Source organism: Hyla sarda, chromosome 1, assembly GCF_029499605.1.
Source record: "Hyla sarda isolate aHylSar1 chromosome 1, aHylSar1.hap1, whole genome shotgun sequence".
Lineage (NCBI taxonomy): Eukaryota > Metazoa > Chordata > Amphibia > Anura > Hylidae > Hyla > Hyla sarda.
The window spans coordinates 521,165,664-521,309,842 of record NC_079189.1 but is presented as its reverse complement, the minus strand read 5'-3'; the positions used below and the strand labels follow the sequence as shown (position 1 = coordinate 521,309,842).

At 43.9% G+C, this 144,179-nt stretch overlaps 1 protein-coding gene across 3 annotated transcripts; it reads right to left on the bottom strand.

Annotated features, from left to right (window-relative positions):
• Positions 1-29,677: 29,677 nt before the first annotated feature.
• On the bottom strand, positions 29,678-103,133 carry LOC130310699 (uncharacterized). 3 transcript variants are annotated; one of them, XM_056552418.1, is made up of 4 exons: positions 103,051-103,133; positions 49,247-49,421; positions 46,724-46,808; positions 29,678-31,060 (listed from the first exon to the last, which is right to left on the bottom strand). In XM_056552418.1, exon 4 carries the CDS (start codon positions 30,869-30,871, stop codon positions 29,732-29,734), a length of 1,140 nt encoding a protein of 379 aa, XP_056408393.1. In that variant the 5' UTR covers positions 30,872-31,060; positions 46,724-46,808; positions 49,247-49,421; positions 103,051-103,133; the 3' UTR covers positions 29,678-29,731. The 3 variants fall into 3 exon arrangements, with proteins under 3 accessions (XP_056408393.1, XP_056408394.1, XP_056408395.1); XM_056552419.1 differs by lacking the exon at positions 103,051-103,133 and adding an exon at positions 41,080-41,158 and having other exon boundaries at positions 49,247-49,868; XM_056552420.1 differs by lacking the exon at positions 103,051-103,133 and having other exon boundaries at positions 46,728-46,808; positions 49,247-49,868.
• Positions 103,134-144,179: the final 41,046 nt, after the last annotated feature.

Sequence of the window (144,179 nt, the reverse complement as noted above, 5' to 3'; positions counted from 1 at the left end):
AAAATTGCAACTTTTGTAACTATAATTTGGCAACAAAACGTGTAAGGATAGGACCAATCCACCACACAGTGAATTAATTAATAACATGTCGCTCAAAAAACATAGTGTATGCAATATTCTGTCCATGTGGTTTTTACTACGTGGGGAAGACGGGACGCCAACTATTCGTGCGAATCAGAGAGCAATTTTCTCCATATGCCGGGTAGACAAGGTGCGTCTTCTATCCACATGAAGGAAGCGCATGGCAATGACCCGGAGATATTGCGTTTTGCTGGACTAGAGAAAATTAAAGCATAGGCAGGAGAACGCATAGACAGAAGGCTCCTCCAGAGGGAGCTGCATTGGATAATAAGATCCAATGCAACAGGCACTTTTGGGTTAAATGACAGAAATGACATAGCAGTGTGTTTCTAAACCTCCAATTACCCATCTCTGATGTTTAAGGTCATGTGTGTGGGTGTAACCTATAGTGAGCAATCACCTGTAGAACTTACCTGTATATATGATGCACAGATTCAGTGAAGGTTAAATGGTCGGATGAAGCATAGGCAGTGTATCGCCTATCTGTATCCCCCTGGTGTTTGTCCCTCTCCCATATAGGTTTTGTGAGTATAAAGAATAAAGGAGCTTTGAAGACGTTAAATGGTGAGTGGCCGGCTTTCATTTTTCTTCCATTGATAATTGCTGACACTAACACTACCCTCCTGCTCCTAACATGTCACCAACTCCTTAGCTGATTCCCACAACAGAGTTTGTAGTCAATGGAGAATATTCAGAGCAAGGTCTTGTTACCAGTGGGGTACCTCAGGGATCTGTACTGGGACCAATATTGTTTAATATCTTCATTAGTGATATCACAAAAGGTCTCGATAGTAAGGTGTGTTGATTGCTGATGACACAAAGATGTGTAACAGGGTTGATGTTCCTGGAGGGATATGCCAAATGGAAAAGGATTTAGGAAAACTAGAAGAATGGTCAGAACTCTGGCAACTGAAATTTAATGTGGACAAGTGCAAGATAATGCACCTGGGGCGTAAAAACCCTCGGACAGACTATAGAATATCTGACACAGTCCTGACCTCAGTATCTGAGGAAAGGGATTCAGGAATAATTATTTCAGAAGACTTAAAGGTGGGAAGACAATGTAATAGAGCAGCAGGAAACACTAGCAGAATGCTTGGATGTATAGGGAGAGGTATAAGTGGTAGAAAGAGAGAAGTGCTCATGCCGCTGTACAGAACACTGGTGAGACCTCATTTGGAGTATTGTGCGCAGTACTGGAGGCCGTATCTCCAGAAGGATATAGATACTCTAGAGAGAGTTCAGAAAAGAGCTACTAAACTAGTACATGGATTGCAGTATAAAACTTACCAGGAAAGGTTAAAGGACCTTAACATGTAAAGCTTGGAAGAAAGAAGAGACAGAGGGGATATGATAGAGACTTTTATACATAAAGGGAATAAACACGGTAAAGGAGAGCATATTTAAAATAAGAAAAACTACCACAAGAGGACATAGTTTTAAATTAGAGGGGCAAAGGTTTAAAAGTAATACCAGGAAGGTTGACTGTCCTCACACAATTCCTTATCGTGGTTAATTTTATCCTGCTGTGTAGCAGTTAGGGGAGCAAAGACATAGATGGTGGAGCAGACTATCTAGAACAAACAATTTCAATACTGTAGATCATAAGGGATCTACTGACACCTGTCTCAAAGTCATATAATATATAATCTCACAAGGGAATGCTATGAAACAACTCTGTGATATTCAGGACTTAATTATAAAATCCTCGGATAAAGGGGAACATTGTGGTTCTGAATAGAGCACGTTACACACAGAGGTGTCACAAACTATTGGATGACAGATTATTGAGTGATAAGAAGTGTGAATTTTTACTTCCAGCAAAACCGTCATTGCTAAATTCTATGCTCTCCCTAAGATACATATAGGGTTTTACCCCCTTAACCTCTTAAGGACTTATGGTGTACCTGTATGCCCTAAGCCCAGTGTGAAAAATGGGGTCGGTCCCGGCTATGACCGGGACCCTGGGCTAACAGCGTGCGGCACCGATCGTTGTGCCGCGCGCTGTTAACCCTTCAGACGCGGCGATCAAAATTGACCGCCGCGTCTGAAAACAAAAGTAAAAGGTTCCCGGCAGCTCAGTCGGGCGATTTTATCGCGATGTTTCGATCAGCTGGGACACAGGCGGAGGTCTCCTTACCTCTCTCTGCGGCGTCCAATCGTCGATTGATTGCACCAAGCCTGAGCTACAGGCTTGAGCAATCGACCGCCTATCTGACTGATCCGTGCAAAGCTATGGCTTTGCAGGGATCAGCATAGGAGATCAGTGTGTGCAATGTTATAGCTCCCTATGGGAGCTATAACACTGCAAAAAAAAAGTGAAAAAAAAAGTTAACAAAAGTCATTTAACCCCATCCCTATTAAAAGTTTGAATCACCCCCCTTTTCCCATAAAAAAAAACTGTGTAAATAAAAATAAACATATGTGGTATCGCCGAATGCGAAAATGTCCGAACAATAAAAATATATTGTTAATTAAATTGCACGGTCAATGGGGTGCGCACAAAAAAATTCCAAAGTCCAAAATAGTGTATTTTTGGTTACCTTTTATATCATGAAAAAATGAATAAAAAGCGATCAAAAAATCCGATCAATACAAAAATGGCACCGATAAAAACTTCAGAACACGGCGCAAAAAATTAGCCCTATATCGGCCTGTACGCGGAAAAATAAAAAAGTTATAGGGGATAGAAAATTAGAATTTTTAACACAAATTTTCCTGCATGTAGTTATGATTTTTATCCGAAGTATGACAATATCCAACCTATATAAGTAGGGTATTGTTACGCCGAGCGCTCCGGGTCCCCGTTCCTCCCCGGAGCGCTCGCCTCATCCCCGTTGCTGCAGCGCCCCGGTCAGATCCACTGACCGGGTGCGCTGCGGTCCCGCCTCCTGCCGGGGTGCGATTCGCGATGCGGGTGGCGCCCGCTCGCGATGCGCACCCCGGTCCCCGTACCTGACTCGCTCTCCGTCGGTCCTGTCCCGGCGCGCGCGGCCCCGCTCCCTAGGGCGCGCGCGCGCCGGGTCTCTGCAATTTAAAGGGCCAGTGCACCAATGTTGGTGCCTGGCCCAATCTTCCAATTACCTATTAGTGTGATCACCTGTGCACTTCCCTATATTACCTCACCTCCCTTGCACTCCCTTGCCGGATCTTGTTGCCTCAGTGCCTAGTGAAAGCGTTCCCTAGTCTGTTCCCAGTCCGTGTTCCTGACCTCCTGCCGTTGCCCCTGACTACGATCCTTGCCGCCTGCCCCCGACCTTCTGCTACGTCCGACCTTGCTTCTGCCTACTCCATTGTACCGCGCCTATCTTCAGCATCTTCAGCAGCCAGAGAGGTGAGCCGTTGCTAGTGGTTACGACCTGGTCACTACCGCCGCAGCAAGACCATCCCGCTTTGCGGCGGGCTCTGGTGAAAACCAGTAGTGTCTTAGAACCGGTCCACTAGCACGGTCCTCGCTATCCCTCTCTGGCACAGAGGATCCACCTCCTGCCAGCCGGCACCGTGACAGTAGATCCGGCCATGGATCCCGCTGAAGTTCCTCTGCCAGTTGTCGCTGACCTCCCTACGCTGGTCGCCCAGCAAGCTCGTCAGATCGCCCAGCAGTCGCAACAGATAGCGCAACGAGATCAACAGCTGGCATACTTGACCTCCGAGGCACTGCGTATTCAGTCACAGATACAGCAGCTGCAGCCGCAGATACAGCAACAGCTCCAGCTGCAACTACCATCTCCTCCGCCGGCTCCTGCAACTCCTCCGCAGCAACCGGTCCTTCCTAACCCCTGCTTGTCCCTGCCGGACAAATTTGGCGTAAAGATCGCCCAACGAGATCAACAGCTGGCATACTTGATCTCCGAGACACAGCGTCTTCAGTCACAGTTACAGCAGCTGCTGCCGCAGATACAGCAACTTCAGTCACAGCAGCTGCTGCCGCAGATACAGCAACTTCAGTCACAGCTACAGCTGCAACAACCATCTCCTCCGCCGGCTCCTGCAACTCCTCCGCAGCAACCAGCCGTTCTTAACCCCTGCTTGTCCCTGCCGGACAAGTTTGATGGGGACCGCAATGATTCTGCCACAGCCACAGTCCAGTCCTTCTTCGCTGAGGTCCGTGGTGTCTTCGAGGAGCCTGCCCGAGCTTCTTCTGCCGAGATTGCCCTGCTGAACCTGGAACAGGGTGTTTCTTCCGTTGGCGAGTACGCCATTCAGTTCCGTGCTCTTGCTTACGAGTTGTCCTGGAATAGTGAGGTTCTCTGCGCGACCTTTAAAAAAGGCCTATCCAGCAACATTAAAGATGTTCTGGCCGCACGAGAGACTCCTGCTGACCTACATGAACTCATTCATCTTGCCACTCGCATTGACATGCGTTCTTCCGGATGGCGTCTGGAGCTCCGCCTGGATATGGACTTTGTTCGCACGAAGCGTTTTTTCTCCCCGGCTCCTCTCTCCTCTGGTCCTCTGCAATCCGTTCCTGTGCTTCCCGCCGCGGAGGCTATGCAAGTTGACCGGTCTCGCTTGACACCTCTAGAGAGGACACGACGCCGCATGGAGAATCTTTGCCTGTACTATGCCGGTACCGAACACTTCCTGAAGGATTGTCCTATCCGTCCTCCCCGCCTGGAAAGACGTACGCTGACTCCGCACAAAGGTGACACAGTTCTTCATGTCAACTCTGCTTCTCCACGCCTTACTGTGTCTGTACGGATATCTGCCTCTACCTTCTCCTTCTCTACTATGGTTCCCTTGGATTCCGGATCTGCAGGAAAATTTTTTTTGGCCTCTCTTTTCAACAGGTTCTACGTCCCTGTGACCAGTCTCGCCAGACCCCTCTACATCTATTGTATTTACAATAAAAGATTGGACGGTCTCATGCCTTTCCGCACAGAACCCCTCCTAATGTGCATCGGACCTCTTCACGGAAAAATTGATTTTTTTTTCCTCAGGTTCTTTGGCCCCAAGAAGAGGGGGAGACCCAAGGGGGGGGGTACTGTTACGCCGAGCGCTCCGGGTCCCCGTTCCTCCCCGGAGCGCTCGCCTCATCCCCGTTGCTGCAGCGCCCCGGTCAGATCCACTGACCGGGTGCGCTGCGGTCCCGCCTCCTGCCGGGGTGCGATTCGCGATGCGGGTGGCGCCCGCTCGCGATGCGCACCCCGGTCCCCGTACCTGACTCGCTCTCCGTCGGTCCTGTCCCGGCGCGCGCGGCCCCGCTCCCTAGGGCGCGCGCGCGCCGGGTCTCTGCAATTTAAAGGGCCAGTGCACCAATGTTGGTGCCTGGCCCAATCTTCCAATTACCTATTAGTGTGATCACCTGTGCACTTCCCTATATTACCTCACCTCCCTTGCACTCCCTTGCCGGATCTTGTTGCCTCAGTGCCTAGTGAAAGCGTTCCCTAGTCTGTTCCCAGTCCGTGTTCCTGACCTCCTGCCGTTGCCCCTGACTACGATCCTTGCCGCCTGCCCCCGACCTTCTGCTACGTCCGACCTTGCTTCTGCCTACTCCATTGTACCGCGCCTATCTTCAGCATCTTCAGCAGCCAGAGAGGTGAGCCGTTGCTAGTGGTTACGACCTGGTCACTACCGCCGCAGCAAGACCATCCCGCTTTGCGGCGGGCTCTGGTGAAAACCAGTAGTGTCTTAGAACCGGTCCACTAGCACGGTCCTCGCTATCCCTCTCTGGCACAGAGGATCCACCTCCTGCCAGCCGGCACCGTGACAGGTATCATCTTAATCATATGGATCTACAGAATAAAGATAAGGTGTTATTTTTACCGAAAAATGCACTGCGTAGAAACGGAAACCCCCAAAAGTTCCAAAATGAAATTGTTTCTTCAATTTTGTCGCACAATGAATTTTATTTCAGTTTCGCCGTGGATTTTTTGGTAAAATGACTAATGTCACTGCAAAGTAGAATTGGTGGCGCAAAAAATAAGCCATCATATGGATTTTTAGGTGCAAAATTGAAAGCGTTATGATTTTTAGAAGGTGATGAGGAAAAAATGAAAATGCAAAAACGGAAAAACGCTGAGTCCTTAAGGGGTTAAAGGATGCCCAATAGTGTCCGGTATAGGTAGCATAGGACAGAATGTGGGTATTTATCTTGACAAAGTCCTGAGAGACTTTGTCCTCACTCTTCCATCCTATAAAAGAGATTTGATGGATCTCTTGAGTAAGATCGAAGTCCTGTCTATTGAAGAGAACACACTGTTAACTAGTATAGATGTAGAAGCTCTTTACTCGATCATCCCACATGAGAGGGCATTAAAGCAGTTGCATACTTTTTGCCTTCAAGAGGTAACCACTTGCGAGCACGCAATATCTTTAATATCCAGCTTCTTGAGTTTGTCCTCACCCGAAATTACTTTCTTTTTGATGGCCAAATCTACCACCAGCTTAGTGGCACGGCCAAGGGGAGCCCTTATGCCCCCACATATGCCAACATGCTATGAGGCTGGTGGGAGGCCAGCCTTGTCTTTACTGACGAGAGGGAAAGATTCAGTGACCATGCCCTTTTATGGGAAAGGTTCATTGATGACTTTTTTATACTGTGGCAGGGTTCTGAGAACGACTTCAAGTTGTTTATACGGTCATTCAATACTAATTCCATTGCTTATTTTTTATGTTTGAGATTAGCCGCACAAAATTTGCTTTTCTCGACCTCAACATTGAGAAGGATGGGACATGCATGCTACGAACAATTTTACATTGCAAAAAACAGCTACCAATAGTCTCCTGGATTTAAGGAAATATTGTATTTGCAACTAATGTGAATATCGACGCAATTCTGTTGTGCAAATCGCTTCAATAAACTCCATTTACTGCGGTGCAGGCTCCAGGGCATCCAAAATGGCAGATCCACATGTCAGTACATGGGGCAAGGAACACTGGGAAGGCAGGAAGGCAAGGCGGGAAGGGTAGAAGGCGGGATGACCCTGAATCACATGCAGGATGCAGCCTATAAGCAGCCAGTCACCTCTGTGATGTCACAGCCCTATATAATCGGCAGCCATAATTCCGGCTTCTTATTTCATTACAATACACTGCCGAAGGATCATAGGATGCAGAGCCTGTGTGTGTGTGTTACAGCAGAGAAAAGCACAGTCCAGCAGCAATAAACATCCTCCTAGTCACATCAGCGTTCTTGTGGACGGAGAGCATTGTTTTTTTTCACTGAAAAGGATTTTTACTGCAGACATTAACCTGCCAGTCACTTTCTTCAGCATAGTATTACAGAGAGGGGAAGATAGCTGTGTGTTGCCTCATACATTTCAACAAGCTGCCTCGACTTCATAAACCTTAGCAGAGGAGGCAGGAATCATTTTTCAGTGCAATTCAATGTCTTTGTTCCACAAAAAAATCATCTGCTGGTTATACTAGTCTGTAGAGGGTATAATAACCAGCAGTCCATTCCTAATAGTCTTTGACAGAGTGCAATTTTGTGCTTAGTACACAGCTTTTTTTGGCTGCAGCATTGTTGTGTACTGCTGGTGTTTTACAAAAATACTTTATTTTTAAGGGTACTGTAGTGCATTTTTCTGCCCTCATCAGTGCATACCACATACGTACATCTAAGTAGTGTACAAACTTGTACCTGTTAATCTGTCAAGTGCCTATATACTGTGAAAGGACAGACAAAAGTAATCACCGGCTGGTGTTTTACACAAATACAGGGTTTTTAGGCGTACTGTAGCACATTTTTCTGCCCTCATCAGTGCATACCGCATATGTATATCTAAGTAGTGTACCATTTTTTACCTGTTAATCTGTCAAGGGCCTACATACTGTGAAAGTCCAGGCAAAAGTACTCACCAGCTGGTGTTGTACTCAGATACTTTTTTAAGTGTGCTGTAGAGTATTTTTCTGCCTTCATCAGTGCATACCACATACCTACATCTAAGTAGTGTAATATTTTGTACCTGTTAATCTGTCAAGGGCCTAGATACTGTGAAAGACCAACCAAAAGTGCACACCTGCTGCTGTTCTAGACAAATACTGTTTTAAGAGTAGTGAAGCGTATTGTACTCCCCTCATATACGCACTAAGTATGTCAAACAGGGAAGTGCCAGGATGTGCACAGAGGAGTGGCAGAGGCCTAAATTCTTCAGGCAGAGGTCGCAGCAGACGAGGGGCAAGTGGCAGCAGGAGGCGCAGTGAGAGGCCTGAGCTCCCATTATCAGCTAGCGCTAGTGTCTCGACCAGCAACCCATCTGCCATCATTGATTGGTTAACACGGTTATCTACTTCATCACAAGTGACATCTGACACCCCCAGTCAACAGTTGGTGGGTTCCTCAGACACAACCCTCAGTTGGCATGGCCCGGGAGCAGTCCCTGTTCTCCCATTGCCTCTCTCCTATGCTGTTCCCTCCCCTACAGAAGTATCTTATGCTGTGGGTTCAGCTCCACTATTTACTGAGGACGATCTAATAGAGGAAAGTCAGCAGCTACTGCCCAGCCAAGAAGGGTAGGAGACATCTGCCGCTTCCTCCGCTAGGCGGGCAAGTAGTTTTGAGGAGAGTGACATGGAAGGTGGTGTTGCCAGGGTTCAGGGTCCTGAAGCAGACATTGTTGATGAATCTGAGGAAGACATCAGTGACGTGCAGACACTTGTTGATGATGATGAAGCCGATCGTAATTGGGAGCCTGGTGAAGAAGGGGCTTCATCATCATCAGGAGAAGAGAGTTGCATGTTGCCCGTGAGGCAGAAGCTGAGCCAGCAAGGCGGTAGCATGGTTGGCAGTCAGCATGGTGGCAGAAGAGGAAATTCTGGAGCCAAAGGGGCCCGGGGGAGACCACCTGCTTCGCAGCAGCCTACCTTCCCGGGAGGTAGTGGAACAGGGGTTCCTGGAGACGGTGGCAGTAGCAGTCAATTAGTGCGGACTGTTGGTGGGAAAATCAGCTACTCAGCGGTGTGGCAGTTTTTCATCAAGCATCCGGAAGAGGTTCACATAGCGACATGCAAGATATGTCGGCAGAAGATGAAGTGTGGCCGGGGTGCCAATGTTGGCACCACGGCCCTGCATCAACATATGCTTGACGGCCTGGTAGAACCGTTGCTCTGAAGTAGTGGTACAGCCTGCTGCATCACCCAGTGTCACACCCTCTTTCAGGCAGCCAAGGCTCCACCACCTCAGCCAAAGGGAGATGTGTATCATACCCTCCTTCTGTCACTCCAGATGCTCCTGCTCCTCCTACTTTTAGTCAGCCATTCTGCCAACAATCCATTGGCAAAGCCATATCCAAGAGACAACAGTATGCACCCACTCATCCAACAGCTCAGAAGCTGAATGTGCTCCTGTCTAAGTTGCTGGTGCTGCAGTCCCTCCTTTTTCAAGTGGTGGACTCTGTACCTTTCAGAGAATTGATGGCTTGTGCCGAGCTGGGGTGGAGAGTGCCAAGCCATCATTTCTTTGTGAAGAAGGCAGTACCAGCCCTGCACAATTTTGTGGAAGAGAAGGTGGTCCAGTCTTTGAGCCTGTCGGTGTGTACCAAAGTGCATGGCAGCGCCGACGTCTGGAGTTGTAACTATACATGTCCTTTAGGGCTCACTGGGAGAATGTGGTTTTTGCACAGCCACAACCCCAACTTGGACAGGTCACGCTGCTTCCTCCTCCACTTTCTCAGCCGTTGGTCCTGTGACAGTGTGCGACTCCACCTCCTCATCATCCACTGTGTCCTCAGCCTCCACTGCCCAGAAAAGTGTCAGTGACCCTTCAGCATACCATGTGTGCAGGGCACGGCGGTGTCACGCTGATCTTCACATGGTTTGCCTTGGCAAAAAAAGTCAGAATGGTATCCCACAACATAGTCTGATTTGTGACGTTGCCACACTTTGGAATTCCACCCTCCATATGATGAAAAGCCATCACCGATTTCTTGATGATCCAAGCGTATAGCGGTACTCCTCTGTGTAACTTTAATGTGAACCAGTGGCAGTTCATAGGTGACACCGGCTGTTTGCTCAAGCCCTTTGAGGAAGCCACATTATTACTAAGTCACCAGGATTATGGAGTAAATGACGTCATTCCACTGCTTCATTTCTTACAATATGTGTTGGAAACAATGGATGGACAGGGCACTGGAGACGTGGTGCCTACATCTCACGGCCACATGAGCCCTATGTGGGGTGAACTGGAGGAGGAGGACAAGGGGCACACTGGAGCACAGTTTAGGTTTTGCCAAATGGGCGTTTTTTCTAGTAATCTGACAGGACAGGAGGGGCAGGAGCAGCCAGAGGAGCAAGAGGGTTATGAGGAATGTGAGACAGAGGAGTCGGACACACCGTGGCAGTATGCAGTGGAGATGGAGGCAAGGAGTCCCTCCGAGTCACTTGCACAAATGGCACGATGCATGCTCACCTGCTTGCATAGTGACAGCCGAATTGTAACCATTCGGCAGTGGGATGTCTTCTGGATCTCCACCTTATTGGACCCTTGCTACTGCCAAAAAACAGGGGCCATTTTTACACCCACTGGGAGGGAGGACAAAATTACCTACTACAGAGGCATCCTATTTAGTCAGTTGGCCAATACCTATCCGCACCATCGTCCATCCTCTCACAGGTCTGAATCGGGGGGCCCCCTGCGCTCACCTTCCACTGCCATGGCTACTGGGGAGGGATGTCGTGGCAGGAGCAGTCCAGCTCCATCAGCAGCAGCCTGGGTCTACAGTCGCTGATGAGTAGCTTTCTTCACCCGCATAGCAGGCCCTCAACCAGCAGGTGGTGGCATACCTTGCCATGCCCATGCCAACACAACTTGAAGATCCGCTAGACTTCTGGGCAGCCAAACTTGATTTGTGGCCGCAACTAGCAGAGTTTTCCCTGGAAAAGCTGTCCTGCCCGGCCAGTAGTGTGCCATCAGAGCGGGTGTTTAGTGCGGAGGGGGCCATAGTCGCCCCAAGGAGAACTCGTCTGTCCAGGAAAAATGGGGAGAGACTGACCTTTGTGAAGATGAATCAGGCATGAATCAGCCAGGATTTCCAACCACCAATGCCTGATGCATGAGAGTAGATTGACCATGGTGCCACACTAACACTTCACAAATATGGACAGTGCTAAACAGATTTAAGACGCTGCTCCCCTGTAACAAACATTCCTCCACATCAGACCATTTTTCACCCACCTTTGTCACTGGGTACTGGCACCACTCTGTCATTGGGTCACTTTCAGAACTCCTGATGCTGCTGCTGCCAACTCCAGGCTGTCTCATTCAGACATGTGTCATTCAATATATGGTTTACTGATGCTGCTGGGCCTTGGTTTAAAAAAATTGTTATGGTAGCACTAGCTACCCAAAATCTTCAGTTTAAATTTCAAAATTCATCTTTTAATCTAAGGGATTGTGAAGCCCTAATGTCTACCCATGCTGCTACCAACTCCTGGCTGTGCCATTCAGACACTATATGGTCTCCTCATGCTTCAGCCAACTCCAGGCTGTTTCATTTAGGCAATATATGGTTTATTGATGCTGCTTGGCCTGGGTATGGGAATAAAAATGTTGTTATGGCAACACTAGCTACCCAAAATCTTCAGTTTAAATTTCAGAATTCATCTTTTAATCTAAGGGATTGTGAAACACTAGTGTCTACCCATGCTGCTGCCAACTCCTGGCTGTGCCATTCAGCCAATATATGGTCTCCTCATGACGCTGTGTCCCGCTGTGTCATTCAGCCACTATATAGTCTCCTCATGTGGCTGTGTCATTCAGCCACTATATGGTCTCCCCATGCTGCCAACACCTCCACGCTGTCATTCAGCTACTATATGGTCTCCTCATGCTGACAACACATCCACTCTGTGTCATTCAGCCACAATATGGTCTCCTCATACTGATGCCATCTTCAGGCTCTGTCATTGTGCCGCTCTGCGGCAGTGATTCTAAAAGTGATGCATGTAATCTGCATGTCATACTGAATGACAGTATTTTTTCACTACCCCAGCACACTCCATGTGCGTGTTAGAACACAGCAAAGTGTTCTACACCGCTATTGAGGCTCTCTGTAGGCCAGAAATAGCCATTTTTACTATATATATATATATATATATATATATATTATTGCGAGTGTATATCAGTAAGTAACCAGAAACGCTGACAAAGTAACAATTATTATTTTATGGTGCTTTACTAATTTATTTTATGTTTATCTTTTCATTTTTCATTTTTCATTTTTTATTTTTATTTTTATTTTTATTTTATCCTTTTATTATTTTTTACATATTTTCACTATCACCCATCCATTTTGGTCTTATTCATATCGATAGTTACCACGGGCAACTGCCCTATTACACCTGGCACATATGCACTATATACAAGCTAACTGTCACGCACTGACATTGCGGTTTTCTAACTGCCTTTCTCACATTTACGTTGTTATCTTTCAAACTGCCCTCTTCTGAGATGTCCATCAGTGATTCACTCTGTCGCAGTACGCACGCGCCGCTTGGCAACTGCGATGCGACCCATGTGATCCTGTTCTTCCCCCTGATTGGTGTATTCTCGTCTCCTCTGTTAGGGCTGCTGCGCAGCCTCTTTTCCACATACACGCCATTCTGGCGTTCTATCGCCATGTTTACAGCATGTACAGGTGAGCGCCCGCCGCTACTACTTGTCCTCCAGGTGATATTAATGTATTTATATTTGTAATCAAGCTAGATTTGTGGTTTTTACCACTTGTTTTTAATAACACTTTTTTTGTAACACTGTATTAACTTGACAATTTGTATATTGTCCCTATGCTTCATGTTGTTATGCACTCACACTTATGGATTGTTTGTTTTTATTATGTTTATATTTATTGATTTTTGACACTGATTTATATTAATTGTAATTGGCTACCATATATATACTCTTTGTGTTCAGTCACTTTGTATGCTTGATAAAGGCTGCACTGGCAGCTGAAACGTTGCATCTGTATTTATAATGGATTAAAGCTACCATCATTTTTTCACCTATTTTGTGTGCTGCAGCCGCTTTCTGCCTTATATATATATATATATATATATATATATATATATATATATATATATATACATTCACCGTGAATACATTTGGATCAAACCAAATTTTTTCGAAAAATTCGGCAAATTGGCCGAATCAAATTTTTCAAAAGTTTGCTTTTGGGACCTAGTCCCGCTTTTGGGACCTAGACCGGATCTTGTTGCAGAAGGAATGCCGCTGGATCTATCAATTGAACTCGACCACCCCCACATGTCTTAATGTACAACAGAACTTTGCCTTTTTTTATGTAACCCTTAGTCCGTATATGGCTCCCCCAATGAGTAATGACGGTTAGGCAGATAGTGGTCCCTTAGATGGTGTCCTCAGTTAGAGTCATTACTTAGATAGGGTATCAAAGGGTTTAATAGGAGGTCCGGAGCGGAACCGCCCTTTTTAGGGCGGCCATCCCGCCTAAGCAATAGGGGACATACCAGGGTTTACTAGGGAATAATGTAGGCTCACTAGGCCCCATTTTCTGCCCCCCAACTTTGCTAGGTAGGAATAACCCCTCCCCCCCTCCCTTGGGGGGGGGGAGCCATGTGTTAGGGTACTGTTGTGTTTTCTTATTTGGTGGTTGTCCTCTTTTCTTCATGATCACTTTAATTTTGAGTTAGATAATAAATGCACACTAATCTAGCTATATGTGTATCATCTAGTTGAGATAATGTGGATACAATTTGTGGCATGCCATGTCCTAATATCTTCATTATTTGACACTAATTTTTTTTTTATTTTTTTACCTAAACCAATGTTTTTAGTTCATTACATTAATGAAATATGTAACTTCTATATTTATAATTTTTTGTATTTGGGTAAACTTCATCTGATATGCTTCAGACACTTTATATTTCATCCACTATCAATGAACATAATTTACCAGCATAAATCATGGGAATCCCATATATCTGTATTACTATATCAGTTCTGTCTGTGCGGACCTATCTCAGGCCCGCAGCGTATCCATTATACCGGACATCTAACCATGAGTAGCCAGGACTTGGCAGGCTTTTTCTTTACAGGATTGTAGCCCTATGGAGATTGCCCCTAATGGGCAATGGATTTTTTTCCCTTTCTCTTCTCTCTAGATATCCTTGGAGGACCACAGTGAGTTTTAACTCCTATATCTACAAAATGCCTTAGAGGATATTTTTTTCTAGGACATTGATAGGCTCCTGTTTTCTAATCCACAGGTAACCTCCAGGAAACCAAGTGGTCCGGTATATATGTATCTCTTATTTGATTACACTATCTTTTTTTGGGCCATTACACTATGCCTAATAACACTGAACTTGTGCCTATGGTCTATCACTTAACCTTGGCATCTATTATATATACTTCATGGTAGTGTCCTTAAGTGTGTTCCATATCATTGGACACCTATTGAAGATGTGTTGCAGACCCAGATTCATGCATGTCATATGTTTTTGGCCTTTTTGAAACACAAAGCCAACTAGATATTTGGTTGTATCACTGTTTTTGTTCCCCTGAGGAAACTGCTACATGCAGCGGAAAAGCGTTGGGCTGTAACTCAGTATGGTACAATTGGTAATATTTAATATGTGATTTTGGTGTTTTTTAACCATCCAGATTAAAAGTTATGTTTTAGAACACTTCCCTTTGTGGTTATTATTTGTCAAAGTCATATCAGCAGACTTTTCTTTCTCGTCCTGATAAGACATCAACTGAGTCAACCAGTCCTCAAGTCCTTACTATCCTCCAAAACTACTTAACCCCTGGAAGACAGTGAGAACTTTTCCTTGCTGACATGGCTGCTGCTACTATCACCAGGCACCTGGCTGCTGCTGCTACTTGTATTGTTGCTTGTATTGCCACCAACATTCTTACTGGCAGGAGTGCTCTATTTTTTTATATGTTTTTTAGGGTGATTTGTAACTTGGCCTAAAATGTGTATTCTATGTTGACAGCGCTTTTAATACCTATTTATGGTAAAATACAGGTCAGACCATTGCTTTACTCAGTTTGTTAGGTATTGTAATGTCAGAGCTTCTATGGGCTTGTTCACTGCTGGCTGAAATTTGTAGTTTTGTAGTACACAAACAGAACACAGTACTGCAGGTGACAGGAGGTCACTTTCTAAGGTCATCCAACTCATTAATGCTTTGCTCTGCTTGTAATGTGTTATATCTGCTCTGGAATTTGTAGTGCACCAACTGTACACAGTACTGCAGTTAACAGGAGGTCACTGTCTGAGGTCAGCCCACTGAACAATATTTTTCTCTGCTTGTAATGTGTTATCTGCTTTGGTCTTGTTCACTGGAGGCTAAGATTTGTAATGCACGAACTGGAAACAGCACTGCAGCTGACAGGAAGTCACTGTCTGAGGTCAGCCAACAAAATAATGCTTTTCTCAGATTAATTTGGAATTCTATAGGATTTGTAAAGGCTTTCTGGGATTAGTAGTTCTTGATCTCTTCCAACTTTCTCTTGCCAAAATGGCAGCTGCAATACAATGCAGCTCTGTGCCGGATAACTGGTGATGCGGGGAGGAGGTTCGTGGCGTCACGACCACGCCCCACTTGTGACGTCACGGCCATGCCCCAGCAATGCGAGTCTATGGGAGGGGGCGTCATGACCTTCACGCCCCCTTCCATAGACTTGCATTGATGGGTGTGTGGCCGTGACGTCACAAGCGGGGTGCGGGCGTGACATCATGAGCCTACGCCACTCTAAATGAATGCTGGGTGCAGCAGGGAGATTGCTGGGGTCCCCAGTGGCGGGACCCCCGAAATCAGACATCTTATCCCCTATCCTTTGGATAGGGCATGAGATGTCTAGGGTGGATTACCCCCTTTAAGCCTCTTAAACCCACCCCTATGCTGAGGCTTTAAAAACATAAAGCTATCCTTTCATTTTTCAGCATCTAACAAAATGTTACATTTTATAGTCAGGGAAAAATACTTCCTTATTCTGTGTATAGAAAAGCATTGTTTTTTTTACTGCTTTAAATATGTTTAATGAAAGATTCCGTAGTCTATCTTTTTAAACCATTATAAATTATGAAATTAAATAAAAGTTCTACAAATTTCTCAATCCTTTCAGAATCTTTCTGGCCTTGAAAAATTGCTTTAATCTGGCTCTGTCCAACCACTTTCTCACTTCATCTTCTAAATTGCATTCCAGTGAATCCAAATGTGATTGTAAATCTTTCAAACTCTTAGCACAAAGAATGCATGCTGCTGGATCAAGAAGTCCAGAAATAAAAGTGTACATTTTCTAGTACCTGTGGTTCTCAGCCAAGATCTAATGGGGCAAAGGAGCCAATAAAACTGAGAATAAACATGGTCCATCATAGAGAGTACAAACAGAAGTAGGATTACAAAAATTAGTTACATAGTAGTAAGCAAATCCTAATAAAACAAGTGCCAGAATAAAGGAGGTGCACACAGATTGAAGATTGAAGCAACTAAACAATAATTTCAGCTCATGCAAACCATTGTTTGATACACTTTTTGCACGTTTAGCTATTAGCCCTTCCATTGTACGATTATGGTGAGCAGTAGCTTTAATGGCAGGAAGATCTGGTACATCCACCGACTTCCAGTTTCGAGCAATGGAAGTATTCATCACCGTAAGGATATGATATCAAAGAGTTACTAAACTAGATGGGATCTGTTCCAGGGTTAGAAACAATAACGCTTCTTCAGGACCCCGTGGGAATGGAGCATGAATCATTTGGTCCAATAAATGTTGAATTTTATCCCAAAGAGGACGAATGCGTGCACATGTCCACCAAACATGTATTAGAGTACCCTCTGCTTCATGACATCTCCAATAGCATGATGAGGAATTTGGGTAAATTTTAGTTTAATTTAGTTTAACTGGCGTATAGTACCATCTATATAATCATTTCCATGACACTTCAAAATGGTTGGCGCATTTAGAATGTTTCTTGTTCAAGTTGAAGACATACCCCCACTGCTCATCAGTAAATATCTGTGCCAGATCCTCCTCCCATCTTAATTGAAAAGTATATCGCCCAGCTTCTACAACATTGAGCAACTCATTATAACCAACAGTTATACCCTGAGAGAATGACCCATTAGAAAAATGTTGTTCGTATTTCATTTTAGGAACAGACTCCGGACAACTAAGACAGTGTAAAACGTGTTTAAGATATTAAAAAAAAATTTTTGTTAGAAATTGCAAACTTAGATGCTATGGTTGAAAAAGATACAATACTGCTGCAATCTACAATATCTGCAACAGTAGAGATACCTGTCGCTAACCAGTTGGTAAAGCAATACGGCATGGTAGTAAACACGTAGATTAGGGACTCCCATACCACCATTTCTGACTGGTTGATATGATAAATGAACATTTATCCGCCCATATAAACTGCAAAAAGAGTTTCTGTAGTTGTGATTTATAAGTGGCAAGGAGGATAATAGGAAGGTTTCTAAAGAAATACAATACCTTGGGCAATAGCATAATTTTGGTCGAAGAAACGCAACCAGCCCATGATACTGGTAATAGGGAGAATCTCTATATCTTTAGTTAACTGAGACTTTAAAAGTGAAAAATTAACGGCAACCGTCTTGCTTGGCAGGGAGTTAATGATAATGCCCAAATATGGAATCAGCCCAAACAAAGGGGAAGTTAGATTTCAAAACACATTCCATATCACATGGGATATTGAGAGCTAGAATGCTAGATTTGGAGGCATTCATTTTGTAATAGCTAACCTGGCTAAATTAATCTATAATGTCCATAACAGCTTGTAACGATGTCTGAGGGTTGTGCACGTATAGTAACTCGACAGCTCCACTCTCCCACACCTGCGCTCGGACGGGACAGCAGCGCACCTGGCCGAATGGAATAAACAGGAAATAATGGAAATGTCCAGCGCTTTAGGATGCAAAAATTCTTCGGCTTTATTGAGTCATAAAAACATGCAGCATAGGGACAAGAACGCCGACGCGTTTCGGATCAGTGCGATCCTTAGTCATGGCATCAACACTATGTCAGGATCACATATATATAGTAGTTTTTTACATCACATGACCACATGACATCATGCATAAAAACAGGTAATCTTAAAAACCTGGAGATATCACTGGAAGTGGGTAACAACAGAAAAGCTCCGGAAACTAAATAGTATGATACTAGACAAGTTCTTTTATATAACAAGCTAAGGCATATATATACACAGTGCAAGTAGTTAGAGAGATGCGGTTGCAACAATGCAGAACAAAAAAATGCAGATAAAGAAATATATGTATATGTATCTGCATTTAAATTTAATATGTGCAGATAAGATCATATCTTTGATTAATCCCATTCGGTTCTCTCGTATTCAACACAAAAATCCAATAGGATTCCCTATTGAATAACAACCTCTTCATATCTCCTCCTCTAACATTTTTAACCACTCTCTCTATGGCATTAACGCGTAGTGTAGATGTGTTCCTATTATGAATGGATCTAAAATGCCTGGATAGAGCTGATACGTTAACATTATCATTATTTATGTCAGAAACATGTCTGCGAATACGTGTTTTCAGTGTGTTTGTTGTGCAGCCTACATATTGTGTATGGCAGTGGGTGCATGAGGCTAGATATACAAGATAAGATGTATTACAGTTAACACAAGTTTTGTTATAGTATATTTTTCCGGTGTTATATGATTGAAAAGAATTGGATCTATCAATAAATTTACATGTTATGCATTGTGCATGTCCACATCTCCACGTTCCTGGATGATTTAACCACATTCTGGAATTCACTCCCCTTTGCAAAAATAAACTGGGAGATAGCATAGATCCTAGCGATGGGCCACGTCTGGATACTGTTACAACTTTTGTTTTATTAATTTCAGAGAGGGCGGGATCATTTTCCAACACTGGTAAATACTTATTCATAATGTTTCTTATTGCATTAAATTGTTTACTAAACCCCGTAACAAATATGGGCAAGTTATTATTCCGATGCTGGGAATTGTTTCTGCTTCTATTGCTGTTTTTCAATAATGTATTACGTTCTAATTTTTTACTTTTATCATAAGCGTTTTCTAGTACACTATCTCTATAGCCCCTCTGTTTTAACCTTCCATATAAAAGATCCGTTTTAAACGTACCCATTTTCGTTTTAAACGTACCCATTCCCCATACGGAATGTTGTTAACCACATGGTGGGGATGGCATGAGTCCGCTTTGAGAATGGTGTTCCCCGCCGTACCTTTTCTATATGGCTGAATCACTATGTTAGACCTATTAGGATCTCTGCCCGCACATAATTCTATGTCTAGAAAGGGGAGCTTATCCTTGGAGAAACTAGCAGTAAATTTCAGATTAAGAGGATTATCATTTATATATGTTACGAAGCTCCAAAACTCCTCCTCTTTTTTGTTCTGCATTGTTGCAACCGCATCTCTATAACTACTTGCACTGTATATATGCCTTAGCTTGTTATATAAAAGAACTTGTCTTGTAACATAATATTTAGTTTCCGGAGCTTTTCTGTTGTTACCCACTTCCAGTGATATCTCCAGGTTTTTAAGATTACCTGTTTTTATGCATGATGTCATGTGGTCATGTGATGTAAAAAACTACTATATATATGTGATCCTGACATAGTGTTGATGCCATGACTAAGGATCGCACTGATCCGAAACGCGTCGGCGTTCTTGTCCCTATGCTGCATGTTTTTATGACTCAATAAAGCCGAAGAATTTTTGCATCCTAAAGCGCTGGACATTTCCATTATTTCCTAATGTCTGAGGGTTAGTGAGGCATATGTGGTGGCGGATGAGAGGATACAGTCTTGTGGGAGTGTAGGGTGTTTAGGGTGTCGTTGTGCAGGATAGTTAAGGGCGCTGTTAACCCTTGTCAGTCGTGACGCCAGGGTGAGGGTTAAATGCAGTGTTCTTGATAGGCCTATTGCCACCCTTCCCAAGAGCAATTGCAAAAGGATTGTCCACAACCGCTGTTAACTGAAAACTTGCAGGAACTTTTACTGAGGAGTTTTTGTGCATGTAGTAACAGTAACAGTCCAGATAACAAAGTCTCTTTACAATAAACTCGATCAGCGATTGACAGTCGGTTGGGATCATGTAAGCCCAATTTAGCTTCTGAAGGATTGTATAGCAGAGATCCACTGGATTTAGGGGAGTAATTAGGTCCAGTGATCTTGCGATGAGTAGCGGGGAATTGTTTAGTCTATCCGCTAGGTTAGAGGCCTAGGCCGCAAGGCTTTGGCCTAGTAAATAGTCTTGTAAGCTGCGGAGGTCCTACCTCTTCCAGAGTCAGCAACCCAAGAGAGAAGAGAAGAGGACGATCAAGATGGTGCAGGTCCCTTACATGGGCAGGGGCCGGCCGTTTTGGATTGGTCCGTAATGACTGTCACTCACTGTTACAGTGCATTGTGGGTGAACACGTCACGGGAACCTCCAAAGGTCCTGTAGCAAAACCATAGAGTTTCAACCTGACCATGTGACCTGCAGGTCCTGCTATGCTCCGAACAGGTAGATAACTAAATATATACATATATATATACTTATACTTACATTAATATTGAATATAGTTATAGACTAAATGTGAGGTGACAAGGGGAGATCTACAAAAGAGGGACCCCGACATCCTAGGGACTCTGGCTATGGGGACCTCTATACAGGTAACGTATATAATACGGTACCGGGACACCACACATACAATGATGTTGTCGGCAAACAGTCCAATACGATGGCCAGTGTTTCCTATATGGATGCCTGTGATAGCCGATGATGTCCTTAAACGCTGGGTGAAGGGCTCCATGATCATGGTAAATATAAGGGGGAGAGGGACACCCTTGCCGGGTACCGTTACTAAGGGTGAACTTTTGAAAAAGATCTTTGCAGAAGGGGACGTATATAGGGCCATTATAGCATTTTCTAGGAGGGACCTGATATTTCCGCAACACCCCTCTCAAATATTCCCAGTGCATCCGATCAAACGCCTTCTACACATCCAGAGAGAGGAGCAGAGAAGGCATCCAATAAGAGTGGGCTTTTGCAATCAGGAATTGAGGAATCGTCTCGAGCCATCTAGGGTCTGCCGTCCTCGAGCGAATCCTACCTGATATTTAACAATAAGATCTGGCAAAACCATATTAAGGTGTCTCGCAAGAAGCATAGCATAAAGCTTGATATCGGTCTATAATTGGATGTGATATCATGCGGTTTACCAGGCTTAGGGAGAGTTACCACTATAGCTACTAGAGCAGGAGAGTTACCACATTTCAGTAGGAGGGAAACCTTTGTCTGCCATATCATTAACCACTTAGGTGCCACAGGTATGCCCTGACACCCTGGTACTTAAGGACCCAGGGTGTACCTGTACGCCCATGGGAATTTTGGTCCCCGCCTCGCACCAAGAGGGAACTGGAGCAGAATGCCTGCTTAAATCATTTGGCAGACATCCCGTGACAATGCCTGGGGGGTCGATTTGCGGCGATTCCGGGATGATCGGGTCTCTGGTAAACCAATATCCCTGAAAATAGGGATGATCAGCGCTTTCAGACACTGCTCTGACCATCCTGAAGGATAGGAGCGAGGTGGCAGGGGTGCCACCTTCTCCTATTCCCTGTGATTGGCCGGTCAGGACTGACCGGAAAATCGCAGGGCAGGGGGGGGGGTGAAAGTTCAGATCCCCCACTCTGCCCACCCCTAGAAGGCAGGGCAGAGTGGGGGAAGATGGCGGCGGGGGCCGTTGATGCAGAGGGACATGCGGCAGGTACCTCGGGAGCACACGGAGACCGGGACCGGCGAGTGGAGCTGGCAGCGAGGAGGACCGGCAGCGGCATCCGAGGAAGCAGTGAAGATCGCTGTAAAGCGATATTCACTGCTGCTTCTAGGACTTTCAAAACTACAACTCCCAGAATGCCCAGACAGCCTTTGGCTGTCTGGGCATGCTGGGAGTTGAAGTTTTGCAACATTTGGAGAGCCACAGTTTTGAGACCACTGTGCAGTGGTCTCCAAACTGTAGCCCTTACAGATGTTGCAAATCTACATCTCTCAGCAGGCCCAGACAGTCCAGGCATGCTGGAAGTTGTAGTTCTGTAACATGTGGCCCTACAGATGTTGCAGAACTACAACTCCCAGCATGGCTGGACAGTCTCGGCATGCTTGGAGTTGTAGTTTAGCAACATCTGGAAGGGCACAGATTGGAGAACACTATACAGTGGTGTCCAAACTGTAGCCCTCCAGATGTTGCAGTACTTCAACTCCAAGCATGCCGAGACTGTCCAGGCATGTTGAGAGTTGTAGTTCGGCAGCATCTGGCCCTTCAGATGTTGACAAACTACAACTCCCAGCATGCCTGGGCAGTCTGAACATGCTTGGAGTTGAAGTTTTGCTACATCTGGAGGGCTACAGTTTGGAGACCACTGCACAGTGGTCTCCAACCTGTTCTCCAGTTGTTGCATAGCTACAACTCCTAACATGCCCTTCAGCTGTCTGGGAATGCTGTGAGTTGTAGTTTTACAACAACTGGAGGCACACTGGTTGGGAAACATTGTCTGTTTCCTAAATCAGTGACACTGATTTAGCAAACAGACAATGTTTCCCAACCCGTGTGCCTCCAGCTGTTGCAAAACTATAACTCCTGGCATGCACTGACAGATAATGCATGCTGGGAGTTGTAGTTTTGCAACAGCTGGAGGCACACGTGTTCGGAAACACTGAGTTAAGTAACAAACTCAGTGCTTTGCAGCCAGTGTGCCTCCAGCTGTTGGATAACTGTAACCTCCAGCATGCACGGACAGCCAAAGGGCATGCTGGAAGTTGTAGTAGTATGCCTCCAGCTGTTGCATAACTACAAATCCCTGCATGCCCTTCTGCTGTCACTGCATGCTAAGATTTGTAGCTTTTGCAACAGCTGAAGGCACACTGGTTGCGAAACACTGAGAGTTTGTAACTTAACTCAGTGTTTCGCAACCAGTATGCCTCTAGCTGTTGCAAACTACAACTCTCAGCATGCACTGATAGACCGTACATGCTGGGAGTTGTAGTTTCACAACAGCTGGAGGCACACTGGTTGGGAAACACTGAATTAAGTGAAAAACTCTGTGTTTTGCAACTACAACTTCCAGCATGCACAGACAGCCAAAGGGCATGATGGGGGTTGTAGTTTTGCAACAGCTGGAGGTTTGCCCCACCACAATGTGAATGTACAGGGCAAATTTTCTGCTGCAGCTCAAACTCCCAGTAGGGAACTGGCTGGGAACCCCTGCCTGTGTGAATGTACCCTAAAAACACTACACTACACTACACCTACACAAAATAAAAAGTAAAAAACAGCTACATATACACATACCCCTACAATGTAACATGCCCCCCACCCCAATAAAAATGAAAAACGTCTGGTACGGCACTGTTTCCAAAACGGAGCCTCCAGCTGTTGCAAAACAACAACTCCCAGTATTGCCGGACAGCCATTGACTGTCCAGGCATGCTGGAAGATTTGCAACACCTGGAGGCACCATGTTTCGGAAACACTGGTGTAGAATAACCCTATGTCCACCCCTATGCAAATCCCTAATTTAGGCCTCAAATTTGGAGGACGCTCTCTCACTTTGGACCCCTGTCACATTTCAAGGCAACAGTTTAGGGCCACATATGGGGTATTTCCGTACTCGGGAGGAATTGCCTAACAAATTTTGGGGGGCTTTTTCTCCTTTCACCCCTTATAAAAAGGTAAAGTTGGGGTCTACTCCAGCATGTTATTGTAAAAAAAGAAAACATTTTACACTAACATGCTGGTATTGCCCCATACTTTTCATTTTGACAAGAGGTAAAAGGAAAAAAAGACCCCCCAAAATTTGTTATGCAATTTCTCCTGAGTACGGAAATACCCCATATGTGGACGTAAATTCTCTGCGGGCGCACAACACGGCTCAGGAGTGAGAGTGCACCATGTGGCTGACCTAAACAAAAAAAAAAAACAACCCACATGTGACCCCATTTTGGAAACTACACCCCTCACGGAACATAACAAGGGGTATAGTGAGCCTTAACGCCCCACAGGTGTTTAAAGAAAGGGGTAATAGGAAAAAAGCCCCAAAAATTTTAACCCCATCTCTTCTGAGTATATAAATGCACCATATGTGGATGTAAAGGGCTTTGCTGGCGCAATACAGGGCTCAGAAGAGAAGGAGAGCCATTGGGCTTTTGGAGAGAGAATTTGGCTGGAATTGAAGGCCATGTGTGTTTACAAAGCCCCCATGGTGCCAGAACAGTAGACACCCCCCACATGTGACCACATTTTGGAAACTACACCCCTCACAGGATGTAATAAGGGGTGCAGTGAGCATTTACACCGCACAGGTTTCTGACAGATTTTTTGAACAGTGGTCCATGAAGATGAAAAATTTTAATTTTCATTTACACAGCCCACTGTTCCAAAGATCTGTCAAACGCCAGTGGGGTGTAAATGCTCACTGCACCCCATATTACATTCTGTGAGGGGTGTAGTTTCCGAAATAGGGTCACATGTGGGGCGGTCCATTCTTCTGGTAGCACAGGACTTTGTAAACGCACATGGCCCCCAACTTCCATTCCAAACAAATTCTCTCTCCAAAAGCCCAAGGACGCTCCTTCTCTTCTGAGCCTTGTGGTGGGCCGGCAGAGCACTTTACATCCACACATGGGTTATTTCCATACTCAGAACAAATGGGGTTACACATTTTGAGGGCCATTTTCTCCTATAACCTCTTGTAAAAATTATAAATTTGGGGGGGGGGGGGGGAAACAGCATTTTGGTGAAATTTATTTATTTATTTACACATCTGACTTTAACGAAAAGTCGTTAAACACCTGTGGGGTGTTACGGCTCCCTGTACCCCTTGTGATATGCCTTGAGGGGTGTAGTTTCCAAAATAGTACGCCATGTGTTTTTTTTTTTTTTGCTGTTATGGCACCATAAGTGCGGCATGCCCTCCAAAAACCATTTCAGCAAAATTAGCTTTCAAAAAGCCAAATGTGACTCCTTCTCTTTTGAGCATTGTAGTGCGTCAGCAGAGCACATGACGTCCACATATGGGGTATTTCCATACTCAGAAGAAATGGGGTTACAAATTTGGGGGGGGGGGGCATTTTCTCCTATTACCTCATGTAAGAATGGTAAATTTGGGGGGAAAAAACAGCATTTAGTGAAAAAAAAATTGTTTTCATTTACACATCCGACTTTAAAGAAAAGTTGTCAAACACCTGTGGGGTGTTAAGGCTCACTGTACCCCTTGTTACGTACCTTGAGGGGTGTAGTTTCCAAAATAGTAGGCCATGTGGGTTTATTTTTTTGCAGTTATGGCACCATAGGGGCTTCCTAAATGCGACATGCCCCCAAAAAAACATTTCAGCAAAATTTGCTTTCAAAAAGCCAAATGTGGCTCCTTTTCATCAGAGCACTTGACGTCCACACATGGGGTATTTCCATACTCAGAATAAATGGAGTTACAAATTTTGGGGGACATTTTCTCCTATTACTGCTTCTAAATAGGTAAAACTTGGGGAAAAAACACCATTTTAGTGAAAAAAAAAACTTCATTTACACATCAAAATTTTACAAAAAGTTGTCAAACACCTGTGGGGTGTTAAGGCTCATTGTACCCCTTGTTACGTTCCTTGAGTCGTGTAGTTTTCAAAATAGCATGCCATGTGTGTTTTATTTTTTTATTTTTTTTGCTGTTTTGGCACCATAGGGGCTTCCTAAATTTGACATGCCCCCAAAAACCATTTCAGCAGAACTCACTCTCCAAAATCCAATTGTCGCTCCTTCCCTTCTGAGCCCTCTAGTGCACCCACAGAACATTTTACATACATATGTGAGGTATTTCCTTACTCGAGAGAAATTGGATTACAAATTTTAGGGAAATTTCTCTCCTTTTACCCCTTGTAAAAATTCAAAAACTGGGTCTAAATGAACATGCGAGTGTAAAAAAGGAAGATTTTGAATTTTCTCCTTCACTTTGAGGCTATACCTGTGAAACACCTAAAGGATCAACACACTTTCTGAATATCATTTTGAATACTGTGAGGGGTGCAGTTTTTATACTGGGGTAATTTATGGGGTATTTCTAATATGAAGGCCCTTCAAATCCACTTCAAAGCTGAACTGGTCCTTGAAAAATTCAGATTTAGAACATTTTGTGAAAAATTGCTGGATTGCTGCTGAAATTTGAAGCCCTCTTATGTTTTCCAAAAGTAAAAACAAGACAACTTTATGATGTAAATATAAAGTAGACATATTTTATATGTGAATCAATATAAAATGTATTTGGTATGTCCATTTTCCTTATAAGCAGAGAGTTTTAAAGTAAAAAAAAAAAGCAACATTTTCTAATTTTTCATCAAATTTTTTCATTTTTTACCAAGAATTGATGCAAGTATTGATGAAAATTTACCACTAACATAAAATAGAATATGTCATGAAAAAACTATCTCGGAATCAGAATGAAAAGTAAAAGCATCCCAGAGTTATTAATGCTTAAAATGACAGTGGTCAGATGTACAAAAAATGCTCGAGTCCTTAAGGTTAAAATGGTCTGGGTCATTAAGGGGTTAAAGGTTCTCTCCAAAAGGGGCGCAACAAGTGGGCCAAATTTCTTATATAAATGATTAGTTAGGCCATCAGGGCCTGGGGATTTAGAAGCCTTAAGGGAACAAATACACGAGACGACCTCCTCTGCAGAAAACTCACAACTCAATTCATCAGCTTGCTCAGGAGTAGTGTTGAGCGGCATAGGCCATATTCGAATTCGCGAATATTCGCGAATATATGGACGAATATTCGTCATATATTCGCGAATATTCGCATATTCTCGTTTTATTTTCGCATATGCGAAAATACGCATATGCGAAAATTAACATATGTGAAAATTCGCATATGCGCATTTTCGTATATGCGAATTTTTGCGCGCCAGTCTCACACAGTAGTATTACAGCCTTCTTTACACCACACAAGCTGGAAGCAGAGAGGGGTGATCACTGTGATGTGTACTGTGAAGAGAAAAAAAAAAAAACGAATATTCATAATTACGAATATATAGCGCTAAATTCGCGAAATTCGCGAATTCGCGAATATGCGATATTCGCGAATAATATTCGAATTGCGAATATTCGCGAGCAACACTACTCAGGAGACAGAGGGGAGGGATACAGAGGAAATAAAGGAGGAAATAGCCTCAGTAGAGGGTTGAGGAGTAGCAGCATCCGATTTAAGGTTATATAATTGTTCATAGTATTTGGCAAAGCAAAATACTGTGGATCTGTAATTTTGGAGCCATCAGAATCTGTTAAATAATGTATCCTAAATTTGGTGTCTCTCTTTTTCAATTGTCTAGCTAGTGAAGAGCTTGCCTTATTGCCTTGCTAGTAACAGGACATTTTCATCTAAGTGCTAATTCGTAAGTATGTAAAGATAAGGAAGGAAGTTGAGCAGCCACCTGAGAAATTTCTAATGCTATGGCAGAAGAAAAGCACATTTTATTACACCTATGAAGCTCAACTAACGTTTGCTGAAGCTCAAGGGCTATACTTTTGTCTACACTTCTTCTCATGAGCTGTTTGGCTGATAAAATGACCTCTATTAGTAGCCTTAACGGCGCACCATAGCAGGGGCAGACACAGACAGCAGAGGGCCCCTGTGCAATGAATGTGCCTCCCCCCCCCCCCCCCCAAAAAAAAGTACTATGCCATAAAATTGCACTGCGACTCACATTAATCTGCAGCATTGAGTAGGCAGCAATTCCACTTACATTAGGTAGCATATGTTCCCCACGTTAGGTAGCAGTTACCCCACATTAGGGTATGTTCACACTGCAAAATACCGCAAGTGGAATTCCGTGCAGTGAACAGTACCGTCTGTGTGAATGGGTCTTCCGCTAGACCCATTCACACTGTGGAATTTCCGCGGTGGACAATTACACCACTAAAATTGTTCTGCGCAAAGAAAGAATATGTTAAGTATTTGCGAGGAATTCTGCGAGTGCTGCATTGCCGTCAATGGTGACCCGCAGTCCTACCGCAGAAGTTTTTCGGCCACCTGACGGAATCTCCGCTTGTGGAATTCCGTGAGCGGAGATTCTGCAGTGTGAACATACCAGTGGTCTCCAAACTGTGGACCTCCAGCTGTTACAAAACTACAACTCCCAGCATGCCTGAAGAGCCAAAGGCTGTCCAGGCATGCTGGGGGTTGTAATTTGGTTTTAGGATCAGAAGCCGGCAGAAAATGCAGCGGTGATGAAGAGGAGGAGGGCACGGGACTGTGTCACAGGCAGCTCCTCTCTGACCTGATGATAAAGGAAGAAGACTGGAGGTGCACAGCATAGTAGTAAGTGTAAGTATCGGCTGTGCACCTCCAGCCTGTAATCAGCTGCTAAGTGTCACTCACTGTGCAACTGCCCGGACTCCTGATTAGTGTTGCTCGCGAATATTTGCAATGCGAATTTTATTCGCGAATATCGCATATTCGCGAATTCGCAAATATTCGCGAATATGGCACTATATATTCGTAATTATGAATGTTCGTTTTATTTTTTATTTTTTTTCACAGTACACATCACAGTGATCATCCCTCTCTGCTTCCAGCTTGTGTGGTGTAAAGAAGGCTCTAATACTACTGTGTGAGACTGGCGTGCAAATTTTTGCATATGCGGAAATTTGCATATGCTAATTTTCACATATGTAAATTTTCGCATACGCAAATTTTCGCATATGCGAAAATAAAACGAGAATATTACGAATATGCGAATTTAGCGAATATATGACGAATATTCGTCCATATATTCGCGAATATTCACGAATTCGAATATGGCCTATGCCGCTCAACACTACTCCTGATTGCAATTGCACAGTGAGTGACATTGATGTGGGACGGACGCACCAGAGAGTAAAGCATCACCGCGGGCCACCACTGCTCCATTGCAAAGTTGTTGTTTTTTAGTGCTAGTGGCTGGGCAGTTCTGAATTTAAGTACTGCTGGCCCTCAGTTTTAAAGCAGCGGCCGAGGACTGGCTACTCCTGGTACAGATACTAGAGAGTGTGTATCTGTGTCACATCAGGGGAGGTGGACAGCCTCACACACTGGGTCCCTGTGCAGCTAAACCGGGGTAGGCTGCACCATAGGGTAGGGTCTGATACATCCTTAGTGTCATTAACCTAGAAATACACAGTAATAGCAGAAGAGGTTGCATCTGAATACATTAGACGGGGTGCTGTAAATAGGATTCTCTGATAGTGATGCTAATAGGTGAATGATCTGAACATTCTATTGGCATGATGCTAGCGTCAGCTAGTAAAGGCAAAAGGGAATGAGAAGTAAGGGCATAATCAATGCGAGTATAGATCTTATGCGCATTGGAATAAAAAGTAAAGTCCCTTTTTAGTAGGGTGAGAGACTCTCCAGGCATCATATAATTCAAATCTTGAAATAAGAGATAAGAACCCTGTCGTCTCTGACCTAGGATGTGCTGTTGTTGAATCCACCACCGGCCACATAACCATATTGAAATCGCCCAATAATACTACATGGCCTTTAGCTATACTGTCTATTTTATGAAGAAATTATTTAAGAAAGGCACACTGCTTACGGTTCGGAGCATAGAGTGCAGCTAGTATATATGTAACATTATTTAATTGGCAAAGTAGAATAATGTAACGGCCTCCAGCGTCTACTTCAACATGCTGTACAGTAAACGCCACTGAATCCCGTATGGCAATAGACACACACCCATTTTTATTGATAGCATGGGCATGGAACATGTGAGGATATTTTTCATCTGCAGCAAGATGCGCCTCTTGAATACAAAACACATCTGCATGCAATCGCTTTGCTTCCCTCCAAAGGAGGGATCGCTTGAATGGAGAATTAAGCCATTTAGCATTAATAAATACCAGTTTAATACCCATATATAAAAGTCGATAGGGTAGCAAAAAATGCCAATTTTACACCTGCAAAGTAAATGCAAGAAGGCTGTAGAGCCTCCATTTGGGAACTGTCTAACAGTAAAGCAATCCATACACATACGCAGAATAACATCCCTCGGTACAGAGGGTAGCGATTTAGGCTTGGGAAGCCGATGCACTCTGTCCATAAGAAGATCCATGGAGGAGGCTTGTGGCAATGGAAGAGTAAAGAAGTCAGTCAGAAAGCCATTCAAATCCTCTGTATTAACTGACTCCAGTACCCCCCGCACCCGCAGATTGTTGTGGCAGTATCGGTACTCCATGTCAGCTATTTTCAACTTAAGCGCAGCCACCTCATCCTCCAGGTTGTTAGCTAGGTCAACCACTGTTTTATGGGATGAAGTAAGCTCCGTCATCTTATTCTCTATGTGCGAGGTGCGGTTCCCCAGAGAAGAGATCTCATGTTGGATAGTTGAGACCGCATTTTGTAAGTCCCCTTGCAGAGAACTTTTCAATTCGGCCAGGAGCCCTCTCATTGTGTGCTCATTAAGGGGTACATTAGGATAACCCACAGGATCCTTCCCCATATGGCTGCCGGGCCTTGGAAGCATAGGAGACTTAGGAGAAAAATGTACCTGTTGGGATCCAGCCATAGATGGTGACCTTCCCATCTGCTTTTTCAAAGAAACCACCGGGGACAGATAATGATCACTGGTAGCTTTCGAGGAGGATGAAGCCAGCGATGCACTGCCCGTAGCTGGAGAAGCAGAGCCGCAGGGAGAAGTCAGACCATCCAGATGTTGAGGAGAAGCAGCTGCGCCATCTTGGGAGACCTCTGCCACTGGAAAGAAGGCAGTAAGTTTCATCTGGTTCTTCATCTTCCCCCTTTTACGAGCCATAGCCATGGAGGCCAGATGTTCAGGTACAAGAAGAGATACAGTAGATTGTAGGAAATCTGTGATGGTAAATTCGCTATAGAGCCACTTTATGGCCTAAGGCACAGCGGAGCACACTGATTATGCGACCGCCTCCATGCGATGCCAGACACGCCCCCTCGAAAGTCAGATGTTTTCAATCAGATGTGAGTGTGAATCCTGTTTTATATAAAAAAGAGGGAATGATTAAAGTATGACCTTTACAACACAGAAAGATTTGCAACCTAAAACATTAGGCAAAGGAAACTACTATCTAAGTACTGTCCAGTGCACCATTGTAAATAACATACAAGAAATCGTACACTATAGCACAATTATACTGTATATATGAAAATACATTAATTTTATTAAAGCGTACCTGTCAGATCCCACAAAAAAATTAATATGTTACTCAGTACCTAATCCTGACCACGTATATCTAACTTTTTTGCCTCTATCACCGATATTTATTATAAAAATATCTCTTATCATTAGCTCACAGTGTGAGGGTCTATTTAAATGGCAGAATTTCCGCACATCCACACCAATTCTAATTCCGCATTCATTTGGGGGTTTCTGGCTTGTGTGGATTTTGTGTGGAATTGGTATGGAATCCATCGGAATTCGCATGTGCATATTCAGAAGTGCGGAATCCCATAGAAGTCTATTGGGCTTTAATTTCAGGTGGAATCCGCATGCAGAATCTGTGTGGAATTCCACAGGCAGAAATTCTGCCATGTGAATTGACCCTCAGAAATCTTCTCTAGGGGAAAGGGGTGTGTCCTTGTGGTGGTAGGAGGTGATTGGTGTGTCTGCTCCTGCAGCCTTGTCCACGAGTCATCTCTTCTCCATGACTCATGGACAAGCTGATGCTAATGCAGGACTGGTTAGTGTCCCAGTAGGTATGGAATGCCTTGGGTTCACCAGATGAAACATATTCATTATCTCCCTGTCAATCCATAAAGAACATGTGAAAATCCACGTTTAAGTTTCATCCTACATTGTGATATTATTGTGTACACAATATACTTTATATTATAATTAATACATTGAAGTTGTAAATAAAGCTTAGAAATTGTTGGGACAGTCTAAATAAATAACATGTAGGGTTGCATGTAAATGGCATAAAATATGACTAGATCCTGCTCAAAGGTACACATATTACTCAATCAAACGCCAGCATTAGCTATGGATAGCAGTGGCCCAAGTCAGGTTAGAGCAGTAGGGAGAGTAATAAGCACTGCCAAACTAAATATTTCCCTTCATACTTCATACTTCTGGCTGGTTTCCATGCTGCCACACGGACCTCTTGCGGACTCCAAACGGAATACACTCAGCAGTGCTTAATTCCCTGGTGAAAGGCAAAATCAGTCCTAGCATATACAAGGAAATAAGGGAGGCACTAACTGTTCAGTTGATTTGTTCTGTTGAGCAATTTTTACATTTTCGGTGAATACAATCACAAAATAGCAGGGATGCTGGACAAATGGAGATAGGAGGGGTTACAGGTGTTTCACGCCTCTCCAGGCAAGTCTGGTTAGTCCCACTCTATTCCCCAGCGGTCCCTAGCCTACACTCCTGTGCATATACACAGTAACGTGAAATATAAAGAAGCTCATAAGTGGTGTTATATCAGAGGTTACACACCACTTAGTGGAACTAGCTGCTCCTGTACCGTAATAAAGAGTGTGGAAATGACACTGGTTTTTATGTAGATGTTCTCTATGATCATTTCCTCTATATACACCCAGGATTTGTGGTACAGCACTGAGATTGGTGTCACTTCTAAACTTCTGCACTCAATAATCATAGAAAAAATTTTGCTTAACATAGTGACCAAAAAGAGTTAGTAGAAACCTGTTGAAATGACCATACTGAACACTACGCCACTTGATCTTCTATTCAATAGGATTTTAAAAAGTTCACACCTATTCCTCTGAGTTACAGAGCATAAAAGCTATCCCAGGATACTGAGATGCAGAAGAAAGATTATCAAAATATATTTTCTAATTCCAAACTTTTTCTTTTTTCCATAAAAGTTTGCAGACCAGGATAACATAAAACTTTGTAGTCCAGAAAAACAAGCTTACCAGAAGTTTTATGTCTTATTTTAGGATTATTAAATTTATCATTTTCATGGGGAAGTTATAAAACTGGTTATAAAAAAAAAAAAAAACTGAATAACTCAGAACACAGTATTGCATAAAGCCTGGAGTTTGCAGTGATAGCATTTGGTTTATGGTAGTCAGTTGTAAAATACAGCCTATATTTCACATTGTGTTTTATGCTCCAGGAAAATATAGAGAGACTAAAATGTAATTAAGTGATGTGAAGATAGCTGTCATTTCATATCCTATCTGTATGGATACTATTAAAAGGGTTAGGGTCAATTCACATGGCAGAATTTCCACAAGCGGATTCCACCTCAAATTAAAGCCCAATAGACTTCTATGGTATTCCGCACTCCCATTCACATTTCTGAATTTCCGCATGCAAATTCTGCACAGATTCCGCACCAATTCCGCACAAAATCTGCGAAAGCCAGAAACCACCCAAATGAATGCGGAATTGGTGAGGATGTGTGGAAATTCCGTCATGTGAATAGACCTTCATTCTGTGGAAGGGGGTTTAGAACAATGCCCATTCTACAGTATATATATTGGGGCCCAGCGTGTCATACTGTCGCTCAGCCAATCACTGGCTGAGTGGCATGTGTCATGTGGCAAGAGGTTGACTAATAATATTTCAAAAAAGAAAGCTGTATGACATAATTTTCATTTGTGCCATAGGTTCTTATAGGTATCTCTGAGAAGTTTCAAATCACATTTTTACCAACCTAGGCTTCCCAAACATGGATATTAAATATTAACAATTTATACCAATATTTTATAATTCATTTTATTAAAAATGAAAGTTCTAATGCTTCAAGCCAGAGAAGTGTCTGAGTTCCTGGATCAAAATGATGTAGGTAGATTGCATGGATTGTGTCAATGGTGGCATCAAAGTATTATATTCTGTTTGTCCCATATAGTCATCTCTATGATGTGAATCACAAAACTCCACAATGCACACTAGGTAATACACGCATGCAGGGCAATAAGACAAAGGCTGAATGCCAACTTAGCTTTATAGCAACAGCGAGGTCCAAGACATAGCTCCTGATTTCGTTGAAGGACACTTCATTCCTTTCTTCACTTTTTAATTTTCCACATGAAGGAATCGTCTCTCCGGACGTAAGTATTTAGCAGCAGAGAAACAGAAGTTTAAACATTAGCTGTAGCTTCCTCAGTCATGGCACAATGTTTCAGGGGCGGACCCCTTTATTCATGTGCATGAATAAGTGGGTCCGCCCCTGAAACGGGCCCCCCTGTAAAGTATTCCAGTCTCCTGCTAAACGTTGTTGCTGCTACTTTTGAGACGGACTCATCTTGGCATTGACTGTCTGCTCAGCCAAACATGACTTAGGCAGAACACTGGTGTGGCCGGTGACTGGCTGAGCAGGCTGTCATTGCCAAACTGCGAAGACTAGTCCATCCTGAAAATAGCAGCAACAGAGTTCAGAAGGGGGATAGGAAGGCTTTACATGGAGATCTCCGAGGGAGCAAAGTAGGTAAGTATGTGTTTTTTTGTTTTGTTGTTTTTTTTTTTTATTATTATTTTCATTGCAACCTCAGCAATATATAAAAATCCCTTTAAGCTCATCCTGGAAAAGTGTGCAGCAGGGAGCATAAGTGGAACAATATGATTGAGGCCTGTGGGATGGCTGTTGTTTGTAGTCCTCACCTTGGTCACAGCCTGTGTATTAGAACCAAAAATTTCATTTTTTCGTTTTGTTCGTTTTCGTTTTTTTTAAATATTCGGTGCTGTGAATATTCGGAATGCTGTGCATTCTTCATATTCGTTTTTCGGATGCATCCTCAAAATTTTTTTTCATTTTCGGATGCATTCGTCAATAACATCGAATGCATTCGTTAATTTGGATCTTTCGTTATATCTGTAAAATTCGTTAAATTTAGCATTCGTTACTAAACGAAATGCACATTAGTTTCACTTGCTGATCCTCTTTTGTAATAAATAGCAGGTGTTACCTTAGGATTCTTGTTGTTATCACCTTTTTTTGCAGTTTTCTCTGTGTAGGAAGGCAAGTTTTCCTCAGGTAAACCCAATGAAAAAAATCTAATTCATTCCTTACATTCGGTTTACTGATAACGAATGCATTCGTTATTCGTTAACATGCATTATTCGTTATGCGTTACTTAACGAATGCATTCGTTAACAGTATATTCGTATTTGTATTCTTTTTCGGAAATATTCGATTTTTTTTTCGTGCATTCGGATTGTAACGAACACCCGAAAACGGGAAAATTTGTTAAGTTTAGTATTCGTTCCGAAACGAATTGCACATGTCTACTGTCTATCACTAGTTACTATGGCTTAAGGAGCACAGTGATGCCTCATGCTTTACATGCTGAAATTGTGAAAGGTGGGGTTGCACTAAGGATGGAGGTACTTTTAGTTCCTGTAGGGCAAATCCTGTGTAACAGTGACTGGCCAGTCAACTTCTGAGGTGTTATTGGAAATTATGTACAAATGAAAAAGCCAGGAAATAGAGTAAAGGAAAGTAAATTATGATCTTGTTACTGTAGAGTTCAGTAATATCCACATAATAAAAAACAGGCAACTCTTAACTCTATCTCTTATGGTAACTGAATCGCAGTAGAGCTCAGAGTTGGGTCACCACCACTTGTCTTCCTGGTATTGCTGTTTTCATCAATAGGAAAGCGTAGCCTTACAAGGTGTCTAAGGAAAGGGCTTTGATGGAAATTTTAGCAGAAATAAGCATCAACGCCAACTTGGCTCAAGACTGTTAAAAAAAATATTATTATTATTTATTTTGGCCTTGGTTCCAGTGTGTTGCACATTTGATAAGGGTTACAATACATACTGTAACACAGATGCAAGTACAGTGAACATGACACAGTAAATGACAGACTAATATAGATGCAGAGGAACTGATATAGAGAGAGGAGGGAAACAGGAGGTGAAGGAGAAGTTAGGGAAGCAGCTGTTCACAGTGTAGTGCCAGAAGAGTTATTGCAGGTTTTCAAAAGAAATATGTTTTCAAGTTGCTATGGAAGGTTTTCATGGTGGGTGAGAGTCGAATACCCCTCACATGGAAAGAGTCTGGACTAAGGTAGAGTAAGCTTATTTAGGGGAGAGGAGGCTAGGGTAAACTTTGCTGTTCCCTTTCACTACCTCTATGGACAGAGGCTTCTGTCTGGCTGAGCAGATAACTCAGAAAAACCTGCTTACTGCTTCTGTCTCACTGCACTGATCTGAACTTTCTACTGAAGACATACAAGGTTAGTTAAGATCAGACCTCCTTTTAGCTAGATTCTGCAGTGTTGTGTGCATTAAAGAAGTACTCAGCTGGTGGCAGAAAGTTAAACAGATTTGTAAATTACTTCTATTTGAAAATCTTCCAGTACTTATCAGCTGCTGTATGATCCACAGGAAGTTCTTTTCTTTTTTAAATTCCTTTCTGTCTGGCCACAGTGCTCTCTGCTGACACCTCTGTCCATTTTTGGAACTGTCCAGAGTAGGACAAACCCCCATAGGAAACCTATCTCATATATATATATATATATATATTATATATATATATATATATTATATATATATATATATATCTCAAGGCTGACTCGTGAGTCGCTCACCCCGCGCACGCCCACCTCGCCACCTGTGCCGTAGACCGGCCGGTACCGCCTCCGGCTACTCACTTGTAGAAGAAAAGACAAGGTCCGGCGCTAGGTTGCAGGTAAAAACTTCTTATTCCTTTATTTCAAGATTCTGCAGTACAGGGTAGAAAGTCTGACGCGTTTCGCTAAAAAGCTTAATCGTAGACTGCCGTACAATCACAGAGGACAACTTAAAATACCGGAGGTATAAGTCACATGACTAACCTCGTCATTGTTAATAACATGTTACATATAAAACCTGGAATTGGAATCCATTTAGAACATTACATGTGGTGTCTGTTCACACTCTTAAATTATCATGCACTGCGTTAAAGACTATTTCATATTTATTATTCGCAAATTGCATGACTAAGAGCTTCCATAGCAATAAATTGTATTGTAAAATGGATTTTGACCTCTTATTGATTTTATATTTTTAAGAATCGCAGTGAATGAAAATGGAGTGTGAACTATACGTACAAATTATCATGTAAATAGGGAAACCGCAATAAAGGGGGAGGAAAAGGAACACACGAGCAAGAAGAACTCAACTTGACACGGGGAAGTAAAGATTTTTTATATATATAATTATATTAAAAAATTATTAAAAATTGCTCATCAAAGGTCTCCATTTATTTCATCCTGTTAATATACACACATAAATAATTGATGCTGTTCTCATATGACAGTCAGTAGCGTATAATATTGCGCACTAACTGTAATGTGTGCCTTTCCCATGTGTGCGTTCTGATAATGATAAATATATATATATAGATATATATATATATATATATAAAAAAAATCTTTCCTTCCCCGTGTCAAGTTGAGTTCTTCTTGCTCGTGTGTTCCTTTTCCTCCCCCTTTATTGCGGTTTCCCTATTTACATGATAATTTGTACGTCTAGTTCACACTCCATTTTCATTCACTGCGATTCTTAAAAATATAAAATCAATAAGAGGTCAAAATCCATTTTACAATACAATTTATTGCTATGGAAGCTCTTAGTCTTGCAATTTGCGAATAATAAATATGAAATAGTCTTTAACGCAGTGCATAATAATTTAAGAGTGTGAACAGACACCACATGTAATGTTCTAAATGGATTCCAATTCCAGGTTTTATATGTAACATGTTATTAACAATGACGAGGTTAGTCATGTGACTTATACCTCCGGTATTTTAAGTTGTCCTCTGTGATTGTACGGCAGTCTACGATTAAGCTTCTTAGCGAAACGCGTCAGACTTTCTACCCTGTACTGCAGAATCTTGAAATAAAGGAATAATAAGTTTTTACCTGCAACCTAGTGCCGGACCTTGTCTTTTCTTCTATATATATATATATATATATATATATATATATATATATATAGTTGTTGATGGGTTTTAAAGGGGTATTTTTAATCAACAGGTGCCAAAAAGTTATACTGAAGACATACAGGGTTAGTTAAGATCAGACCTCCTTTTAGCGAGATTCTGCAGTGTTGTGTGCATTAAAGGGGTACTCCACTGGAAAACTTTTTTTTTTTAATCAACTGGTGCCAGAAAATTAAACAGATTTATAAATGACTTCTATTTAAAAATATTTAACCCTTCCAGTACTTATCAGCTGCTGTATGTTCCACAGGAAGTTATTTTCTTTTTTAAATTCCTTTCTGTCTGACCACAGTGCTCTCTGCTGACACCTCTGTCCATTTTAGGAACTGTCCAGAGTAGGAGCAAACCCCCATAGGAAACCTATCCTGCTCCAGACAGCTCCTAAAATGGATAGAGGTGTCAGCAGAAACCACTGTGGTCAGACATAAAAGAAATTCAAAAAAGAAAAGAACTTCCTCTGGAGCATACAGCAGCTGATAAGTACCGGAAGGGTTAAGATTAGAAGTAATTTACAAATCTGTTTAACTTTCTGGTACCAGTTGATTTAAAAAAAAAAGTTTTCCATGGGAGTACCCCTTCAACCTTTTGTTTCTCAAAGCCAAGCCTGGTTTCAATAATATAAACAGTATAAAGCACCATAAACCACTTATAAAAAAAACTGTGCAAATCAGTGTACTGATATCTAAAGCACATGTTCCAGGCAACACCCAACCATTGGATCCACAGGGATCCCAGTAGGACACTGCAAGTGAATTATTTTAAAAATGTTTTATTGCAGCAAAGTCCCATTGTTTTCAGTGGGATTCTGCTGTTTCATGCGCACAGCAAAATTTCCACAGCAGATGCTTCCGCCCCAGAAATTCTCATTCTGCTCCATGCCAAAAGAATAAACATGTTCATTCTTTCAATGGAATACGCTTGGAAATGCAAAAACATCAATGGAAATGGGACATTTCCAAGTGATCCTAGCGCTGGCAGAACATACTATTTGTGGAATGTTTACCCATGTTTTTCAGGGGAACAATCCACTGTGTGAATGAGGCCTTAAAGGGATAATGTTGCCTTTGATATATCACAAAGGGATAAAAAAAAATTATAAAACTGCCCATTGGTGCATTATCAAGCTCTGATTACATGATATCTTGTGTTCTGTTTAATGGCATAGCTAAAAAATATAAAATAAAACACATGAAAACGGACAAGCCACTATTACATTCAGCAAACAAAATGGAGCAAAAATGAAGCAAAAACCCAACCTCCAATACTGACCTCCTATCCCGTCCTCCTATATCGACCTCCTATCCTGTCCTCCTATCACGACCTTCTATCCCAACCTCCTATCCCATACTCTTATCTTGACCTCCTATCCCGTCCTCCAATCCCTTCCTCTCATCTCAACCTCCTATCCTGACCTCCTATACCTGACCTCTGGTCCTCCTATCTTGATCTCTTATCTGGACCTCCTATCCCGTCCTCCTATCTCAACCTCATAGCTCGTCCTCCTATCTCGACCTCCTATCCCGACCTCCTATCCCTTCCTCATATCTTGACCTCCTATCTCGACCTCTTATCCCGACCTCCTATCCCAACCTCCTATCCCGACCTCCTATCCCGTCCTCATGTCCTGTCCTCATGTCCCGTCCTCATATCCTGTCCTCATATCCCATCCTCATATCCTGACATCATATCCCGACCCGTAATATGTGTACCACATATAGATATATCTCCAGCCGTAGGGAAGTTATGTGGGAACATACATTTCCAATAGATTTGCATGGGACTTTAAACAAAAACCCCAACCCTCACAAATGGTGGTAGTTAAGGGTTAAATTAACTATCCTATATTTTAAGTGGACATATAAGTAACATGTTACCAAGTATTATTGAAATGTCTCCAGCCGTTTGGAAGTTATGCAGTAACATATATTTCCCATAGACTTGTATCGGACTTTAAACAAAAACCCTGATGCTGGCAAATGGGGGTGGGTAAGGGTTAAATTACCTATTCTGTGTTTGTTGTTGACATATAAGTAACATGTGTGCCAAGTTTCATGTTAATATCTTTAGCAGTTTGGACGTGATGCTGGAACATACACACATACATACACACACACACACACACACACACTCATCACACATACATACACACACACACACACACAACACACACAATGGGGGAGATTTATCAAACGGTGTGAGAGAAAAAGTGGAGGGATTTCCTCACAGCAACCAATCACAGCTCAGCTAACAAGCTGAGGTAAAGTGAAAGCTGAGCTGTGATTGGTTGCTGTGGGAAATTCACTCCACTTTTTTTCTCACACAGTTTGATAAATCCGGGCCATTGAGTTTTATATATATAAATATATATACAGTGGTCCCTCAACATACGATGGTAATTCGTTCCAAACGACCCATCGTTTGTCGAATCCATCGTATGCTGAGGGATTCGTGCAATGTAAAGTATAGGAAGTTATACTCACCTGTCCCCGCCGCTCCAGACCGCGTCCTCACCGCTCCCGATGCTGTCCCAGGGGCTCCCGATGCTGTCCCGCTGCTCTGGGTCCACTTCGGGATCCTCCGGCTTCTTCTGCATCTTCTGCAGGGTCCGGGCCTCACTTTCAGGTGACGTTATTACGTTGCGGCGCCGACACGGCATGCGTAATAACGACGCCGGAAAGCGAGGCCCGGACCCTGGAGAAGATACAGAAGACACCGGAGAATCGCGAAGTGGACCCGGAGCAGCGGGGATAGATAAGCGAACCTGTCCGACAGCAGCTTAAGCATTCTGCACTGTCGGATTGCAGTTAATGTGATGGCTCCGACATATAAAAGCATTGTATGTCAATGCTGACATCGACATGCGATGGCCTCTGAGAGGCCATTGTATGTCGATTTGATCATATGTCGGGGCCATCGCATGTCGGGGGGTTACTGTAGATCATAGATAGATAGATCTTTACTTCCATTAGGTCTGATTTCTTTTTTAACAGAAGCATGAAATGGAGGGAAGAGTTTAAGAGTTACAAGAGATTCTCAAAGTAAACTATAAAGAAAAGAATAGAAAAAAAAAAAGCAGACTAATATTACCTAGCATAAAAGCTTTTATATATAGCCATAAAAATGCCCATCCCTGAGTGGCTGGAAGACATGAACACACTTTGTACTGCTGAAACAAAATAGGATATAATTCAGAAGGTGCTTTTTGTTGGTTAATTTTTAGTATATGGCATATATGTTTCTCTGTTTCACTTGTTATTATGTGATTTAACTTTTCTGCAGTTATGTTTTCTTCTGTCAGATGTATCAAATATGTACTTGAAAAAGAGTTCTGGAGAAAGTTCAACCTTAATATATCAGATCTATAGCTCCCCAGGTGCATCCACTTATCCAGGGATGTCATGGCTTATTGACTGAAATGTCTTAACAAAGACAGTAATAGCTGAAGTCATGCTTCAATTGTATTGTATAAATGACACATGTGCTAGTCTGTGTTCACACTCGCATTATTTTTTCCAACAGGACTCTATTGTCTTAGACTGACAGAATAGCATGCTGTACTGTATCTTCTAAGAAAAAAAAAGGAAGAAAGAAACTCCAATCCCAGTACAAGTCAATGGGGAGATGGAAAAGGATCTTGGCCAATCATTAAGGATCACATTCTTAAAATCATCAAATTTGTCATCAATCTTGTAACAATGGTAGCTGTAACAATGGTAGCCATTATTTCAGTGTGAACAGAGCTCTTACTGTATTTTGGGATAACTAACAAGTATGTTAGACAAAGTCATGTACATTGAAATAAATGTAGACATAGCGCTGTACATTTGAATATATGTAGACATAGCGCTGTACATTGGAATATATGTAGACATAGCGCTGTACATTGAAATAAATGTAGACATAGCGCTGTACATTTGAATATATGTAGACATAGCGCTGTACATTGGAATATATGTAGACATAGCGCTGTACATTAGAATATATGTAGACATAGCGCTGTGCATTGGAATATATGTAGACATAGCGCTGTACTTTAGAATATATGTAGACATAGCGCTGTACATTGGAATATATGTAGACATAGTGCTGTACATTGGAATATATGTAGACATAGCGCTGTACATTGGAATATATGTAGACATAGTGCTGTACATTGGAATATATGTAGACATAGCGCTGTACATTGGAATATATGTAGACATAGTGCTGTACATTGGAATATATGTAGACATAGCGCTGTACATTGGAATATATGTAGATATAGTGCTGTACATTGGAATATATGTAGACATAGCGCTGTACATTGGAATATATGTAGACATAGCGCTGTACATTGGAATATATGTAGACATAGCGCTGTACATTGGAATATATGTAGACATAGCGTTGTACATTGGAATATATGTAGACATAGTGTTGTACATTGGAATATATGTAGACATAGCGCTGTACATTGGAATATATGTAGACATAGCGCTGTACATTAGAATATATGTAGACATAGCGCTGTACATTACAATATATGTAGACGCAGCTCTGTACATTAGAACATATGTAGACTCAGCTCTGTACATTGGAATATATGTAGACGCAGCTCTGTACATTAGAATATATGTAGACATAGCGCTGTACATTAGAATATATGTAGACATAGCGCTGTACATTAGAATATATGTAGACATAGCGCTGTACATTGGAATATATGTAGACATAGTGTTGTACATTGGAATATATGTAGACATAGTGTTGTACATTGGAATATATGTAGACATAGCTCTGTACATTGGAATATATGTAGACATAGCTCTGTACATTAGAATATATGTAGACATAGCGCTGTACATTAGAATATATGTAGACATAGTGCTGTACATTGGAATATATGTAGACATAGCACTGTACATTAGAATATATGTAGACATAGCTCTGTACATTAGAATATATGTAGACATAGTGCTGTACATTAGAATATATGTAGACATAGCTCTGTACATTAGAATATATGTAGATATAGCTCTGTACATTAGAATATATGTAGACATAGTGCTGTACATTAGAATATATGTAGACATAGCGCTGTACATTAGAATATATGTAGACATAGCGCTGTACATTGGAATATATGTAGTCATAGTGCTGTACATTGGAATATATGTAGACATAGCGCTGTACATTAGAATATATGTAGACATAGCACTGTACATTAGAATATATGTAGACATAGCTCTGTACATTAGAATATATGTAGACATAGCTCTGTACATTAGAATATATGTAGACATAGCTCTGTACATTAGAATATATGTAGATATAGCGCTGTACATTGGAATATATGTAGACATAGCGCTGTACATTAGAATATATGTAGACATAGCGCTGTACATTGGAATATATGTAGACATAGCGCTGTACATTAGAATATATTTAGACATAGCTCTGTACATTAGAATATATGTAGACATAGAGCTGTACATTGTAATATATGTAGACATAGCGCTGTACATTAGAATATATTTAGACATAGCTCTGTACATTAGAATATATGTAGACATAGCGCTGTACATTGTAATATACCGTATTTATCGGCGTATAACACGCACTTTTTAGGCTAAAATTTTTAGCCTAAAGTCTATGTGCGTGTTATACGCCGATACACCCCCAGGAAAGGCAGGGGGAGAGAGGCCGTTGCTGCCCGCTTCTCTCCCCCTGCCTTTCCTGGGGTCTAGAGCCCTGCTGCCGGCCCTTCTCTCCCCCTGGCTATCGGCGCCGTTGCCCATTCTGTCCCCCTGACTATGGGTGCCGGCGCCCCATTGCTGGCGCCGATAGCCAGGGGGAGAGAAGCGGCGCCGACAGCCAGGGGGAGAGAAGGGGCAGCGGCACCCATTGCCGGCGCCGCTGCCCCGTTGCCTCCCCCCATTCCCCAGTGGCATAATTACCTGTTGCCGGGGTCGGGTCCGCGCTGCTGCAGGCCTCCGGCGTGCGTCCCCTGCGTCGTTGCTATGCGCTGCACGGCGCGGCGCATGATGTCAGTGTGCCGCGCCGTGCATAGCAACGACGCAGGGGACGCACGCCGAAGGCCTGCAGCAGCGCGGACCCGACTCCGGCAACAGGTAATTATGCCACCGGGGATGGGGGGAGGCAACGGGGCAGCGGCGCCGGCAATGGGTGCCGCTGCCCCTTCTCTCCCCCTGGCTGTCGGCGCCGCTTCTCTCCCCCTGGCTATCGGCGCCGGCAATGGGGCGCCGGCACCGATAGTCAGGGGGACAGAACGGGCAGCGGCGCCGATAGCCAGGGGGAGAGAAGGGCCGGCAGCAGGGCTCTAGACCCCAGGAAAGGCAGGGGGAGAGAAGCGGGCAGCGACGGCCTCTATCCCCCTGCCTTTCCTGGGGGTGTATCGGGGTATACACGCGCCCACACGCACCCTCATTTTACCATGGAAATTTGGGTAAAAAAACTTTTTTTACCCAAATAACCTTGGTAAAATGAGGGTGCGTGTTTTAGGCCAGTGCGTGGTATACCCCGATAAATATGGTATGTAGACATAGCGCTGTACATTGTAATAAATGTAGACATAGCGCTGTACATTTGAATATATGTAGACATAGCGCTGTACATTGGACTATGTGTAGTCATAGCGCTGTACATTGGAATATATGTAGACATAGCGCTGTACATTAGAATATATGTAGACGCAGCTCTGTACTTTGGAATATATGTAGACATAGCACTGTACATTTGAATATATGTAGACATAGCGCTGTACATTGGACTATATGTAGACATAGCGCTGTACATTGGACTATATGTAGTCATAGCGCTGTACATTGGAATATATGTAGACATAGCGCTGTAAATTTGAATATATGTAGACATAGCGCTGTACATTGGACTATATGTAGTCATAGCGCTGTAAATTGGAATATATGTAGACATAGCGCTGTACATTAGAATATATGTAGACATAGTGCTGTACATTGGAATATATGTAGACATAGCGCTGTACATTAGAATATATGTAGACGCAGCTCTGTACATTGGAATATATGTAGACGCAGCTCTGTACATTAGAATATATGTAGATATAGCGCTGTACATTAGAATATATGTAGACATAGTGCTATACATTGGAATATATGTAGACATAGCGTTGTACGTTAGAATATATGTAGACATAGCTCTGTACATTAGAATATATGTAGACATAGCGCTGTACATTGGAATATATGTAGACATAGCGCTGTACATTGGAATATATGTAGACATAGCTCTGTGCAGTGTCAGCAGTTCCTGCAAGGGGAAGGCATTGATGCTATGGACTGGCCCGCCCGTTCCACAGACCTGAATCCGATTGAGCCAGGAGTTCACCTCATCAGGAGCATGCCCAGGCATTGTAGGGAGGTCATACGGGCACTCGGAGGCCGCACACAACTGAGCCTCATTTTGACTTGTTTTACGGACATTACATCAAAGTTGGATCAGCCTGTAGTGTGGTTTTCCACTTTGATATTGAGTGTGACTCCATATCCAGGCCAACATGGGTTAATAAGTTTGATTTCCATTCATAATTTTTGTGTGATTTTGTTGTTAGCACATTCAACTATGTAAAGACGAAAATATTTCATACAATTAGTTCATTCATTCAGATCTAGGATGTGTTATCTTAGTGTTCCCTTTTTGAGCAGTGTATGTAGACATAGTGCTGTACATTGGAATATATGGAGGCAAAACAGTCTTACACAGCTGCTTTATCTCTTCCTTTAGGTGCTGTGGCATAGGTTACAGCTTTTTATGGCATACCAATAAAGTCAACTCAGTGAATATATATCTACCAGACTTTTGCTCAGTCCTGGGGGACACTCTGTGTATCCTGTTCTATCTCATCAGTGTGAATGTATATTGTAAAGTTCAATCAGGTTCTACAGGGACATGGCCCTTAGACAAGTTGCATTATCAGTCCTGAGATATCGCTGGGAACATCTGGTGGTACTGTGGTTTACCATATGCTCCCTGTTCAATTTGTTGTCTGCTCTACAGTGGGAATTTTTTGTCCATACCATATCTGAAAGTGTATGACCTCAATTTATTGTCATAGGTTCCCACTGCTGCACATTTCTTCCATCTTCTTGTTGTTTACTATTATAACAGAGGCGAAACTAAGAACAAATACAGGAAATACACTGCAAAGAAAGATTCACTTCTCTAAGACCAGAGATGGGTAGTAATAGGAAGGAGTTCTAACTGCAAGAAAATAATAATGTAATGGAAGTATATTGTATAAGAGTTTAGAGAAAATAATTGACTTTCAATAATTATCTAAAAACATATAGTGATATTTAATGTTGTACAATGCCATATAAAATTCCATTAGGATTTTCCAGTACTGGAAATTCTGTCCAATATATTCTAATGCAACAGTTGGCCAGCTTGAATAGAATCTACTTTACTTAGGGTTCTTAGATGAAATACCAGGGACTAGGCCTGTATTTAGGTACTTCAAAGCCCTAATACCAGTAGCAGCCATTACTTTATATAGAACATGATCTTGCTAAATTTTTCCTCCACCCTGTGCTGTGCTCTGTTAGACTGTAATAGCGAGTGAAAAGGCCACAACAGCTAAAATGACTTGTGAAAACTTAACATTTCACTACTGTACATTTAAATGGGTTATTTGGGGTACATTCTTATAAATATATGACTGGAGGTGGTGTTAAAATAAGAAAGTTATACTTACCTACACTGATTCCATTCTTATGGCTCCCAGTCAGAGCCCATCACAGTGTCTTCCTGGTTTATGTCATCCATGTAAGAACTGGTAACTGTGGAGGATAGATGTCAGTAAGTATCTTTTATTTTTACATCCCCCCAGCTGTATACAAAAAGAAATTATCCTCAAAAAACTTATTTAACTAATAAAGGGTGATAAATACAGAGAAAATGCTAGACTGGGGTTTGTTGGGCCCATCAGAGCCAAAATATCTGAGGTCCCACCCATGGTTAGCTTCCCTACTATATTTTCATGTGCAGGCTCAATGCTGTCAAAGTTGAGAAAATATGTTTTATAAATCTACTACTAAGCATGGAAATGATTAGCAAATACTTCCTTGGTTGGTGCAGCATTTAGAACTAGTCCCTGTGTCCCGGGCTGTACTCACGCCTCTTCAGCCTGATCACACCAACTGAGGCTTAAATAAGCTTAAGTGATGCCTAACATTATTGATAAGACTTGAAGAAGAGAAGAAAAGTTGGCCAGGCCTGGGCTGTCACTCACGCATGATCATGCCCCAGTAGGTGTGTTCAGAGGCCAAAGAGGTATGAGTGCGGGGACTAAATCAGAATGCTGCACTGCCCAGATGACTACTTGCTCATCGTTTCCATACAGCGCAGGAGACTTATAAAACATATTTTCTCAACTATGCCAATATCGAGCCCGCAAACAAAGATATGGAAGGGAAGATAATCTTGGGCTGTACATTGGGTCGCCAGTGGTTACAAGGGGTAACAAATGCTGATAGGTTCCCTTTAAATGCATCCTGAACTTTTTCATTGCACTTTGGACATATCGGTAGCAAGAAACAATAGCAAGTGACTGTCCCTAAAGTCAGCTCCAAATTAGAGTTGTGTTCCAGGCTCATCGGATGCAGTTATCCTAGCGATATAACAGTTTGGTGCTTTTAGATCTACTGTGGATATGAAAAAGAGGACTTCAGAAGAAGACAGGATTCCATTGTCCTGTTCCTCCGAACAATGCCGGGTGTTCCTGTCTTTTTCTGAAGTCCTCTTTTTCGTATCCACATTCTGACAGGATGGCTGCAGATGGAACCTATTCATACACGATTCACATTGTTGTGTTTGACACAACCAACTTTGGTAAGCGGCTGTCTTCCACCCCCCCCACTCCCCCCCCCCCCCCCCCCCCCGTGGAATTGTTTGGATTCCTGCACATGAGAGCACCTTCTCCCCTTTCTCTTTTTACAGATATAGATCTACTGGTAAATCATGTACATGTACCTGGACTTCACTATACTAATGCCTGTATAATAAAGATCTAAATAGTACATTTTCTGAACAATAGTGCAGTATAGAATGTTCAGGCTATTTGCATAGCAGCTTTTGGCAGGGAGGAAAATGTAGACGTATAATAAGTGGATTGAGATGGTTTTCAATGAGTTAAGTTTGCATTTGCAGTCGGAATGTTGAGAAAGCTACTCTAATGAAGCACTTTAGTTCTGCAATCATAATCCATGGATAACATATATATAGCAATTGTTCTACTCAGCAGTGCCCACTTTCCAATCTGCAGTCATAACCATTTTGAAGTAGCATTTTCATGGCTGTATAATTAACATGAATTGGAAGCGCTGTGTTCAGACATTCCACATGCAATCTACCAGAACTCCTAAAGGTACCATATATCAACAGCTGTCACTGCATGAATTCGTAATGAACTGCGCTTTAGTCTGCATTTGTGCAGGGGGTGATCCAACTACTCCTGTGTTTTTAAATGGCCCTTGAAATAAATCTGCCTTTGACTCCCTCCGTCCAGTGATGAATACAGTTGTAATACGAATGAAATGCTTATTCAAAAGCTACAGTGCCCCCCCTGTAGGGAGTGGATTTTCTTTCTATTGATTTTGAGTGGGTATAAAATTATTGACTGTCTTGTCACTAATATTTTAGTGTTTTATTGCTAAAAATTGACTCAGTAGAAAGCCTCCGATTATATAAAAGACATTTTCGCATCGGAAAATAGCACTTTATTTCTGAGTAGGCAATTTGTTATAATGTTTATTTTAGAAGAACCTGTAATATACAGTTTTATTTTATTCTTTAGGGAAATTGAAACAGGCATCACAGTCATCTAATCTGGACCACTGAATATAAAGAAAGACATAGAAAAACTTCTGTCTTCGTGAATACAGAGGTCAATTCAAGCAGGGGAAATGTTTTGCAAGGCTGGTATGTGTGTATGTATTACACAGCCAGACATGTTAATATAGGCTTACATCTGCTAACTACACTACTTTTATGTCTGAAAACAAGCCTCCTTTTCAGGGCAATCTACATAGATGTGAATGTAAATATGTAGAATGTGTTCTAGCACAGCTTCCAGCCAAATACAGGGAATAGGATATTTACAGCATTTGCCTTTTTTAAATATATATTTAATAAGTAAAATAACCCAGACAATTTTTTACAATTAAACAATTGTTAATTAAGACAATTACATACAGTACGTTTAATAGGTTTAGTTTACCTTAGAATTATGATTTTCTATTCCTTAAGAAGTTGTTCAGTTTAGAAAACCCATTTCCATATACTCTATCGGGAAGTGAATGGGAGCCTGGGGGTCATCTGTTCAGGATCCTCATTTCTTGGCCAGAGTGGAAAGTGGTCACAAAGATAATCTTTCCAGAATCTTTGAATGGACACTTTGTAATACAGGGAAAATAAAAACGTTACATGGGCCAACAATCATTCACATGGGCCAACAGGCTGCAGATAACTAGCACCAATCTTCGGGGTCAGCAATCATCCCTGAATCGTTCATGTGGCCATTTAAATTCATCAATGTTGGGCACAGATCCTCAGTTTACACAGGGCGACGTCTAATCAACAATGATAAATTAAATGGCAACACAAAAGATCCGATCAGCCAATCGGCTTGTTTCATGGCTAATCGCTGGCTCTTTGTACATGGGCCGATTATCAACAGTATTTCTGGTGAATAACTCATTTAAAAAAAAAACATTTAGGTTCCTAGGGCCTCACAAAACAGCCCAAGGACCTGACAAATAAAAGCAGTGTTCTGGCGCTTGTTATGTCTTGTGCTTAATTATTGTTGATAATTAATACAATGTGACTGGCACTGGTTTATATCTTTTACTGGTCAAACAAAATGGAGACTGAACAAGAAACCAAAGAGATACTTACATATGAGAGGAATAAGATAAAAATAACTGAAATTGTTATATTAATTCAGAACCTATCAGCTACAGAGCCATCTAGTGGCACCAGACATACATGACAGCGCTGTTTTCAGCTGTATGCAATGCCACATACAGTTATAAAAAGTGTGGGGCGTGCCGTGACTGGTATCGAGTCATGGGGGAGGTAACATGGCAGCTCCAATCATGCTCATTGTTCCTCCTTCCACCCAAATTGGCTTGATTGACAGCCTGAGTTAAGGGAGAAGTGGCATCACATAGAGAATCGTCATTGCATAAAATTGAGGAAAACAGTCTTGAGATGCTGTTCTCCTCACCGGCAAGATCATGGGACCAGTGTGTGAGGCCTTGAGGATCTGATAGGTACTTTTAAAAAAAAGCGAACTAGCTGTACACAAACCGTTGATGCAGTAACCCTTAAAACACATGTATAACACTGGTTCCACCTCAGCATATCAACCATGATGCCTTACAATATCACCACCATGCCAACCACCATCAGTCCAACTAGTGCTGTGCTCAGTCACTGCTTCCACCTTCACCACCTCTGCAACAAACTCCAAAGGCTGACTGTCCTCACACAACTGCTCCCATTGGCTAATACTATCCTTCTGCCCCTCCCAAAATAACACAACCCCTGGAAGATGTGGACAACTTTTGCTTTTACTACCACCAGGCCCCTGGCTGTTGGTGACACCTGTACTATGCCTGGGCAAATGGGTGGTGTCCACAGTGCTAGTACTGCCACCAACATGCTTACTGGCAGAAGACATAGGGGGGCTCCTTCCTCTCCCCAGTCCACTGTCCAGTCACCATTCAACCACTCCTTAAGTACAAATTTTTTTTAAAGATTTGGACATTATGTTTATGTTTTTTGGGGTGATGTATTGCATATTTATATCAATACCAGCTACATAGTAAGCTTGGTGTAAGTTTCACATTCACGCTCAATACTGTAGATTTGTATCTATCTATCTATATATATAAAACTCAACGTGTGTGTATGTATGTATGTATGTATGTGTGTATGTTCCAGCATCACGTCCAAACGGCTAAAGATATTAACATGAAACTTGGTACACATGTTACTTATATGTCAACAACAAACATAGGATAGGTAATTTAACCCTTACTCACCCCCATTTGCCAGGGGCGGGGTTTATGTTTAAAGTCCCATACAAGTCCATGGGAAATATATGTTACTGCATAACTTCCAAACGGCTGGAGATAGTTTGATAATAATTGGTCACATGTTACTTATATATCCACTTAAAATATAGGATAGTTAATTTAACCCTTAACTACCCCCATTTGTGAGGGTTGGGGTTTTTGTTTAAAGTCCCATGCAAATCAATGGGAAATGTATGTTCCCACATAACTTCTGTACGGCTGGAGATATTTCAATAACTGGTACACATATTATGGGTCGGATAGGAGGTCGACATAGGAGGTCGGGATAGGAGGTCGGGATAGGAGGACGGGATAGGAGGACGGGATAGGAGGACGGGATAGGAGGACAGAATAGGAGGTCGGGATAGGAGGTTGAGATAGGAGGTCGAGATAGGAGGACGGGATAGGAGGTCGAGATATGAGGATGGGATAGGAGGTCGTGATAGGAGGATGGGATAGGAGGACGGGATAAGAGGTCGGCATAGGAGGATGGGATAGGAGGACGGGATAGATGGACTGGATAGGAGGACGGGATAGGAGGATGGAAAAGTAGGACGGGAAAGGAGGACGGGAAAGGAGGTCGAGATATGAGGACGGGAAAGGAGGACGGGATAGGAGGACTGGATAGGAGGACGGGATAGGACGACGGGATAGATGGAGGGGATAGGAGGACAGGATAGGAGGACGGGATAGGAGGACGGGAAAAGGAGGACAGGAAAAGAGGATGGGAAAGGAGGTCGAGATAGGAGGACGGGAAATGAGGTCGAGATAGGAGGACAGGAAAGGAGGATGGGAAAGGAGGACGGGAAAGGAGGTCGAGATATGAGGACGGGAAAGGAAGACGGGATAGGAGGACTGGATAGGAGGAGGGGATAGGAGGACGGGATAGGAGGACAGGATAGCAGGTCGGAATAGGAGGTTGGGATATGATGACGGGATAGGAGGTCGGGATATGACAACAATACATGAGGACGGGATATGAAGTCAAAAGCTTCCTCCTTTGTTTATTTTCCTCCCCAACAAGGTTTAGGAAGGAAAAACTGGGCAACACCGGGTACTCAGCTAGTTTATGTTAAAATACAGGTGAGACCACTGCACAATGCTTTGCTCAACTGGCTTTACATTGTAGTGTGAAAGCTTTTTTATCGCCTCATTGAGCATTGATTGTATTGGCAAGACTTTCTGGGATCGGTAGTTCCACAGTGAGTTCTTAGTTTCACTGCTCACTGCTCAACTTCTACAATATGGCAGCTGCAATGTAGTGCATCGGGTTTTATCAGCCACATAAACCCACCCTTATGCTATCTCCTGATTGACCTAGGAGCTGAATGCAAGCAATAATTGGCTAATCTGCTGATTTTGCTGCGGGCTGCAAAGTATTCTGGGCTACCCTGATGTGTTCCTACATTCTCATCCTAAGCTAACATAGTGCCAAAACACCATGTGTTCCTCATCCCTTCTCCTATAATAGCGCAGTTGCCACCCTAGCGTGAGAAGAGCCTGGATAAGTTCTAATGTTTGCTGAACACCTTTTTGTTTTAGAAAAAACGGGTTCACTGAACTTGGCTCATTCATTTCTAAATCTATTATATAAATATACTTTTTACATTTAACATATTTAGCTTGTGTATTATTTTTTATGTCAGTATTTGAATTACAAGAAAAAAAATTACAGTATATTATCAGGCATTTATTTAAATACATGACTTGCACCACATTTATTTATGTGTTTTAGACACTTTTGTACCTCATTCAGAAATAGGGAGTGGCTTATTAGAAAAGGAGTGTAGCTTCACCAGAAGGGGCATTGCCTAAATGCTAAAAGACAGTATTATTAACCCCCCATCCTTGGTTTTGTAGCTTGTTCTAGATGCTGATGGCAGATTGGTCTGGTATGTAACATTGCTGTCACGATGCCGGCTGGCAGGAGGTGGATCCTCTGTGCCAGAGAGGGATTGGCGTGGACCGTGCTAGTGGACCGGTTCTAAGACACTACTGGTTTTCACCAGAGCCCGCCGCAAAGCGGGATGGTCTTGCTGCGGCGGTAGTGACCAGGTCGTATCCACTAGCAACGGCTCAACCTATCTGACTGCTGAAGATAGGCGCGGTACAAGGGAGTAGACAGAAGCAAGGTCGGACGTAGCAGAAGGTCGGGGCAGGCAGCAAGGATCGTAGTCAGGGGCAACGGCAGGAGGTCTGGAACACAGGCTAGGAACACACAAGGAATCGCTTTCACTGGCACAATGGCAACAAGATCCGGCGAGGGAGTGCAGGGGAAGTGAGGTATAAATAGGGAGTGCACAGGTGAACACACTAATTAGAACCACTGCGCCAATCAGCGGCGCAGTGGCCCTTTAAATCGCAGAGACCCGGCGCGCGCGCGCCCTAGGGAGCGGGGCCGCGCGCGCCGGGACAGGACAGACGGAGAGCGAGTCAGGTACGGGAGCCGGGGTGCGCATCGCGAGCGGGCGCCACCCGCATCGCGAATCGCATCCCGGCTGGAGGCGGAATCGCATCGCACCCGGTTAGTGGATCTGACCGGGGCGCTGCAGAAACGAGAGTGTAGCGAGCGCTCCGGGGAGGAGCGGGGACCCGGAGCGCTCGGCGTAACAGTACCCCCCCCCTTGGGTCTCCCCCTCTTCTTAGAGCCTGGGAACCTGAGGAGCAGACTTTTGTCTAGGATGTTGTCCTCAGGTTCCCAGGATCTCTCTTCAGGTCCACAGCCCTCCCAATCCACCAAAAAGAACTTTTTCCCTCTGACCGTCTTGGAGGCCAGTATCTCCTTCACTGAGAAGACGTCAGAAGAACCGGAAACAGGAGTGGGAGAAACAAGCTTGGGAGAGAAACGGTTGATGATGAGTGGTTTAAGAAGAGAGACATGAAAGGCATTAGGAATACGAAGAGAAGGAGGAAGAAGAAGTTTGTAAGAGACAGGATTAATTTGGCACAAGACTTTGAAAGGACCAAGATAACGTGGTCCCAGTTTGTAACTGGGGACACGAAAGCGGACATATTTAGCGGAGAGCCATACCTTGTCTCCGGGAGCAAAAATGGGGGGAGCTCTTCTTTTCTTATCGGCAAACTTTTTCATGCGAGATGAAGCCTGTAAAAGAGAATTTTGGGTCTCTTTCCATATGGTGGAAAGATCACGAGTCACTTAATCTACAGCGGGCAAACCAGAGGACAAGGAAATAGGGAGGGGGGGAAGAGGGTGACGGCCGTACACCACGAAAAATGGGGATTTAGCAGAAGATTCAGAGACTCTGAAGTTATACGAGAATTCGGCCCATGGTAGAAGATCTGCCCAGTCGTCCTGGCGGGAGGAAACAAAATGCCGTAAATAATCACCCAGGACCTGGTTAATTCTTTCTACTTGCCCATTGGATTGAGGATGATAAGCAGAGGAAAAGTTTAATTTAATCTTGAGTTGTTTACAGAGAGCCCTCCAGAATTTTGACACGAATTGGACGCCTCTATCCGAGACGATCTGCGTGGGCAACCCGTGAAGACGAAAAATGTGTACAAAAAATTGTTTTGCCAACTGAGGCGCTGAAGGAAGACCAGGAAGAGGGATGAAATGTGCCATCTTGGAGAATCGATCAACGACCACCCAAACAACAGTGTTGCCACGGGATGGGGGTAAGTCTGTAATAAAGTCCATACCAATCAGAGACCAAGGCTGTTCGGGGACAGGCAGAGGATGAAGAAGACCAGCGGGCTTCTGGCGAGGAGTCTTATCCCGGGCACAGACAGTGCAGGCTCGTACAAAATCCACAACATCCGTCTCCAGAGTCGGCCACCAATAGAAACGAGAGATGAGTTGCACGGATTTCTTGATACCCGCATGACCTGCGAGATGGGAGGAGTGACCCCATTTGAGGATTCCGAGGCGTTGGCGTGGAGAAACGAAGGTCTTCCCTGGAGGAGTTTGCCTGATGGAGGCTGGAGAAGTGGAGATCAGGCAGTCAGGGGGAATGATGTGTTGCGGAGAGAGCTCTATTTCCAAGGCATCCGAGGAACGAGAGAGAGCATCGGCCCTAATGTTCTTATTGGCAGGCCGAAAGTGAATTTCAAAATTAAATCGGGCAAAGAACAGAGACCACCTGGCCTGGCGAGGATTCAGTCGTTGGGCAGACTGGAGATAGGAGAGGTTCTTGTGATCGGTGTAAATAATAACTGGAAATCTTGATCCCTCCAACAGATGCCTCCATTCCTCAAGTGCTAATTTAATGGCTAGAAGCTCTCGGTCCCCGATGGAGTAGTTCCTCTCAGCCGGAGAGAAGGTCCTAGAAAAAAACCCACAAGTAAAAGCATGCCCGGAAGAATTTTTCTGTAGAAGGACCGCTCCAGCTCCTACAGAGGAGGCATCAACCTCCAATAGGAAGGGTTTAGATGGGTCAGGTCTGGAGAGCACGGGAGCCGAAGAAAAGGCAGACTTGAGCTGTTTAAAGGCGTCTTCCGCTTGAGGAGGCCATGACTTAGGATTGGCATTCTTTTTGGTTAAAGCCACGATAGGAGCCACAATGGTGGAAAAATGTGGAATGAATTGTCTGTAATAATTGGCGAACCCCAAAAAACGTTGGATAGCACGGAGTCCGGAGGGGCGTGGCCAATCTAAGACGGCAGAGAGTTTGTCTGGATCAATTTGTAGTCCCTGGCCAGAGACCAAGTATCCTAGGAAAGGAAGAGATTGACATTCAAACAGACATTTCTCCATTTTGGCATAAAGTTGATTGTCACGAAGTCTCTGAAGAACCATGCGGACATGCTGGCGGTGTTCTTCTAGGTTGGCAGAAAAAATCAGGATATCGTCCAGATATACAACAACACAGGAATATAAGAGATCACGAAAAATTTCATTAACAAAGTCTTGGAAGACGGCAGGGGCGTTGCACAGGCCAAAGGGCATGACCAGATACTCAAAGTGTCCATCTCTAGTGTTAAATGCCGTCTTCCATTCATCCCCCTCTCTGATGCGGATGAGATTATAAGCACCTCTTAAGTCCAGTTTGGTAAAGATGTGGGCACCTTGGAGGCGATCAAAGAGTTCAGAGATGAGAGGTAGAGGGTAGCGGTTCTTTACCGTGATTTTATTAAGACCGCGGTAGTCAATGCAAGGACGTAGGGAGCCATCTTTTTTGGACACAAAGAAAAATCCGGCTCCGGCAGGAGAGGAGGATTTGCGGATAAAGCCCTTTTTTAAATTTTCCTGGATGTACTCAGACATAGCAAGAGTCTCTGGGGCAGAGAGAGGATAAATTCTGCCCCGGGGTGGAGTGGTGCCCGGGAGGAGGTCAATAGGACAGTCATAAGGCCTGTGAGGAGGAAGAGTCTCAGCTTGTTTTTTGCAAAAAACATCCGCAAAGTCCATATAGGCCTTAGGGAGACCGGTTAGAGGGGGAACCACAGGGTCACGGCAAGGAGTACTGGTAACCGGTTTAAGGCAGTCCTTGAAACAAGAGGGACCCCAACTCTTGATCTCCCCTGTGGACCAATCCAGGGTTGGGGAATGGTGTTGAAGCCAGGGTAGTCCAAGGAGAATTTCGGAAGTGCAATTGGAGAGGACCAAAAACTCAATTTTTTCGTGGTGAGGTCCAATGCACATTAGGAGGGGTTCCGTGCGGTAACGCACGGCACAGTCCAATCTTTCATTGTTCACGCAATTGATGTAGAGAGGTCTGGCGAGACTGGTCACTGGGATGTTGAACCTGTTGATGAGAGAGGCCAAAATAAAGTTTCCTGCAGATCCGGAGTCCAAGAAGGCCTTAGTGGAGAAGGAGAAGGTAGAGGCAGATATCCGCACAGGCACAGTAAGACGTGGAGAAGCAGAGTTGACATCAAGGACTGTTTCACCCTTGTGCGGAGTCAGCGTACGTCTTTCCAGGCGGGGAGGACGGATAGGACAATCCTTCAGGAAGTGTTCGGTACTGGCACAGTACAGGCAGAGATTCTCCATGCGGCGTCGTGTCCTCTCTTGAGGTGTCAGGCGAGACCGGTCAACTTGCATAGCCTCCACGGCGGGAGGCACAGGAACGGATTGCAGAGGACCAGAGGAGAGAGGAGCCGGGGAGAAAAAACGCCTCGTGCGAACAAAGTCCATATCCTGGCGGAGCTCCTGACGCCTTTCGGAAAAACGCATGTCAATGCGAGTGGCAAGATGAATGAGTTCATGTAGATTAGCAGGAATTTCTCGTGCGGCCAGAACATCTTTAATGTTGCTGGATAGGCCTTTTTTAAAGGTCGCGCAGAGGGCCTCATTATTCCAGGATAGTTCAGAAGCAAGAGTACGGAATTGTATGGCGTACTCGCCAACGGAAGAATTACCCTGGACCAGATTCAGCAGGGCAGTCTCAGCAGAGGAGGCTCGGGCAGGTTCCTCAAAGACACTACGAAATTCCGAGAAGAAGGAGTGTACAGAGGCAGTGACGGGGTCATTGCGGTCCCAGAGCGGTGTGGCCCATGACAGAGCTTTTCCAGACAGAAGGCTGACTACGAAAGCCACCTTAGACCTTTCAGTAGGAAACTGGTCCGACATCATCTCCAAGTGCAGGGAACATTGTGAAAGAAAGCCACGGCAAAACTTAGAGTCCCCATCAAATTTATCCGGCAAGGATAGTCGTAGGCCTGAGGCGGTCACTCGCTGCGGAGGAGGTGCAGGAGCTGGCGGAGGAGATGATTGCTGAAGCTGTGGAAGAAGCTGCTGTAGCATCACGGTCAGTTGAGACAGCTCGTGGCCTTGTTGCGCTATCTGTTGTGAGTGCTGGGCGACCACCGTAGTGAGGTCAGCGACATCTGGCAGAGGTACTTCAGCGGGATCCATGGCCGGATCTACTGTCACGATGCCGGCTGGCAGGAGGTGGATCCTCTGTGCCAGAGAGGGATTGGCGTGGACCGTGCTAGTGGACCGGTTCTAAGACACTACTGGTTTTCACCAGAGCCCGCCGCAAAGCGGGATGGTCTTGCTGCGGCGGTAGTGACCAGGTCGTATCCACTAGCAACGGCTCAACCTCTCTGACTGCTGAAGATAGGCGCGGTACAAGGGAGTAGACGGAAGCAAGGTCGGACGTAGCAGAAGGTCGGGGCAGGCAGCAAGGATCGTAGTCAGGGGCAACGGCAGGAGGTCTGGAACACAGGCTAGGAACACACAAGGAATCGCTTTCACTGGCACAATGGCAACAAGATCCGGCGAGGGAGTGCAGGGGAAGTGAGGTATAAATAGGGAGTGCACAGGTGAACACACTAATTAGAACCACTGCGCCAATCAGCGGCGCAGTGGCCCTTTAAATCGCAGAGACCCGGCGCGCGCGCGCCCTAGGGAGCGGGGCCGCGCGCGCCGGGACAGGACAGACGGAGAGCGAGTCAGGTACGGGAGCCGGGGTGCGCATCGCGAGCGGGCGCCACCCGCATCGCGAATCGCATCCCGGCTGGAGGCGGAATCGCAGCGCACCCGGTCAGTGGATCTGACCGGGGCGCTGCAGAAACGAGAGTGTAGCGAGCGCTCCGGGGAGGAGCGGGGACCCGGAGCGCTCGGCGTAACAATTGCATACCTACCCTAACAAGGTACCTAGGTAATTTTATGTGTATTCAAAGTTTTTTTTTTTAAGTGTTCAGTAAAATCTGGAAAACAACTGAATGAGACAATATAGGAATAAGAGGCTGCATCTCATCCTATCCTCCCATGAGAGTATATTCTCATATATAAATTGTATCTAGTAAAAGAAAAAGTCTCTCATTCTTAAAAGTTTCCCAAATAATCATCTGGATAAGATTTTTTCTTGGTATTCGGAAATTTAAGACGTATGTTTAGTTATGACCACATTATTACATTGCAGTTTCCTCATACATAAAATCTACTTTAAATGTGTACTGATTTTGCAAACACATTTTGCTTCTCCTACAGCCTGGACTATTGTCTATTCTCTATCATGGTGGCATTCATAATTCCGCAGGCTTCTGTCCTGAAATCTTCCTGCGTTCCCTGCTGGTTCATTGTTTACAAAGAAGCTGCTTTGGTGTTCTGGATCTTGGAAACATGATCTGCACACTGGTCACCGGACTGTCATTTATTGTTAGAAGTTTGTCTGGTTTACTTCCAATAGCAACCTGCAGAAATGTGCCTGTATTTCTTAGCTGTGTTCTATGATCAATAATGCAAACTACAGTGTTGTTACACCGAGCGCTCCGGGTCCCTGCTCCTCCCCGGAGCGCTTGCGGCGTTCCTCTCTCTGCAGCGCCCTGGTCAGACCCGCTGACCGGGATCGCTGCACTGACATTGCCGGCGGGGATGCGATTTGCATAGCGGGACGCGCCCGCTCGCGAATCGCATCCCAAGTCACTTACCTGTCCCGGCCCCCGGCTGTCATGTCCTGGCGTGCGCGGCTCCGCTCCTTAGGGCGCGCGCGCGCCAGCTCTTTAAGATTTAAAGGGCCAGTGCACCAATGATTGGTGCCTGGCCCAATTAGCCTAATTAGCTTCCACCTGCTCCCTGGCTATATTACCTCACTTCCCCTGCACTTCCTTGCCGGATCTTGTTGCCTTGTGCCAGTGAAAGCGTTTAGTGTTGTCCAAAGCCTGTGTTTCCAGATCTTCTGCTATCCATATTGACTACGACCCTTGCCGCCTGCCCCGACCTTCTGCTACGTCTGACCTTGCCTCTGCCTAGTCCTTCTGTCCCACGCCTTCTCAGCAGTCAGCGAGGTTGAGCCGTTGCCGGTGGATACGACCTGGTTGCTACCGCCGCAGCAAGACCATCCTGCTTTTCGGCGGGCTCTGGTGAATACCAGTAGCATCTTAGAACCGGTCCACCGACACGGTCCATGCCAATCCCTCGCTGACACAGAGGATCCACATCCAGCTAGCCGAATCGTGAAAAGTGTAACCTCTCTACCTCCTTAAGAAGACTACTCCTGTGTCTGGACCACATTTATCCAGAAGAGTTTTCAGTTCCATCATTTACTTTGCTTCCTGGCAATATTCTTTAAGAAGACGTCTCAAAGAGATTACTCTGTGATTATAAATGTACTTGACTTTGTATGGAAATACATTCTTTATGGTTTTGCTTTATGGCAATTGACAAGAAGCTGTCAAGTCAGATGTAGACACTTGCACTATTTTCATACATATTATAGAGAATACAGTAGCAGAAAATGATTGAATATGTTAGATTTTAATGGGTTTTAACCTTAATTTAACTAGGGGAAAAGATGTACCTTAAAAAAACTAAATAAAATACAGCTAGGTTCAAAGTAGTGAGACTTGAGAGGAGGAAATAATACTGAAAATAAAAGGACACCAGTCTTAAACTAGGTAGACCCTAGTAAAATACCCTACTAAATAATCGGCAGCATATGGCATGTAAAAAAAATTCTCGCCTGTTTACATGATCCCCTGCTTCAGGGCTCATTCTTTTTGGAATCTTAAGGCTGCTTTAACACTAAAAAATTCATCCGTTTTAAAGATCCGTTTGATGTTCCGTTATGAAAATCCTTAAAATCGGCCATTTAACATCCGTTAGAAAATCCCATACGTCCGTTAGAAAATCCCATTATAGTCTATGGGATTTTTACATTATCCATTTTAATCCGTTATAGTCCGTTATTAATAACGGACGTTATTTTGTGACAGGAGAATGAACGGAAGAAATAGTGCATGCACTATTTCTCCCGTTACTATCTTCTGTCACAAAATAATGTCCGTTAATAACGGACTATAACGGATTAAAACGGATAATGTAAAAATCCCATAGACTATAATGGGATCTTCTAACGGACGTATGGGATTTTCTAACGGACGTTTAATGGCCGATTTTCAGGGTTTTCATAACGGAACATCAAACAGATCTTTAAAACGGATGAATTTTATAGTGTGAAAGCAGCCTTAACTGCTGCCATATATACAAAGATTGGCAACAAAAGATGGGGCTGACCCAATGTGTCACACTGCAGCTCAGCGAATCACTGGTCGAGGCTGACATTGCTGAACAGTGGCCACTGATTTTATGAGCTGCAGTAGCACACACGGAGCCGGGGTGCTTCCGTAGCTTCAGGAAGACTATCACTGAAGGGACCAGAGCAGGACACTGGAGGCACAGTGGAAGCAGTGGTGAAAAGTAGATGTTTATTTTCTTGCATCCAACACAATTAATGTTTGTTCCAAACATTTCTTTATTAAAAACCCTTCCCTCCCATCCCTTTAAAGAAAAACTATCACTGATCAGTCCAAAGAGGGGTCACTTATTAAGTTCAGCAAAGTTGTTCCTCAGATATGGCCTTTTTGCTCAATTGACTGAACTGCGCACAGGAGGTGGGGCTTTGCTGGTTGGCAGCCCCAGACTCTATGTCTCCTTCTACTGCCAGTGATTTGCATAATAATCTTCTGCAACTCCATTTCCCAGGGACGTGGATTCGCCGGTCACATGAGCGCTTCGCTGTGTAGCTGGAGCGCATGTGCTGATGAACTAAACAGCTCTCTAACTTAGCAGAGTGCATGCGCTCCAGCTACAGAGCGGAGCACTCACGTGACTGGCAATTCGACATCACTGGGACGTGCAGTTGCAGAAGATCATTGTGCAAATTGCTGGCTGTAGAAGAAGACAGAAAGAAGCAGGGGCTGCTGGCCAGCAGAGCCCCGCTTATTTCACACAATTCAGTCAATTAAGCAACAGGATTTCTGAAGGCAATATCTGAGGAACAACTTTGCGGAATTTAATAAGTGACCCCCCTTTGGACTCCTGGGCACCCAGGTTAGGTATTGGGTTTAGTGTGGGTGATCAGGGTGACAGTTTTCCTTTAACTTTTTTATAGCTGTCCTGAGGTCAATCCCTCTGATTTTTTTTTTTTTTTTTTTTGTAAGTGGGTAGCTAGCTTTAAAAAAACATAATTGGAGTTAGGTTTCTGGACCCATTGTTGACATATTATGATCATTGTAACCTAAACAATTCCTGTAGGGTTCCAGTGGTATGCTATGTGTCTTTCCTAATCCCCGGGGTCCCTATTAAATTTAAAGTTAAACAGATTTGTAAATTACTTCTATAAAAAAATCTTTATACTTCCAGTACTTATTAGCAGCTGTATGCTACAGAGGAAATTCTTTGCTTTTTGAATTTCTTTTTTGTCTGATCCACAGTGCTCTCTGCTGACACCTCTGTCTGTGTCAGGAACTGTCCAGAGTAGCATAGTTTTGCAATGAGGATTTTCTCCTGCTCTGGACAGTTCCTGATAAAGGCATCAGGTGTCAGCAGAGAGCACTGTGGACAACACAAAAAAGAAATTCAAAAAGTAAAGAATTTCCTCTGTAGCATACAGCTGCTTAAAAGTACTAAAAAGATTAAGATTTTTTAATAGAAGTAATTTACAAATCTGTTTAACTTTCTGGCACCAGTTGATTTAAAAAAAAAAAAATGTCTTCCACCGGAGTACCCCTTTAAGCTTGTTCTCGAGAAGTATTTTTTTGTTTTGAAAAGACAAGGTCCAGCACAGAATTGTGTGATGATACAAATTTATTTTAGAGTAAGATCAGACACAAGGCATGGTAGGAAAGAAAGATCAATATGAGCAATAAAGAAAAGCACATTAGGACGCATGGTTAATCTGAAACTGGCCGAATAAACTACGCTCTATCTTTATAAGCCAACAAGTGAATCATTAATCTGGATGGACAATGATCCTGGGCTGCATTGTATCTGGACATGTTATTGCAATATAACTGTCTAAAAAAGCCTAACTAAACTAGATCAATGCATACACATAAGAAAGAATTATTCAAATATTACACATATAAATAACCGAAACATCACATATGAAAACTGGTTAACAATGCAGATTAACATCCTGTTTTTTATTTAACTCCTTAAAGGGGTATTCCAGGCAAAAACTTTTTTTATATATCAACAACTGGCTCCGGAAAGTTAAACAGATTTGTAAATTACTTCTATTAAAAAATCTTAATCCTTCCAATAGTTATTAGCTTCTGAAGTTTTCTGTCTAACTGCTCAATGATGATGTCACGTCCCGGGAGCTGTGCATGATGGGAGAATATCCCCATAGGAACTGCAGAGCTCCCGGGACTTGAGTCATCAGAGAGCAGTTAGACAGAAAACAGCAACTCAACTTCACAAGCTAATAGCTATTGGAAGGATTAAGATTTTTTAATAGAAGTAATTTACAAATCTGTTTAACTTTCCGGAGCCAGTTGATATATAAAAAAAGTTTTGCCCTGGAATACCCCTTTAAGCCCATTTTCACCTTAAGGACCAAAGCATTTCTTACACATCTGACCACTGTCACTTTAAGCATTAATAACTCTGGGATGCTTTTACTTATGAATTTGATTCCGAGAATTTGATTCTGTTTTTTCGTGACATATTCTACTTTAACATAGTGGTAAATTAATGTCAATACTTGTGAAAAATATCAAAAATATAAAAATTTCATGAAAAATTTGAAAATTTAGTATTTTTCGAACTTTGAATCTCTCTGCTTGTAAGGAAAATAGACATTCCAAATAAATTTTATACTGATTCACAAATACAATATGTCTACTTTATGTCTGCATCATAAAGTTGACATGTTTTTACTTTTTGAAGACATCATGGACCAGTTCAGATTTAAAGTGGATTTGAGGGGCCTTCAAATTCGAAATTCCCCATAAATGACCCCATTTATTTTAGAAACTGAACTCCTCAAAGTATTCAAAATGACATTCAGAAAGTTTGTTAACCCTTCAGGTGTTTCACAGGAATAGCAGCAAAGTGAAGGAGAAAATTCAAAATCTTCATTTTTTAAATTTGAATGTTCTTGTAGACCAAGTTTTAGAATTTTACAAAGGACAATAGGAGAAAAAGTCCCCCAAAATTTGTAACCCAATTTCTCTCGAGTAAGGAAATACCTCATATGTGGATGTAAAGTGCTCTGTGGGTGCACTAGAGGGCTCCGAAGGGAAGGAGCGACAATGGCATTTTGGAGAGTGAATTTTGCTGAAATGGTTTTTGGGGGGCATGTCACATTTAGGAAGCCCCTATGGTGCCATAACAGCACATGGCATACTATTTTGGAAACTACACCCCTCAAGGTACATAACAAGGGGTCCAGTGAGCCTTAACACCCCACAGGTGTTTGACAACTTTTCATTAAAGTCGGATGTGTAAATAAAAAAAAATTATAATCTTCACTAAAGTGCAGTTTTTCCCCCAAATTTACCATTTTTACAAAGGGTAATAGGAGAAAATGCCCCCCAAAATTTCTAACCCCATTTCTTCGGAGTATGGAATTATCCATGTTAGGACATAAAATGCCCTGCAGGCGAACTACAATGCTGAGAAGAGAAGGAGTCTCATTTGGCTTTTGGAAAGCAAAATTTGATGAAATGGTTTTTGGGGGGCATGTTACATTTAGGAAGCCCCTATGGTGCCAGAACAGAAAAAACAAACAAAACACATGGCATACTATTTTGAAAACTAGACCCCTCAAGGAAAGTAACAAGGGATATTGTGAGCCTTAACACCCAACAGGTTTTTGACAACTTTTCGTTAAATTTGGATGTGTAAATGAAAAAAATATTTTTCACTAAAATGCTGTTTTTTCCCCAAATTTTACATTTTTACAAGGGGTAATAGGAGAAAATGCCCCCCAAAATGTGTAACCCCATCTTTTCTGAGTATGGAAATACCCCATGTTTGGACGTCAAGTGCTCTGCTGGCGCACTACACTGCTCAGAAGAGGAGAAGCGCCATTGAGCTTTTGGAGAGAGAATTTGGTTGGAATGGAAGTCGGGGACCATGTGCGTTTACAAAGCCCCCCGTGGGGCCAGAACAGTGGATCCCCCCCACATGTGACCCCATTTTGGAAACTGCACCCCTCACAGAATTTAATAAGGGGTTCAGTGAGCATTTACACCCCACTGGCGTTTGACAGATCTTTAAAACAGTGGGCTGTGCAAATGAAAAATAAAATTTTTCATTTTCACGGACCACTGTTCCAAAAATCTGTCAGACACCTGTGGGGGGGTAAATGCTCATTGTACCCCTTATAACATTATGTGAGGGTTGTAGTTTCCAAAATGGGGTCACATGTGGGGGGGGGCATTGTCCTGGCACTATGGGGGCTTTGTAAACACACATGACCTTCAATTGTGGACAAATTTTCTCTCCAAAAGCCCAATGGTGCTCCTCCTCTTCTGAGCATTGTAGTTTGCCAGCAGAGCACTTTACATCCACATGGGTTGAAAAATTTATGGTAAATTTTTTGTTAAAAATATATATTTTTTTACATTTTCTTATCCAACTTTAACGAAAATTCATCAAACACCTGTGGGGTGTTAAGGCTCACTACACCCCTTGTTACGTTCCGTGAGGGGTGTAGTTTGCAAAATGGGGTCACATGTGGGTATTAATTTTTTTGGGTTTACATGTCAGAACCACAGTAAAATCAGCCACCCCTGTGCAAATCACCAATTAGGCTTCAAATGTTCATAGTGCACTCTCACTCCTGAGCCTTGTTCTGTGTCTGCCAAGCATTTAACGCCCACGTATGGGGCATTTCCGTACTCAGGAGAAATTGCTTTACAGATTTTGGGGGTCTTTTTTTTTTCCTTTTACCTCTTGTGAAAATAAAAAGTAAGGGGCAACACCAGCATGTTAGTGTAATTTTTTTTATTATTTTACATAAACAGACTGGTGTAAACCCTAGCTTTTCACTTTCATAAGGGGTAAAAGGATAAAAAGCCCCCCAAAATTTGTAGTGCAATTTCTCCAGAGTACGGAAATACCCCATATGTGGCACTAAACTGTTTCCTTGAAATACGACAGGGCTCCGAAGTAAGAGAGCGCCATGCGCATTTAAGGACTAAATTAGGGATTGCAGAGGGGTGGACATAGGGGCATTCTACACCAGTGATTCCCAGACAGGGTGCCTCCAGCAGTTGCTAAACTCCCAGCATGCCTGGAAAGTCAGTGGCTGTCCGGAAATGCTGGGAGTTGTTGTTTTGCAACAGCTGAAGGCTCCATTTTGGAAACACTGCTGTACAATACGTTTTTCGTTTTTATTGGGGGGGTCAGTGTAAGGGGGTGTTTATGTAATGTTTTACCCTTTATTATGTGTTAGTGTATTGTGGTGTAGTGTTTTTAGGGTACATTCATATGGGCGGGTTTACGGTGAGTTTCCCGCTTGAAGTTTGCGCTGTGGCTCAAACTTGAAGCAGGAAACTCACTGTAAACCTGCCCGTGTGATTGTACCCTGTACTTTTACATGGGTGGGGGGGGAAACCTCCATCTGTTGCAAAGCTACAACTCCAAGCATGCACTAACAGACCGTGCATGTTGGGAGTTTTGCAACTTTTGCAACAGCTGGAGGCACACTGGTTGGAAAACCTTCAGTTAGGTTCTGTTACCTAACTCAGTATTTTCCAACCAGTGTGCCTCCAGCTGTTGCAAAACTATAATTCCCAGCATATACTGATTGCCGAAGGGCATGCTGGGAGATGTAGTTATGCAACAGCTGGAGGTACGCAACTACAACTCCCAGCATGGCGAGACAGCCGTTTGCTGTTCGTGCATGCCGGGATTTTAATTTTTTCAAGATTTAGAGGGCCACGGTTAAGAAACCAGCACACAATGATCTCCGAACTGTGGCCCTCCAGATGTTGCCAAACTACAAATCCCAGCATGCCCAGCCAGCAAACTGATGTGTGGGCATGCTAGGAGTTGTAGTTTTGCAAGATCTAGAGGGCCACAGTTTAGAGACCACTGCACAGTGATCTCAAAACTGTAGCCCTCCAAATATTGCAAAACTACAAATCCCAGCATGCCAAAACAGCAAACAGCTGTCTGGGCATGCTGGGAGTTGCAGTTTTGGAACATCTGGAGGGCTACAGTATAGAAACCACTGTATAGTGGTCTCCAAACCGTGGCTCTCCATATGTTGCTAGGCAACAACTCACCAGCTTCTGTAGTCAGCAGGATCGCCTGCAGAATGATTTCAGGCATCACGGTCCCAGCCCGGTGAGCCGTGGGGACCGGAATTCCCACAGAGTACCGGTATGCCCTGGTACCTTAAGTGGTTAAGCCATGTGGTGTTCAGGTAGCAAGCCTGATTATTCAAAAGTCTTTGCTATTTAGGAGTTTTGGAAAATCAACCCTTTGTCCTCTTTGGAAAATCAAGACTTTCAATTCCACATAACTGTAAGGAAACATAACGCCCAGCATATTGTTCAGCATATTGTAACATAGTAACATAGTTTGTAAGTTTGAAAAAAGAGTACATCGAGTTCAACCCAAAATGCTCTTGTGTTATTCCAGAGGAAGGCAAAAAAACAAACATGATGTAAATTGCCCCATGATAGAGGAAAAATTCCTCCCTGACCAAAATATGGTGAGCAGAATAAATCCCTGGATCAACGTTCTATCCCCATAAATCTAGTATCCATAACCTCTAACGTTATTACTTGTTTAGAGCTAAATTAGGGAATTTCAAAAAAATGTTTCTGTATACATGTTTCAAGTGCATTCGTGCTGTATTCAACATTCTTGGTTCTACAGGTCACATTAGTTGCTGTTATTGTTGTGTTTGAAAACGTTCACCAGTATCATGAAAACTTTCATAGCACTGCAACATGTGCACCTGCCATGCTATATCTGTTGGACCCAAGATGTCTCAACCTCGTGAGGACCACTTTAGGTTAAGGGTTATTCCGGCCAAAAACATCTTGTCCCCTATCCAAAGGATAAGGGATAAGGTGTCTGATGGCAGGGGGCCCGCCGCTGGGACCCCACGCTATCTCCGTGCAGCACCCGCATTCTATGCGGGGCTGCTTCTCCAGTCTCGGAAACTTCTGTGTTTTCGGTACTGGAGACGTGACGTCATGCCCTCTGGTGACTTCACGCTACACCCCCTCCATTGATGTCTATGAGAGGGGGCGTGGATAGGAGATAAGATGTATTTAGCTGGAATACCCCTTTAAGTGCTTAACAGACTAAGTGAAACAGGTTTTCCTATAGTGGGGGTTATTTTTGCAATAAACATATAGCCACTCTCCAAAGCCCTACCTTAAAGTAGATCAGCAGTAACCAATGGCATATTTGTGTACTATCTTGCAAATGTGACAGTAATCAACACTATATGGCTTGGAAAATACTACAGGTTTAACACAATTATGTGTGTGTAATCTGCATTGTGGTTTAAGTAGGTCACTGCTATTCTTACGTTTCACTATATTTTATGCCCTGCCAATAGAACAACAAGGATAACCGCTATGTGGAAATCTGGATTCAAGGTCATCCATATCATGTGAATAAGCCACCTTTGTAGTTTTTCCAATTAGAAGGTTTTCATTACATGACCGGAATGACATGAGGAAGCATCTACCACTGTATGGTTTTGATATGTAGTTGTGATCACAGGTTGAGATTGTACACAGTCTGTAAGATTGAGATCCAAGAACGATACCTTGTGTGGGGAAACTGTGAAGAACAATTTACAGGCCTTGCTACTTAAATACCAAGAAAAAAATTTAACCATTTCTATATCTTACCTCCATATAAACAGGAAGTGATCAATATAATGGCCATACCATAAAATATGTTGCCTACACAGATTGTCTTGGATGAACATGCAAATTCTCTCCCCCCAGCACATATAAATGTTCACGAAAGATAGGGAAATTTTTGTGCCCATTGATGTCACGGTGGTTTGACAGTCAAACATTAAATATTAATTAAGAAGATACTGTATGGACAGTAAAAGAAACCCCAGCAAACCACTGGAGTCTGTTGAATATACCAATAGAAACCATTGTACTGCTTCCATGGCTTTGTCATGGGGATATCCACATGTAAAGTATGCTATAAACTTACTTACTCCTCCATACAGAGCAAAACAGGCCTAGTGTCAGCTCCCATAACTTGGTACAGTTGTTATATGACAGTAGATGACCTGACACTCACTTGTGATGTCACTGGGACTTACCTAACATACTTATGATGTTATAATAGCTTACCTGAGTATAACACTAAAGTGGTGACAGTAGGGGATAGCCACATGCAAGGATTAGGAGTGTAGTCCCATACTTGGGATCTTTTTCCTGCTTCTGGGGCCTGACATGTCACACTGTGGCTCAGCTAATCGCTGGCAGCAGCAATGTCCCTCCTCAGCCGGTGATAGGCTAAGCGGCAGTGTCATGTGACATACCAGGCCTGGCCTTTTTCCTGGTGCCCGGGCCGATTACATCTACTACTTAGCTTATTACCTGCTGAGGTGGGACATCGCTGCAGTCGGTGATACGTGTGATACGCTGAGCTGCAGTGTGGCTTATCGGTCCCCAAAACCAGGAAGGAGACTGGGACCGGAAGACTGGAGAGCGATATCGGCGGCGGCGAGTGGTACATTAAAGATTATTATTTTAATGGTGGAAGCCTGGGCATATAGAATAAATAAAAACATTGTCAGAAGTGCTCCTTTAAGATACAGAAGGGTTTATGGTTAAACATTTATTTTACAAAAACTAAAAATTTGGCTTGATCCTGAATACATGACTAAACAGTGTGAAAAAAACACTGCTTGCCAAGCATCTGATGACTTGCAGAGTGCAGGTGAAGCGGAGTAACAGTATAAAATGACTAACACCATTTGGATTTAAACACGAGCTATCACGAGTCTATTAAACCCTGGAAACTGTTACATATGTAACTGTTCTTACTTCACGATAGAACTTTGTTAAAAAACAAAAGCTGTTGCTGTTTTCCTATCGGGTATTTCATGGGAACAAGAGCGCCACAGGTGAAAGTACACTGTCTGTAAGATAAAATAAATAACATATAGCATGGCATATTGCAAGAAGCCAAAACACTACAGCTTAACACTTGGCACCTTATTTGAAATCCAAAGCTGCGGTAAAACTTGTTTGGTCTCTCAAAGTATCTTACGGTTTACGTTGATGTACAGCTGATCAACTAAGATGCAGCTGTCAAGAAAATGAACACTATTTATATCATGCTGAATCTCAAGCTTAGTTTGAAGTTATTCATCTGAAAATGTGCGTCCCACCGTGCACCATATCAGCTGCAAATGTGATTGACTTTCTAGCTTCTGCAGTCGTTTCAGTATGATGATCATATAATAGGTACAATTTTATTTTTCTTGCAAATTTAATAGCTATCAGTATTAAGAATGTTTTGTACTTACAGCAGTGCTTTGAGGTCAATCTATTTTTTTATAGAGGACAGATCCTATCATGTACAATATAATGACATTTTACTCTTGAAAAATATAGTCATTATTTTTCCCTTCCATATAACCAAAAAAAGATAAGTTCATTGCTAGTCAGTAAACTACATACAAGAAATTATTCTGTGACTCAAAAGATGACATTACCGAAAATGTGATTCTGAATGACTTAAAGGAGATTACAGTTACAATTTGTTATATTGTGTAGCAAAGGATGAGGAGCATTTACATCATTTCTTAAATTAAAAAAAGGAAATATATCTTATTCAGCCTAATACATAGCTAGGGGAAGCAAGCTGGTTGGGTGAGAGCTTGGCAATGTTCAAAATGAATCGAGTGCTGGCTGGCCATGCATGCTGTTCATTCAGGAGGCAATTGTCCTCTGGTTTTATGTTCAGTGGGGCCCCAGCTGTTCGGACCCTGACCTATCGGATTGTTTTTCCCTATCCTGTGAATAGGGGAAAACTTTTTGAGTTGGGAAGACCCCTTTATTTTCATCCATTGCTATTCTCTGTAAAGGGGTTGTCTGATGATGAATTCTATTTTGAACACACTAAAAAATGAAGATATATTGGTATAAGTTATTTTATGGTGATCTTACATGCTTTCCTTCAGCTTTTGATGCTGAACGGTCTTGCTCTGTTGTCTTCATTAGCCCAACTTCCTCTCTGGTGTACATTCTGTAATGGATTTAATATTCTTGTGTACACTCTAGCCGGGAATTCAATCACAACTTCCATCTGTTCCCTGTCTAGGCATGCTGCGAGTTGAAGTGTTTGGAACAACTGGAGGTCCACAGTTTAGAGACCACTGGGTTATAGTCAAGAAGATGTAGTGGGATGGAGAAAGATTTAAGTGAATTCCTATTTAGAGTGTACACAGGAACTTTAAGTCCATTACAATGTGTACACCAGACAGGATATTGGACTAATGAAGACAACAAAGCAGAGCATTTGAGCTCCTCAATGAGGTGGAGTTTAAATTCTTGCCCATTAAGATGGCCTTTCCCCAGCACAAAGGGTAAGAAAAGAAACTACTAATTCATATATGTGTGGTATGTTTTAAAGCAATTCTTTATGCACATTGTGTGTGACAATTGTTGCACTGATGAATGATGGCCTTTCTTATTCCCCTTTACAATTTTTAACCTATGCATATTTGCAGTTTGGGGAATGCAACTGCCTTATTAGTGATTAATAAAGATGACCTGCTGTTGAAGTCAGCAACCATCTGTACTTAATGCCAATTATGAGGGCAATATGCACACAACTAGCACACATGCAAAGGCAGAGCAACGTCTGTTGTCATAACAGGAAAACAGGAACAATGCAGACAAATATATTTGCTGTAGTGAACTACAATGTTGCTCAGGCATCAGGAAAACTGGTAGAGAAGTGGTATATAGGCAGTGCCTGGCAGGGATGGGAGGAGGACTGGAATCACATATGTGCACAAACCCATAAAGAGACAGTAAGTGCACACTCGTGGCCCCTATGGGGTATGCCACAAACTGTTGCCACCTGTGTCTGTACAGAAGAGAGGAGTTTCCTTCCTATTACATATTTCATACAGATGTTCCAGTACTCTTTACAGTAAATTGTATGTAGAGTTTTGCCCACATATTTCAACATGCATGAGCAAGTCACTACGTAGATCACTGCCCTAGTCCTACAGTTGAAGAAGTCTTTAATTTTATATGACTTTCCAGACTCTCCCAAAGAGACCATTTGCATCTTACACATGTAGCTAGAGCCCTTGATTTTTGACCTGTCTAGTCAAGTATTGGCTGTATGAGGACAAGGAAAGAGGTGACTATGCCTAAGGCTGTCACCAAGCGTATAAACGCTCACGCTAGGTTATTTGGGGGTAGTTGGCATACATAGGGGCACAGGGGCTACCCATTGTGTTGCCCCTGAGCTGGTGGTAATGGCAACCGTTAAACAGGAAATAATTCTGTGTTGGCATAAATTCCACAACTGTAACAACGAACATGCTGTCATTGTGTCTCTGCATTAAGGACCTCTTTTTAGACAGATAGTAAGCCACTGCTTACAATCCCTTCATATGAGGGTTTGAAGAATACAAGGCTTCTATGTCAATACCTCCCAAAATAGTGTTCCCATGTATAGAAATCCCTTCGTTTCCTTAGGAGGTCCATAGTCTCATGGACATAGGATGGTAGTGAGATGACAAATTTTGTAAGGTTTAGTCAATGCACACACCCCCCCCCACCCCAAATCCAGTTATTTATCCTTTATGAGATTATTAGCCCCTACCTCATGTAGGATTTTCATGAATATACTTCTGTTTTCTGAAATGGGATCTTTATCCCTATCTTTGAGAAGTTTTTTATACATAGTTAAGTTCTTAGCTCTGTCGAGGATGACACTATTTTCCCCCTTATACTAGGGTTTTATTATCCATTTGGAATTGTTTTCTAGTTCCCTTTCTCCTTTGCATAGGTTATTTTTAATACTAGCTGAAGTTTTCACAAGTGCTCTTAGGTCCCGCAGAACAAGTTCTTGGAAAACCTCAATGCAAGATATCTCCCTCATAGGTGGAAGGCTTTACTTTTTAATTAGAGAGTGGTGAAGGGCCCTCACCTCAATCTCTCCTATTTGTCTCCAGCAACTTAGGTTTCTAAAATAATGCCCATTCTACATTACATAAAAAATAAACTTTTATTTACTTCCAACACCCCCACTATGCCTCCATTTCCCCACGCCGGCCCCCGGCTGTGATCCACTTCCTATGAAAAGCATGACAGTTGGGCCCAGAATGACATCAGAGCCCAAAGCATCACACTAACCCTCAGACAATAACTGGCTGAGACGGGATATCTCTGGGCCAGTCATGTATAATAAAATACATATACTTGCCCACCCCCCCCCTCCATATCATAGCTTTTAAGATTGCAGTTTTGATTTGATTTAACGGTGATCAGCATGGACCCCTCCAACTGGGCACAAGTGTAGTGTGAGTATCCATGTATACATTAAAAGCATGGCTACTTATTTTACATTTACTCGGACAGGTGCTCTCATACCTGACCCGGTGAATGTGATGTGCTATACAGGTGATCTGTGACATATACAAAATATGGATCATCAGTCACTAAAGTACAGGGGTACAGTAAATATTAGTAAATCCAGCAGTTCTATGACTGCCATTGTGTCAAGCACAGAAATGTATGCATAGTTGTGCCCCTTTCCAGCCCCCTCTCTCCATCCTCCCCTCTTTCTTGGTACAAGCAGATTATATTCTAAAGTCGCACAAACTGCAATGTGTGCAACTGGATGTGTGCCCCCACCTCTGAGCTCTACCAGGAATTAGTTACTGCCTGCTTCAGGGAAATAGACTAGGGAGGGAAATGATCATTGTCTGTGTAAAACAAGTAATTTTTACCCTCTTTTGGCTGGGCGTACATCATGTGTTATTCCACCACATTTATTTTAAAAAGTTCCTGTTTTTCATAACTTGCAAAGTAGCTTAGATGTAGACAAGTGTGGCCTGGGCTGGCATGGGATTTTGTAAAAATTGTGCAACAATTTTAAAAAGTCACAGTTGATAAATCATTGATCACCACAAAAAGCTAACTATGCCTTACTATACTCAAGTTATTTTATTTAATAAGTCTACAAGTTGAGTAAAAATATAGCATTTTTTAAATCTGTTGCACAAAAATTTGCAACAATTTACCACCAAGAAACAGGGTAAAACTATTAATAGATTCCCCCCTAATAAATTAGCAACAAGAAGGGCTAGCATAAAGAAGACCAGCTCCAGGTACCCTAGAGACACTAACACCATGGGTTACTCTGCTTATGCCAAAGGTTCGTGGGGGAGATTTATCTAAACCTGTCCAGAGGCAAAGTTGCTGAGTTGCCCATTGGAACCAATCAGATTTTGAAAAGGCCAGTACAAAAATAAAATAAGCAATCTAATTGGTTTATATGGGCAAGGTTTAGATAAATCTCCCCCTATGTGTTGTATTCCCCAAAGACCTTGCATTGTTCAAGAAATGAGCTTCCTTTTTGACCTCTTGAGAAAGGGAAACCAAAAATATCATAGGGGTTGGGGCTTTGGCTGCTCTCCCACATGGGTAAGGTTATGCTATCACACTGATGTTACTGCTTATCATCCTTGTAGTTGCTGCGGACTATGTCTGCATTAGTGATGATCGGCATTGCCCATATTCGAATTCGTGATATTTCACCAATATATAGTCAAATATTCGTCCTATATTCACGAATTTCACTTATTCATTATATTCGCATTTGGAAATATTTGCACATTTGCGTATTCAAGGAAAAAAACAGTGAGGGGATGGGCAACTTTACTATTGGTTGCTATGGATGTTGTTGATAACCTCAAACAAGTGTATTTGCATCATTCTAATTGGCCCACAAGTGAAAAGAAGGAATATGCACATATGCGGAAAAAAGTGATAATTTGTAATTTCGAATATATAGCGAATATATTCGCAATATTCACAAATTTGCAATATCGGCGATAAAAATTTGAAATGCAAATATTCGCGCCCAACACTAGTAAACAATGAAGGAGATGAGGCTCTTAATCATTCAGCTATGCGGTAAGGGTGGTTAAAGTTGGTACGATCAGATATTGGTGGCCTGCCCTGATGACAGACTATCAATATTACATTGCCAGAAAACAAACCCAGGCGATCAGCACAGCCTTCCTCCAGAATCTGTGTAACCAAAATATTCTTGGTGCACGTGGAAGTCCCCTCCAGATCCTAAGGTGTTCAGATATGATAGGTAACACAAAATAAAAATTCTCCAGCTCCTTGAATAAGATGACAAGTTTTATTCTCTTCCACCTAAAAAGGTCAGCACACCAACGTGTTTCTGACAATACACTGTCTGTATTTATGGACAATAATTTTTTTGCACAAAGTTGTTTGAAAACCAAAAATGACATACCCTATTAGACCCTTATTTATAATGGACGATACCTATCCCCAGAGGTCTTGTAACACACCATAGATGTTATTCCAGTATATTGCATATTAAATGCAATCTGGTCCTGGAAATATATTGGTAACATCTATGGTTCATTCAAGACCTGTAGGAATAGGTATTGTCCAATAGAATTACAGTTCTTATGCGTTTTTTTTGCTTTAAAACAAATTAGATTTTTTTGCCCATGAATAAGGACAGTGTATAGACCGAAACATGTCGGTGTACTGAATTTTTTAAGGAAATGTGAAGAAATTTTGGCATCTTATTGTAAAAGGAGCTGGAGAGTTTTTATTTTGTTTTATTCCTTTAACACAATCTGAGGAAGATTCTAGTGTGTATATATATATATATATATATATATATATATATATATATATGTGTGTGTGTGTGTGTGTGTTTTTTTTTTTAATATCCGCTTCTACATTAATCCCCTGCTTTGGAGTCATACAAGGGAAAAGTGCCAGGCCAATATATCTATTTTTAACATCCCTTGGGATGTAAGTCCTGTCCAAAAGTTCCTTTAAAGGGGTACTCCGGTGCTAAAACATCTTATCCCCTTTGGATAGGGGATAAGATGCCTGATCGCGGGGGTCCCGCCACTGGGGACCCCGTGATCTTGCACACACCACCCAGTTATAATCAGTCCCCAAAGGATGTTCGCTCAGTGTCTGATTACTGACGATCACGGGGGTCGGAGCATTGTGACAGCTGTCACACCCCCTCCCATAGGCTTGCATAGAGGGGGCAGAGCGTGACGGCACACAGGGGCAGGGCCGTGAAGTCTGGCCCCGGTGATTGCCAGTAATCCCCAGCGGCAGAACCCCCGGGATCAGGCACCTTATTCCCTATCCTTTGGCTAGAGGATAAGATGTCTTAGCCCCAGAGTACCCCTTTAAGACACAAATTAGTATTATTAGTATTGAGCATTAAACACCGCAGCCCTCCAATCAGTGGGTTACCAAGATCAGCCCTCTCCGCCCCTATTTAATGTTGATGGTCGATTAAAAACTGATAAATATTGAAAAAAATTATAATAAAAATAAATAATGCTTCTATGTGTTACTCACTAGGTCATGCAAATGCTTGACGTGTCTTTTTTATGTGTCTAGCTTTGTATTTGGCTCACAATTCCCTCTGTTCTGCTTCTTATTCATTCTGACATCCACTGCTCAGGAAGGGGAGTGTGTGTCCAAGGCAAGCACTGAGCCCGTCCTCACTCTCCATGCATCGACTTCCTCCCGGAGTCAGCTGTGCCGTACTGGGTCTCTTTCTCCAATCATTGCAGGCTGCTCTGTAACCCTCTCCTCTCTGTTTTCATGCTGCAGTCTGATAGAGGCACCTTAGTGACCTAACTACCTAATGGGGTGATCTATCTAACCTTACCCAACCCACATATCTACCCACTCTACTGTGTGAGACACAAGGGGGTTATTATTACTGTTTGTAGCGCTACAGGTCAATGGTTCTCAACCTTTTTCGCCACTGTAACCCCAAAGGATGAAAGCAGGGCTGCCGTCAGGGCGGTATAACCCATACACGGTTATGTCCCTCTGTACCGGAAAGGCCGCCTACTGTCCCGCTTGTAAGCAGGCCCAGAGCACCACATAGACATATAAGGGAGCTGCCTACAGTGCACTCTTCCGCAGCCACAGTTTTATTTTTTTAGGAAGCCGTAAGACAACACTTGTGGTGCTGCGCTCCACTATCTAGTTATCTGCTGTCAGGAGTGCAGCGCTGTCACATTACCCTCCGCAGCCAAGATGTTAATGGTATAGGACCTGTGATGATGTCACTATCATGTGACCATCCTATGACAGTGCAGGATAGATGTAATAGTGGTTGAAGGACCTGTGTGATGCTGTGGAGGAGGCGGGGCTGAGCTGGAGTGGAGGTCGCATGTCACCACAGTAGTAAGTTAATAAAATGAGGAGGAGGTTTGTTAAAGTGTGTCACTCCAGTAGTAAGGAGATTACATAAGGAGGAGGTTTGTTACAGTGTGTCACCCCAGTAGTAAATAGATTACATAAGGAGGAGGTTTGATACAGTGTGTCATCCCAATAGTAAGTTAATAACATGAGGAGGAGGTTTGTTACAGGGTGTCACCCCTGTGGTAAGGAGATTACATGAGGAGGAGGTTTGTTACAGTGTGTCACCCCAGTAGTAAGGAGATTACATGAGGAGGGGGTTTGTTACAGCATGTCACCTTAGTAGTAAGAAGATTATATGAGGAGGGGGTTTGTTACAGTGTGTCACCCCAGTAGTAAGGAGATTATATGAGGAGGGGTTTGCTACAGTGTGTCACCCCAGTAGTAAGGAGATTACATGATGAGGAGGTTTGTTACAGTGTGTCACCCCAGTAGTAAGGAGATTACATGAGGAGGGGGTTTGTTACAGCATGTCACCCTAGTAGTAAGGAGATTACATGAGAAGGGGGTTTGTTACAGCATGTCATCCCAGTAGTAAGGAGATTACATAAGGAGGGGGTTTGTTACAGTGTGTCACCCCAGTAGTAAGGAAATTACAACAGGTGGAGGTTTGTTACAGTGTGTCACCCCAGTAGTAAGGAGATTATATGAGGAGGAGGTTCTTTACAGTGTGTCACCCCAGTAGTAAGGTGATTACATGAGGAGGAGGTTTCTTACAGTGTGTCACCACAGTATTAAGGTGATTACATGAGGAGGGGTTTGTTACAGTGTGTCACCAGAGTAGTAAGGAGATTACATGAGGAGGGGGTTTGTTACAGCATGTCACCACAGAAGCAAGGAGATTACATGAGGAGGGGTTTGTTACAGTGTGTCACCACAGTAGTAAGGTGATTACATAAGGAGGGGTTTGTTACAGTGTGTCATTACAGTATTAAGGTGTTTACATGAGGAAGGGGTTTGTTACAGTGTGTCACCACAGTAGTAAGGTGATTACATAAGGAGGGGTTTGTTACAGTGTGTCAACCCAGTATTGAGGTGATTACATGAGGAAGGGCTTGTTGCAGTGTGTCACCCCAGTAGTAAGGAGATTACATGAGGAGGGAGTTTGTTACAGTGGCCCTCATTTACTAAGAGTGTCGGGTTTATCTCTGAGTGTTTCCTCATTTACTCTGTGAATTTTTTTTATATATATATATATACCCCCGCACAGCGCTATCATATACCCCCCGCAGCGCATGTGTAAATATATATATACCCCCCGCACAGCGCTATCATATACCCCCCGCAGCGCATGTAGATATATATTATATATGCCCCCACACAGTGCATCTATATACGTATGCCTCTGAAGTGCTATCAATGACTAATGCAGTGGTCTCCTCCAACCGTTGGCTGTCCGGGCATTCTGGGAGTTGTAGTTTGGCGACATCTGGAGGTCCGCAGGTTGGAGACCACTGGGGCATACGTATATAGAAGCGAAGTGGGGAGCAGACATATAACGTTATCTGGTCCCCACTTTGCTTCTATACACAGTCATCAGCAAACACCACAGCTGCCCCATCGCCTCCCCCATCCCAGGTGTTATAATTACTTGTTCCCGAACCTGGTCCGCGATCATTCTGGCTTCGGCGCTGTTGCTGTGCGATGTCACTGTGTCCACTGATGAGTGACGTCCCCAACGCACATTGTAACGTCACCGCGGGGGGTATATGATAGTGATTTGCGGGGGTGGGGGGACAAGACATATGGCAAAGCAGGGGGCAAGATATATAGAAGCTGTGGGGACATATACAAAACCCCCAGCGGTTCTATATATCTTTCCCCACCGCAGCTCGTAGGGATCCCTGAATGGCTCCTCAGTACGGGTCATTCAAGGATCCCAGCGGGGAATTTGAAAATGAAAGTGAAATACATCGTTGGGGAGCGACCATGCCGCCCGCTCCCCTGCTTAATAACTTTTGATCGAATGGGTCTAAGAAGTGAGACCCGATGTGATCAACCCCTTTGCCCCTGTACTACTACCCCCAACATAGAACAGACCCTTTTCCATGATGGGGGTAGGATTTAGTCAGTTTTGAGTCATTTCCCGACAGCTCAGAGCTGTCAGGTTTTAGTGAAGAAAAATTCACAGGTTTTCCTGAGTTTTTCCATCATACTCCGAGTGTTTTTTTCTTTTTTGTTGGGAACACGCCCCTTTTTGTGATAACCACGCCCATTTTGATGGGTTTAAAAAACACTCGGAGTGATGATATATTTTGTCGGGTTGTGCAACCAAATTTTTGCCGCATGCGCTATGCGACACAAATTTGGTCGCACAACCCGACAAAAAAAGTTGAGTTGACATTAGTAAATGAGGGCTAGTGTGTCACCCCAGTAGTAAGGAGATTACATGAGGAGGAGGTTTGTTACAGTGTGTCACCCCAGTAGTAAGGAGATTACATGAGGAGGAGGTTTGTTAAAGTGGTGCTGTTGACCACAGCAACCAATCAGATTGCTTCTTTCTTTTTCAATTGCCTTTTTTTTTAATGAAACAATCTGATTGGTTGCTATGGGCAACTGCTCCACTCCTCCTCTACACAGGTTTTGATGAATCTCCTCCGGTGTTTTTTTCATTAAATCTTGGCGTTTTTCTTCCCAATTTTTCACAAAAAAAATCCTTGAATCACATGATAAAAGGATCACATGACTTGTATTGAGAAAAACGCAGGGGGAAAAAAAAAAACCAAAGAAACAAAATGCCTTTAAAACTCCTGTGTCTCTAGGGGGTCATTTACGAACACACGCAACTTTGGGTTCTCTTTTTTTTCCGTCTGTGTGGCGCACTAGTGTACGCCAGGCGTGGCTGATCCTCCTTTATCAGGGGGTCTGAGCATTTTGATAAACATTGATTGGTTGCTATGGGTGACTGCTACACTTTTCCTCTGCACAGGTTTTGATAAATTTTCCCCATTGTTTGTTGAAAAAAAATGCCACAGAGACAGAATCTGAAGAGTAAAAAAAGGAGGTGCAGCTCCAAAAAGCTCCAAAAAAAAAAGCTTGAATCAAAAATTGCGTCTGTTCCTAGGCTAGGATTCAACACAAGTTATGTGTGGTGTTTTTCGAAATCCACATTGCTTTATTTTTGGCTTTATTTCTGTCCAGCAAAACTACAACTCCCAGCATGCCCTGACAGCCTTGCAGTTTTGCAACAGCTGGAGAGTCATTGGGATCACTGATACCACATGTCAATCTTGGCCCGTGCTGCTGAGTAGTCTAGTGAAAAATAACTTATCCCCTGTGCTAGGGGATAAGTTATAGATCGCAGGGTGACCGAGCACTGGCCCCGGCAGTTTGCTGGAAGCTGACGTCCGACCCCCGCAGGAGGCTGCGGCAGGCACACCACCTCCATTTATCTCTATGGGGTACATGGAGGGGCGCGTCGGTCGGAACTCTGTGTGGTGGTCGGCACACCCCCTTCCGGCAGGCTGCTGGGGCCCAGTTCAGGAGATTGCAGGAGGTCCCAGTGCTCGGACCCCCAGTGATCTATAACTTATCCTCTATCCTTTGGATAGGGGATAAGTTATTTTTCCCCAGACAACTCTTTTAACTATCAGCAGGAGCCACAGCCACATTAAATCAATGAGCAGCGCTGCCTGTCAGGACATATGACAAGTGACATCCTTCCTCTCCGCGGGGCAATGTAAGGGGTGTCACTCATCAGACGTCCAGCATCCAGCGCTGCTCATTGAGCCTGCTAGAGCCACACTGATCTGTGTAAGAAACCTATGGGCCCTGGCTGCTGCGGACCAAAAATGACATTACATATACTGAGTGTCTGGTTAGGAGAAACAAATATATTGCACCCCATAGAGAGTAACACCCTTTTAATAAAACATTGCAGAAACAGTCATGCACAATATGTTAAAAAGCTTTCTGGATTTCAGCCAATCAGAGAGCAGCACTGCCCAAATAGAACTCCCAGGAGGAGCAGTGTGTCACACATGTGATGTCATAACCACTGTCCACCAGAGAGCAGCACTGAGCAGAAATAACACGGCTCCTGCTCATTTTCCATTAGTGAGGAGCCGATGCTGGACACTGTAGGGACCTGGGAATGCAGATTCATACACAGGATTGGGTAGTGTCGTTCCATGTACATTTCTAATATAATAAACATGGAAATCATCTTTCTTTTCTTTTGTTTTTCTATCTTAGATACAGTATTTCCAGGATGTGGAGTCGCACTTCCAGTCTTACAGCATGAAGTTGGATGAAGACATAACCCCTGGAATCACGCACATACACAGACACATTTGCCCAAATTATAGAGGTAACCTCCTTTAGTATGCCCAGAGGAAGGGCAATACAGTAGCCATGGATTCCCTACAGGTTTCCTCCCCTCTGGAGGTTTTTCCTGTCCTGAGTATTAGTTACTGTACGCTCTTTGTGAGTGATGGGAGGTTACAAAAAACCCCTACACAAACATTGTAATAAATAATAAATAAAGTTTCCCCTTTTTTAACCTTTTTTGACTTGTTCGACTCATTTATTTTATTTCTGTGTATGAAAAATAGTGTTAGCAAAATGTGGATGACAGGAGTTTTTTTTTTCCCTAATGTCCTGCGCAATGTGCATAGTTTGTTGTAGAGAGAGAGGCAGTTGATGCTGGGTGGTACAGTTGCCAAGGCAACGAGGGCTGACTGGCCATCGGGGACACTAGGCATTTGCCTGGGGGGCCAGACCATCAGTGTCAGGATTGGGGATAAATGTTTGATCGCAGGGGGTCGGACCGCTAGGACCCGACAATGTTGCGAGGCAATGCCGGCTAGTACTTGTGTCGTCGACCTCACTGAGAGAGATACATGGAGGGGGCCTGTCGGGCACGGCGTCATGCTGCAGCCAACATGCCTCCTGCATGGGAAGAGAGACGGCAGAGCCGGGGCCCCATACAGGAGATTGCAGGTTTATATATATACCGTATATACTCGAGTATAGGCCGAGTTTTTCAGCACGATTTTTCGTGCTGAAAACACCCCCCTCGGCTTATACTCGAGTGAACTCCCCCACCCGCAGTGGTCTTCAACCTGCGGACCTCCAGAGGTTTCAAAACTACAACTCCCAGCAAGCCCGGGCAGCCATCGGCTGTCCGGGCTTGCTGGGAGTTGTAGTTTTGAAACCTCCGGAGGTCCGCAGGTTGAAGACCACTGCGGCCTTCAACATCATCCAGCCCCCTCTCACCCCCCTTTAGTTCTGAGTACTCACCTCCGCTCGGCGCTGGTCCGGTCCTGCAGGGCTGTCCGGTAAGGAGGTGGTCCGGTGAGGAGGTGGTCCGGGCTGCTATCTTCACCGGGGAGGCCTCTTCTAAGCGCTTCGGGCCCGGCCTCAGAATAGTCACGTTGCCTTGACAACGACGCAGATACGTCGTTGTCTAGGCAACGGCTCTATTCCGGGCCGGAAGCGCGGAGAAGAGGCGCCCCCGGTGAAGATAGCAGCCCGGACCACCTCCTCACCGGACCACCTCCTTACCGGACAGCCCTGCAGGACCGGACCAGCGCCGAGCGGAGGTGAGTACTCAGAACTAAAGGGGGTGAGAGGGGGCTGGATGATGTTGAAGGCCGCAGTGGTCTTCAACCTGCGGACCTCCGGAGGTTTCAAAACTACAACTCCCAGCAAGCCCGGACAGCCGATGGCTGTCCGGGCTTGCTGGGAGTTGTAGTTTTGAAACCTCTGGAGGTCCGCATGTTGAAGGCCGCAGTGGTCTTCAACCTGCGGACCTCCGGAGGTTTCAAAACTACAACTCCCAGCAAGCCCGGACAGCCGATGGCTGCCCGGGCTTGCTGGGAGTTGTAGTTTTGAAACCTCTGGAGGTCCGCAGGTTGAAGACCACTGAGGGCGAATGATGAGAAGAGGATGATGAAGGGGGGGGGGGGGGGTGTGGGGATGATGAAGGGGGGTGGGGATGATGAAGGGGGGGGTGTGGGATGATTACAAGGGGATGATGAAGGGGGGATGTGTGGGATGATAAGGGGATGTGTGGGATGATGACAAGGGGATGATGAAGGGGGGATGTGTGGGATGATGACAAGGGGATGATGAAGGGGGGATGTGTGGGATAAGGGGATGTGTGGGATGATGACAAGGGGATGATGAAGGGGGGATGTGTGGGATGATGACAAGGGGATGATGAGGATGTTAATGACGGGTCTGGATGATGACAGGGGGGGATGAGGTATTTCCCACCCTAGGCTTATACTCGAGTCAATAACTTTTCCTGGGATTTTGGGTTGAAATTAGGGGTCTCGGCTTATACTCGGGTCGGCTTATACTCGAGTATATACGGTATATATATATATATATATATATATATATATATATATATATATATATATATATATATACCACTGCAGATCTCCTTTAGGAGCTTTTGAAGCAGCAACCGCTGGCCGCAGCATTTAACCTCTTAAGGACGCAGGGCGTACCTGTATGCCCTGTGCCCGGTCCCGGTGTTTAAAACGGGGTCACACCGTTATTAACTCTTCAGATGCGGCAATCAAAGTTGATCGCCGCATTGAAAATGAAAGTAAACGCTTCCTGGCAGCTCAGTCGGGCTGATCGGGACTATCACGATGTCCCGATCAGCTAGGACACGAGCGGAGGCCCTTACCTTGCTCCGTAGCGTCTGATCAGCGTTTGATTGCTCCAAGCCTGAGCTACAGGCTTGAACAATCAAGCCCCTATTACGCTGATCCTTGCAAAGCTATGGCTTTGCAGGGATCAGGGTAAAAGATCAGTGTGTGCAGTGTTATAGCTCCCTATGGGAGCTATAACACTGCAAAAAAAAAAAAAGTGAAAAAATAAGTTCATAAAAGTCATTTAACCCCTTCCCTAATAAAAGTTTGAATCACCCCCCCTCCCCCCTTTTCCCTTAAAAAAAAAAAAACTGTGTAAAAAAATAAACATATGTGCTATTGCCGCGTGTGGAAATGTCCGAACTATAAAAATATATTGTCAATTACCCCCTTAGTAAGGAGATTACATGAGGAGGAGGTCTGTTACAGTGTGTCATCCCAGTAGTAAGGAGATTACATGAGGAGGTTTGTTACAGTGTCAACCCAGTAGTAAGGAGATTACATGAGGAGGAGGTCTGTTACAGTGTGTCACCCCAGTAGTAAGGAGATTACATGAGGAGGAGGTTTGTGACAGTGCGTCACCCCAGTAGTAAGGAGATTACACGAGGAGGAGGTTTGTTACAGTGTGTAACCACAGTAGCAAGGTGATTACATGAGGAAGAGGTTTGTTACAGTGTGTCATCACAGTAGAAAGGATATTTCATGAGGGGGGGGGGTTGTTACAGTGTTTCACCCCAGTAGTAAGGAGATTACATGAGGAGGGGGTTTGTTACAGTGTGTCACCCAGAGGCGTAGCGTGGGGGGTGCAGGGGGGGCCGGCCGCACCGAGCGCAACATCTGGGGGGGCGCACTCTCCGGTATAAGAATACTTCTTTTTATGTGCCCGGGCCGGCTCCCGTGTGTGGCTGCAGGTGGGGGCCGACCAGAGTATATAAAAAACTAATACTGTATACTAATAACCAGGGGGCCTCCAGCTGTTGTGAAACTACAACTCCCAGCATGCCCGGACCGGTAAAGGCTGTCCAGGCATGCTGGAAGTTGTAGTTTCACAACAGCTGGAGGCCCCCTGGTTTTTAGTATACAGTATTAGTTTTGATATGCTCTGATTGGTCCCCGCCTGCAGCCACACACGGGAGCTGGCCCAGGCACATAAAAAGAAATATTCCTACCCCAGACATCCCTGTGTCCCGAAAAATCTTTTCGGGACATAAGGATGTCCGCCGGTCACTCACCATTCCCCGGCCAGCGCGTGTCCTCCTTCGGTCCTTCGCTTCTTCGCCTCTATGGTTGTACGCACGGGACGTCACTGACGTCTTGTGCGTACAACCATAGAGACGCAGGAGCAGGGCCGTTTGAAGGAATTTGGGGGGCCCAAGCAAAATGGACATGGAGGCCCACCCCCCCCCCCCCCCCCCCCCCCCCTTTGATGTTCACGCACGTCACGCTCTAGGGCCGGCGTCAGGACATAGTAACACCGGCCCTTGAATTCTTGGAGCGCAACGTGAGCGAACGTCGATACAACGCACATTAGGTGCAGCAGTGTTCCCCCCACATTAGGTAGGCAGTGTTCCCCCACATTAGGTGCAGCAGTGTTCCCCCCACATTAGGTAGGCAGTGTTCCCCCCACATTAGGTGCAGCAGAGTTCCCCCCACATCAGATAGGCAGTGTTCCCCCCACATTAGGTGCAGCAGTGTTCCCCCCACATTAGGTGCAGCAGTGTTCCCTACCCATACCCCCTGTCCAGACCCCCCCCCCCCCAGGGCCATTTTTTTGGTAAGGGTTTGACTGCTGAGACCCCCACCGATCACCTCGGTTGAAAAGTTTCTCCAGCTGTTGGAAAGCCAAAACTCCCATCGTGTCTGGAGAGCCTCTGGCAATGAGAGTTGCAGTTTTGTAACAGCTGGAGAGACACAGATTGGACACAGTTTTACCCATCATCACTGCAGAACTTACAAGTGACTACAGCTCTGATGGGACAGTCAGGAGAATACACAATGATATCAGTGACCTGAGTGATGTCTTCTAACCTGAGTGATATCTTCTCTGTTATCTTTTCTTCTTCATCTCATCCAGAGACCACGTCTTCCTCCAGCTCCATCTTCTCTGTAGAGTCTGACACCCAGACATCATTCCTCACTATGTCAGCAGATCCTCATCCTCTGCATGAAGACAGTAATCATTATAACCTTGCCAGAAAGTGTACCCTAAATATAATCCTGCCCCACACTGTACCCTGAATATAATACTGCTATACACTGTACCCTGAATATAATCCTGCCACACACTGTACCCTGAGTATAATACTGCCATACACTGTACCCTGAATATAATCCTGCCACACAATGTACCCTGAATATAATACTGCCCCACACTGTACCCTGAATATGATACTGCCATACACTCTACCCTGAATATAATCCTGCCACACAATGTACCCTGAATATAATACTGCTACACACTGTACCCTGAATATAATACTGCCATACACTGTACCCACTAAATATAATACTGCCACACACTGTACCCTGAATATAATACAGCCATACAATGTACCCTGAATATAATACTGCTATACATTGTACCCTGAATATAATCCTGCCATACACTGTACCCACTAAATATAATACTGCCACACACTGCACCCTGAATATAATACTGCTATACACTGTACCCACTAAATATAATCCTGCCACACACTGTACCCTGAATATTATACTGCTATACACTGTACCCTGAATATAATACTGCTATACACTGTACCCTAAATATAATACTGCTATACACTGTACCCTGAATATAATCCTGCCATACACTGTACCCTAAATATAATCCTGCTATACACAGTACCCACTAAATATAATACTACCACACACTGTACCCACTAAATATAATACTGCCATACACTGTACCCACTAAATATAATCCTGCTATTCACTGTACCCACAAATATAATACTGCCCCACACTGTACCCTAAATAAAATACTGCCCCATACTGTACCCTAAATAAAATACTGCCCCACACTGTACCCTGAATATAATACTGCTATACACTGTACCCTGAATAAAATACTGCTACACACTGTACCCACTAAATATAATACTGCCATACACTGTACCCTGAATATAATGCTGCTCCACACTGTATCCACTGAATACAATACTGCCACACATGCATACACATATACATATACACCCCTACATATACGTATATACATATACACCCCTCTTATCCTCTGTGTCCTCATCACCCCCCATAACCCCCCGCCAAACCTCTCCTCATCATTACTATAACTCCCCCCCCAACCTCTCCTCATCACTATTATAACAAGGGGGGGGGGTTATGGGGGGGGTGATGAGGAGAGGTGCAGGGGGGGCACCTCTCATCACCCCCATAACACCCCCCTGCACCTCTCATCACCCCCATAACACCCCCCTGCACCTCACATCACCCCAATAATACCCCCCTGCACCTCTCACCCCCATAACATCCCCCTGCACCTCTCATCACCCCCATAACACCCCACTGCACCTCACATCACCCCAATAATACCCCCCTGCACCTCTCACCCCCATAACACCCCCCTGCATCTCTCATGACCCCCATAACACCCCCCTGCATCTCTCATCACCCCCATAACACCCCGCCCTGCATCTCTCATGACCCCCATAACAACCCCCTGCATCTCTCATGACCCCCATAACACCCCCCATGCATCTCTCATGACCCCCATAACACCCCCCCTGCATCTCTCATGACCCCCATAACACCCCCCCTGCATCTCTCATGACCCCCATAACACCCCCCTGCATCTCTCATCACCCCCATAACACAGCCCCCCCACCCCCCCCCCCCACCACACACACCTCTCATCATCATTGCAGCCCCCCCCCCCTCGGGCCCCCCGCGTCAGTTTACTTACCCTGCCGTGAATCGTTGCAGCGGCGTGAGTCTCCTGCTGCTCTTGTCACTGCACGGAGGATGCTGGAGGTTCGCATGGGGACGTAGGCAGGGACAGGTCAGGTGATTGGCGTGCCTGCGCGGCGCACCTGACGTATCAGCCCCTGACCTGCCCGGTGCCGGTTTGTTTCTTAAGGGGCCCGCGCCCTACAAAGGAAATTTAATTGAAATGTGCGGGCCTCCCGAAGTGCCCCGTCGCTACAGGACGGGCAAGCACCGGCTCTGCTCGGGGCCCCCCAGCCAGCTCGGGGCCCCAAGCAATTGCTTGGTTTGCCGGTCCGGTAGCGACGGGCCTGCGCAGGAGGACCGTAGGATCATCGCAGGAGGACGTGCGCTGGCCGGAGCCTGGTAAGTGACCGGCGGCGCGTCATCTTCTTCAGTGTTCCGGTCACCGCTCCCTCGGTCCCGGCACCTACTGCTATGGTCCATAGGCCATAGCAGTAGATGTGACCCCGGGCTGGAGGAGCGGTGACCGGATCACTGTGGGGGCAGAAGTACAGACATACAGCCTCCAGCCATACACTGTATATGGCTGGAAGCTGTATGTCTGTGGGGTGGGGGGAAGCTGTCTACTATTGTGGGGGAACTGCTGACCTAATGTGGGGGGGAGCTGCCTACAAATGTGGGGGGAGCTGCCTAATATTGTGGTGGAACTGCCTACTATTGTGGGGAACCTGCCTACTATTGTGGGGGAAATGCTGACCTAATGTGGGGGAGCTGCCTACTATTGTGGGGGAACTGCTACTATTGTGGGGAGCTACCTACTATTGTTGGGGAGCTGCCTATTAATGTGGGGGAGCTGCCTACTATTGTGGGGGAGCTGCCTATTAATGTGGGGGAACTCCCGACCTAATGTGGGGGAGCTGGCAATCTAATGTGGGGGAACTGCCAACTTAATGTGGGGGAACTGCAACCTAATGTGGGGGAACTATACTGCCTACCTAATGTGGGGGAACTATACTGCCTACCTAATGTGGGGGAACTTTACTGCCTACCTAATGTGGGGGGAACTATACTGCCTACCTAATGTGGGGGGAACTACAAGGTACCGTACATCACGGTAGGAGGGGTAGTCTTATACGCAGAGTATATCCTAAACTCTACATTTTAACTGTAAAAGTTGGGGGTCGTTTTATACGCCGGCATATGTTACCCCAGTAAGTGTGTTACCCCAGTAGTAAGGAGATTACATGAGGAGGTTTGTTAAAGTGGTGCTGTTGATCATGGATAGCAACCAATCAGATTGCTTCTTTCTTTTTTCAAAGGCCTTTTTTTTAAATGCAACTGCTCCACTCCTCCTCTACACAGGTTTTGATAAATCTCCTCCGGTGTTTTTTTCATAAAATCTTGGCTTTTTTTTCTTCCCAATGTTTCACTTAAAAATCCTTGAGTCACATGATAAAAGGATCACATGACTTGTAATGAGAAAAACGCAGGGAAAAAAAAACGCCAAAGAAACAAAACGCCTATAAAACGCCTGTGTCTCTAAAGGGTTTCTATCTTCTGATTACATGGAGTAAACTATAATTACATCCTAATAAAGACGCTCGGCGCAGACAATGAGGCTCTTGTAGTTCTAAGAAAACCTTCCGTTCCCTGCTGGTGACCACGGAGACTTAAAAGCCATTATAGAACACGTCAGTCTAGGGTTGCCACCCTGCCGGTATTTTACCGGCACAGCTGGTGTTTTCATTCTTATTCCGGGCTGTGCCGGTAAGTTTTGATGAAAAATACCAGCCATGCATGCATTTTTCACTCACTGACAGGGGCGGACTGAGCAGCATCCCCAGACAGAAGAGCGCTTCTTTCATGACCTGCAGGCTGCCACACTCCAGTTTCAGCCCCCGACACAAAATCCTATCCCCCAGCCCCAGGAAGCTGCCTCTTTAAGACCTGCAATGCTTTCTGGGAACAGAAGTGTTGTGCGCACATCTGCTCCCTCCCCCGAAGTGTCCCTGCCTCATGTGCTCCGCGTCTTCTGAGGATTCATGGGTGATAAATTCCTCCCCAACCCCAGACATTCCTGGACCTGGAGCCGCCGGGGAGAGGAGAAAGTGAAGACAAGAGACTGGTGAGCTGGTGAGACCTCTCTGCAAAACTGTGTATTTAATGAAGTGTTTCCCAACCAGGGTGCCTCCAGCTGTTGCTAAACTATTACTCCCAGCATGCCCAGACAGCCACAGGCTCAGGATACTGTCTGTTGGGCCTGTGTATCTAATCCTGTCATGTGCGATACTGCCCGCTGAGCCTGTGTATCTAAATCTGTCATGTGTGATAATGTATGCTGAGCCTGTGTATCTAATTCCATTATGTGCGATCAGGGCCGTTTGAAGGAATTTGGGGGCCCCATACAAAATGGACATGGAGCCCCCCCCCCCCCCCCCCCCCGATGTTCACGCACGTCACGCTCTAGGGCCGGCGCCAGGACGTAGTAACGCCGGCCCTTGAATTCTGGGAGCGTGACATGAGCGAACGTCGATACGAGGCCCCCACATTAGGTGCAGCATAGTTCCCCCCACATTAGGTGCAGCACAGTTCCCCCCACGTTAGGTGCGGCACAGTTCCCCCCACGTTAGGTGCGGTACAGTTCCCCCCACGTTAGGTGCGGCACAGTTCCCCCACGTTAGGTGCGGCACAGTTCCCCCCACGTTTGGTGCGGCACAGTTCCCCCCACGTTTGGTGCAGCAGAGTTCCCCCCCACATTAGGTGCAGCAGAGTTCTCCCCACATTAGGATAGCAGTGTTACCCCACATTAGGCGCAGTGCAGTTCCCCCATATTAGGTTCAGTATAGTTCCCCACATTATGTGCAGTATAGTTCCCCACATTAGGTGCAGTATAGTTCCCCAACATTAGGTGCAGTATAGTTCCCCAACATTAGGTGCAGTATAGTCCCCCACATTATGTGCAGTATAGTTTCCCACATTAGGTGCAGTATAGCTCCCCAAATTAGGTGCAGTATAGTCCCCCACATTAGGTGCAGTATAGTTCCCCCACATTAGGCAGTATAGTTCCCCACATTAGGTGCTGTACAGTTCCCCCACATTAGGCTTTAGTTCCCCCACATTAGGTGCAGTATAGTCCCCCAACATTAGGTGCAGTATAGTTCTCCCCACATTAGGTGCAGTATAGTTCCCCACATTAGGTGCAGTATAGTTCCCCCACATTAGGTGCAGTATAGTTCCCCCACATTAGGTGCAGTATAGTTCTCCACATTATGTGCAGTATAGTTCTCCACATTAGGTTGACAGTAGAGTTTACCCCACATTAGGTGCAGTATAGTTCCCCACATTAGGTGCAGTATAGTTCTCCCCACATTAGGCTATAGTTCCCCCACATTAGATGCAGTATAGTACCCCCACATTAGGTGCAGTATAGTTCCCCAACATTAGGTGCAGTATAGTTCCCCACATTAGGTGCCGTATAGTCCTCAACATTAGGTGCAGTATAGTCCCCCACATTATGTGCAGTATAGTTTCCCACATTAGGTGCAGTATAGCTCCCCAAATTAGGTGCAGTATAGTCCCCCACATTAGGTGCAGTATAGTTCCCCCACATTAGGCAGTATAGTTCCCCATATTAGGTGCTGTACAGTTCCCCCACATTAGGCTTTAGTTCCCCCACATTAGGTGCAGTATAGTCCCCCAACATTAGGTGCAGTATAGTTCTCCACATTAGGTGCAGTATAGTTCTCCCCACATTAGATGCAGTATAGTTCCCCACATTAGGTGCAGTATAGTTCCCCCACATTAGGTGCAGTATAGTTCTCCACATTATGTGCAGTATAGTTCTCCACATTAGGTTGACAGTAGAGTTTACCCCACATTAGGTGCAGTATAGTTCCCCACATTAGGTGCAGTATAGTTCTCCCCACATTAGGCTATAGTTCCCCCACATTAGATGCAGTATAGTACCCCCACATTAGGTGCAGTATAGTCCCCCAACATTAGGTGCAGTATAGTTCCCCACATTAGGTGCCGTATAGTCCTCCACATTAGGTGCAATATAGTTCTCCACATTAGGTTGGCAGCATAGTTTACCCCACATTATGTGCAGTATAGTTCTCCACATTAGGTGCAATATAGTTCTCCACATTAGGTGCAGTATAGTTCCCCACATTAGGTGCAGTATAGTTCTCCACATTAGGTGCAGTATAGTTCCCCACATTAGGTGCAGTATAGTTCTCCCCACATTAGGCTATAGTTCCCCCACATTAGATGCAGTATAGTACCCCCAAATTAGGTGCAGTATAGTCCCTCAACATTAGGTGCAGTATAGTTCCCCACATTAGGTGCCGTATAGTCCTCTACATTAGGTGCAATATAGTTCTCCACATTAGGTTGGCAGTATAGTTTACCCCACATTAGGTGCAGTATAGTTCTCCACATTAGGTGCAATATAGTTCTCCACATTAGGTGCAGTATAGTTCCCCACATTAGGTGCCGTATAGTCCTCCACATTAGGTGCAATATAGTTCTCCACAATAGGTTGGCAGCATAGTTTACCCCACATTAGGTGCTGTATAGTTCCCCAACATTAGGTGTAGTATGTTCCCCCACAGACATACAGCCTCCAGCCATACAGTGTATGGCTAGAGGCTGTATGCCAGTTTACTGTCCTACTTCAGTGCTGGTCGAGTGACGTCCCACTGCGCAACATCAGATAAACAGGCTAATCAGACAGTATCACACATGACAGATTTAGATGCATAGGCTCAGCAGATAGTATCCCACATGACAGGATTAGATACACAGGCTCAGCAGACAGTATCGCACATAATGGATTTAGATACAGCATACGAGTCGTCATCAGAGAGAGCCAGCGTTGCTGCCGCTCACCCCCACCACCGCCGCCGCTGGCATAAATAGGGTTTTGGTAGGTATTCTCTAAATGTTATTTTTTGTGCGATAAAGGAAAGTTCCCCCTGCATATATAGTGTATCCTTCCCATCCCCTGTGCCATTTCTTTACCCTCCCTCCCATCACCCGTGCTATTTCTTAAACCCCCTCCCATACCACGTGCCATTTCTTAAACCCCCCTCCCATCCCCCGTGCCATTTCTTAAACCACTCATCCCTCATCCCCTGTGCAATCAGGCCCCTCCCCTTTTGTAGCCCCACCCCCACATAGCCACACCCATGAACGGTATTTTTCTGAGGGAAAGGTGGCAACCCTACATCAGTCCGCCATGGAATTTACCAAAACTCAATTAAAATCTTTGGTAAAAAATTTTAGGGGATCATTTATGAACACACGCGTTTTTGTTTTTTCATCTGTGTGGCGCACTAGTGTACGCCAGGCGCGGCTGATCCTCCTTTATCGGGGGGTCTGAGCTTTTTGATAAACACAGGGGAAAAAAGAAAATACCAAAGAAGCAAAAGGCCTATAAAAGTACACAATGGGGAGATTTATGAAAACCAAGAAAAGTTGGCCAGTTGCCCATAGTAACCAATCAGATCACTTCTTTCAGTTTTCAGAGGCCTTGTTAAAAATGAAAGAAGCAATTATACTGGTTACTATGGGCGACTGCTACACTTTGCCTCTTCACAGGTTTTGATAAATCACCCCCATTGTTTGTTGGAAAAAAAAAATGCCACAAAGACAGAATCTTAAGATTAAAACATTTCTTTTACTTTTTTTTAGCAGGGGGGGTCGCTTGGGGGCAAAAAAAGCTCTAAACAAAAATGGTGTCTGTTCCTAGGCTTAGGTTAGGATTCAACACAAGTTATTTCTGACATTTTTCTAAATCCACATTGCTTTATTTTTGGCTTTATTTCTGTCCAGCAAAACTACAACTATCCAGCAAAAATGGCCATGCACAATATGTTATAAAGCTTTCTGGATTTCAGCCAATCAGAGAGCAGCACTGCCCAAATAGAACTCCCAGGAGGAGCAGTGTGTCACACATGTGATGTCATAACCACTGTCCATTAGAGAGCAGCACTGAGCAGAAATAACACGGCTCCTGCTCATTCTCCATCAGTGAGGGGCCGATGCTGGACACTGTAGGGACCCGGGAATGCAGATTCATACACAGGATTGGGTAGTGTCGTTCCATGTACATTTCTAATATAATATACATGGAAATCATCTTTCTTTTCTTTTGTTTTTCTATCTTAGATGCAGTATTTCCAGGATGTGGAGTCGCATTTCTGGACCTACAGCAAGAAGTTGGATGAAGACATAACCCCTGGAATCACGCACATACACAGACACATTTGCCCAAATTATAGAGGTAACCTCCTTTAGTATGCCCAGAGGAAGGGCAATACAGTAGCCATGGATTCCCTACAGGTTTCCTCCCCTCTGGAGGTTTTTCCTGTCCTGAGTATTAGTTACTGTACGCTCTTTGTGAGTGATGGGAGGTTACAAAAAATCCCCTACACAAATATTGTAATAAATAATAAATAAAGTTTCCCCTTTTTTAACCTTACTTTGACTTGTTCGACTCATTTATTTTATTTCTGTGTATGAAAATAGTGTTAGCAAAATGTCCTGCACAATCTGCATAGTTTGTTGTAGAGAGAGAGGCAGTTGATGCTGGGTGGTACAGTTGCCAAGGCAATGAGGGCGGACTGGCCATCGGGGACACTGGGCATTTGCTTGGTGGGCCAGACCATCAGTGTCAGGATTGGGGATAAATGTTTGATCACAGGGGGTCTGACCGCTGGGACCCGGCAATGTTGCGAGGTAATGTAGGCTAGTACTTGTGTCGTCGACCTCACTGAGAGAGATACATGGAGGGGGCCTGTCGGGCACGGCGTCATGCTGCAGCCAACATGCCTCCTGCATGGGAAGAGAGACGGCGGAGTTTGAATCACCCCCCTTTTTCATAAAAAAAAAAAACTGTGTAAACATAAAAATAAATATATGTGGTACGCCACGTGCGTAAATGTCCGAACTATAAAAATATATAGTTAATTAAACCGCACGGTCAATGGCGTACGCGAAAAAAATTCAAAAGTCCAAAATAGCATATTTTTGGTCACTTTTTATATCATAAAAAAATAAATAAAAAGCGATCCAAAAGTCTGATCAATGCAAAAATAGTACCGATAAAAACTTCAAATGAGCCCTCATACTGGCCCGTATGCGGAAAAATAAAAAAGTTATAGGGGTTAGAAAATGACAATTTTAAACGTATAAATTTTCCTGCATGTAGTTATGATTTTTTTCCAGAAGTATGACAAAATCAAACCTATATAAATAGGGTATCATTTTAACCGTATGGACCTACAGAATAAAGATAAGGTGTCATTTTTCCCAAAAAATGCACTGCGTAGAAACGGAAGTCACAAAATTTACAAAATGAAATTTTTTTCTTCAATTTTGTCGCACAATGAATTTTTTTTTTCCGTTTCACTGTGGATTTTTTGGGTAAAATGACTAATGTCACTGCAAAGTAGAATTGGTGACGCAAAAAATAAGCCATCATATGGAATTTTATGTGCAAAATTGAAAGCTTTATGATTTTTAGAAGGTGATGAGGAAAAAATGAAAATGCAAAAACGGAAAAACGCTAAGTCCTTAAGGGGGTAAAGCAACAACTGCTGCCCACAGATCTTAAAGCGGCAACTGGAAGCCGCAGGTCTTAAAGCAGCAATCGCAGACAACATAGGGGGTCTGCTGCTGCCATCATCCCATTTTTTTTACACACTTCAGTCGGGCCAGATAGCGTGCCCCCGCCGCCAGTGACAGATTAGGCTGGTGACCACTGTCACTTTAAGAGGAGCAAAAGTGCAGCACACAGGCATGTCTGCTCAAATGCTCCCTGACATCGGCTGATTGGAAGAGCGGAGCAGTAGAGGTGCTTGTTTCCTCAATGGCCTGCTTTTAGAAAGTAATATCTGTTGCTTGACCAAAGATGACCGAAAGGCCACTCCGTGCCAGTGACTCTGAGCCGTTATGAGATGAGCCGGAAGATCATCACCAACAAGTTTGAGTCAATAGAGTAATATGAAACGGCAGACGCCTGTGGTGTTTTTTTTTCAACCTTTTATGGCATTTTTAGGCTCCTTAAAATAAATTGTTTACCACGGATGTACCCCTTTAACACTAGTTATGATGGCTTATGCAATATCAGTGAGTTGCAATACCAGGCACAGCCATTTCTTAAAATACGGAGCTGTGTCTTGTAAACAATGAACGGCATTGCCCATATTCGAATTTGCGATATTTTGCGAATATATAGACGAAAATTCGTCCTATATTCGCGAATTTCGCTTATTCGTTATATTCGCATTTGGGAATTTTCGCATATTCGAGGAAAAAAACAGTGAGGGGGTGGGCAACTTTACTATTGGTTGCTATGGATGTTCTTGATAACTTCTGACAAGTGTATTTGCATCATTCTAATTGGCCCACAAGTGAAAAGAAGGAATCTGCGAATATTTACATGTGCGAATATGCGCATATGCATATATTCATATATGCGAATATGCGCATATGCGTAAAAAAGCGAATATTTGTAATTTCGAATATATAGCGAATATATTCGCAAATTTGCGATAAAAATTTGAAATGCGAATATTCGCACCCAACACTAGTCTGCATTTACCCAATACCTGTCACATATATATGATGCATTGGCACTTTATGGTTGCTACATATGGTCTTTTTATGTGGGGGATTAACTAACTGTTACCCTTCCAGGTATGTAGTACTGTTATAGGATATATATTATTTAGAGCACAACATTGTAATTCTTTACATTCATGAGGAATAATGTATATACTATAAGTGTTATGTTGTGCATATTTAAAACCTAATTATCCTTCTGTACTTGGATGATCAGCCTTTATACATATATTTTTGAGCAACCATCTATCGCCCCTTTTTTGGATTGGACACTCATTTTTGTCACTTCTCCATTGCTGCATAATACATGTTTTTAATGAAATATGTGTTTAATAAAGATGTGTATTTTTTTCAAAATAGGTGTTGTTTGAACTCTTATTTTTATGGTTCTAATTTATACTTTGGAGTTCCCCTGTTATTGACAGGATTTTTTCATGCACTCCCTTATGGGTGTCATTATGACACAAGGGAGATATTCTTGTAGAAGGCTAGAACTGTGTTTTGTGATAAGCATGATGACTACAAGCCTCAGCCATCCCATAGACCTTATCTAAATTTGTTTACATATGTTCCCTTATGTTGAGCTGGCAGTATATTTATGCTGCCAAAACCATGGGCAGCATGAAGTTCCAACAGGTTTCTTTATTACAAACAATTGTTTTACTCTGACAAGCTGCTGTGTTTCAAAGTCGTGGCACCCGGCGAAGTGTCTGGGAGGTGGTATCTCTGACATCTACCCACCTGCCTCAACTAAATTTTTTTTTTTCATTTATATACATGGAGAGACGTGTCAATCAAGAAGAGTCAGTCAGTGAGAAGCTGGGAAGGTTGCCTTAATGTACAGACCTATGTGCTAATTCTGAATGGTCATAATTCATCAACAGTATTAAATAAATGCTGCAGAGCTGTGTTTATCACCTAACACCACTGAGTTTTCTAGGTTTTTCATAAGACTGCAGGTGAACCGATTTTGTTATCTGTGTCTTGGATTATCTTAAAGGGGTACTCCGGCCCTAAGACATCTTATCCCCTATCCAAAGGATAGGGGATAAGATGCCTGACTGCTGGGGACCCCCGCTATCATCAGCCTCTGGAACGAACATCACTCCGGGTCTGATGACTCACGATCACAGGGCCGGAGTATCGTGTTGTCACGGCTCTGCCCCAGTGTGATGTCATGTTTCCCCCTCTAAATGCAAGCCTATGGGAGGGGGCGTCACACGGGGCGGAGCCGTGACATCACGATACTCCGGCACCGTGATCGTGATTAATCAGACCCGGATCGATGTTCCCTCCGGAGGCTGATGATAGCGAAGTGCTGCATGAAAGATTGCGGGGTCCCCAGCAGTGGGACCCCTGCAATCAGGCATCTTATCCCCTATCCTTTGGATAGGGGATAAGATGTCTTAGGGCCGGAGTACCCCTTTAAATCAGTGAGATGTCAAGATACACCAAACAAACATTTCAATGAAAAATTATCTGTACAAACATGTAAATGTATAGCGAGAGACAAAGAGCAAGAGATAAAGCATGTTAGAATATAGTTATTTATAGATGCATAAATCACAGATTCAACATTCAAAGTATAATTTTCCTAGAATTTCTGCTCATCACATACATTACAGACTTATATCAATGCCTCCAATACGCAGACCACCTTGAGGTAAGAAAATAGAATAGTTAAACTCTACTGCCCTCTACAGCCCGGCTTCCACTATCCACACGGGGGGGGGAATCTCTAAGATGTTTTGCTTGCACAATTTGGTTTGGGAGATCCGGACTATGATTAATTAAAGCCCCAGACACATAGACAAGCTGATTAATTAAACTCATCTACAAACGGTGGCTGTACCTTACACACATTACATTGCAAGGAATAAAGATATTAATCACTGGACTGAAAAGTGTATTAGAACAAAAACAAATTAGCCTAAAACACATCCAACACAGGTCCTTTGTTATGTTATCAAGAGTGCAGGAAGTTGTATTCAGGTCATTTGATATACATCCAGCTTTCATGTAAAGTAAGCAGCGTTTATTGTTACATGGAGATACACATTGATATAAACCTTGAATGTGCCAACATAATAGGAAAAACGAAGTTGCAGTCATACAGTCTGTGACAGATTAACTGTACCCCAGTATAACATGCCTCCTAAAAAAAAAATCATGTAAAAGAGTATTTACCCCTTCAGCCCCCACCGATCCAGGGAAGATGCGCTGGTGACTGTCCAGTCTTTGTTTACAGGCTGTCAGTCATGATCATTGGCCTCAGCAGTCAAGTGCCATTCTTACTGACATTATTGCTGACATCAGTTGTTGCATGCATGTGATAGTCTGATGCATTATTGCATTAGGGTAGGGTTACAGGTGCCATATTTTGCTGAATATTTTCTGCAACTGATTTTGCTACACATTGACTTCAATGGGTAGGAAAATACGCAGCAGCAAATACCCAGCAAGATATAGCACGTGTGACCATTTCTATAAAGCAGTGGTCTTAAACTGTGGCCCTCCAGATGTTGCAAAACTTCAACTCCCAGCATGTTCTATATGACCATGTGTGTCATCTCAGACTGCTGAATGATAGAGCAGCTGTTTTAACACTGTGATTTACAAACTCTGAGAGCTCGCATTATCACATAATAGGCTGAAGGCAGTATCACACATAATATACTGAGATACACTGTTGTAAAGTCTGCATCACGTATACTAGTCTGCAGGCAGTATCACACATATGGTGCATAGATACACAACTGAGAGCTTGTAGTATCCCACATAATAGGCTGTAGGCAGTATCACACATAATACACTTAGATACACTTGTTAATTCAGTATCACACATACTAGGCTGCAGGCAGTGTCATTCATATTATGAGTACTGTGCCTTCATGCTCCTTTAGCTGCTGCTGCTCTGAGTTGCCGGTAGAGCCGAGCAGGTCATATGGTTAGAGAAGCAGGTCATATGATTAGAGATGAGGAAGGTGTGTGCGCCAATCAGGGACATTCACACACTGTATAGCAGTCTGTCAGGAGGAGCCAGCACAGCACAGATGTCCTATACAGGGTACCAGCTTTTCTTAAGACTGATAAGCAAAGTGCTGTGTGGTTTGGGGGGAGATGGATGACCCTTAGTGGTGGCAAATAAAAAAAAAAAAAAAAGCTCAAATGTTTTTTTTAATAACTGTATAGAAAAAAGTCATGATATCATTTAGTAAACACCATATATAAAGTTATTTTTTACAATGACAATGCCTCTTAAAGGAACCCAACTTAAGTGCCAAATTTACTTTTTTGAGACAGTAGCTGGTAGCTTAGTGAACCACATGGTTACATGAGCTAAAAAGGTGGAGGAGGATCCCCTTACCCACCTCTTGCCACCGATCCACTGATGTAGCTTAACTTATAGCCAGGCTATATCAGTGGATTGATGATCATACTGTGTAATGCTTTGCCATAGGCATATCATTATACAGTAAATGCAATTTAATGATTGCATATAAATGTCCCCGACTTAAAAAGTGTAAAATAAAAAATAAAATAAAACCCCGTCCCCAATAAAAAAAAAAAAAAACAGATCACCCATAATTTCCCATTTTCTCCCCAAAAATTTATAACATTTAAAAAAAAATACATATTTGGTATTGCCGCATGCGTAATTGTCCAAACTATTACTATATAATGTTTATGATCCTGCATGGTAAACAACATAAATGTTAGAAAATACGAAACACCAAAAATACTGTTTTTAATCACATCATATTTTATGAATTTTTTTTTATAAAAAGCGATCAAAAAATTCCCATCAAAACAAAAATGGTACCGATGGAAACTACAGATCATGGCACATAAAATGAGTCCTTATAAATAATGAAAAATAAAAAGTAATAGGGGTCATTAAAGGACAATTTTATGTATACCAATTTTGGCATAAAAAGTTTTTTTTTTTTTTTTTAAAGTAGTGCACTAATAAAAAAAAACGATATAATTTGGGTATCATTTTAATCACATTGACCTACAGAATAAAGATAATGTAACAGCCAAGTATACGGAAAAATGATAGGGGTCAGAAAATGGCAATTAAAAATAAAAATGTTTCTAAAACGTTTAGAATTTTTTTAAATTAGTAAAAACATGATGCAAACTATACAAATTGGGTATTGTCTTAATTGTGACGACCTAAAGTACCAAGTTTACATGTTAGTTTGACCGCACAGTCAGTGGTGTAGAAATGAAACCACCTCAAATTTGCTAAATAGCTTTTTCTTTTTTCAATTTCACCTCACAAATATTTTTTTCCCGTTTTGGAGCATAGGTTATAAAAAATTAATGAAGACATTACAAAGTACAATTGGTCCCCCAAAAAACAAGCCCTTAAATGGGTGTGAAGATGAAAAAATTTAAAGAGTTATGGCTATTAAAGGGAGAGGAGAAAAAACTAAAGGGCAACAACAAAAATTTGCCTGGTCCTTAAAGGAAAACTGTCAGCTTTCTTCCCCCGCACTAACCAACGGTACTGGCTGGTAGTGTGGAGGACGTTGATCAGTTTGATCCCCGGAACCACCGTACCATTTGGCCATAATCTTCTATTTTCGGTATATGCAAATGAGGTGTTAACTTGCACCAGCCGGGCAAACTGGCACTCTGACGTCAGTGCTGCCTGCCGCAGCGCCGCCCAGCTCATCAATATTCCACCCCTCTCTCTTCATACAGAGCGGGGAGAAGAGGGAGAGGCAGAGGGAGGAGAGGAATATTGATGAGCTGGGCGGTGCTGCAGCCCAGCACTGATGTCAGAGTGCCAGTTAGCACCTCATTTGAATATACCAAAAATAGAAGATTACGGCCCAGTAAGGATCAAACTGATCCGCGTCCCCCACACTACCAGCCAGTACCGCTGGTTAGTCAGGGGGGAGAAAGCTGACAGTTTTCCTTTAAGGGGTTAAGAAGACAATAGGGCAGAACCAAGCTCTCTCCCTGGGAACACAGCAGTGTGGCTATCTGAGTTAAGGTTGCGGACCTGGGGCAGGGGCGGACTGACCGGCCGGTCCGATCGAACGTTGTCCGAGGGCCCGGCCGGGTAAAGAGCCCGTTGCACTGCTACTGAGGACCAGGGTTACTCGTCCTGGATCCCCAGCAAATAGCACTGCCTTCTCCTGTATGTGCAGTACACACAAACACAGCAGAACACAGCATCTGCAGCTTACACAGAGGAGACGTGACCTCCACCCCAACTGCTGCCTATACCTATGGGGAAAGGGGGGGAATTAACTGATGCCTATACCTATGGGGAAAGGGGGGGGGGTTAACCCTGTTCCTATACCTACAGGGGAGTGGGGTTAACTCTGCTGCCTATACCTACAGGGAAGGGGGGGCTACCTAACTTTATACCTGGATCCCTGACTACTTACCTACATACCTGGCTACCCAACTATGTACATACCTGGCCTTCATACATAGCTGCTTAACTACCTAGTCAGCCCCCAGCCTACCTACCTGGCTAGTCACCTAACTACATATCTGGCGTCCTGATCTACCTACCTAGTTACTTATTTGCCTGGCTACTTACCTACCTGCCCTTTTACTGTGCAGGACACGAAGGAGGGAATTATTACAGTTTGTGTGCCTATAGATGGGCAGATTTTGTAGAGGAGGGGAGGACAATGAAAAAATGTAGAGTCATACATGTTTGTAATAATGTATAAGGTATACACACCTGATATCTACCGCCATATGGTCCTGTATATAATTACTTATATTGTATACAGATCTCTGTACAGCTGGTATCTACCGCTATATGGTCCTGTATATAATCACTTATATTGTATACAGATCCTGTATAGTATACTGGCAACTGACTTTTGACAGCAAGCGACTGTCGCCACCACAGGATTGAACACGTTGGAGTGACAGAAAAATAGATGACATAGTGAGTACTTGGCTACAATAAACTACAGCTCAGCAAGAGGCTATCAGAAAGAAGTGACAGGAGGTGGCACAGAGTGTGGCAAATTTGCAAAAGATGACACAAGCGGACCAGACAATGTGGACGAGTCCTTTGCAGCATTTGAAAGGCTATCAATGCAAAAATTGTGGTTTGCTTTTCTTAGGAGCTAGGCACTCCCTCTAAGTAAGATGACTGGCCCTATTGAAGAACAGTGTAATTAATTTCCTGGGGAATTTCTTTACCTTAATATTAGTTGACCATTTTTTGTAGTGGACGCTACCAAACTCTAAATAACTGTTGCTGTCCACTGTTTTAAAAAATAGCTTATTACAACAACATCCTGAAATTCTGTGAAATGCAAACCCCATTTTGATCCGAGAGGCTAACATCCCAAACAAAAAATATATCATCAATATACCTTTTATAAAATCAGTAATGTTTAAAAAAGACAATGGCCCTGATTTACTAAAATCCGAGTGTTCTTTCTGGAGAGTTTTAGATTTCATTCCTCTTGTTCTGGGAGCTGATTTACTAATGTGTCGCACGTTTCGGTAAATTTTCTGTCGCATAGGGTTTTTTTGTGTCGCAAGGGAAAATGTGTCGCACATACTCCGGGTTAAAAGAAAAAAACTAAAAGACATGGGTATAGAATCCAAATCATCAATAGCATGTGCCAAACCAAACAAGCAAAACACAAGATTTAACAGGAATTAAGCATCAAAATAGAACTTACAATTTTTTATGGACCATCTAATACAGGAGGAAAAGTGGTCCAGTTGCCCATAGCAACCAATCAGATCGCTTCTTTCATTTTGCAGAGGCCTTGTTGAAAATGAAAGAAGCAAGCTGATTGGTTGCTATGGGCAACTGGGCAACTTTTTCTCTGGAAAGGTTTTGATAAATCTCCATATATATATATATATATATATATATATATATATATATATATATATATATATATATATATACACACAATTAAAGGCATATTTTAGTTTAAAATGCATTGCATATTCTAAAAATCCTTGTGTAGAACTGTTAAACAATGGGAAAAAAAGGAAATACCATATTTTAAGCACTCCCCACCATGTTAAGCTGTGCCTTTGCCAAAATCACCCACTTTTGGTAGTTTTTACACATCCTCTTGGCTGTCGATTATTCTGTGAGCCAAACTCACACTTTTTCAGGAGTGATTTTGGAAGTACTTGTTAGGATTCGGCTAGCTGGATGTGCATCCACTGTGTCAGCGAGGGATTGGCGTGGACCGTGTCGGTGGACCGGTTCTAGGGTTGCTACTGGTTTTCACCAGAGCCCGCCGCAAAGCGGGATGGTCTTGCTGCGGCGGTTAGCAACCAGGTCGTATCCACCGGCAACGGCTCAACCTCGCTGACTGCTGAGAAGGCGTGGGACAGAAGGACTAGGCAGAGGCAAGGTCAGACGTAGCAGAAGGTCGGGGCAGGCGGCAAGGTTCGTAGTCAATAAGGATAGCAGGAGATCTGGAACACAGGTTTTGGACAACACTAAACGCTTTCACTGGCACAAGGCAACAAGATCCGGCAAGGAAGTGCAGGGGAAGTGAGGTAATATGGACAGGGAGCAGGTGGAAGCTAATTAGGCTGATTGGGCCAGGCACCAATCATTGGTGCACTGGCCCTTTAAATCTTAGAGAGCTGGACATGACAGCCGGGGACCGGGACAGGTGGGTGACTTGGGATGCGATTCGCGAGGGGGCGCGTCCCGCTATGCGAATCGCATCCCCGCAGCCAATGTCAGTGCAGCGCTCCCAGTCAGCGGGTCTGACCGGGGCGCTGCAGAGAGAGGAACGCCGCAAGCACTCCGGGGAGGAGCAGGGACCCGGAGCGCTCGGCGTAACAGTACCCCCCCCCCCCTTAGGGCTCCCCCTCTTTTTGTCGGGATGTTTCTTCATCCGGGATGAGGCCTGTATGAGGGATTTTTGAGTCTCTTTCCAGATGGTGGAGAAGTCCCGGGAAACCTCATCAACAGCGGGCAAACCAGAAGGCGTGGGAGTGGGGAGGGGGGAAGAGGGTGAAGCTGGGCACGGGGCAAAGTGTTACCAGGACGGGGGCTATGAGGAGGAGACACAACATAGTCCTGATAGGCCTTGGGGAGACCAGGTAAAGGAGGAGATACTGAGGTTTGACTGACGGGACTGGGAGCAGACGTGAGGCATTTTTTATGGCAAGAAGCACCCCAGCTCTTGATCTCCCCGGTGGTCCAATCAAGGGTTGGAGAGTGGCGTTGGAGCCATGGCAGACCAAGGAGGACTTCAGAGGTGCAGTTGGGCAAAACAAAAAGTTCAATTTTTTCGTGATGCCATCCAATGCTCATGAGCAGGGGTTCTGTGCGGTAACGCACAGTGCAGTCCAATTTCACTCCGTTGACCGAGGAAATGTAGAGCGGCTTGACGAGACGGGTCACCGGGATGCAGAACTTATTCACCAAAGAGGCCAGAATAAAATTTCCAGAAGAACCAGAGTCCAAGAAGGCCACGGCTGAGAAGGAGGAGTTGGCAGAAGGAGAAATCCGCACGGGCACAGTGAGACATGGAGAAGCAGACTTCGTACCAAGAGACGCCACACCCACGTGAGCTGGGTGCCTGCGTTTCCCAGACGTGGAGGGCGAATAGGGCAATCCATTAAGAAGTGTTCGGTACTAGCGCAGTATAGACATAAATTTTTATCTCTACGGCGAGTCCTCTCTTCATGGGTCAGGCGAGACCGATCCACTTGCATAGCCTCCTCAGCGGGAGGCACAGGGGTAGGTTGCAAAGGATACTGTGAGAGAGGTGCCCAGAGATCAAGGTCTTTTTCCTGGCAGAGCTCCTGGTGTCTCTCAGAAAAACGCATGTCAATGCGGGTGGCCAAATGGATAAGTTCTTGCAGGTTGGCAGGAATCTCTCGTGCGGCCAGCACACCCTTGATGTTACTGGATAGGCCTTTTTTTAAAGGTTGTGCAGAGAGCCTCGTTATTCCAAGATAATTCGGAAGCGAGAGTACGAAATTGAATGGCGTACTCGCCTACTGAAGAATTAGCCTGGACCAGGTTCAGCAGGGCAGTCTCGGCAGAAGAAGCTCGGGCTGGTTCCTCGAAGACACTACGGACTTCAGCAAAGAAGGACTGGACAGTGGCTGTGGCAGGATTGTTGCGGTCCCAGAGCGGTGTGGCCCAAGACAAGGCCTTTCCAGACAGAAGACTCACTACGAACGCCACCTTAGACCGTTCCGTAGGAAATTGGTCCGACAACATCTCCATATATAGGGAACATTGAGACAAGAAGCCACGGCAGAGTCTAGAGTCCCCATCAAATTTGTCCGGCAGGGACAAGCGGAGGCTAGGAGAGGCTAAGAGCGGCCACTCGCTGCGGAGGAGGTGCAGGAGCTGGCGGAGGAGATGGTTGCTGCTGTAGCAGTGGCAGAAGTTGCTGTAACGTGGCGGTCAACTGCGACAGCTGCTGTCCTTGTTGGGCAATTTGCTGCGATTGCTGGGCGACCACCGTGGGTAGGTCAGCGAGACTTGGCAGCGGCACCTCAGCGGGATCCATGGCCAGATCTACTGTTAGGATTCGGCTAGCTGGATGTGGATCCACTGTGTCAGCGAGGGATTGGCGTGGACCGTGTCGGTGGACCGGTTCTAGGGTTGCTACTGGTTTTCACCAGAGCCCGCCGCAAAGCGGGATGGTCTTGCTGCGGCGGTAGCAACCAGGTCGTATCCACCGGCAACGGCTCAACCTCGCTGACTGCTGAGAAGGCGTGGGACAGAAGGACTAGGCAGAGGCAAGGTCAGACGTAGCAGAAGGTCGGGGCAGGCGGCAAGGTTCGTAGTCAATAAGGATAGCAGGAGATCTGGAACACAGGCTTTGGACAACACTAAACGCTTTCACTGACACAAGGCAACAAGATCCGGCAAGGAAGTGCAGGGGAAGTGAGGTAATATGGACAGGGAGCAGGTGGAAGCTAATTAGGCTGATTGGGCCAGGCACCAATCATTGGTGCACTGGCCCTTTAAATCTTAGAGAGCTGGCGCGCGCGCACCCTAAGGAGCGGAGCCGCGCGCGCCAGGGCGTGACAGCCGGGGACCGGCACAGGTGGGTGACTTGGGATGCGATTCGGGAGCGGGCGCGTCCCGCTATGCGAATCGCATCCCTTCCGGCAATGTCAGTGCAGCGCTCCCGGTCAGCGGGTCTGACCGGGGCGCTGCAGAGAGAGGAACGCCGCGAGCGCTCCGGGGAGGAGCAGGGACCCGGAGCGCTCGGCATAACAGTACTCAGAGTAATTTCTGCTTTTTGTCGGGAACATGCCAATTTTTGGGTGATCCACACCCATTTTCTTGTAATTAAAAAACACTCTGAGTGTTTTCAAAAGTGTAGGTTGTGCAGTGTAAAATTTGGGCGCAAAATTAGTCGCACGGATGGTGCGACAAAAATTTAGGTACATAAACCGAGAAAAAAAGTTGGTTGGACTTTAGTAAATCAGGGCCAATATATATATATATATATATATATATCTATATATATATATATATATATATAAGACTCCTTGAATAGCCCTAGGTTTGTGAAACTTGGTTACATTTTCGAACCCATCGCTGTTCCTGTGTGCTGGATATATATCTGTTTTTGAAATTTGAAATAATTATATGTCATGATAAATCTAATTCCATTAAGGACAATATCTCTGGGCCTGTGGCATACTACTGCCACCCTCTTTGTCTGCTGGACAGATGACTATGTCATTGTTATCACACAGTTTCTTTATAGCAAGGGATTTACTCTCTGTCCTGTTGTTTGGGAATTTAACCTGTGATTTTGACAGGTTCTCCAAATCCATGGCTACTAGGGACAAGAAGGTCTCCATATAGTTCCCCTTAGCTTGTAATGGGAAAAAAATGTATTTGGGGCAAACACCAGTAGGGATAGGCGGAGGGTCTAGAACCTTACTACGGGTATACACCTCTCTCATCCTCTTACTTACCGGAAGTGTTGAAATATAACTATTAAGATCCATTAATAAACTGAAGCTGTTGGTTTTAGTAGAAGAACAAAATGAAAGACCCTTTTAAGGACCCTCTGTTACAGATCGTGACCAAGAAAGTCGAAGCTCTGACCCGGGGACCCTAGTAATTAAAGATAATGTGGGGATTGAGCAGGGAGACAGCAAGAGACTTTCTGGGAGCTGAGGCCCAAGAGGCCAAGACCCTTACAAAAGGGAAAATGGTGAGGAGAGACGTGGGAATGAAGAGGTGGAAGACCACTTCTAAAAGAGGTAAAGACTCAGACTGAGACAGGTCAGAGAAAGAGACAGACCAGGAAAAAGGGACTGTCAGAAGACAAAGGAGTGTCTCAGGACCCTGCATCAAGTAGGAGGGTATTGCTACAACTAAGAGACCTGTAAAAGAACAAGTCCACCTTGATGAGACAGAAAGTAAGCAGGTAAATGAGGCCATGCCAGTGAAGGAAAAGTCTGAGAAGAAAACTAGTAACGACTCCAAAGAGCCAAAAGCTAAAGATTCTGAAGACGATGAGACTTATTCTGGACTCTGGTGAATAAGTTCTGCATCCCGCTGACCCGTCTCGTCAAGCCTCTCTACATTTCTTCGGTCAACGGAGTGAAGTTGGACTGTACTGTGCGTTACCGCACAGAACCCCTCTTAATGTGCATTGGACCCCATCACGAAAAGATTGAATTTTTCGTCCTTCCCAACTGCACCTCTGAAGTCCTCCTTGACTGGAGGTCAATTCTCCCACCCTTGATTGGACCACCGGGGAGATCAAGAATTGGGGTTCTGCTTGCCGTAAGAAATGCCTCACATCTGCTCCCAGTCCCGTCTGTCGGGCCTCAGTGTCTCCTCATGTGCCTGATCTCCCCAAGGCCTATCTGGACTGTGCCGTGCCTCCTCATAGCCCCCGTCCTGGTGACACTCCCCCGTGACAAGCTTCACCCTCTGCCCCCCCTCCCCATTCCCACTTCTTCTGAACTACCTGCCGCTGGTATAGCTACCCAGGACTTCTTTTTTCAGAAGGAGACTCAAGAGGCGTCACCTATGTTCTCGTCTCTTTTGAAGGGACAAGGAGACAAAAAGAGGGGGAGACCTAAGGGGGGGGGGTGTACTGTTACGCCGAGCGCTCCGGGTCCCTGCTCCTCCCCGGAGCGCTCGCGGCGTCTTTCTCTCTGCAGCGCCCCGGTCAGACCCGCTGACCGGGAGCGCTGCACTGACATTGCCGGCGGGGATGCGATTCGCATAGCGGGAAGCGCCCGCTCGCGAATCGCATCCCAAGTCACTTACCCGTCCCGGTCCCCGGCTGTCATGTTCTGGCGCGCGCGCCAGCTCTCTAAGATTTAAAGGGCCAGTGCACCAATGATTGGTGCCTGGCCCAATCTGTCTAATTAGCTTCCACCTGCTCCCTGTCTATATTACCTCACTTCCCCTGCACTTCCTTGCCGGATCTTGTTGCCTTGTGCCAGTGAAAGCGTTTAGTGTTGTCCAAAGCCTGTGTTCCAGATCTCCTGCTATCCTCTTTGACTACGAACCTTGCCGCCTGCCCCGACCTTCTGCTACGTCTGACCTTGCCTCTGCCTAGTCCTTCTGTCCTACGCCTTCTCAGCAGTCAGCGATGTTGAGCCGTTGCCGGTGGATACGACCTGGTTGCTACCGCCGCAGCAAGACCATCCCGCTTTGCGGCGGGCTCTGGTGAAAACCAGTAGCAACTTAAAACCGGTCCACCGACACGGTCCACGCCAATCCCTCGCTGACACAGAGGATCCACATCCAGCTTGCCGAATTCTAACAGTATCTAAAACAGATAGGTCAGGAGAGGTCTTTAGGGGAGCAACACAATTTAATATTTGTTTGTTTGTTCTATTTTGTGATACATGATTTTTTCTGGCTGGCTGGAAAAAAAATGCTAAATTCCAATGTATCTTTGAGGCTGTATCAAAATGGGAAATTAAATATAAATTAAGGTACGGTACATCTGTGACATTTTTGTCCCGATGGACTTCATTGAATCACTGTAGAAAGGTTAGCAAGAAAATAAATAAATTTATCTTGGAGACATCTTTCAAAAACCAGACAGGAAACTGAGCTCAGGCAAAACCACAGCTGTTCAAGTGTACCTGTAATTTAAGAACACTTTTTAGGATAAGATGAACTGTATGTACTTCAGGAGCAGCACTATCTCCAGCAATTGTAGAACTTGCACATAGTATTTTTAGCAGAATTCTGCTTTACAGGCTCTAATCTCTAATTTGCAATTCTCACAAAGATTGTGGGCGGAGGTCCATAGATTTGTATTGGCTTGTCTTGCAGACACAAGACAAAGCTGAGCTGATTTTCAGAGACGATTTTAACAGCAGGAAGGGAAGGGGGAGGGAAAAAGTTTGATAATAGGCGAAAGACACATTTTTATGTGCGATATATTAACCTCTTAAGGACCCAGCCATTTTACACCTTAGGACCCGGCCATTTTTTGAACATCTGACCACTGTCACTTTAAACATTAATAACTCTGGAATGCTTTTAGTTATCATTCTGATTCCGAGATAGTTTTTTCGTGACATATTCTACTTTAACATAGTGGTAAAAAAAATTGTAAATTGCATCCTTTCTTGGTGAAAAATGTGAAAATTTTATGAAAAATTTGAAAATTTTATGAAAAATTTGAAAATTTTGCATTTTTCTAACTTTGAAGCTCTCTGCTTGTAAGGAAAATGGATATTCAAAATACTTTAATATTTTTTTCACATATACAATATGTCTACTTTATGTTTGCATCATAAAATTGACAAGTTTTTACTTTTGGAAGACACCAGAGGGCTTCAAAGTTCAGCAGCAATTTTCCACAAAATTTCCAAACTCACTATTTTTCAGGGACCAGTTCAGGTTTGAAGTGGATTTGAAGGGTCTTCATCTTAGAAATACCCCACAAATGACCCCATTATAAAAACTGCACCCCCCAAAGTAAACAAAATGATATTCGGTCAGCCTTTTAATCCTTTAGGTGTTTCACAGGAATAGCAGGAAAGTGAAGGAGAAAATTCGCAATCTTCATTTTTTACACTCGCATGTTCTTGTAGACCCAGTTTTTGAATTTTTATGAGGGGTAAAAGGAGAAAATGTATACTTATATTTGTAGCCCAATTTCTCTCGAGTAAGCACATACCTCATATGTCTATGTAAAGTGTTCGGCGGGCGCAGTAGAGGGCTCAGAAGTGAAGGAGCGACAAGGGGATTTTGGAGAGTACGTTTTTCTGAAATGAATTTTGGGGGGCATGTTGCATTTAGGAAGCCCCTATGGTGCCAGAACAGCGAAAAAAACCACATGCCATACCATTTTTGAAACAAGACCCCTTGAGGAACATAACAAGGAATAAAGTGAGCCTTAATACCCAACAGGGGTTTCACGACTTTTGCATGCGTAAAAAAAAAAAAAAAAAATCACTAAAATGGGTGTTTCCCCCCCAAATTTCACATTTCTGCAAGGGTTAATAGCAGAAAATACCCCCCAAAATTTGAAACCCCATCTCTTCTGAGTATGGAGGTACCCCATAAGTTGAGTCATATTTGGCTTTTTGAGAGCAAATTTTGCTCGGGGGCATGTTGCATTTAGGAAGCCCCTATGGTGCCAGGACAGCAAAATAACCCCCACATGGCATACCATTTTGGAAACTAGACCCCTTGAGGAACGTAACAAGGGGTACAGTGAGCATTTACTCCCACTGGTGTCTGTCAGATCTTTGGAACAGTGGTCTGTACAACATTTTTAATTTGCACAGCCCACTGTTCCAAAGATCTGTCAAACACCAGTGGGGTGTAAATTCTCACTGCACCCCTCATTACATTCCGTGAGGGGTGTAGTTTCCGAAATGGGGTCACATGTGTTTTTTTTTTTGCGTTTGTCAAAATCGCTGTAACAATCAGCCACCCCTGTGCAAATCACCTCAATTGTACATGGCGCACTCTCCCTTCTGGGCCTTGTTGTGCGCCCCCAGAGGACTTTACGCCCACATATGGGGTATCTCCGTACTCGGGAGAAATTGCATTACAAATTTTGGGGGGCTTTTTTCCCTTTTACCTCTTGTCAAAATGAAAAGTATAGGGCAACACCAGCATGTTAGTGTAAAAAATTAATTTTTTACACTAACATGCTGGTGTAGACCCCAACTTCACATTTTCATAAGGGGTGAAACGAGAAAAAGCCCCCCAAAATTTGTTAGGCAATTTCTCCCGAGTACGGCGATACCCCATATGTGACCCTAAACTGTTACCTTGAAATACGACAGGGTTCCAAAGTGAGAGCGCCATGCGCATTTGAGGCCTAAATTAGGGATTTGCATAGGGGTGGACATAGGGGTATTCTACGCCAGTGATTCCCAAACAGGGTGCCTCCAGCTGTTGCAAAACTCCCAGCATGCTCGGACAGTCAACGGCTGTCCAGCAATACTGGGAGTTGTTGTTTTGCAACAGCTGGAGGCTCCATTTTGGAAACAGTGGCGTACCAGACATTTTTCATTTTTATTGGGGAGGGGAGGGGTGCTGTGTAGGGGTATGTGTATATGTAGTGTTTTTTTACTTTTTATTTTATTTTGTGTTAGTGTAGTGTAGTGTTTTTAGGGTACAGTCACATGGGCGGGGGGTTACAGTGAGTTTCCCGCTGCGAGTTTGAGCTGCCGCGCAAAATTTGCTGCATCGCAAACTTGCAGCCTGATACTCACTGTAAGCCCCCTGCCCATGTGAATGTACCCTGTACATTCACAGGGGGGGGGGGGGGACCTCAAGCTGTTGCAAAACTGCAACTCGCAGCATGCACAGTCTATCAGTGCATGCTGGTAGTTATAGTTTTGCAACAGCTGGAGGCACACGGGTTGGGAAACACTGAGTTAGGAAACAGACAATGTTTCCCAACCAGTGTGCCTTCAGCTGTTGCAAAACCACAACTCCCAAACATTCTCAGGCATGCTGGGAGTAGTAGTTCGGCAACATCTTTAGAGCCAGATGTTGCCGAACTACAATTCCCAGCATGCTTGGAGTTGTAGTTTTGCAACATCTGGAGGACTACAGTTTGCAGATCACTAATACAGTGGTTCCCAATCTGTGCCCTTCCAGATGTTGCAAAACTACAACTCCCAGTATGCTAAAACTGTCCAGGCATGCTGGGAGTTGTAGTTCTGCAACATCTGAAAGGCCAGATGTTACAGAACTACAATTCCCAGCATGCCTGGACAGTAAGGGCATGCTGAGGATGTGTAGTTTTGCAACATCTGGAAGGGCACAGTGGTCTCCAAACTGTGGACCTCCAGATGTTGCAAAACTGCAACGCCCAGCATGCCCAGATGCCAAGGGCTGTCTGGGCATGCTGGGAGTTGTAGTTTACAGGGTCCCATTACAGCAATGCATGTCGCTTTACGGCGACGTGCATTGCTGTAAAGGGCACAACCGCGGCTGAAGATCAACTCACCTGTCGCCGCCGTCTTCATCGCCGGGATCCGGGTCTTCAGGGACGAGGTAAGTACCGGGGCCGGGCCTCAGCACTCCCCCGTCCCCCGCTGCGTCCTCCGGTCTTCCTCCCGTCCTCTCCAGACTTTCAGGGGCCGGGCAGGGCGGGAGGAAGTAACCGCCCCCCCTGCGATTGGTCGGTTAACTTACCGAAGAATCGCAGGGGATCGGAGGAGGTGGCCGGCTTGCCACCTCGCTTCTATACTTCAGCATGGTCCTGGCTGTCTGTGACAGCCGGGATCATGCGAAATTACCGGGCGGTCGGGTCCCAGAGACCCGATCAGCTCGGTATCGCCGCAGATCGCAAGGGCGATTTCCCTTGCGATTTGCGGCGATCACCGACATGGGGGGCCTACATGGCCCCCCTTGGCGTTTGCCCTGGATGCCTGCTGAAGGATTTTAGCAGGCATCCAGTTCCGATCTCTGCCCGGCGCTTGGCAGAGACCGGAAAACGCCAGGGCGTATGGATGCGCCCTAGGTCCTTAAGGCCCAGGGTGTGAGGGCGTATCCATACGCCCTGGGTCCTTAAGAGGTTAAGTTTCTATTTCTATTTGGTTGTATTTTTGATCTATGCATAAGTTTGTTCAAATGACAGTGCCTATTTCAGCAATGTACAACAGAGAATAAAAAAAATCTGATGTAAAATTGCAGGCTAGTGTTATTTTTTAATAAAATAGTGTGAAATTAGTTGCATAAAATGGTGTGAAATTAGTTGCATATTTTTGTATTAGGTGTGAATAATGACCTTTTGTTCCTGTGTTTTTTTTTTGTTTTGTTTTTTTGCAATGTTGGAGAACTTTACTGTATGTAATAACATTATATCATGTGTCCTGCTCTGTATTGATGAAGGACAGAAATCCCAAAACGACTGTCTGCAGATATGTCTTTCTTTTGAAGGAAAGTCTTGTTTGGTTGATAATTCTTAGTCATATTTAAAGGGGTTATGCAGCCTTATAAAACTGATGGCTTATCCTCAGAATGGGCTATCAATATTACATGGGTGGGGGTCTAAAAGGTTGCTTTATGCCTAGAGATTGCCACTAGGGATGAGCGAATCGAATTTGGCTAATCCAAATTCGTTACGAATTTCAGGAAAAAATTTAATTTGCAACATATGCACATATCGCTGTGATTCAATTGCGCAAATCGCTTTATTAAACTCCATTTAGTGCGGTCCAGGCTACAGGGCATCTGAAATGGCAGATCCACATGTGAGGGCACGGGGCAAGGAATCCTGGGAAGGCGGTGACGAGGGTAGACAGGATATCCCTGAATCACATGCAGCCTATCAGCAGCCAGTCACCCCTGTGATGCCACAGCCCTATATAATCGGCAGCCATATTGCGCCAAGTCACTTCAGCCTTTCACTGCAGAGAGATAGATAGGGACAGACAGCGCTGTGTGTTGCACAGAAAAGCAGCAGTGATTCACCTCCTAGTCAAGTCATTGTTCTGTTGCACAGAGAGAGGGACAGAGAGCAGTGTGTGTTGCACAGAAAAGCATTCTTATTGCAGCGATTCACCTCCCAGTCACTGTCTACAGCGTTCTATTACAGAGAGGGACAGAGAGCAGTGTGTTTCACAGTGTGTTGCACAGAACAGCAGGGATTCAACTAAAGCACAAATCCTGCCTAGAAGCACTGATACAGAAGGGAGTGAAATTGAGAGAGAAAGTGCAATTTTGGGTGTAGTACACAGCGACTGTGTGCTGCAGCACCGGTGTGTACTGCTGGTGTTGAAATACTTTTTAAGCGTACTATAGTGCATTGTCCTCCCCTCATAAGTGCATACAACATATGTACATCTAAGTGGTGTACTATTTTGTTCCTGTTAAAGTCTCAAGGGCCTAGATACTGTGAAAGGCCAGGCAAAAGTACTCACCTGCTGGTGTTGTACACAAATACTTTTTTAAGCATACTGTAGCCCATTGTCTTCCCCTCATAAGTGCATACCACATACAAACATCTAAGTGGTGTACTACTTTGTTCCTGTTAAAGTCTCAACAGCCTAGATACAGTGAAAGGCCTGGCAAAAGTACTCACTTGCTGGTGTTGTACACAAATACTTTTTTAAGCGTACTGTAGAGCATTGTCCTCCCCATTAAGTGCATACCACATACGTACATCTAAGCGGCATACTATTTTGTTCCTGTTAAAGTCTCAAGGGTCTAGATACTGTAGAAGGCCTGGCAAAAGTACTCACCAGCTGGTGTTGTGCACAAAATACTTTTTTAAGCATACTGGAGCATATTGTACACCCTCATATAAGCACTAAGTATGTCAGGCAGAGAAGTGCCAGGATGTGCACAGAGGAGTGGCAGAGGCCTAAATTCATCAGGCAGAGGTCACAGCAGACTAGGGGCGAGTGGCAGTAGGAGTCGCAGCAAGAAGCCTGAGCTCCTGATATCAGCTAGCGGTCGAGTCTCGTCCAGCAACCCATCTGCCATCATCGATCTGCCGTCAACCCATCTGCCGTCATGTAATCCACTTCATTACAAGAGACATCTGACACCCCCAGTCAACAGTCAGTGAGATCCTCAGACACAACCCTCAGTTGGCATGGAATGCGAGCAGTCCCTGTCCTCTCATTGCCTCTGTCCTATGCTGTTCCCTCCCCCACAGAAGTATCTTATGCTGTGGGTTCAGCTCCACTATTTAGTGAAGACGATCTAGAGGACATTCAGCAGCTACTGCCCATCCAAGAATTAGAGGAGACATCCACTGCTTCATACGCTAGGTGGGCAAGTAGTGATGAGGAGAATGATGTGGAAGGTGGTGCTGCGAGCATTCAGGCTCCTGAAGCAGACACTGTTGAGGAACCTGGGGAGGACATCAGTGACGTGCAGACACAACTCGATGATGATGATGATGATGAAGCCGATTGCACTTGGGAGCCGGATGCAGAAAGGGCTTCATCATCATCAGGAGAAGAGGGTTGCAGGTTGCCCGTGAGGAAGCAGCTGAGCCAGCAAGGTGTTAGCATGGTTTGCAGTGAGCATGGTAGCCTACCTTCCCGGGAGGTAGTGAAACAGGAGTTCCTGGAGTCAGCGGCAGTAGCAGTCAATCATTGTTGGCGAGAAAATGAGCTACTTGGCGGTGTGGCAGTTTTTCATCAAGCATCTGGAGGAGGTTAACCTGGCCACATGCAAGATGTGTCGGCAGAAGGTGAATCGTGGCCAGGGTTCCAATGTTGGCACCACGGCCCTGCCTCAACATATGCAGCATCACTATAAAGCGGCCAAGGAGAACCATGGCTCCGATGTGATGGTCCATCCTGCTGCATCACCCAGTGGGACCCGCTCCCTCTTTCAGCCAGCCAAGGCTCCACACGAATGGAGCTGTGTGTCATACAGATCTTCTGTCACTCCAGATGCTCCTGCTCCTCCTACTTTGAGTCAGTCATTCCGCCAGCAATCCATTGGCAAAGCGATGTCCAAGAGACAAAAGTATGCACCCACCCAATGGTGCAGAAGCTGAATGTGCTCCTGACCAAGTTGTTGGTGCTGCAGTCCCTCCCTTTTCAAGTGGTGGACTCTGCACCTTTCAGAGAACTGATGGCTTGTCCCGAGCCGAGGTGGAGTGTCCCAAGCCGTCATTTCTTTGTGAAGAAGGCAGTACCAGCCCTGCACAATTTTGTGGAAGAGAAGGTGGGCCAGTCCTTGAGCCCGTCGGTGTGTACCAAGGTGCACAGCAGTGCCGACGTGTGGAGCTGTAACTACGGTCAGAGACAATGCATGTCCTTTACAGCCCACTGGGTAAATGTGGTTTATGCACAGCCACAACAACAGCAACTTGGACAGGTCACGCCGTTTCTGCCTCCATGCTCTCAGGCTGTTGGTCCTGTGGCAGTGTGTGACTTTGCCTTCTCATCCTCCACCATGTCCTCAGCCTCCATTGCACGGACAAGTCTCAGTGCCCCTCCAGCATACCATGTGCGCAGGGCACAGCGATGTCACGCTGTTCCTCACATGGTTTGCCTTGGCGAACGGAGTCACACAGGGGAGAAACTGCTAAAAGTCATTCATCAAAAAATTTAATCATGACTTACTCCATGAAAACTGGCAATGGGAACCATGGTGACCAACAACGGGAAGAACATATTGTCTGTGCTGTAACAAGGAAGCCTGAGGCATGCACCCTGCATGGCACACGTGTTCAATCTGGTTGTCAAGCGGTTCCTGAAGTGTTCACCCCATCTGCAAGACATCCTAACAATGAGAAGGAAACTTTGCATGCATTTCAGCCACTTGTATACTGCAAAGCACATTCTCCTTGAGCTGCAGCATCAGAACGGCATTCCCTAACATAGTCTGATTTGCAACGTTTCCACACGTTGGAATTCCACCCTCCATATGTTGGACCGGCTGTACAAACAGAGCAAAGCCACCTTATTGAACCCTCGCTACCGACACAAAATGGGGGCCTTTTTTACACCCACTGAGAGGAAGGACAAACTGAACTACTACAGAGACATCCTACATAGTTAGTTGGCCGATGTCTATCTGCGTCATTGTCCATCCTCTCGCAGGTCTGACTCAGGGAGCCCTCTGCGCTTACCTTCCACTGCCATGGCTGTTGGGGAGGGGTGGAGTGGCAGGAGCAGTACCAGCTTCATAATCAGCAGCCTAAGTCTACAGTCGCTAATGAGTACCTTTCTTCACCCGCGTAGTGAAACAACTCATCAGCAGCAGGTAGACCTGGAGCAAGACCTGAACCAGCAGGTGATGGCATACCTTGACATTACCATGCCAACACACCTTGAAGATCCACTGGACTTCTGGGCAGCCAAACCTGATTTGTGGCCGCCACTAGCAGAGTTTGCCCGGGAAAAGTTGTCCTGCCCGGCCTGTAGTGTGCCATCAGAGCAGGTGTTTAGTGCAGCAATAGTAACCCCAAGTAGTAACCTCATTTGTCCGCAAGAAATATGAAGATACTGACCTTTGTGAAGATAAATCAGGCATGGATCAGCCAAGATTTCCACACACCAATGCCTGATGCATCAGAGTAGATTGACCATGGTGCCACACCAACACTTAACAAATATGGATAGTGCAAAACATGTTTAAGGTGCTGCTCGCCAGTTACAGACATTCCTTGGCATCAGACCACAAGTAAGTATTGAGGATATGCATCAGCTAAAATGTAACTTTTCTTAGGATAAAATATACGTACTCAAAATATTTGTGAAATCAAACAAAAGGAAAGGTGAACAACAAACACCATGTGCCACCTACACCACCAAGTATTGATGTAATGCAAAGACCTCTAAAAGGTGGAAGGGAAAAACATATGGTCCAATGTAACTGTGTGTGTGGGGGGGGGGGGTTGTAAAAACTTCCCCTATAGGGTCCTACTCTCGCATTATTAATTCCCTTCTTTGCAAGTGTTACTCGCCTTAACCCCTTAAGGACCAAGGACGTACCGGTACGTCCTTGGTCCTGCTCTCCTGATATAACGCGGGGTTACACAGTAACCCCGCATCATACACAGTAACCCCGCGCCTCTAACAGCGCGCAGCGCCGATCGCGGCGCCGCGCGCTATTAACCCTTTAGCCGCGCGCTAAAGTGAAAGTGAAAGTGGCCGGCTAGCTCAGTCGGGCTGTTCGGGATAGCCGCGGCTAATCGCGGCATCCCGAACAGCTTACAGGACAGCAGGACCTGCCTCCTCGCTGTCCGATCGCCGAATGACTGCTCAGTGCCTGAGATCCAGGCATGAGCAGTCATGCGGCAGAATCGTTGATCCCTGGTTTCTTATGAGAAACCAGTGATCAATGATGAAGATCAGTGTGTGCAGAGTTATAGGTCCCTATGGGACCTATAACACTGCAAAAAAAAAGCGAAAAAAAAAAGTGAATAAAGATCATTTAACTCCTTCCCTATTAAAAGTTTGAATCACCCCCCCTTTTCCAATAAAAAAAAAACACAGTGTAAATAAAAATAAACATATATGGTATCACCGCGTGCGGAAATGTCCGAATTATAAAAATATATCATTAATTAAACCGCTCGGTCAATGGCGTGCGCGCAAAAAAATTCCAAAGTCTAAAATAGTGCATTTTTGGTCACTTTTTATATCATTTAAAAATGAATAAAAAGCGAACAATAAGTCCTATCAATGCAAAAATGGTACCGTTAAAAACTTCAGATCACGGTGCAAAAAATTAGCCCTCATACCACCCCATACACGGAAAAATAAAAAAGTTATAGGGGTCAGAAGATGACAATTTTAAACGTATTAATTTTCCTGCATGTAGTTATGATTTTTTCCAGAAGTCCGACAAAATCAAACCTATATAAGTAGGGTATCATTTTAATTGTATGGACCTACAGAATAAATATAAGGTGTCAATTTTACCGAAAAATGTACTACGTAGAAACGGAAGCCCCCAAAAGTTACAAAACAGCAGGTTTTTTTTCAATTTTGTCGCACAATGATTTTTTTTTCCGTTTCACCGTAGATTTTTGGGCAAAATGACTGACATCATTACAAAGTAGAATTGGTGGCGCAAAAAATAAGCCATCATATGGATTTTTAGGTGCAAAATTGAAAGAGTTATGATTTTTTAAAAGCAAGGAGCAAAAAACGAAAATGCAAAAACGGAAAAAACCACGGTCCTTAAGGGGTTAAAAAGGGCAGCCCCACACAGGATCCTCTCCCTATTTCCCCCCACAAACACTGCTATTTACCAGGGTTTTTAGGTGGAAATAGAGAGTTTCCTGTGTTGGGTCGTCCTTTTTAGGGTGAGTAACACTTGCCAAGAAGGGAATTAAGGGTGAAAGTCGGGCCTTACAGGGAAAGTTTTTGCCCCCACCTGCTACAATGGACAATACATTGTTCCCTTCCACCTTTTCGAGGAAAGTGTTACTCGTCTTAAAAAGGGAGGCCCCACACAGGAACCAATTGCTATTTCCACCTGAAAAACCCTGGGAAATGGCAGTGTTTGTAGGTGAAAATAGGGAGAGGTTCCTGTGTGGGGCAGCCCTTTTCAGGATGAGTAACACTTGCCAAGAAGGGAATTAATAATGCGAGAGTAGAGCCTTACAGGGGAAGTGTTTAACCCCACCATTTACAATGGACCATACGTTGTTCCCTTCCACTTTTTAGAGGTCTTTGCATCACATCAATACTTGATGGTATAGGTGGCACATAGTGTGTTTTGCACACCTTTCCTTTGGTTTGATTTAAAAAAAAAATGTTGGGGCCATATATATTTTATTATAAGCATATTATTAAAAGTTAAGTGTTACGTAATGCATATCCTCAATACTTACTTGTGCACACTAACACTTTTACAAAAGAGACCGTTTTCTTCTGCCTGCCTGCCTCAGATACTATTCTGATCCGTCCACGCGCCTGATGCCACACATCTGATGCCAAGTTCTCCTATTTTCACCCAACTTCGTCACTGTGTACTGGTATTGCCACCCAGCGCAACACTCTGTCACCAGGTCATTTTCAGGACTCCTGATGCTGCTGCTGCCACCTCCAGGCTGTCTCATTCTTCCATTATATGTTCTCATGCTGATGCCAGCTCCAAGCTGTCTCATGCTGCCACCATATGCTCTCCTCATGCTGCTGCCACCTCCAGGCTGTGTCATTCAGCCACTATATGTTCTCCTCATGCTGTCACCACCTCTAAGCTGTGTCACTCTGCCACTATATGTTCTCCTCATGCTGCTGCCACCTCCACACTGTGTCATTCAGCCACTATGTAGCTTCCTCATGCTGCGGCCACCTCCATACTGTGTCATTCAGCCACACAAAAAAGAAAGAGTAACTAAATGCCGCTTAATTAAATATAATATCTTTATTAAATAAACAAAGTATAAAAACATAAGACCAAAAAATGGAGCTGAACTGACTGAGGACCTCAAGAGCATAGGCCGAGCAACAGTACAGAGACACGGACAATAATGTAATAATCTGGGAACAACTCTGTGGAAGTTGAGCAGCGGCCCCTTGAAAAAGGAAACGAAACGGCGTTGGGAAGCGGAGCACGGCACTTTAGAATGGGTAAGCCCTAATTAGCACCTTATGCACTCGTATCTTTTTATGGCAAATAGCCAATATATTTGGATTTAGTTGTCAGTAATACACTGGGAGCCTCTTTCCGGAGGGAAGATTTACCCAGCCGGGGTTCCCAGTGTTTACACAGGACATATTTTCAGTACGCAGGTGCATTGCATACAACTTCCACAGAGTTGTTCCCAGATTATTACATTATTGTCAGTGTCTCTGTACTGTTGCTCGGCCTATGCTCTTGAGGTCATTTCAGCTCCATTTTTTGGTCTTATGTTTTCATACTTTGTTTATTTAATAAAGATATTATATTTAATTAAGCAGCATTTAGTTACTCTTTCTTTTTTGTGTGGTGGATTGGTACTTTGAGTACGCCGTTATCATGTTAGGATCATATGTAGACACTATGTAGCCATGATGGCAGGATGTACAGTAAGGTGTCATTTTGGATTCTTTTTGTATACAGTATTACTGTGTCATTCAGCCACTATATATTCTCCTTATGCTGCCGCCAACTCCATGCTGTGTCATTCAGCCACTATATGGTCTCCTCATGCTGCCGCCACCTCCACGCTCTGTCACTCAGCCACTATATGTTCTCCTCATGCTGCCGCCAACTGCAGGCTGTGTCATTCAGCCACTATTTTGTCTCCTCATACTGATGCCACCTCCAGGCTTTGTCATTGTGCCGCTATGTGACATGTGACTCCTTATTAGATTTGGTCTTTTGTAACCACACTATTTATTCAAAGTAAATGTCGGGGGCCTGTGACATTAAACTTGGGAGTGTAATATTAAATTTAAATTTGAAAATCTTAAATTTAAAAAAATGTATGTAATCTTTTCAAGACTGAGGCCTTATGGTTGTCGACGTCATATATTAGCTGTGGAACTACCACAAAAACAGGTTGGAGCGATAACAATGAACCATAACTGATTAAATGAAACAGTTGCAGTTCCAGAAAGAGTAAGACAGTGGGGGGGGGGGGGGGGGGTCAGGGTCATTGAGGGGCATGGGCTGGAACAGGTGTTGCTCGCCTCGCAGCAGACCGCCAGCTCAATGCTCACCAGAATGGGTACTCAAAAAATATTAATAAATTCAAATTAAGTTAAATAAGAATTATATAAAAAATCTATTTGTTCTCTTCTCTGCTGCCACATCCAGACCCTCTGCGGCAGTGATTCTAATAGTGATGCCTGTAATCTGCATGTCATATTATTTCACTAACACAGCACACTCCCTATGCGTGTTAGGACAAGGCAAAGTGTTCTACACCCCTACTGAGGCTCTCTGTAGGACAGAAATAGCCATTTTTCACAAAAAATAGGGTTAAAAAATGCAATAAATAAAGGGGTTATCCAGCTCGAGGGTGGCTTTTAAAAAAAAAAAAAAAACTTTGTCCACTTTACAGAAAAAAATAAGCCTTTACTTACCTTCAGTGCTCCCGCGGTGCTGATGGTGTTCTGCTCTGGTCCCCGGCTGTCAACCTCTTCCTGACAGAAGCTGTGAAACTTGGACCTGGAGTGATATCTGGGCCCAAGGTGTCACACTGCCAGGGACTGGAGTAGAACACCAAAAGGCACTGCAAGAGCGCTGGAGGTAAGTAGAGGTTCTAAAAATAAAAAAAAATAAACCTGGCTGGATAACTCCATTAACAAATTTGATTAATTCATAATCGATTAACTCTTCTCTGAATTGCTGAATCCTCAAGGCCACATATGGCATGATCTTCAAGAGGTTATTCATAGAGTACCAACCTAAGGCTATGTTATCTGCTGAGGAGTGAACAGAAAAATCAAGTGAAGTTTTTTTTGTTTTTCACTCCTCAAATTAACAGTAAAATGTTAAATGCTAGAATATACATTTTCTGGTATGGTAAATATAAAATATATACTATAGAATGCCGAGACAGAAACCTGAAATTTGTACCTTCTTCGACAATCCTTGCAGCAGTTCAGGAGATAGTCATCTTGTTGCAAATATGGAAATTTCTTCTTATCTGCCCTAGAGGTTTTGCCTCTACTTTAAAGGCATAGCTTTCTCCTGCCCACTCCGGTTGATAACTTTACCCCTTCAACCAATAACTCTGGCCCCTTCACAGGCATGTTGAGGAAAAGGCAATGGATAATTATGAAGGAGCCAGAGTAATTTCCCAAAGGGGTGGAGCTATTGACCAAAGTGGATGGGAGAAAACATTGCACATACCGCAGCAGCTGCCTCAAGTGCACATAAGGAATCACCATATCAACAATCACCAAGATGAATATCTCCCGAACGGCTATACCAATTTTCACTAGGTAAGAAGTGTTAGAAACCTGGTTACATCTTACTGTATATTCAGGTTAGTGTAGGTGACTTTGCTGCCAGTCTACCTTTTAACCCTTCTAGGACGAAGGGCTTATACAGGTACGCCCTTGTGTCCTGGTACTTTAGGACCGAGGGCGTACCTGTACACCCTGGTCCTGTTAACGAGCGGAGAACAATTTAAATCTGATGGGTCCAAGCTGTTACAGGCAGCCAGGACCCCCAGTTAATGCCGGGCACCACCGATGGGGCCGATGCCCGGCATTAACCCTTTAAACGCTGCATTAAAGTTGTCTTTGGTGTCTAAAATGCAGATTAACAGTGCCAGTTAGCTCAGTGGAGCTGATCAGGACATCTGCGGCGACATCTCATGTCCCAAACAGTTGAGTAGACGGAAGGAGGGCCCTTACCTGCCTCCTCGCCGTATGATTGGTCTGCTGCTGCTCCCAGCCAGCTATAACCTAGACTTTTAGTTTTTTTGCACTGGCACTTTCTTAGGAGATTGATTACTACAATGAATCAAGATGTATTAATAAAATGTGGATATATTTTAATAGAAAGTATGTTTTTTATATTTGTAAGGAGTTCCCCCTAAACATAAAGGACTGCATTGACATGTTGGTATACAGCTGCAAAATAGGTATGGCCAAAATAGTGTTTCCATGTCTTATAGGATGTGTATTTACTGTAATACTTTGCAGACTTTCTATATACTGTATACATTTGTTGTGAAAAATCCAGTTTACCTGTGCCATGGGAAAATAGCTTTACTCATATAAGAGACATTCCAAGGTCCTCCCTGTGCAGGTCCAATCCTTCCAGTACTTATCAGCTGCTGCATGTTCCAGAAGAAGATCTTTTCTTTTTGAATTGCTTTCCGGTCTGACCACAGTGCTCTCTGCTAACACCTCTGTCCGTGTCAGGAACTGTCCAGAGTAGAAGCAAATCCCCATAGCAAATTTCTCCTACCCTGGATAGTTTCTGACATCGAGAGAGGTGTCAGCAGAGAGCACTGTGGTCAGACAGAAAGTAAATTCAAAAGAAGAGAACTTCCTCTGGAGCATCCAGCAGCTGATAAGTACTGGAAGGATTCAAATTTTAAAACAAAAGTAGTTTACAAATCTGTTTAACTTTATGGCACCAGTTGATTTAAAGAGAATTGTTTTCATCTGGAGTACCCCTTTAACATATGTTTTTTTTCTTTTTTTTTACATTTTATGTCTTCTATTCTGAAAAAAATTTTTTTTACTTTTAAAAATGCTCAGGGTATCAGGAAAAAAAACCTGTACCCACCTGCTTCTCACACTGTTAGTGCTTCCTGTTCTCCCTCCTGACACATAGAAAGTGCACACTTAACCAATCACAGGCTACGGCAATGACTCGTCTTAATCAGCAATTGGTTGACAGAGCACTTCCAATGTGTTGGGAGAGAGAACAGAAAGTGCTGCACCAGAAAACCATCAAACACTAGAAAGGGGATTTTGAGCAGGTGAGAATTTTTTCCTGCTCTCTGTAAGAATTTTTAAATAGAATCTGTCATCAACATCACCAGCGCTAACCTATTGTTATAGTCTTGAAGTGCGGGTGACGTTGATGACAATGGTACTTACTGTTTACTGATTTGAGGCTTCTTTCTTTTGGGGAGGAGAATCAGCAAGGGGGAGGAGGGCATTTCCTATAAAGATCCAGGTCAGACATCACAGTACACTTGGGGCATGGAAATGCCACTTCATTTGTATAATAAGAAAATGAGAAATGATGGAGAAACGGAAGCATGGCTATGGTATGTACTATTGTTATCAGTGTCACCCGCACTAGAAGCCTATACCAATAGATTAATGCGGGTAACGCTAATGACAGATTCCCTTTAAAAATAGATAGATTTCTCCAGGATTCCCCTTCATTAAATACAAAAGCATCATAAATACTGTTTATAGAGACATAAAATACAGTGTTCCGTGTTTACACTCATTCAAATAAAAATTGTGAATACTGTACCAATAGAAGTATAAGTCCATTCTGTGACTTTTTGAGCAAAAGCTTTACGCAGTTTGATCACAGAAGACAAAATACAGTGTTCCATGTTTACACTCATTCAAATAAAAATTGTGACTACTGTACCAATAGAAGACTTTTTGAGCTAAACCTTTACGCAGTTTGATCACAGAAGAGTCAATCACTCAAAGTACATATATATGGGTTGACATTTATGATATAACAGGTGTGGCCAGTTTACTGCCTTTTGGGAGCCACAGTAATTGCTAGCTGCCATTCAGCGACCTAAATCACAGATGCATATTCCCTGTCCTGCTATAACACTGCCCATACAAATGTGCCAATCAGAGAGTTTTCCCTATAAAGTGTGATAGACCAGAACATGCAAATATTCTTTTTATATTACTCTCTATAACACAGCAGACTTTTCTGAATTTTTAGCAGAGTGTAACTTCTTTATAGGAATAAACATACAAACAGCCAACTACCAGCCACTTGAATGTCCCCTTCTCTTCCTGTACCTATCACTGTAGTAAAAGGCAAGCATTGGATTAGAGAAATTACACATGTTGCATTATGAGAAAATGCTAGGAATACAAGACACTTGTATTAATGTATCTATTAATGACCTTTGTAGAGAGATTGTAAAGTATATATCTTGGCTGATGATACTAAGTTCTGTAAAGTGGTTAACACAATGGAGGACAGTGCACTGTTACAAATGCATCTTGGTAGGTTGGAGGTTTGGGCTGAGAAGTGGCAGATGAGGTTCAACACTGATAAATGCGGAGGAAAAGTCAAGCGGGGGATTATGTTATAGGGTATGTTCACAAGTACAGGTTCATGTGCAGATTTGATGCGTATGATTTGTAACTGCAGATTAGAAGCTGTGCTCAATCATTTAGTTTACATTGAAATCTGCAGCAGAAAGTTCTGTGCATCAAAATCCTGCACATCTAATCTGCACACGTGTGAACGTACACTTAATGGGAAAATACTGGGTTCAACTTCATGGAAAAGGACTTAGGCGTTTTAGTTAATTGTACATTTAACTGTAGCATGCAGCTGCTGCCAAGGCAAATAAAATCATAGGGTGCATAAAAAGGGGCATAGATGCCCACAACAAGGAAATATTTCTACCCCTATACAAATCACTAGTTAGACCACACATGGAATACTACACTTAAGAGAAAGAATAGTGGCACCGATACCTGCAGAAACAGCTCCTCGAGACGGAAGTGTAGACACTTAAGCTACCAGCCAGATTGGATCAGCTGATGGCAGTGCTAGGACAAAGGGAAACCCAGTAAGTATAATGTATGTAGCAAAGAAAAACAGGCGTCCTGCACTCTCCGTCCAAAAGCTGATAATTCAGTTCCCATCTCGGGCTGCTAAGACCAGCATAGAAGACAGATGTAGTGTGGGGCGCTCAGAGGCGACTGCCGGCGGTTTCACACATACAGGTGCGCCTCTTCCGGCCTCAAAGAAGCGGAAGAAGAGGCCAGAAGAAGCGCACCTGTATGCGTGAAACCGCCGGCAGTCGCCTCTGAGCACCCCACGCTACATCTGTCTACTATGCCGGTCTTAGCAGCCTGAGATGGGAACTGAATCATCAGCTTTTGGACAGTAAGTGCAGGACGCCTGTTTTTCTTTGCTACATACATTACACATGGAATACTGTGTACAGTACTGGGCACCAGTGCACAAGAAACATATAGTGGAGCTGGAGAGGGTGCAAAAACAGGCAACCATAGAAAGCTTCCACTCTGTACTAGTTGAATAGCGGATGACCTGGTCATGCACATCCTTGCTGTGTTATGTTTGTTTTTTTTCGGTTAATTTGTTATTTTATCAAACCACTTATCTAGCTGATTCTAATTGGGGCCTGACAAGTTTGCTCAGGTTTCCTGTGGCTTGTAACATTGAGCTATAGATTTAGATTTTTTGTATTTTTGCAAGTAGAAAATAAAAAAAAGTCAAGTGAACTATATAAACTCCAGTTAGGAAATGTGGGCATCCCCTCTCAGTCAGAGACTGGCTAAATAGCAATATGACGTGCTGACAACAGCATCGGGAAGTAGAGCGCCGATGAGACCAGGCGCTGCAATAACAGAGGCTGAGGGGGAGCGCAGGACGTAAGTACATGTTTTTTTTTACTCTAAGTAGGAAGCCAGGGCATACTTATGAAAAAAGAATTTTCCAGAAAACCCCTTTAATTTCTGCAAGTGGTCCACATTCAGCCCATAAAATGGATAAGTGCAATCAAAAGAAAAGAGAAGGGGAAGAGAGACTACTACCAAAATATTACAAATGATGGTCCCTCTACTGTTGCATGATGTCCTGTATAGTGTTTATTGCAGATTACAGGATACAACTAAGTATTTTCCATGTCAGCTTACAAGGAAAATAAAAAAAAATGTTTATTATAATTGGCTGCACCACTGGAGCTCAGCAATGTAAATTATGGAGGAAAAATGTGGGTTTACATATAGTATTATGGACACTTTTAGCCAAAAAAAAGGTGTAGGACCAACACAGAGAAAAACTATAATGGAAAGATTTGCAAATTGCTCTGTTTTTTCAACTCGCACCTTGTTTTTGGCTAAAAATTTTGACCTTCCCACATCACCCACCACCATCCCACCACCGGTATTTTTTAAGCATATTTTCGGCCTCCACAATATAAAATAAACATAAATAAGGACATAACACAGTGAGGAGAATGTGCTTATGGGCCTACATTACAGTGGGTCAGTTTAGGTGACAGAGGCGCTTTATATTAAGAAATCAAAGAAAAAACTGAACAAAAACACGCCATACCACCTGCATGCTAAAATTTTATAACAGCAGCTTTGAACCCAAAAACAATACTACTACTACTTCCTCCCAAACCAGAATACTGTGTATGCAGACATAATACTTCAGAATTTTTAATGAACATCTGGACACAGCATTTTAGCCCGAAAAGAAAACACAAGAATAAAATGCCAAGAAAAAATGCTGCCAAATACTGTGTGTGTGTGTGTGTGTGTGTGAAACCAACCAAGGTCCCTTTCCCTTACCTGTATTTAGGTCAGTATTTTACATAATCCAAAATCAAAAACAGAAGCTGCATAGCAAAGTATAATGGACATGGCATCTCTTTTGTGTGTTGGACCCACTCCTGGTTTGGCCTACAGTTACTGATGCATAATACTGGCAAAATACTGCCATGTGAAAGTATCCTTAGGCTATATTCAGATCCTTGCACAGCCGGTGCCACTGTGCATGGGAAATGCTGAAGGCGCTTCTGCTCCTTCGTTCTTGTGATCAGCTGGGGTCCCAGATGGCAGAGCCCATAAAGTGATGGCATATCCTAACAATATACACCATTATTTATGATGGGACCAGCAATTTTCCTGCTGTGACTGAATATGAAATACAAAACACCAAATGGTTGTACACTATAAACCAGGGAATAGATAAGGAACAGGCAGTTAAGGAGACCCTTAAAGCATCAGAAGAGGGGATAACTTATCGGTTAAAGAAAAACAACAAATAATTATAGGGCACTATTAACCCCACATTTGACATATACACACATCATATGTCTGGGGGAAGTATGGGCAATACCTGGTGGTTGTAAGCAACTGAATTATCAATTTTATAAAAAAATAAATAAAAAAAGTTAAATAAAGTAAAAAAAAATCTGAATGTAAGTAAATCGCACCCCCAGACCCCCCCAAAAAATTAAAAAAATTTAAAAAATACTTCAAATCACCTCCCATATTTCAAAGAAATAACTCGAAACTACCAAAATTAATATAATTGACATATCTGGTATCGCCGTGCTCGGAAATGTTATTATTAGCAATTGTTATTATTTTAAAAAAAGTTAGTATTATTATTTTTTTATTAAGTAGTAAAACTAAACAAATACTATATAAATTTGCTATCCATCTAAGCACAGTGGGGGAGATTCAGCAAGACCTGTGCTAAGAAAAAGTTGACCAGTTGCCCATAGCAACCAATCAAGATTGCTTCTTTTATTTTTCAGAGGCCTCTTATTTTAGTTGTCCATAGCACACATTGGTTGCTATGGGCAACTAGTCAACTTTTTCTCTGCACAAGTTTTGACCCCCACTGACCCTAAGAAAAAAACTACCAAACTCACAAAATGAACTTCCCACAAAATTGCATAATTATACAAATAATGTTTCTGTTTCAAAAAATATACATGAAAAAATGAAAAGAAAAAAAACTGCTACTAAAAATAACAAGCACCCATTTGACTCTGTAGATGGAAAAATAAAAACACAATGGGGACAATTCTCATTACATTTAGAGCTATTTTGGTGTCTATATTTGGAGGTGGGGTTTTTTTTTGTGCGACTTTTTTCATATAGACATTCTTCACAATGTTGACTTGCAGTGCACCGTTTATCCTTTTCCTATGCGGTTGTCTTGTATTTATTAACTGCAACTTTTTGTGTAGAAAGAGCAAAATCAAGGCTCAAATCTACACCATCTAAAAGGAGACGTGAGAAAGACCTCTACAATAAGAAAACATACAAAGCATGGATAACACAATATATTTATCATTGTCCTTGTGACTTCTTGCTAAATTTGTCGCATGCATGTCAAAAAAAGGGTGGAGAAAAACAACTACGCTAGACACCCTTTGATAAATGTCAGCCCATGGATCTTAGAGGGCAAGAAAGAATAGTATAAAGAGGGCAAGAAAGAAAGTATAAAAATAAAACCGCTGTAGTGGAAGCAGTTAAATGTAAGATTGTTCATCTGACAAATCTCATGATGAACTTTATGACCATGAGTATTGGGGATGTATCCTGAAAACAGCACTTTGGGCACCAACAGTAATTCTAGACTTTTGCATTTTTTTTTTATGTTTACACAACTGACCGTAGATGTAAAATGTTATGTTATATTTGAATATAGTGGACATTTCAGCACATGGCGTTATCAAATGTTTATTTTTATTTACATTCATTTAATTGAAAAATAGGAAAGGGGGAGGCATTTAAACTTTTATTAGGGGAAGGATTCTTCATATTTATTGCAAAATATTTTTTCTTTTTTTTACATTATTTTTGCAGGACCTGCAATTGTTTTATTGCTAACACTGTTCAATGCTGTGCTTTTGCACAGCATTGTTTAGTGTTCACTGTGCTCTGCTTCTTCAGCCTGCTAAAGCGAGAGAGAGAATCAGAGAGAGAATCAGACGGCACAGAGGCAGTTAGGGACTCACTAGCCATCATGTCAGCTGATCAGGACCCCGCAATTGCACTGCAGTGGTCCCGATCATCTGTCGGAAAGGACCAGTATTGACTTAATTACAGTATCTAAACAGTTCATAGACTCGCAGAGGCCCCTGGTTATTGGTTCCAGCTGGGGGCTGCCCGGTACAGAGCTTGATCATGTCACAGTCCCGCTCCTAAGCCGATTCCCTCCCCAGGATGTACCCATACGCCCTAAGGAATAAATTAAGTCATCTAAAATATAAAATAATTAGAAACATGCACCTTTGTCAACATCTAAGTGAAACCTACTATTGCAACAAGGGCAAGGGGGAGATTTATCAAAAACTGTACTGAGAAAAAGTGGTGCAGTTGCCCATGCTATCAACAACTTTTGACACGGCTGAACGACATGTTAAAAATAGTTTCTTAATGACAGTAAGGCTATGTTCACACAGTAAAATTTGTCCCACTGATTTTAATGAAATTCTGCTGCACTGTTCACATGACAGAATTTCCGTGCCAGATGTTTCTGCCACAGAAATTCAGATTCTGGTGCCCGCAAAATAAATAGACATGTTTATCCTTTCTGTGGACTTCACAAGGAAACGCATTGCTGTCTATGAGAGAGCAAATTTTTGTGCGGTCGTAGCGCCCGCCAGATCGGGCATATGTGTGAAATGTCCGCACATTTTCATTCCACACAAATCCTGCTGCGTGAACCCAGCCTAATGCTTTAAGAATGTCATCATTCAAACTCTTAAATGGACAATCCCTGTTTTCAGGCACAGGTATCTCTGTTCTGATAGATAGTGGGTCCAGTTGTCATATATTGAGTTGCTTTAAATCAACACTGTTTACAGCAAACAAGTATATCCAAATCAGTTTTTCGCCACAGGTAACAAGAATGTTTATGCTGCTATATTTGTTTGCCAGAATACTCATTGGAAGCACTTAAACTCAGCTATTTTGATGGTCGACCAGAAGGTATTAAGTTACAATAGGCATAGCCATATCATCACTTAATAGGAATTGGATCATTTACACTTATTTGATCAAAACCTCGGCTACAAAAACAAGGCATATTTATGTTATAGCCTTCATGAATATGTTATATGGCCAATTACTTTCAATAAAAACATCTAATTAAGTTCCAACTAATTTTCAAATTGAAAGCGAACATTTTCTGCTCCTGTAATTACTAAGCAGCGCTCAGTCACTGCAGAAAGGATCCACCGAGACTTGATTTTGTAGCTGCTAATGATAATTCATTTGGATTGTCTTTAATTGCATAGCATATGAGGAGGAATTCAATGTGTTTACTTAAATGTAAATAAAGGTGTAGTACTACTTAGTCGCTACCCCGCTGAGATGACAGACGCATTATACCAAATATCACTTCAAACTCTGATGTTTGATATTATGAAGTGGTTTCCACTTACATATAATTGCAAGAAAAGTTGATATTTGACATTTATAGGACACTAAACTCAAATGCGTCCTTTTTAGTAATGAATATTGTGGGTGCTGACTATAAATTGAATCTTCTCTTCATACTGACATACCTAAAAAAACACAGTTAAGCAGCAATATCTATAAGTGCAGACATGAGTCTAGCACTTCTGCTAAAGTAAGTCTGTCACATAGGTACCCATATACATATGGCTCGTCTCGGAAGATCTGCATTATCTCATGGGGGTGCTCATTACTAAACAATGAGAGCGTCCATCAGTCCATGCAGAGAAGAAATTAATAGTGTCACTCACCTGTTTATGGAATATTTTATTTCAAACATGTATATACATGTACTGCAGGACAGGACACATCCGAACCATGGGAGCGATACCTTATGGTAACAACCATTTCCTGCCACACTGGGTACTCCAGTACTCCAAAGGATAGGGGATAAGATGTCTGGTCTGGGGGGGGGGAGGGGTGTTAGGGGGGTCCGATTGAATTGGTGCACTAATTTAATTAAAAACCTATTTGGCTAAAATCCAAAGAGGAAAAAAAATCTACTAAGATAAATATTCAGCATTTTTTCATCTTTACAGCAGTATTAAACATCAATGCAGGGGAATGCTTAGTGCTTCCACTTTCTCAAGAGACTATATTTAAATCCCTGCTGTGCAATATTTTGGAAGAACCATGCCCCACTTCATGTCTTTATCACTATCACCATCATGGAGGTGTGGTGTTTGCTGCAGGGTGTATCCTAGATCATGTTCCCCAGAACAGTTTCAGATCTGAGATATCTGCAGGACAGGAAACAGATAACAGTCAAGGTCGATGTGGTCAAAGCCGATGGCCGAATACAGAGAAGCCCCTGGGCTTCTCTGTCCCGTAGCAATTTACTATGTGCCAAATATACACAAAAACAACAAAAGAACTGTTAGTCACTTATGCAACATTGAAAGATAATTTTTATTAATCACATAAAACATATAAAAAAGATAGGGATCCCACTCAGATGAGGATGAAAAGGCAATATCCCGTACATTCACAGAAATACCAAGGTCTATAACATAAAAATATCATTACCTCACCCAAATATGGCCATATATACAAAGTGCTATGAATCAGCTACATATCAAGAATATAACATACAAGGGAGAAAAAAGAGTTGTACTACCAGAATAAGAGGGGGTGACCCCACCCCAACACATGTTTCAGTCCTTCGTCTTGGGGTGCCAAATATAATACAGGTGATCAACTCTTAAAGGGGTAATCTAGCAAAAAAACTTCTTATCCCCTATCCAAAGCATAGGGTATAAGATGTCTGATCCCGTGGATCCCGCTGCTGAGGACCACTGTAATCTACGGGCCGACAGCAGCGGCGTCCGGAACACAGAAGCTTGAAGCTTCTGCATTTGGGATGCCACGCCCCCTCCATTCATGTCTATGGGAGGGGGCATGATGGCTGGGGAGGGAGCCAGTCTGTAGTCGCCAGTCATCCGGCCAAGAGCGAAGTTCGCTCCGTGCATGGATGACTGGGGTACCGAGCCGGAGATTGCAGGGGTCCAAACATCTTATCAGACATCAGACATCTTATCCCCTATCCTTTGGATAGGGCATAAGATGTTTTTTGGCAGAGTACCCTTTTAAGAGTTGATCTGCTTCATAAGAGGACACCTGTATTATATTTGGCACCCCAAGATGAAGAACTTACTGAACAATGTGTTGGGGTGGGGTAACCGTCTTTTATTCTGTAATTACAACTCAATTTTTTCTCCCTTGTATGTTAGATTTTTTATACAGTCGTGGCCGTAAATGTTGGCACCCTTGAAATTTTTCAAGAAAATGAAGTATTTCTCACAGAAAACGATTGCAGTAACACAAGTTTTGCTATACACATGTTTATTCCCTTTGTGTGTATTGAAACTAAACAAAAAAATGGAGGAAAAAAAGCAAATTGGACATAATGTCACACTAAACTCCAAAAATAGCCTGGACAAAATTATTGGCACCCTTAACTTAAAGGGGTACTCCAGTGGAAAACTTTTTTTTTAAACCAACTGATGCCAGAAAGTTAAACAGATTTGTAAATTACTTCTATTAAAAAATCTTAATCCTTCCAGTACTTATTAGCTGCTGAATACTAGAGAGGAAATTATTTTCTTTTTGGAAAACAGAGCTCTCTGCTGACATCACGAGCACAGTGCTCTCTGCTGACATCTCTGTCCATTTTAGGAACTGTCCAAAGCAACATATGTTTTCTATGGGGATTTTCTCCTGCAATGGACAGTTCTTAAAATGGACAGAGATGTCAGCAGAGAGCACTGTGCTCGTGATTCAGCAGAGAGCTCTGTGTTCCAAAAAGAAAATAATTTCCTCTGTAGTATTCAACAGCTAATAAGTACTGGAAGGATTAAGATTTTTTAATAGAAGTAATTTACAAATCTGAATTCGGGTAGAAAAACAGACATGGTGCACATCTACAATCTTGTTTAATGATCTGACTGCTTATCAGCATAATATCAAAAACTAACAGGTTGTTAGTATACATTTTTGATCAAAAAGTACAAGCCCACTCGCCACGTCAAGGCCACCTATTTAGAGTGGGTCCCTAACGTCCCTAGCATAAAATAGCGCAGCACCGGGCGGCGACCACCACCGCCGCGACACCAATGCCCTCAGGGGGGGAACGACCCACCGGCAGAGCAGCCCCAATGCCACTCAAACCAGTCTATGGGACGCACCCCCCTTGCAGACATGGCGCCACGGCAGCAACGGACACCGCACAGCACCACACCAGTGTGAACAAGGTCCAATAGCTCACTTACCATGCTCTCCCAGTCAGACTGGGAGGCTGCTAGGAAAGAAATGACCCATGTGTAGCTAACTACTACTTATATAGGATTGGGCTGAGGGGGTGGGGAAGAGTGCAGCACATGTTAAAACAAAAAAAAGAAGGGGATAGAAGTCACAGTGTGAATTCGGGTAGAAAAACAGACATGGTGCATATCTACAATCTTGTATAATGATCTGACTGCTTATCAGCATAATATCAAAAACTAACAGGTTGTTAGTATAAATTTTTGATCAAAAAGTACAAGCCCACTCGCCACGTCAAGGCCATCTATTTAGAGTGGGTCCCTAACGTCCCTAGCATAAAATGGCGCAGCACCGGGCGGCGACCACCACCGCCGCGACACCAATGCCCTCAGGGGGGAACGACCCACCGGCAGAGCGGCCCCAATGCCACTCAAACCAATCTATGGGCCGCACCCCCCCGCAGACACGGCGCCACGGCAGCAACGGACACCGCACAGCACCACACCAGTGTGAACAAGGTCCAATAGCTCACTTACCATGCTCTCCAAGTCAGACTGGGAGGCTGCTAGGAAAGAAATGACCCATGTGTAGCTAACTACTACTTATATAGGATTGGGCTGAGGGGGTGGGGAAGAGTGCAGCACATGTTAAAACAAAAAAAAGAAGGGGATAGAAGTCACAGTGTGAATTCGGGTAGAAAAACAGAAATGGTGCACATCTACAATCTTGTATAATGATCTGACTGTTATCAGCATAATATCAAAAACTAACAGGTTGTTAGTATAAATTTTTGATCAAAAAGTACAAGCCCACTCGCCACGTCAAGGCCATCTATTTAGAGTGGGTCCCTAACGTCCCTAGCATAAAATGGCGCAGCACCGGGCGGCGACCACCACCACCGCGACACCAATGCCCTCAGGGGGGGAACGACCCACCGGCAGAGCAACCCCAATGCCACTCAAACCAGTCTATGGGACGCACCCCCCCCCCCCCCGCAGACACGGCGCCACGGCAGCAACGGACACCACACAGCACCACACCAGTGTGAACAAGGTCCAATAGCTCACTTACCATGCTCTCCCAGTCAGACTGGGAGACTGCTAGGAAAGAAATGACCCTTGTGTAGCTAACTACTTTATACAAGATTGTAGATGTGCACCATGTCTGTTTTTCTACCCGAATTCACACTGTGATTTCTATCCCCTCTTTTTTTTTTTTTTTTGAACATGTGCTGCACTCTTTCCCACCCCCTCAGCCCAACCCTATATAAGTAGTAGTTAGCTACACATGGGTCATTTCTTTCCTAGCAGCCTCCCAGTCTGACTGGGAGAACATGGTAAGTGAGCCATTACACCTTGTTCACACTGGTGTGGTGCTGTGCGGTGTCCGTTGCTGCCGTGGCGCCATGTCTGCGGGGGGGTGCGGCCCATAGACTGGTTTGAGTGGCATTGGGGCCGCTCTGCCGGTGGGTCGTTCCCCCCTGTGGGCATTGGTGTCGCGGCGGTGGTGGTCGCCGCCCGATGCTGCGCGATTTTATGCTAGGGACGTTAGGGACCCACTCTAAATAGGTGGCCTTGACGTGGCGAGTGGGCTTGTACTTTTTGATCAAAAATGTATACTAACAACCTGTTAGTTTTTGATATTATGCTGAGAAGCAATCAGATCATTATACAAGATTGTAGATGTGCACCATGTCTGTTTTTCTACCCGAATTTACAAATCTGTTTAACTGTCTGGCACCAGTTGATTTAAAAAAAAAAAAAAGTGTTCCACTGGAGTACCCCTTTAATATATGGTTGCACACCCTTTGGAAAAAATAACTGAAATCAGTTGCTTCCTATAACCATCAATAAGTTTCTTACACCTCTCAGCTGGAATGTTGGACCACTCTTCCTTTGCAAACTGCTCCAGGTCTCTCTTATTGGAAGGGCACCTTTTCCCAACAGCAATTTTAAGATCTCTCCACAGGTGTTCAATGGGATTTAGATCTGGACTCATTACTGGCCACTTAAAAACTCTCCAGCACTTTGTTGCCATCCATTTCTGGGTGTTTTTTGACATATGTTTGGAGTCATTGTCCTGCTGGAAGACCACAGATCTCGGATGCAAACCCAGCTTTCTGACACTGGGCTGTACAGTGCGACCCAAAATCCGTTGGTAATCCTCAGATTTCATGATTCCTTGCACACATGCAAGGCACCCAGTGCCAGAGACAGCAAAACAACCCCAAAACATCATTGAGCCTCCACCATATTTCACTGTAGGTACTGTGTTCTTTTCTTTGTAGGCCTCATTCTGTTTTCGGTAAACAGTAGAATGATGTGCTTTACCAAAAAGCTCTTTCTTGGTATCATCTGTCTACAAGATGTTTTCCGAGAAGGATTTTGTCTTACTCAAGTAAATTTTGGTAAAATGTAGGCTTACTTTTTTATGTCTCTGTGTCAGCAGTGGGGTCCTCCTGGGTCTCCTGCCATAGCGTTTCATTTCATTTAAATGTCGACGGATAGTTTGCGCTGACACTGATGCTCCCTGAGCCTGCAGGACAGCTTGAATATCTATGAAACTTATTTGGGGCTGCTTATCCACCATCCGGGCTATCCTGCGTTGACACCGTTCATCAATTTTTCTTTTCTGTCCAAGCCCAGGAAGATTAGCTACAGTGCCATGGGTTTTAAACTTTTTGATAATGTTGATATTTTTCCACAATTTTGGTTATCAAGTCCTCAGACAGTTCTCTTCTCCTCTTCCTGTTGTCCATGCTTAGTGTGGCACACACAGACACACAATGCAAAGTCTAAGTGAACTTCTTTCCTTTTTATCTGCTTTCAGGTGTGATTTTTATATTGCCCACACCTGTTACGTGCCCCAGGTGAGTTCAAAGGAACATCACATGTTTGAAACAATCTTATTTTTCCACAATTTTGAAAGGGTGCCAATAATTTTGTTCCGTCCATTTTTGGAGTATGGTGTGACATTATGTCCAATTTGCTTTTTTCCTCCCTTTTTGGTTTAGTTCCAATACACACAAAGGGGGGGGGGGGGGATTCATCAACATCAGTGTATGGTAGAGCTTTTTTTTTACCCCTTTCTGCTGCGTGTATTTGTCATTTACCTGCGCAAAATTTACTAAACTTGCGCATGGGTCTCTGTGAATCATGTGCAGTAATAGAATCCAGCCCATCTCAGCTCTTGAAAAAAATATAAGGCAGACTTGTACGTGTGCTCGGAGCTGGTGTATATTTGCACAAGAAAATGACACTTGCGTCCTTTTTTTGCGCAAAAAAAAAAAGATGCAGTTAATAAATTCATGTCTACAGGAAAAACGGCTCTACGGTACACCTGAAGGGTGACATCTTTAGAAAAAGTTCCACCAAAAAAGACGCACAAAAAGAACACAGGAAATATCCTTGCGCAAGATTTTGCGCAAGAAAATACACCTAAAATGACTCTATATAGATTGATGAATCCCCCCCAATGGGTATAAACATGTGTATAGCAAAACTTGTGTTACTGCAATCCTTTTCTGTGAGAAATCCTTCATTTTCTTGAAAGATTTCAGTGGTGCCAACATTTTCGGCCATGACTGTATGTAACTGTTTCATAGCACTTTGTATATATGGCCATATTTGGGTGAGGTAATGATATTCTTTTGTTGAAGACTTTGGTATTTCTGTGAATGTACGGGCTATCACCTTTTCATCCTCATCTGAGTGGGAGCCCTATCTTTTTTATGTTTTGTGTGATTAATAAAAATTATCTTTTAATGTTGCATAAATGACTAACAGTTTTTTTTGTTGGTTGTTTTTGCATATATTTAGTAAGTAGTAAATTGCTACGGGGTAGAGAATTGGCCATTAGCTTTGACCACATCGACCTTGTCTATTATCTGTTTCCTGTCCTGCAGATATCGCAGATCTGAAACTGTTCTGGGGAACATGATCTAGGATACACCCTGCAGCAAACACCACACCTCCATGATGGTGATAGTGATGAAGACAAGTTTTCTCCTAGTTGCATTAAGTAAGGAGTAAGGTGGCATGGTTCTTCCAAAACATTGCCCAGCAGGGATTCAAATATAGGGGATAAAATGTTTTTCGGCAGATTACCCCTTTAAATTACTTCAAGCTTCCAAGTGTGAATGCTACTTCTGAATTCCCTAAAGCTATGCATGTGGTCCGATTGCAGCGGTCTCAGGGAGCAGTTGTAACAGGTCATGGCAGGTGGTGGATCCTTTGGGCCTGTGTGGATGATGACGTGAGCCATGCCATGGAGCGGAGTCTCAGGTGCCACTGGTTTCCACCAGAGCCCACCGCAAAGTGTGATGGTCTTGCTGCGGCAGGCAGCACCTGGTCGCTACCCCTGGAACGACTTGTCCACACAGGTAGCTGGGAGGTGGCGTGGCACAGGAGGAAACTGGCAGGACGTGGCTGGATGGCAGTAGGTCTGGGCAGGTACACAGGTGCAGGGGAGTTAAGGTAGCAAGGAACAGGTACACGGTAACAGGGACACAGACTTTCACTAAGGCACAAGGTAACCAATGATCCGGCAGGGAAACAAGGGAGGAGCGATATTTAAGGAGAGGGGAACAGGTGTAGCCACTTGATTAAATGAGCATTGGCCCTTTAAGAGTAAGAGTTCTGGCGCTCATGCACCCTAGGAGGCAAGGGCATGTGCGCCGGGGCTGTGAGGACACAGAGAGGCGGAAGATGAGGGAGGTGAGTGATGGGCTGAGATTCACATGCGGGCGCGTCCCACAATGTGAATCCCATCCCCGCCGGCAATGGGGACATAAGCAAAGAGCGCTAACGGCCAGCATGTCCGGAACGAAGCGTAGGCATTACAGCAGTAAATAGTCAAAATCACAAACTAACATGAAAAAAATATATTAAAGCAGTGAATTACAAGATAGGTTTGCTGCAATCTAAAAGCATTATACAAAGAGACTTCAAAAGATATCCCAGGCACCCAGATAGGTAGTATTACATCTAATGTATATGCAGAGAAAAAAGTTACTTTGCACATCAGCCTTATACTGCCTCCCAGACAAGAGCAAAAGAAACATTTGCAAGCTAAAGTCCTTTTAAATGAGATGCATATTTCTGAAATATAGCATGAATTGAAGAGATCGAAAAATATTATTTTATTGGGATCTAAAACCAAACCGAAAATTACAGTAAACGATGAACTATTATTTGTCAATTACTGAATTGTATATTATAATGTTAAATGTTATAAAGTTATCTGATTGTAGACAATGTACCTACATTTTTACATGACATTAAAGTGAATCTGTGAAGTCTCAAGTTATAAATACTGTGCTTTGTAAAAGATAGTCACCGATGTGAATAATGTGAGATTCCAGCGCAGTAAAAAGTATTAAAGATTACTAAGTCTTCCGTATAAAAGGATTTCCCAAGGTGGCCATTTGAAGATATTCTATGATGGCTAAAAAGAAAATGGAGTTAATAGGTAAATTATACTCAAAAAAGAGGCACTCCAGGATTTTAAATGTTTCCCTTATTTACAGGGGATAGGTGTCTTATAGCAGCACGTACGACCTCTGGGACCCCTCCCCCCTCGATCTCCAGTACAGGGTGCCTCGAGCACGGGCTTGGTATGAATTCTGTGCATTCTCTATGGAAGCTCCTAAGATACACATGTGCTGTAGTTACATAGTACAGTTAAAAAAAGACACACATCAACCAAGTTCAACTAAGGAGGTAAAGGAAAGGTGTATGGGTGAATGATTGGGAGGGAGATTCTATATTTCTGTGTAATCATTAAGGTTATTTTGTTCTAGGAATGTATTAAAGGGTTATACCTGGAACAGTTTTTCCCCATATTTTTTGTACTCATTATTAAGCACATATTGGCCCCACAGGGGCCTCTTATTGAAGATCTTGCGGGTTCCCAGAGGTGGGACCCCCCTACCTGTGGACAGGTGATATGTTTTTAACTGCTGGAGTACCCTTATAATGAAGTGACAGAAATTTGGCATACAAACACAGTGCAATATACAGTTGCAACAAGTTAACTGAAAACTTTTAAGAAATGTTTCAAGCTGTTTCTTTTCAAAACCATAATAAATGTTTCTATTTTGCTGTGTTCTGTATTCTTAGGATATTATAGCTCTGAAGTATTGCTATTCTTCAGAATATTGTCTAGTATAATGACTTGTAATTGAGCAGACTCTGACATATATCGATGTAGACAAGGATCAGCAGGTTACAACATTCTGTGTTTGAAATCCTGTGCCCCCTTTAATGGAGAAAGGAAAGCCTCATAGGTTACATGTCCCTAAAATAGTCACTGTGAGAGTAATAGAGACTCCCTGGATCCTGAAGGTGGTGGAGGCTTGAGGCAGGTGCACCACACGGCCTCCCCACCCCTGCTTGTCAGGAACCGGACTGGAAGCAGGTAGTGGATCCTCTGTGTTAGTGAGGCGATGGCGTGGGCCGTACCAGGGGACCGGTTCTAAGAAGTTACTGGTTTTCACCAGAGCCCGCCGCAAGGCAGGATGGACTTGCTGCGGCGGTAACTCCCAGGTCGTATCCCCCGATAGCGACTCAACCTCACTAACAGCTGAGATAGGCGTAGTACACAAGGACAAGGCGAAGGCAAGGTCGGACGTAGCAAGAGGTCAAGGCAGGCGGCAAAGGTTCATAGTCAGGGGCAACGGCAAGGGTCTGGATACACAGGCTTGGGAACACACAGAACGCTTTCTCAGGGCACAAGGCAACAAGATCCGGCAAGGACAGGAAGGGAAGTGGGTTTTTATATGTATGGGAGTGATTAGCACTGATTGGGCCAGGCACCAATCAGTGGTGCACTGGCCCTTAAAATTTGCACCGGGACATGACAGCAGGGGAAAGGGGCAGGTGAGAGGACTGGGATGCGACCCGCAGGCGGGCGCGTCCCGCCACGCGGATCGCATCCCCACCGGTGATAACAGAGCAGCGCTCCTGGTCAGCGGGTCTGACCGGGGCGCTGCACGCTGAAGAACGCCGCGAGCGCTTCAGAGAGGAGCAGGGACCCGGAGCACTCAGCGTAACAGTACCCCCCCCCTTTGGTCTCCCCCTCTTTTTGGAGCCCAGGAATCTGCAGACAAGCTCTTTGTCCAGAATGTTGGCCTCAGGTTCCCAGGACCTCTCTTCTGGACCGCAATTCTCCCAATCTATTAAAAAAATTCTTTTACCACGGACGATCTTGGAGGGGAGGATCTCTTTGAGAGAGAAGACATCAGAGGAGCCAGAAACAGGAGCAGGAACAGTGACCTTGGGAGAATAACAGTTAAGTATAAGAGGTTTGAGAAGAGATACATGGAAAGAGTTAGGAATACGAAGAGAAGAAGGAAGGTGGAGCTTGTAGGAGACAGAATTGATTTGATTTTTGATTTTAAATGGCCCGAGGTAATGAGGACCCAACTTGTAGCTAGGGACACGGAACTGTATGTATTTGGCAGAGAGCCACACTTTGTCACCAGGGACAAAGACAGGAGGAGTTCTTCTATTTTTATCCGCATGTTTCTTCATGCGAGAAGAGGCCAGTAAGAGCGACTTTTGAGTCTCCTTCCAGATAGAGGAGAAGTCCCGGGTTAATTCATCCACGGCAGGAACTCCAGAAGAAGTGGGAATGGGGAGGGGGGGGGCAACGGGTGACGGCGGTACACCATAACAAAATGGAGATTTGGCGGAAGATTCAGAATTTTTGAAATTGTATGAGAATTCAGCCCAGGGCAGAAGGTCGACCCAATCATCTTGGCGGGAGGAGACAAAATGTCGCAAGTAGTCACCAAGAATCTGGTTCACTCTTTCCACTTGTCCATTGGATTGGGGGTGATAGGAGGAGGAGAAATTTAATGTGATCTTTAATTGATTACAGAGAGCTCTCCAAAATGTTGACACAAATTGAACGCCTCTATCCGAGACGATATGTGTGGGAAGCCCGTGAAGACGAAAAATCTTCAGAAAAAATTGCGTCGCCAACTGTGGCGCAGAAGGAAGGCCAGGAAGCGGAATAAAATGAGCCATTTTGGAAAAATGAACAACGACCACCCAGATGACAGTGTTGCCATGGGATAAAGGAAGGTCAGTGATGAAGTCCATGGCTATGTGGGACCAAGGTTGTTCAGGCACCGGCAGAGGAAGGAGAAGACCTGCACACACTGTACAGGCTCGTACGAAATTGGTCACATCCTTTTCCAGGGAGGACCACCAATAGTGTATGGCAATCAACTGTATAGATTTTTTGATTCCAGTGTGACCAGCCAGAAGGGAGGAATGGCCCCATTTGAGGATCCAGAGGCGAAGACGTGGAGGAACATACGTTTTTCCTTGAGGAATAGACACCAAAGAAGCAGGAGCAGAAGAGATCAGACACTCAGGGGGGATGATGTGCTGAGGAAGGGCCTCGGCTTCTGAGGCATCGGTGGTACGAGATAGAGCATCAGCCCTGACATTCTTGTCTGCGGGACGAAAATGGATATGAAAGTTGAAACGAGCAAAAAACAACGACCATCTAGCCTGGCAAGGATTTAGCCGCTGGGCGGATTGAAAATAAGACACATTTTTGTGATCTGTATAGATGGTGATGGGATGAAGGGATCCTTCCAGAAGATGTCTCCACTCCTCAAGTGCCAACTTAATAGCCAATAGTTCACGGTCTCCTATGGAATAGTTTTTTTCAGGAGGAGAAAAGGTTTTGGAGAAAAATCCGCAAGTGATATTTTTTCCTTTAGCGGATTTTTGTAGAACAGCTCCGGCTCCAACTGAGGAGGCGTCAACCTCGAGGAAGAAGGGCTTCAGAGGATCTGGTCTGGACAAGACTGGAGCAGAGCAGAAGGCGGCTTTGAGGTGGTTAAAGGCTTCCTCTGCCTGTGGCAGCAAGGATTTTGGATTAGCATTTTTCTTAGTCAGTGCTACAATAGGAGCAACGATGGTGGAGAAGTGGGGAATAAATTGACGATAATAATTTGCAAATCCAGGAAATCTTTGGATAGCTTGTAGGCCAGTGGGACGAGGCCAATCTACTACCGTCGATAGCTTATTAGGGTCCATTTGAAGACCTTGACCGGACACAATGTATCCCAGGAAGGGGAGACTGCTGCGTTCCAATAGACATTTCTCAATTTTGGCGTAAAGATGATTTTGACGTAGTCGCTGTAGCACTTGACGGACAGGAAGGTGATGTTCCTCTAGGTTGGAAGAAAAAATTAGGATGTCATCAAGGTAGACTACCACACAGGAATATAGCATGTCCCGAAAAATCTCATTAACAAAGTCCTGAAAGACTGCTGGGGCGTTGCAAAGTCCAAAGGGCATGACAAGGTATTCAAAGTGACCATCTCTAGTATTGAAGGCGGTTTTACATTCATCACCTGCACGAATACGGATGAGGTTATATGCGCCCCTTAGATCAAGTTTGGTGAAAATCTTAGCTCCACGTAGTCGGTCAAAGAGTTCGGAGATGAGAGGCAGAGGATAGCGATTTTTTACTGTAATTTTATTAAGGCCGCGGTAGTCAA

What these genes read in the sequence shown, in the direction of transcription:
- LOC130310699 (XM_056552418.1), bottom strand. Translation starts at nt 30,871, where the DNA reads ATGGCTATGGCTCGTAAAAGGGGGAAGATGAAGAACCAGATGAAACTT.